At 48.6% G+C, this 143614-nt stretch overlaps 3 protein-coding genes and 1 pseudogene across 4 annotated transcripts; all 4 read left to right on the top strand.

Moving 5' to 3' along the window:
• The first annotated feature begins 68640 nt into the window (after positions 1-68640).
• Positions 68641-69688, top strand: LOC150062134 (10 kDa heat shock protein, mitochondrial-like; annotated as a pseudogene).
• Positions 69689-108603: 38915 nt separating this feature from the next.
• Gjb5 (gap junction protein beta 5) lies at positions 108604-111691 on the top strand. Its single transcript, XM_090333816.1, has 2 exons — positions 108604-108690; positions 110609-111691. The coding sequence occupies exon 2, from the start codon at positions 110634-110636 to the stop codon at positions 111438-111440; it is 807 nt and encodes a 268-aa protein (XP_090189942.1). The 5' UTR covers positions 108604-108690; positions 110609-110633; the 3' UTR covers positions 111441-111691.
• Positions 111692-112768: 1077 nt separating this feature from the next.
• Positions 112769-116569, top strand: Gjb4 (gap junction protein beta 4). The gene is made up of 2 exons (XM_090333814.1): positions 112769-112883; positions 114008-116569. Exon 2 carries the CDS (start codon positions 114294-114296, stop codon positions 115092-115094), a length of 801 nt encoding a protein of 266 aa, XP_090189940.1. The 5' UTR covers positions 112769-112883; positions 114008-114293; the 3' UTR covers positions 115095-116569.
• Positions 116570-120538: 3969 nt separating this feature from the next.
• On the top strand, positions 120539-138663 carry Gjb3 (gap junction protein beta 3). 2 transcript variants are annotated; one of them, XM_090333813.1, is made up of 2 exons: positions 120539-120549; positions 137550-138663. In XM_090333813.1, the coding sequence occupies exon 2, from the start codon at positions 137584-137586 to the stop codon at positions 138382-138384; it is 801 nt and encodes a 266-aa protein (XP_090189939.1). In that variant the 5' UTR covers positions 120539-120549; positions 137550-137583; the 3' UTR covers positions 138385-138663. The 2 variants fall into 2 exon arrangements, with proteins under 2 accessions (XP_090189939.1, XP_090189938.1); XM_090333812.1 differs by lacking the exon at positions 120539-120549 and adding an exon at positions 135582-135646.
• The last annotated feature ends 4951 nt before the right edge of the window (positions 138664-143614 follow it).

Below are 143614 nucleotides of genomic sequence, written 5' to 3'. Positions count from 1 at the left end.
ACATCAAAATAGGCCATTACCATCTGCAATGGAGAGACATGCACCAACGGCTGACAAAGACCAGTCTTAGAGGACCAAAAAAATTGCAATGTGGTATAAATGAAGGGCAAGCCTTTTAGAGGATGGGCAAAACCACATATTGAATCTATCCTCAGGGAACTACTTCTGAGAAGTTAATTAGGATAAATCGTTCTGTGTGAGCTATTTATTTATTTATTTATTTAGCAGCCCCTTTATTGATGGCTGCCTTCAGAGTAGCAGGCACTGTGTGGAAACAAGGACACTGAAGAAAGTGAGGTCTCTGGCCCATGGGGCTTGTAACCAGGCAGGGAAAGAAAGGAGAATGAGGTGGACACTGGCAGGAAGGAGAGGAGGGGTGAGTACATAGCACAACTACCCAGCTCCAGACTCCAGTGAAACCTCAGCAGCCAGGACCCATGCCATACTGCAACTCAGTAGCGGAGATGAAAAGACATAGCTTCCCAGGTGGAGAATCTAACCTTGTCTGTGAAGAGCTTGACAGTATGGCATCAGGTAGTTCCAGTCTGTGCGTGACTGGTGGGTTCCTAGATCATGTTGTCTGTGGCGTCTAGTGCGTCTAGAGGTCACTTTTGACGGAAGACTGTGTGTTGGAACTGGGTATGAGATAGACACAGGAGAATGGAGAAAGGCACTTAATGATCATAGTCTGTAAGGTGGAAGAGAGTCGTGGAGATAGTCTGTGGTGGCCATCACCCAGCAGAATGAACATTCTTAATACACTCAACTATATGCTTCAAAAATGGCTGAGACAGAAAGTTTGGTGTTAGGTGTACTCTGCCACAATCAAACATTGGGAACAATTCCTTGGTTCGCTGTTAGGTGCTTACTACTATGTTATAAGCTGACCCAGGTAAAATATGAATAAGGCTTGCCCTAAAATGGCTCATAATCTGAGGGCAGGGGACAGGGAAAGAAAGAAGGAAAGAAAGAAAGAAAGAAAGAAAGAAAGAAAGAAAGAAAGAAAGAAAGAAAGAAAGAAAGAGAGAGAGAGAAAGAAAGAAAAGAAAAGAAAGAGAGAAAGAAAGAAAGAGAGAGAGAGAAAGAAAAGAAAAGAAATCTCAGCTAGGATGTCCCTGTTCCCAGGAAATCTTCTCTGATCCCGCAATCTGGGCTCAGTCTGCTTCTGATTTTCCTTGTTTGTTTCACAGTTGCCTTCACTGACTCAGTAAACATTTATTAAGCTAGGCTTTAAGGATATAAACCAAATGGGATTTTCATTGTAAAGGAAGAAACAGATATGTAAATGAATAAGGGCAACATACTCACATACACACACACACACACACACACACACACACACACACACACACACACCACTACACTTCTCAACACATAGACCAAGCTTCTGAAAAGTTGTGATAAATGACTGCCAAATGAATAAATGTGTAGGTACATGGGTAGATGGATAGATGGATGGAATAGATGATTGAGTATCTGTAATACAGAAGAGTGAGTTACAAACTATACACCCAGGAATGCCAAGGGTCATTTAAACTGGGTTTCAGAGTGTGAACAGATGATATCTGAATGCAGAATAATGGAAAAGAAATCTCAGACAGAGGTAAGAGTGAATCTACAAAATTAAAGAACAGGAAAGTGTTTGGAGTTAGGCATGTGGAGAAGAGGCAGAGGGGGCCAATGAAGAGTCACTAGGTCAAGCGGAGGAATTTGCACATTACGATTGATGGTTGGAAGCTAGAGGGGTTTGGGACAGGAGAACATGACCCTTCAGGTGGCTCACTTTGCCATGGATCAGAAGAGCATGGCTGACATTGAGGAGTATTGAGAAAGTATAGCAAACCGGGTGACAAATTGGGCAAGAGGGTGCATTGATTTGTTCTACAGACATGTAAAGAATATCAACTCTGCACTAGTCTAGACAATGGACAAGAGATATGTGTTTCTACTCTGTGAATCTTACACAGAGGTAAGAGAAGGAATGGGGGAGGGGTTAGAAAAGGTAGCAAGCAAACTCAAGGAAACATGGCGTGTGATCCTAGGCAAGCTACTTCACTTGCACTGGGCCTCAGTTTCCTCAGCTATAAAATAAGGATGTGATGGTACCTGCATCAGAGGCTGGTGGTGAAGTTTCTCTGTATTCATAAACATTAGAACTTGGAATGGCTCCTGGCCCATTGCAAGCCTTGTGTCGGCATTAGCTATTACAACCAAGAAAAACAATCCAGGAGACTTCAGCAAGGAGAGAGCCAGCAAGGCAAGGAAGGCCTTTCTGGGCTCCTTATTCCCAAGCTGGAATCTAAAAGATAGGTGGAAGAGCCAAAGACACTAAATTCTAGGCAATACTGCTGGATCTAGAAAGATGACCTGAGGCTGGAGGTATCCAGGAGCATCCAAGACATAGCAAGACCAGTGTGGGCAGAGCAGGGAAGAACCAACAGCAGTAGCCAGAGTTTCACTGAGGTGGGAGGCTGAGGCCAGATCCTGTAAGATCTACAGGTTCATGGGTTTGATTCTGAGAAAGCCAATCTTGCTCATTACACAGAGAGCAAGCAATGTCACCTGACCTCTTCTTCAAATCATCACACCATGTCTGTGCCCCAAAGGCCACAGAATCAGTCAAATCAGGTCAACCTATTGTACAAACCAACCTACACATCTACCTGCCCTGCCTTCCTGCTGGAATGCTAGTAAAGCTGGTCTCTGGCTCCCCTCTACACATTCGCTCCTCCGTCTTGCTTTCCCCAGGTCCTTCGTGGCCATGCATGTCTCATTTCCAGAAAGACTGTAAATAACATTCTCTCCTTCTCCTTTCTGTGACATCACCCCATCAACCTTTATAAATTCAGGTCTGGGCATAGATTATCCTACCCTATGAAGAGACCCAGGCTGGCCTACCAGAGCTGTCCTACCTGAGGGTCTCTGTCCCAACCAATCCCAGCTGATCTGTCCCCCAACTTCAGGTGATTGAATGATCTGAGAAGATATACCACCTTCAGAACCTGATCCAAACTGCCAACCAACAGAATCGTCACCATTAATATGCTACTAAATTGGGAGGGGGGTGGAGGGAGGCAGTTAGCTTGTCACAAAGCAGGAGATAGCTGATACACTGCTTCTGGAGAAAGAACCTCAAGGGGATTCGAGTGGAAGCCACCAAGTACTGACGAGATGTGCCTAGCACAGTAGCTAGGGAAGAGGTAGCTGTGATGCCAAGATGTGCTTTGGAGGTGACTCTGAACACCTGCTGGTTAGGTGCAGGCATGTTTTCAACCCAAGCAATTGGACAATGGTGACATTAAGACCTTGGAGAGGAGTGGATTTGGGTTAGGTGTGGGGGAAATCAGCAATTCACCAAGTGGATTTGGTTAAAAAATGGAGAGAAAAAGACTCAGGGCCCCCCGGAGTTTATATGTTGACTGGGAAGTTGCAGAGAACCAAGAAGGAGGAAAACTGAGCCGGTGTGAGAGAAATGAGGCCATCTGCCACACCTGCTGTGGGTCACATCTGTACCCATCTATAGTGCACACCTGTAATCTCAGCACTCAATAGGCTGAAGCAGGAGGATTGTGAGTTCAAGGCCAGCCTGGTCTACGTAGTGAGACTGTCAGAAAGAAAAGAGGAGATGAGGGGCCAGGAGTTTGGCCTAGTGGTAGAGTGCTTGCCTAGCATGCATGAAGACTCAGGTTCGATTCCTCGATACCACATACATAGCAAAAAGCCGGAAGTGGTGCTGAGGCTCAAGTGGTAGAGTGCTAGCCTTGAGAAAATCCAAGGACAGTGCTCAGGCCCTGAGCACAAGCCCAGGACTGGCAAAAAAAAAAAAAAAAGAAATAAAGCTCACTGAAACTGCAACAAATTCACAAAAAAAAAAAAGAAATAAAAGAGGAGATGAAAAGGGGAAAGGAAGAAGAAATGGATCAGTTGTGTTTTACTACCAAGAGTTTTGACAATAATTTAAAAAAAACATTGAAATGCAGGTGTTTATGAACCACGACAAAAGCACTCCCCGTGTAGTCTGGAAGACAGAAGCCAAGTTCAAGTACAAGGAGGGAAGGACTGGAACTTTCTAGGTAAAGACAGTGAACCCAAACCCCCCTAAAGCAGGTGGACAACAGGGATGATGTAGGGGTAAGGGAAGGAACTTTTTCTGATTGTTAAGCCTATCCACCATTCAAAACCATAATAATAACTATAGCAAATCTGGGCTCCGGGAAGGGAGTTTCTCCCTTTCTTTTTCTCGGGAGGAGAGGTGTTACAGCGTTTAGTATGCTAATGGGAATGAGAGCAAAACTGATGATGCGGGAGTGGGGATATTTACAAGAGTCCTTGAGAAGGTGAGGAAAGATGGAATCCAGAGCCTGTGTGGAGGGGTCGCCTCTGTTAAGAGTAGAGACACGTCTTCCATGGGAACAGGAGGCCTGTCGATCTGTGATGGGGAGACACAGGGGTTCTGCTCTGATTGCTTCTGCAGCTCGATGAAGTAGAAGACAAGGTCATCGGCTGACAGCCAGGGAGGCTGGGGAGGGGTCTGAGCAGAGAGACTGCTGTCTCAGGGAACAGAGGGGAATGTGGAAAGGAAATGGCCTGGCACTGCCCGCCACTGCTGAAGGCCCACCTGAGGCTTGTGGCTGTGAATTCAAAGTCCGAGCAATCTAAACTTTAAAAGGCTTGGGGTAAGCTGAACACGACTTAGACCTACCATCCTAGCTACTTACAAGTCTGAGATCTAAGGACTGCAGTTCAAAGCTAGTCTAAGCAGGTAAGTCTACGAAGCTCTCTCATCACTAACTAGCATAAATCCAAAAGTAGAGATATGGTTCAAGTGGTAGAATGCCAGCCTTGAGCAGAAATAAATCAACAAGAGTTTAAGGCACTGAATTCAAGCCCTAGTAACAGCGAGAGAGAGAAGGGGGAGGGAGGGAGGGAGGGAGGGAGGGAGAGAGAGAGAGAAAGAAGAGAGAGAAGCCAGGTGCAATAGCCGGGTACAGTGGCTCATACCTATAATCCTAACTACTCAGGAGGCTGAGATCTGAGAAGCACAGTTCAAAGCCAGCCTGGACACTAAAAAGTCTGTGAGACTCTTATCTCCAATTAATCACCAGAAAACCAGAAGTGGCACTGTGGCTCAATGGGTATGGCAGTAGCCTTGAACTGAAGAGCTCAGGGACAACGCCCAAGCCCAGAGTTCAAGTCCCACTACACTACTGGCAGAGAGAGAGGGAGAGAGGGAGAGGGAGAGGGAGAGGGAGAGGGAGAGAGAGAGAGAGAGAGAGAGAGAGAGAGAGAGAGAGAGAGAGAGAGAGAGAGAGAGAGAGAGAGAGAGAGAGGAGGAGAGAAGGGAAGGGAAGGCAAGGGAAGGCAAGGGAAGAGAAGAGAAGAGAAGAGAAGAGAAGAGAAGAGAAGAGAAGAGAAGAGAAGAGAAGAGAAGAGAAGAGAAAAGAGGAGAGAGGTGGGGGAGCTTGAGGAAGACTGGGTTAGCTCTTGGGGAAGACTGGGTTAGCCAGGACAGGAGCAGAACTGGCTAAAAAATGCCATTGTCACCTATGAGGAAGTCCAGGTTTGGGGAGAAGGACTCTGAGCCATGATGCTAGCTGATGATGCAAGTGGTCAGAATTTCATCCCTCCTCTTCATCCCTCCCCTCATCAGCCCCCTCTCCTGCTCTTGCCGCTGGCAGAGAAAAGGAGAACCACTTCAGTCACCCAGGGACCTCGGTCCCACCCAGGTCCCTGCAGCTCCTCCTTCTTTAAGGACCTGTCCTAGGCCTATTTTCCATTCTTCTCTGTTTAATACATTTGAATCAGGAAACACTAGTTCGGCAGGTAATTGAACAATGAAGAGACAGGATAATTGCTGTTTAATCTAATTAACTTTGTTAAGTCTTTACTGGTAATAGTTGCTGAGTAGAATTTACTAAGTGTCCTGCCATGTGAAACTCAATTCCTATTCAAGGGAAAAGTTGCATCTACTTCTGCCTTTGTGTCATTCCCAGAGAAAAGGTAATCTGTCTGCCTTACAGCAGATCCTGGGAGTCTAGGAAACCTGCCAGCCTTGCCTGGAGTCATAGTGTCTCATCTCAGAAGGACAGGGCACACGGCCTCAGCCCATCCTAAGACACACTGCATGAGGCCACCTCGCTCCCTGATTAGCAGCCAGTGGTTCTGTTCTTCTCATCAGTGGGTTATTTCTGGAATGAAGCTCCTCTGATTCATGATAAGAGCACCAAGCCCCTTGTAAGGACAGGGCCACCTGCACAAATCTCCAGTAGGTCTGAGCTGATTCCCATTCTGTATCATCGGGCATCTGGCCCTGCGCAGTGTGAAAGCATGTTGTTCACCTGAATTATCTAGATCAAGTACTTCTGGATGCATGGAAACCTCTGCACCAAAGCAATGGTGTCTTACAGGGCTCTGAAGGTATGCATAAGAGCTGGTTGATTCTCTAAACACTTTTCTCCTTGGGCTTTCTCCTTGCTCTCTTCCCCATGATCATTTCTTACGTAGGTACACTTACTCCAGATCCTATACCTCACCCTACACAGCTGGCTGTGCATGGCATTCCATCCGTGGAGAACCCTGCCAAGTTCAGGGGAGCCCCAGACACTCTTAGATGACCATTGTGAGACCTAAAAGACAGATGTCACCTGCCAAGTTGAAAAGTCGACCCTCCAAATCTGCCCTGGGTGAGAAAGACAAGCACCAGATCTAACCATGATAATTATCCAAAAAGCTACTACCATCTTGGCCACTATTGTCCGGGAAGTCCTCTTTGCCATCCTCCTGGGGACTTCTGGCACCCTGTGACTGACGTTTAGTACCTGCTCGTGAGCACTGAAGAGCTTGGGTTGTTCTGGACAGTCTGTCATCAGCAATATTTATTTTAATGTTCTCTGACATGTCCAACATCAAGAGGCCGAACAGATATTAAATTTACATGGATCTTGAATGTCAACCAGAGAGGTTGATAGTGAAATATTTCAAGGCAAAGGGAAGTACAGTTCACGACCAGGAGGTGTCATTTGACAGGCAGAGCCATGAAGGGTGACAGATGCTTGGTTTGCCTCATGGGAGAGAGCCTCTCTCACTGCTGGAAGTTTACTTCTCATCCAGGTCTCCAGCATCTCTTAGAGTTTCTAAAGACCATCTTGAGGGCTCCAAGAATGAGCCCCTGGAAACATCTGCCTCGGTATCACGTGAGGTAACCAGGCTTCTCTGAGCCCAGCCATGTTTACTTGCTCACCTTCAGTGCCCACCTCAGATGCCTTCTCTTGGACAGCCTGCTCTTTCTAAACCTTATTTCTCTACAGGCCTATGAAAACCAGAAGGAGCCATGGAAGCTGTCTCAGGCAGGATGATGGGAAAGGTTGAAAGAGACTGAGTTCCAGGAGTCCTTGATCCTAAGTAAAACACCCCTGGCTCTGGATCCTGGGAGTCTGGCTGCCACTTGAATGACAGTAATATTAACAGCTGAATATGATAGGACCTGCCTCTGGTCATGGTTACTCAGAAGGCAGAAACAGGAGGATCATAAGTAACATGGGAAGGCTAGCCCAGGCATAGGTAGAAAGACCTTGCCTCCAAACCAAACTAAACTGGGCACTGCTGTAATCCTAGTCACTCAGAAGGCTGAGATCTGAGGATCACGGCTCAAAGCCAGCCCTGGCAGGAAAGCCCACGAGACTCTTAGTGCCAGTTGATCACTAGAAAATGGAAATGGCACTGTGGATCAAGGTGGCAAAGTACTAGCCATGAGCCAACGAGCTCAGGGACAGCACCCAGGCCCTGAGTTCAAACTCCATGACAAAAAAAAAAAATCTAAGAACGAAAGGGCTCAAATGGTAGAGCACCCGTTATGAGGTCCTGGGTTCAATTTTCAATTCCACCAAAAAAAGTTAAATAATAATATTGATACCCAATGCTATTAACCTCACCAGTGTTATTACCAACCCCTGGCCCACTATTCCGCAGCAAACTCACTGATGGTATGGGACTAATGCAAGAAAATTCAGCAGACCCAGTTGCAAGGAACTGCAACAGTGGCTGCTGAAACTCCCAAACGCAGCCTCAAAACCTCTCACTGGCTACTGCCAGCCTTGCTTCTCTGGAGTCCAGGCCTGCCTCACCAGTCCCCACATCCTATCCCAGTGAAGCCCCCAGTGAAACTAAATACCTCCCACCCCACCCACCACTCCCCTAGCCCCAGACACAAAAGGAAGAAATTCTCCAAGAAGGCAGCCCCGTGATGGGACCAGAATCCCACCAAATACTTTCCATCATGTGGGATGCAGGTATAACTGCTAATATATATTCCCAATGTGGAACCAATGCAACCATTTTTACAAGTACAGGGCAGTCTCCTTCCAGATTTAGACAGGAAACATTTCTCTAAAGGAAACATAATTTGCAGAGACGTGGTTTCTGCTAAAATACCTCCTGATTTACATTACTGAGCAGTACACCTAAGGGTTCAGTCTGAGGCAATTGCATTTCCATCTCCTCTAAGAAGTGGGAGAGAGAACTTGCTGCTCATTTGCATAACTACAAGGGCCCACTCAAGAGGTTCTGCCAAGAACAAAGGGACAGCCTGCCCTAAAGCCAAAACTAGTCCCCACCCTTAAAGACGGAAGCTGTACAATTTTTAAAATAAGTTTCCAGCTTCAAAAATCCTAAAAGCAAGTCTCTCCCAGGCACAGGGTTACATAACAAGTGGAAGGAGGGTGCTGTGATTCAGGGCTGGGACATGTCCATTCCATTGTCTCTCTTCTTACTCAAGCCCAGCTCACGCCTCTGCACACATAATAAGTTTCTTAAGAAATCATCTGAATGATTGTCTCATTCAGACGTCAAGAGTGGCAGAAGTGAAAAGCAGAGAGGTCTTGTAAGCCTATGGAGGCAAACCAAAAGGAGCCTGAGAGGTTGCCTCTTTCTCACCCAGGATGATGCCATGGTTTGTTTAGCGTGGCCGAGTGGCAGAGATCTTACAGCCTAGGGCACTAGGTTCAGAGGGTTTGGCAGTAACTTGAATGGTAATAATAGTCATAGCCAATGCATGGCAGTATTATTGACTTACACCATTATCTGAACGCATCCTTGAGGAAGGTACTGTAATGCAAGAAGTACTTACACTGTTTTTGCTAAAAAGCATCAACTTCTTATTCGGGTGCACAAAGTAACTAAAGCCAGAGAAAAGCTCGCCATCACAGCCTCTATATTTGTACCCATGTTCCTTTGAGCTGCTCTCTACGGTCACTTTGGAAATCACCTTGAAATCCAAGAAGGACAGAACTCCTTCAGAACATGTTTACAAGGAGGGGTGGAGGAAATTTTCTCCAAGGAAAGAAACAACAGAGAATCTTCTGGATAGACTACCCATCAGCCATCCATGATTTGCTTTGCTGGACTACATGGCTCCCTTCTCTAAAAGTGTGTCATAATTATCACCGGGTCATACATGGGCATGGACTGTTAATAGTTAGACATTGCTTTTGTCCCCTAATTCTTTGTCTATTCATACCTTTTTTTTTCTTGCCAGTCCTGGACCTTGAACTCAGGACACTGTCCTTGGGCTTTCTCAAGGCTAGAAATCTACCACTTGAGTCACAGCACTGTTTCTTGCTTTTTTTTTCTGTGTATGTGGTACTGAGGAATCGAACCCAGGTCTTTGTGCATACTAGGCAAGCACTCTACCACTATGCTAAACTCCCAACCCTGGAGATGGCTGAAGTGTTGTTACATTGCCTTTTCTCATGCCATGCAATGAAACTCCTTCCTCTCCCTTTACCTCATGTCTATTTCACATACAGAGGTGAGGGTCTGGACCTGCTATGTGGAACTTTCAGAGGTCTGTTTGTTTATTTTTTGGGGGGGGGGGAGTTGGTCATGGGGCTTGAACTCTGGGCCTGGGCACTGTTCCTGAGCTCTTCAGCTCAAGACTAGCCCTCTACCACTTGAGCCACAGTGCCACTTCCAGTTTTCTGGCAGTTAATTGGAGATAACAGTCTCATGGATTTTCTTGTCTGGGCTGGCTTTGAGCCAAGATTGTCAGATCTCAGCCTCCTGAGTAGCTAGGATTGCAGAAGTGAGCCATAGGCGCCCAGCTCCTCCGAGTTCTTAAGACTCAGATTGGTGGTGTCATCACTGCCTCCAGTGACTATATGAAGAAAAGGCACCGAGAAGTTAAGATATGAGCACAAGGTCATAAAGCTAGTGTGACCAGAACAGAAGTGGGCCAGAGATCCCCATAAGGAAAATCCTGAGGTCTGCCAAACTAGGGTGCATGAGTTAATAATGTCAGGAGGAAGAGGAGAAGGAAGAGGAGAAAGGGAGGAGGAGAAGGAGGAGGAGGAGAAGGAGGAAGAAGGGGAAGAGGTGAAAGAGGAGAAAATTGGTTGTTTTAAGACACATCAGGAAAAGTTTATTAGTAACGCAAAGGACAATGTACATCCAGACCTGCATGTGAGCACACCTGAAAAGAGGTATGCAGGGCATTCACGGTAGAAAAGTGGTTTGGGGGTTGGTTTACACTTAAAGGATAAGGTAAGTTCTCCCTTTTGTTGTGGACAGTTGGAATTATTCTGTCTTGCTGTCACACTACTTTGACATTGGGCCCAGAGATACCAAGTCTGATCAGTTCACTAAATCTGGATCTCTGTGACATAGACACCTGAACATCCCCTCAAAACAAGCATGAGTTTCTTCCAATGCTCCTTCTGAGACAGGTGTCCTTTCTTTAAGATAAATATTTTTCCTTTGCAAACATTTCTATGATCAAAGGAGCCATTTTACCTAGTGTTTTTCCCCCAGGGTAAATGTCTTTCCTTAAGATATTCTTAGTTCCCAGAGCTTAGTAATCATTGGCAAGGTCAGAGGAAGAGAGTTGCCTTTTTGTTGTTGTTGTTTTTTAATTATGTGTCACAGCTCTGTAAGGGACTGTGAGACAAAAAGAAAGCCATGTATGTTCCTAATCAAGTTCCTCCTTAACACAGTGTTGCCGGCTCCCTTGCTGGGTACCAGTGACTCACACTTGGAATCCTAGCTACTCAGGAAGCTGAGACATGAGAATCCCTGTTCAACCCCAGACAAGAAAGTATGTGAGATTCTTATCTCCAATAAACTACATTGAAAAGGCAAGAAGTGGCTCAAGTGGTAGAGTGCTAGCCTTGAGCAGAGTAGTGCAGGGACAAAGGGCAGGCCCAGAGTTCAAGCTTCAGAACAGGCCAAAAAAAAAAAAAGCCCTTTATTTGCAAAAATCAGACAGTGCACCAAATGTTACCCTTGACTGCCCATCCTTCAGGTGAAGAGCTGCCTCAGTCACATTCTAGGAGGTAATGAATGGATTCCAAGGCCTGAATTCCTAAGTACTTCTTGCTTATCAGAGGAAGGTTGAGACTGCTGTTATTTCAAAGAATGGACTCTCAGCTTGGGCGGTGGATGCCCAGTGGGATAGCAGGTTACCATCTCTGCCTTTATTTTGTGTCTGTCTCCTTTACTACCTGAAAGCTTTCAGTCAAACTCCTTCCCAACTCTGCACATTGGCATGTTAATCATTTAAGGAAGGTTTGTCTGAAACTGGTCATCCTTTCTTCAGGGCTGAAGTCGCCCAGATAGGTATTTTCAAGATTTGCAGGGCCCCCATCATAATCAACACTGATCAACCATCACCAGTTACAATGCCCTGCTTCAGAGCCCTGTGCTTCCCACACCACCTATAAGTTTCTAGTCCTTACCCTGTACCCAGCAGCACCAGTGAGCCCCACGCTCCATGATGAGACTGCCCACCACCCCCCAAGAGCAACCATCTCATGAGGAAAACCAAACTCTCCTCCAGAACCTCCCAGAATCAGACAGACCTAAGATAATCACCAACCAGGCCCCCATGTGGTCAAGACAGCTTAGCCATGCATCCCTCTTGCCCTGCCCAGCAATGCCTCTGTTTGAGCCTGGAGTTCAGATTAGTTCCCTGGAAGGGGACATGAGTCCCCTTGACTCCCTGGCACTGCGAGACAGAACATGCAAAGTTCCTTTCCTGCTTTACTAAGCCTTTATCCTGATTGTTATTGAGACCTCAGTCTACAACAGCTAGACACAAAAGCGAGAGAGCTGCGCCCACCTTCCTGTGCAAACCAGAAGCCAGGAGGCCCTTCTCAGGCAGGGTACAAAGGTTGAGCTCCAAGGATCTTTGACTGTGATCACACCCCCCAGGTAACAAACAACACATGGCCAGAGCTGGCTGGACTTGGTGTGATGGATTCAGAGAAATAAGATTCTTCACTAGACAACTTCAATCACTACATACGTCTTTCTCTCGAGCTAAGGTCCCGGAGTAAGACCACCAACCACAGTAGATACAAGCTTCAACAATCCACCAGGAAGAGGCTCGGTCCAGCGGTCTGGATGTGCAGTTCACACACCCCTCCAATCGCACCCTGTATCACGACTTTCCCTGGGATCCTTCTTGACTTGAAGGTGTTAATTAAATCTTTGGGTCAGGAAGGATGGAAAACAAAGCCAAGGTAGGGCAAATAGAATGAAAAGCCCTGGGAACCCACAGGCACTGAGGCTGAAACCGAGTGCATTTCTGATGAGTCTGTGTACTAGGATATATTAACAGTAAGAGGTAGACTTGGAACAAATGAATCTATTACATTTCCTAATTCCCTTCCCCTCTCCCTTTATGCTGATCCCTTTTAAAGAGTCACCCTTTTATATTCATGCTCCATCATCACCATCATCATCATCACCATCACCATCACTACCACCATCATCATCATACCATCATCACCACCACCACCACCATCTGAAGTCTAAATTCCACATGCAGTATTAGACCTTTTTTAAGCTTGGCTTCTTTCACTTGACAAGAGGTATGCAAGTTAAACGAGCTGTCTCTGGTGGGTACTAATCCAACAGACTGGTGACCTTAGCAAAAGGGGAAGCTTGGAGACAAGCCAATAGGTAAGAGCTGGAGAAGAGCCCTTTCCCAGCCCTCAAGAGCCATCTCTCCCACCCCGTCTCACATTCGAAGCTGCAGAACTTGGGGACAATAGATGCCAGTTTTGTTTTGTTTTGTCTTGCCAGTCCTGGAGCTTTGAACTCAGGGCCTGGGCACTGTCCGTGGGCTTTTTCTCAAGGCACTAGCTCTGCCACTGGAGCCACAGCACCACTTCTAGCATTTTCTATATATGTGGTACTGAGGAATCAAACCCGGGGATCTGTGCATGCTAGGCAAGCACTCTACCACTAGGCCACGCTCCCAGCCCCTAGATCCCAGTTCTTTAAGGCACATGGTCTGCAGAACTTTGTTACAGCAGCCAATGCCACCATTCAGGTAATTCAGCTCTGCTCTTACCACCTTATATGAGCTGAAGTTCTCAGGGCTGAGTGAGTTGCCTGTCATCACCCAGCTAGACGTGAACTTGAGAATTGAACCAAGGTCTGGCCATTATTATGAGCTTCAACCATAAATCTGTACCACACTGTAGGGGCTGCTGGATGGGGTGCAGTCTCCCATATCCGTCTAGGATCCAAAGTCCCACTCCCAAGTGATGGGCCCTGAATTCATTCCCAACCTTTTAAAACCCTTACACATATACACCTGTGCTCAGAGTTGGTCCTGTGGAGCAGAAAGCTCAGGGACTGAATAGGCATTGTGCCCCTTAAAGGAAGCAAGTATCCCTCCAGCACAGATGAAGCAGTGGAGCCACTGGCCTGCCCAGAGAAAGGCCTGGCCTGTCACTTCTCATTGAGCCGGAAGGAATGGGAAGACAGCTTGGCCCATGGCTCACTGCAGCGTCTTCTGCTGTGAGCACCGGAGCTGCATGGTGCAGATACATGGTGCAGACGCTGTGGCTGCAAGCTCCAAGTCACCTTGTCTCTTCCCAGAGCCTGGCCCTCCCTGACGAATCACCCCAGGAACCTGCATTGACCAGTGGCCTCCAGCGCAAAGAGCCACGCTCTCTCCCTCTCACCGCAGTATGAGTGGCTAAGGCTGTTGAAAGAAAACAAAACTTTTCAGAGCCCAAAAGGTAATTCACATCAAAAAGCACAAATGTAGCAAGGTTAAAAACTCACACCAGGGAAGGGGTGAGGGGAGGGAAAGGTTGACAAAAACATGAGGGGGGTGTCAGTGTGTGAGAAGTGATATACCCTCTGTCTGTGACTCCCCTATTCGTTACAATAAAATAATAAATAAATAAAATTTTAAAAAAGAAATTTCAAATTCAAAAAAACCTTCACACCATGCACACACATTCACGCACACACACACACACACACACACACACACACACACACACACACACACACCATTTCAAATGATTTCTTTAAATATTGAAGTGGAAGATGGTAAGATGGTACCTGGACCAGTCTGGTAAGCCATTAGGAAGGATAGAGACACAAGCTAAGGAGATCCCAGACTCTGTCCAGCATTGCTGCCAGGACAGAAGTTCTTTTGTGCAGAAAGCCCTCATCTGAACCCCTACATTCTTATGGGGCCATCGTTCTGCCAGCCACAAAACTGACATCCTCAGAATCTCCCATGGTTTTGTCCTCTTGAGCCCCATGATGTAGATTAGTCATGTCACTCAGATTCAGCACTGCCCCTCCAGCCCCTGGCCTCTGCCCTGATCCCAGCCTTACCCCTGATTCTGCCCCTCTACCATGCCACTCTACCTCAAGAGTGCATGTCATCCTCCCACATAGAACGCTTGCACAGTGCCCCTGCCAAGACACCTCCATTCGCCCTTCCTCTCCTGCACTGGGCTTACACTGCCAAGTCCAGGTAGACTTGGGGAAGCTCTACTTCCTCATCTGTAAGATGGAGGCTCTGGAATTCCCTAAGCAACAATCTGTCAGGCAAGCAATCACCGTCAGCCAGCTCATCCCAACCTCCTACCTCCTTCACCACCCCTTTAGTAAATAAGTCCCATGACTCAGTTAGACTCAAGACAAAGTTAGTAAGCCAACTAATTCCTTTTCTTTTTCCTCCAATTTTTTTTTTTTTTTTTTTTTTTGGCTTCAATCTCCCAAGACTCAAGGGGGCCCCCTTGTGCTCATATCTGGGATTTTATGAACAAGCCACCCAAAGGGGCTCTTTCCAAACCCAAGCCCTGTCCTGGCTCAGCTTGGCTTTTCACACGGACTTTCTCACATGACAGTGGCTTTCTCTGCATGGCAACTCAGCAAAGACTTCCTGAGCTCCTACCACTGGTCCAGGGGTACCGGGTGGCCAGACAAGTGTGCCACCGCCCCTCTCCGGCAGGTAGCAATAACAAATTCTAAATTCTACCTGTTGAGAGTGACACTGCAGGGAGGGGGCACCACTGAGCCATTGAGTGTGAATAACAGTACCAGGAGCCCAGCACAGCATAAAGATGTAAGATGCATGGAAAGACTAAAGATTCCAGCTCAGCTTGGAGATGCGTCCTTCCGATTCCTCTAATATTAGAATCCACAGGGAAGAGGCATGTGGAGTCACAGCTGAGACCTGTGGTAATTCTCAGCCCCACCACACAGGGTGACACGGTATACAAGCTGAGCCCTGCTCTACATTTCCTGCAGGCTAGTTCTGGACATGTTTGCTGCAGGACGATGGCCCCTGGGGGCTTTTCTTGTGTGCACCTAGAACTGTGGCTGGCCTGTGAGTTCTGAAAGCAATGGGTTCCGGGTACTCCTGGGCTCCACAGGCCCTCGGGAATAAAACTGAAAATTGACAAGTGGAATCATATCAAATTAGAAAGCACTGGCACCACAAAGGAAACACCAGACTGAACAGACAACCTACGGCATGACAGAGAGTTCTTGCCAGCCTCTTATTTGAGAGAGGACTGATAACCCGAATATATAAATGACAGAGAAAATGAACAACAAAAGCACAAATCATGAAATCAATCCATGGCAAATGAACTGAGTAGACACTCCAAAAGAAAAAACACAAATGGCCAACAAGTATACATCAGGAGACGTAAACCAAACTACACTGAGATTCCAGCTCACCTCACTACCAAGGAAACAAAAACAATTGCTGGCAAGGATGGAGCAGGTAGACTCTTATATACTATTGGTATAAATGTAAACTAGTATGACCGCTATGGAAATCAGTGTAAAACTAAAAATAAGTCCATCATATATCCTTCTCCTGGGCATATATCTGAAGGAATTTGAATCAGCAAACTTTATTATTCATGTCTCTATTGATACCTGAACACTCATGTTGATGGCGACATTTTTCACAAGAGCCATGACAGTCTATGTGTCCATTGACAGATGAATGGATGAATAAATGATATATATGCATTTATATGCACCTACACATACACGCACAGTGGAGTACTAGTAGTAAACCATAAAGAAGAGTGAAACCATGTCATTTGAAGGAAAATGGATTAGGGATGGATGATGGTAGAAGGTGAGAATGTGGGGGAGAAGGGTAAGAAGCTATTTGTGAAAGCGGATATGATTTAGCATGCCATGCACACATATGGAAATGTCGAGAAACCCAATAACACATGCATTAGCAGTTACAGTTTTAAAAGATGTAAAATTAAAAACCAAGAGCAGTGCTTCAAATAGAATGACAGGGACATGAGACCTTGGAATCTGGGAGTGCTTCTCTATGGACAGTACTTTTTCTGGAGGTAAGAAGACAAAAATCTGGGGCTAGCTGTGGCTCACTCCTCCCACTATGGAAAAAGGATGCCAGCAAACGAGAAGCACCAGTGGTCCTGTTTCCCAGAGCTATCATTCTCCCTCTGATGTTCTGAGTCATTCGTTTTCCTTTTAGACTGGCAGTGAGCAAACTAACAGAATAATCAGGCTAATAAAATAACAAGCCTCACGGCTGACAGTGATGGCATGGCCTTTGACACGGCAGACCTTCCATTCTTCACAGTGGGCCTGAGTGTGAGCATATGACTAACGAGGCTTTGTATGAGCTGGGCCTTCTTCCGCTTCAATCTACAGAACGTAGGGAGTATTGCTGGTGGAGACTAGACATGAGGGCTTGTCACCAATACACTGAAGAGGGCTGTGTCAACCCTGGGCTTCTGAAGTCCACCCTCAGCATCAAGTGGCCTCCTACATCCATCCAACCACAGGGAGCCCGAGGGCTGAAGTCTCCACCCTCATAGTCAGCACCTCCATTGTCCAGAGAACCCTAAAGGAGACACTTGCACAACGCTGTTGAAGGGACCCTGTACACACTAAGTCCTTTCATGTTTATAATGACCCTGAGGTGACCACTTACAATTTCTAAAAGGGAAAACCAAGACACAGAGAGGTTAAACACTTTACTGGAGATCACACAGCCAACATGAAAGCTGGCAAATAGCTCTCCATCCCCCTCCCTTCCCCCCGCCTTGCCTCTGCACTGGATGCCTCTTGAGGCAGGGAGAAGAGAAAACGGTCTCCTTGTCAGGGAGTCATGACACACAAGCTTTGCTGGCATCTGAGACAAATAAAAGCATTTTAAAAAGAAAAAAAATCCCAGTTGCCACAGTGAGGCAAAAAGTCAGGGGAGCCAGGCCCAGTAGCTCTCGCCTGTAATCCTAGCTACTCAGGAGGCTGAGATCTGAGGATCACTGTTCAAAGCCAGACCAGACACTAAAGTCTGTGAGGCTCTTATCTCCAATTAACCATCAGAAAACTGGAAGTGGGGCTGTGGCTCCAGGGGTAGGGAGGTAGCCTTGAGCTGAAGAGCTCAGGAACAGCGTCCAGGTCCAGAGTTCAAGCCCCACGACCAACAAAAATAAATAAATAAAGTCAGAAGATACTTCCAATCTAGAGTGCAATCTGAAGGGAAAAGAAACCCCCAAGCTGCCTTCCATTCATTCCCATGGAAGTCCCAAGAAGAGGGGTAGGGGTGTAACTGGCAGCCATGGAAACAGTTGCCCTGCCGGGTGGTCAGAAAATAGGGTAAAGAGACTCTGCTCCTCAGAGTTCCAGCACACCTGAGAGGTAACACCTGCCTCCTGTCACCAGATAACAGGAACAGAACACTTGGCAGGGGGCCTGATGTCATCAGGGTTTGATAAATGTCACTAAACTTCTCCGAAGAACCCACGTGGGAGGCCCAGCTCTGACCCGTGGGTGCTTTCTCTAGAGGGAAAGTCCCTGGGGGACTAATCTTGAATTAACTCAGCAATGGAGTCCTGTGGAGAAGGACTGCAGGCTCCCCCACGTGCCCGAGTGCCTGCGTGGCCAGCATCTGGCAGGCTCGTTGTTTTAAGTGATGAGCAATTGTCATCTCCCAGTGCCTCCATGATAAATCACTTTCAGAAGTCCCTTCTCCTGACAGCATAAGTAATTACAGCCCTGGTGTCTGGGGCCCTGGCACCGATTAGGACGACGCAGGAGCCTGAGCCAACTCATTTTTCTTTTTCAAAAGGACCTAGAGGCCACAGGGTCAGAACTTGGTAGCTGGACCTTTCCTGGCAGAAGGTGACCCCAGCCGAGCAACCCTGGACACCACCAAAACAGAATTGCAGGGTCCCTGCCCTCTATTCTGACCCCTGCCAAGCCCCTCACCCCCTTTTCCCCAGCTGCCGTTTCCCAAATGGACCAGTGATTAGGAAGAAAATGTATTGTGTCCTAGTAGGGAGAGATAATTAGGTTAGATAATAGGAATGGGAAGTGTACCTTGTAAGAGGTTCTGCCTATGGTTACGCATGCTTGGGAATAGTTGATCTATTATGTTTCCTTGAAAGACGTGGGATGTATTAAATCAGGAGAATAAATAAACATCTTGGTCAGCAAGAAAAATACATCTCCGTCAGTATGAATCTCGGTGACCCAGAAACTACGAGAGAAGGATGATCCTGACGTCCTGATGACTGGAGGAGGAGTTGCTCGAGAGGCCTGGGAGAGGTCTGCAAGGTGTTTTGTCCTGAACATATTCAGGACAAAGACTTAAAACCTATGGGGCTGGCTCCTGTGGTATGAATGATCTCAGAACATCCCGGGTACCTGCTGTCCCTCCTTCCAGCATCAAAAACCAAATGCCCATGAATGCCCATTGCATACTTACCTACTGGCAACGCACAGCAGAGCTGGGAATGCCTTCTTCCTGGCAGTGACTCCTGGTGGGAGCTAGTCATCTCACCCACCTTCTGGCTAGATGATTCTCTGTTCTCCTCTCCTCAGTAGCCTGAGAGGCATTGAGCTTCCCAGGAGAGCCAGCAGTCTTACCAACAAGATTAAAAAGAAGGAAAAAAAAAAAAAAAAAGGCCAGGAGACAATTCATCATTACACAAAATCAGGCACTATTAGAGATTGCAGACAATAGTAGCATTTTAAAAGCTCAGAGAAATTCTGCAATAAGCAACCTGTTTCTTTCTCCAACCTGGTGTTTCCCAGAATGCTTTAATCGTAGGGGTTTTTTGCAGTTTTTTTGCACTTACACACTGTAGACACTCACTGTGGAAATGTTTCTTGACAAAGCCAAGACATCTGACTACAGGTGAGAGAAGGGGATCCCCAAGACCTGATCAGGGAAAATATATAGACATCACTTGCTCACCAGAGCACAGGGCCCACCCTGAGGTAACAGATCCCCTATTCACTGGGCACTGGTGTCAGGATTTCCACGAAAATCAATGCATTCACCACATATGCATAGTCCATAGGGAATTTATGGACTTATTTATGTATTTATTTATTGTCAGTTATTGGGCTTGAACTCAGGGCCTGGACACTATCCCTGAGCTCTTTTGCTCAAGGCTAGTGCTCTACCACTTTGAGCCACTTACAGTTTTCTGGTGGAGATAAGAGTCTCATGGACTTTCCTGCCCCAGTTGGCTTTGAGCCACAATTCTCAGATCTCAGCCTCCTGAGCAGCTAGGATTGCAGGTGTAAGCCACCAGTGCCCAGCTGAAAAGGATCATTTTTAACTTCCCATAATGAGATGTATGCATGGAGTAAAGAAGGGTCTCCATCAGAGCCCAGCCCAGGAAGCACACTGGGTTTAATCAGCATGGCGAGCCATGGAGAGATGCACTGAACTTCTCCAGCCACCAGCAGCTCCTGGCCTTATACAGCTCCTGACACTGTGGGCCACTCTGGGTATTTATCACTCAGTTATTGAACCAAAATTGTGTCTCTCCTTTCTTTGTTGGGTCCTAGGTCTGCCCCCCGGCCCTCCTTCCCCAGTAGGTCCGCAGACTCCTCCAGCCCTCTAAGTGAAGCAGGGTCTTGCATCTGTTCATCTCCCCTCCTATAACTGGGTGTTCCAAGGCAGAGGCTAACTCCAGGGGGTTCCAACACATCACCCCAACATACTAGCTTACTGCCCATACATCCTGAGTCCTGCTGGGTCTCAGCTCTGGTTCTGTGAGGGGTTCTAGAGAAGGGGCCATCCCTTGAGGAGAACATGTGGCTGCCATTGGTGGATCTCCTCAGCTCCAAGTGCCAGCTCTTCTGCACAGGGTATTGTCCTCATTAGAGGTAATCTGCCCTTGCAGAACCTGCTGCTTCTTGTCTTAGGGGTGGAAGCCCTGGGCAACTGGAGATGTTACCAACTGCAGGTTACCAACTTTCCGCCTGTTCTTAGTGAACTCCTGGGCCCAGCTGTGCAGTCAGCACTTTACCTGTAAGCTCCAGCCAGGCTGTCACCATGCCTGGCTCCCTGGTCAGAGCAGAGGTGAGAGAGGGCTGGTGCTGGCTGGGATCTGAGGTGCACTCCAAAGCCAGAGTTTCCAGAAGACTCGGGAGCAACCAGAAGACCAGGGAGCAACCAGAAGATCAGTACCATGCTGGGGCCACCCTCAGATGACAGAGACCATTCTTCACCACCACCTCCCTCCCTTGCTCCACCCACTTCATTATTCCCCACCCCCAGATACATCTGCCCCGCTGGAGAGGTGAGTCCACCAGGCCCAAGAGAGGTTCAGTAACTTGCTTAAGAACACCCAGCAAAAATGATGCCTACGCAAAATGAACTCCAGGAAATGGAAACAAAGGTTTTTTTATTGTACAGTTTGCAGTTATTTTTTTCTGCTTTGGTTTACTCCCTTTTGTCACTATATTTTATTTCTGTATGCATTCTTGTATATAAGTTTACTTGATTTGCAGAGGAGATGGGCAAGCACTGAAACAATGCAACAAAGGGTAAACCAAGTCAGTAGTGATAATCACTAGATACTACATAGGAAATGAACTATACATCTTGGCAGGGAGAGGGGTCAGGAGGGGAAAAACCTAGGAGAAAATGAGGAAAGGGGTAACACCATTCAAAAAGAAATCTACTCATTACCTGACATGTAACCTCTGCAAATCACCCTTACAATAAAATTTCAATTAAAAAAAAATACAGACCAGGTGCCAGTGGCTCATGCCTGTAATCCTAGCTACTCATAAGGATGAGATCTGAGGATCATGGTTCAAAGCCAGCCCAGGCAGAAAAGTCTTTGAAACTCTCACTTCCAATTAACCACCAAAAATTCCAGAGATGAAGTTGTGACTTAAATGATAGAGTATGATCAAACAAAGTCAGGGACAGCACCCAGGACTGAAGTTCAAACCCTGGAAGAGATAAATAAAATAAAAATCATACAGCAACTACACAGCTTAGCCAGAGCTTTGTCCTTGACCTTTGAACTCCACTGCCTTCCCAGCACAGGATACCTGCAAAGATCTAGGAAGGAGAGGGCCATGGGAAGGTTAGAACTGAGACTATGAGCACAGGAGATTCAGAGGCTTAAAGACAGAGAGTAAAGGCATCAGCCAGGAGAACCACATGGAAAATGTGGACAGCTGGGACATCAGCCAGGGAAGCCAAGGCCATGGACAAGGCTCCTCACTGGTTTTACTGTCACTCTGAACCTGAGAACTGCCATCAACCAAAGGAGGCAGGAGAGGTAGCTAGATGGAGTCCTGACCCACATCTGGGACACCAAGATGGAGAATACATGTCTTTTACATGTCTGGACACCACTGCAGTGGTCCCCAGGCACTGGACTGAACCGGAAAGGATCCCTAAGACTGAAAGCCTGCACCTCCCAGCCAGGGAAGATGGTACATGCTCAGATGCATTCATAAAGCAAGTCAGACTTCAGAGGGGAAGCATCTGGAGTCTCATTAGTATAGGAGAGGTGGGCACTGCCCCCACCCACCTCACAATGAATTACCCCGTGACGGAGATGGAGGAGGGGCCATACCTCCCGCCATCTTCCCTAACCTTGGGACAAATTAAATCAAATTCCACTGCACGGCCTGGAGGCATAAACTTCGTTAGCTGCACCAATATATTCTGCCAGGCAGGCAGGCTCCCAGGTACTAATTACTTTATTCAGCACGTTAAACAAAATGATATGATATCTAAATTTGAGGGAGAGGCACCCAGGAGTTAGGGAACACACACCACTGGGACTTGCCAATGAGCAATATGAAACAGAACTGCAAAACAAAAACAAAAACAAAAAATATGAACAGCGGCTAGTGTTGAGCTGTGCGCCCATAGAGGTTTTGCACTCAGCCTCTGTTCATCTTCTCATCTTTTCCAGGAAGCCCTCCCTGATGTCTCTATCTTCACAGACCTTTTCTCTGCAAAAAGGCCATGTAACCAAGTATGAGTGAGGCTTTGAGTCCAGGCTAGAACGGAGCCTCCCACAGGCTGGTTGTATGACTTGCTCAGTAGCCAGGTTCCTCCTAGCTTCTGTTTCCATCCCTGGAAAGTGATCACAGAACAGTTCCTCCCTCCTGAGAGTGTAACAAAGGGATGGTAATCTCTACCTCTACCTCTTCCTCCTTCTCCTCATCCTCCCTCTCCCCCCTCCCTTTTCCTCCTCTTTTCCCTCCCGTTCTCCCTCTTCTCCCTCTCTTTCCTCCTCCTTTCCCTCTCCTTCCTTCATTTTACCCTCTCTTTCTTCTTCTCCATCTCCCTTCTTTGTGCCAATCCTGGGGCTGGAATTCAGGGCGTAGGCACTGCCCTTTAGCTCTTTTGCTCAAGGTTGGCACTCTACTGCTTGAGCCACAGATCCATTTCCAGTATTTTTGGTGGTTCGTTGGAGATAAGGGTTTTGTAGACTTTGTTGCCTGAAATGACTTTGAACGATGATCCTTAATTCTCAGCCTCTGGAGTAGTTAGGGTTACAGATGTGAGTCACCAGTGCCCAACTGGATAACAATCTTGAGATGGTCCCCTAGACTTGGAGGCATGGCTTAGGTAACAGAGTATCAGCCAGTGAGTGAAAGTATCAGATACCAAGTTCAAGTCCCAGTCTTAGACAACAACAAACCCTGATGGTCTCTGTAATAACATATACCTATTTCTATTGTTGTCACTATTGTAACTATTTATGCAACCTATGCAATGCTCAGGGTCTCTAGAAAACTACCAGTGACAAGGCTCAGTCCCAAAGAAATGATTCCCTTTGTGTGGGGGCTGGAGCCAAATCCCTCACCCATTTCTGCTCTCATTTTTTGAATAGGGTCTCCCTTTTTCACCTGGACCACAATCCTCCTATTTATGCTTCCCACCATAGCTGGGATAACAGGAGTGTTCCACCATGCCCAGTTTTCGATTGGTTGAGATGGAATCTCCTCTTCACCTAGGTCTGGCTGACCTCTGACCTTAATCCTCCTAATTTCTGTCTCCCTAGTCACTAGGATTACAGACATGAACCACTGTACCTCACTATGGAAGAATATTTTTATATTATCAGATATTAAAAGTGGTTTTGTGGGCTGGGAGTTTGGCCTAGTGGTAAAGTGCTTGCCTAGCATGCACGAAGACCCAGATTCGATTCCTTGATATCACATACATAGAAAAAAGCCGGAAGTGGTGCTGAGGCTCAAGTGGTAGAGCTCTAGCCTTGAGAAAGTCCAAGGACAGTGCTCAGGCCCTGAGCTCAAGACCAGGACTGGCAAAAATTAAAAAAATAAAACTTTTTTTTTTTAAAGTGGTTTCATTATGATATATTTTTGTTTCTGATTTGCTTTTCTGTTTGTTTGGTTTTGTTTTTTGCTTTTTGGCTGCACTAGAGAGTGAACTCAGCCACACCTTGCCAGGCAAGCACTCTACTACTTGAGCCATATTCCCAGCCCTTGCCCAAAGGAATTTTTTTTTTCCAGTCCTGGGGACTGAACTCAGGGCCTGAGCACTGTCCTTGGACTTTTTCCTCAAGGCTAGCACTCTACCACTTGAGCCACCCCACTTCCAGATTTTCTATGTATGTGGTAACAAGGAATCAAACCCGGGTCTCCATGCATGCTAGGCAAGCACTCCACCACTAGGCAAAACTCCTGGCCCCCAGGGGAATTTTTTTAATAAAACAAATAAGACAGAGATGGACTCCTGTCACACTAAAGTGGTTAGTGCTGCTTAGTAGGAGAGTGGGCTTGAAAGTGAACCTCAGGTCTAAGTATCCTGACTTCACTGAGCAGGGCAGACCTCGGGGAGGAGGCAGGGCCTGTCCAGGGAAGATGCAGGACAGAGCCTCGGGTTCTCTCCAGCCACACCACCCCCACACTCCCTTACTCTCCTTGAATTTACCAGTCCCAGACAAGCCACACCATCTCCCCAGAGTGCTGAAAGGAAATGGGGCAGAGGGGGAAAGGACCTGGAATTCCACTAATTGATCCCTCTTCTCTGTGAAAAGCACACAGAATGTGGTAACACCTTTCCCCCTAGGAGGGGAAGGAGGGAAGGAGAGGGGTGGCCTCAGAGGCCATAGGATGGATTTGCTCTCCCCTGCTCAGAGTGATGGAGCGATCTTGGGGAGGTGGCACTGAGAATGGAAAGGTAAAGATGCACCATCCTGCTCAGTGGTTTGCAGAAACTGTGGAGAAGACATGGAGAGGAGTAGATCTCTTGACCAGGAATGTGAAAGCTCACGGCTCAAGGCAGCCTAGAGTGAACTGGGTGGAAATCCTGACGGGTTTGGGGCCCTTAGAGCCTGGCTGGCACAGGTGTAGGACAGCTCCCTTCAGGACCCATGGACGAGAGGAGGAATGTCAAAAATGCTTAGCAATGGGAATTTCCCCAAGGTCATGAGGGGCCATGTGAGGCTGTGAGCTTCCAAGAGTATAGGACCCTGGTAAGGCTTTGCTTAGAAAGGCGGGGAGGACTGGAGAAGGAAGAAATGGTTACATCCTGAGCAAGAAGGGATCTGGGAGAACCTCTGGGCCTCAGAGTTCAACCTGAGCATCCACTCTCATCAACTGGGAAATGTCTATCTGGCTTTGTCAAGGAAGAGTTTGGTGATCAATTAATCAGGTCCATCACAGGTGCAAGAACAGAACTGGCAGCTTGTATGCTGTAGAGTCACCATCTCTACCCCACCAACTTCTCTTACAGCAGATGAAAAAAATAATAAAGAGGGGCTGGGAATGTGGCTTAGGGGGAGAGGGCTTGCCTAGCATGCATGAAGCCCTGGGTTTCGGTTCCTCAGTACCATATAAGCATAAAAAGCTGGAAGTGATGCTGGGCCTCAGCTGGTAGAGTGCTAGCCTTGAGGGTCAGGGATAGTACCCAGGTCCTGAGTTCAAGCCCCAGGACTGGAGAGAGGGGGGGAGGAAGGAAGAAAGGAAAGAAGGAAAGAAAGAAGGGAGGAAGGAAGGAAGGGAGGGAGGAAGGGAGGAAAAGACAGAAACTCCCTAAGCCACAGAGCATGTCAAGTTTAACAGCAAATTCTAGACTCTTCTTGGATTGTGATACAACCCTCCGCCCCCTTACACAAAGCCCAAGGCAAGGAAGTAGGCAGGTCACTGTCTAGGCTAATTGTCTGATGAAATGACTCAGTGCTGTCCACAGGAGATAAAGGTAGAAGGAAAATGGGCATGAGGTTTATTTCAAGAGCAGGCTTTCAGCCTGCTATCTCTGCTCGGTTGGAGGAGGAATACACAGCCTCTTGCAGGCAGTGGGGAAAGAAGGACTACAGCGTGGGCTAGCATGCCACTGTGCCCCTCTGTACATCACAATGGAAACAGAAACAATAGAAAATCAAGTCAAATAGCATGTTGTTGTGACCGGCCTGAGTTTCAGGTGTGGGACAGAGACAAGACAGACACCCCTACCATCTGCTTACACCCCACACCGAGTTTTTGAGTTTGTGAAGGAGGGCTGGGGCTACAGTACATGAGGCATTTACATCCAAGAGGCAGAGCCAGTCAAGGAACAGCTAATTATACAATTAGTTATTCTGCGATAAATGCCATAAAGGGGTGCAGGGCGCTCTGGAGACAAACAACGCAGGATCTGATGTCATCCAGAGAAGGGGGAGAGCAGCTTGCTGAGGAAATGACATTTAAGCCAAGGATTAAAACCGGAGGTGGTGAAGGCTTAGGGATGGGGGGGGGGGGAGCTGAGAAGAGAAGGTAGACTAGAGATAGAGGGCAGGAAAACCTGTAAAGGGGGCCCTCAGGAGGGAAGAAATATGACCAATCTGAGGAACTGAAAAACCAAAAGACCCAAAGGGCTGCAACCCCATATCTGCATCCTCCTTGGACTGTTGTTATCAGAGAAGAAGAGTTAGACAATAAGATGTAACGGGGAAGGTACTCGGTAAGAAGAGCTTCCTAACCCCCGCCTGCCCCCACTGCAGCTTTTACACAGTCTTCAGAGGGCTTCCCTCCTCCCTCTCCCCCCACCCCACTGACAGCTCACATGACCCGGAGCAAGCAGAGTCCCCCCACCCCTCCTTGAGCCCTCAGTTAAGGGCATCAGTACAGTGCATAGCCCTCCTGGCCGTCCCATCCCTCCTCCCAGCCCTCCACAAGTTGACTAGATTCATGAAGTTTCCAGATTCAGCAGCCCAGGCTGGGGCCTGAGATGTTGCATTTCTAAAGCAAAAAATTACTCCCTGTTGTTGCTGCGGTGGACACCACGCTTTGACTAGGGAAGAGCGAGCAGACTGGTTGTGAAGGACTGAGCGTTAGGATCCTAGGGAAAACTGAGAAGAAAAAGGAATCCATGGAAAATGATTTTGTTTGATTAAATGCAATCCTGCTGGATTATTTCCTGCTGTGTGCAGGGGCTTTTCATGCTGGAGACAGATAAACATGGCAGAGCCATTGTCAACCTGGAAATTCTGCCTCATAGAATTAGACAGATAAATGGCAGCCATGCTCCCTGAGCAAAGAGAAAGTGTGAGCTAGAGAGCCCAGAAGGAATGAGTCCTGTCAATCAGGAAATCATGGCAGGCTCCTCAGAAAGAAGTCAGGGGATGAACAGAATTTCCACACAGGGCAAATGGGAGGAGGCAAGCAAAGAAGCTGAGACAGACCTAAACCAAGCAACCAATACAAACCTTAAAAAAGTGAACCTTTATGTACCTTATAATTTAAAAAAAAAAAAAACTAAAATCATAGAGATGCCCAACGATCTCAAGGCACATGAACTGAAGGAAATGTTAACTGGAAGCAAGCACAGCCAGAAAGTTCTTCAGTATCGGATTATCCTGGCTCCTACATACCAGACTAAGAGAAAGAAAGGAAATTGTGGATGGATAGATCGATAGATGGATGGATGGATGGATGGATGGACAGATGATGGCTGGACAGTGAATGATGGGTAATATAGATGATAATAGCAGACAGATAATAGAAATGGATGATAGGACATGACAAAATAATTATAGAGATGGATCAATCAACCAATCAATCAATAGACTGATAGATAGATGGATGGATAGGAGTAGATAGATAAATGATACAGATAAATAATAATAGTAGATGGATGATAACTAATAGAAATAGATGATGAATACAATAAAATGATATAGAGTTGTGAGTATAGACATATTATATATATATATATATCCGTTTACACAAAGACATTGCATATAAAATGATCCCTTGCTGAATGCCAGTGGCTCATGCCTGTAATCCTAGCTACTCAGGAGGATGAGATCTGAGGATCAGGATCAAGGTTCAAAGCCAGCCAGGGCATGAAAGTCATTGAGATTCTTATCTCCGATTTAACCACCAGAAAACCAGAAGTGGTACTTTAGCTCAAAGTGGTAGAGTGCTGTCAGGGACAGCACCTACAACTGACAAATAATAATAATAATATAAAATAAAATGCACCCTTTTCCTGGCTCTGTCCACTAAGAGACCTGGTCACACAAAAATCCCCCACAGCAACCAACACACTGAGAACCCAGCCCAGATTTTAAACACCCTTCCCTGGAAGAAACCAGGAATCCTTGAAGAAATAGCTAATCCTGGAGCCATGCAGGGAAAATGCAAGGCCAGATGAGACCCAACATCTTAACTTTGCCTAGGTTGCTCCTTCCTCCTGGGCTGCCCCCGGCCCACCAGCCCTTCTTGCTCTATCCTCCAACATCCATCAGACAAACACCAGCACTCGAGTCCTGACAGGCCTGGTGATGCACAGCAAGCAAGACGAGCCCCGTTGGGAATCAAGACCTGGGTGCAAATCTATGCCTCTCTATTGTTAGATATTTTGCCTCTGAGTGACTCAGTGTCTTGCTCTGTAAAAGGAGGCTGTTGACATCTGAGTCACTGAATGCAGTAAGGACCCAGGCAAGCAGGTGGCCCCTGCAAATCGCTGGGGCTAAGCACTGACCCAGAGAACCGCAATCATAGCATTTTTTGTCCTTGGGTTTTCTCAAGAACTCTACCATTTGAGCCACAACACCACTTCCAGCCTTTTTTTTTTATATATATGTGGTACTAAGGAATCAAACCCGGGTCTTTGTGCATGTTAGGCAAACACTCTACCACTAGGCCAAACTCCAGGCCAGTCACAGCAGTTTTTATGTGAGTGATGGTACCAAGGATTGAACGCAGAGCCTGGGTGCTGTCCCTGAGCTTTTCTGCTTCAGGCTAGTGCTTTACCACTTTAGCCACACCCCTACTTCCAGCTTTATACTGGTTAATTGTGACTAAGAGTCTCACCAACTTTTCTAATTTTGAATTCGACTCATTGGAATTTAGCCTCCTAAGCAGCTAGGATTACAGGCTAGAGGCACCAGCACCCAGCTAAATGACAATGTGTCCTCTTGCCCCACTAGAGGCAGAGCCTGCCTCATTTCTTCCCGTCCCCTGATACTCAGCGCTGTGCTTGGATTCCCCAAAGCAACTCACCCACATTAGTTAAACTCTCTACTTCAACTGCAAGCATATGTGCATACTGAGGAAATCAGTGTTTCCTAACACCTTGGCCAGCATACCCTCAGGACTTTCTGGTCCACTCCAGCATCTTCCAACAGGGAGAAAATTCTGAGGTGGGGCCGGGAGTTTGGCCTAGTGATAGAGTGCTTGCCTGGCATGCACAAAGGCCCGGGTTTTATTCCTTGGTACCAAATACATAGAAAAAAAGACAGAAGTGGTGCTGAGGCTCAAGTGGTAGAGCTCTAGCCTTGAGAAAGCCCAAGGACAGTGCTCAGATTCTGAGCTCAAGGCCCAGGACTGGCAAAAAAAAAAAAAAAGGAAAGAAAATTCTGAGACTCCTGGCCTCGCCTTTGGCTGCCCCACTTGCCTGTTGCTCAGCCCTCTGGGATCCTCTCTGCTCACCATTCCCTGCCCCCTTCCCTTCCCTGTCTCCATCTCTCCTCTCAGTGCCTCAGTTTCTCTTCTGTCTCCCTGTGTCCACGTTTTCATTTGCCACCACATCTCTGACCACCTTTGCTGACACCTCTTCTGCAGAAGCCTTTCCCTCCTGCAGAAATGCCCGCCAGCTGCATGGTGATGGTTCTGATTATTGCGCTCAAGGGCACAAGCACTCAGTGGCATCAGCTCACATCCATGTCACCTCTCTGTTGTTCTAACTGCCAAGCCATCTCTGTTTGCCTATTCTTTGGGGATGGCATGCAGATAGTTTTCTTTGTCCGCTTCAACTGGGCTGCCTGTTCTTTCCTTCCTCTCCCTTCCCCAACCTTAAGCAACACATAGAGATCAACAGCGACAGCTCTAGATTTGGCCAGGGAAGACAGCCCCCACCCTAGCAAAGGCCCAGGAAAGGATCCTTGCACAGAAGACTCCTTCTATGAAGTGTGGCTCACAAGGGAGGGAAAGGATATGCCAGCAGATCCACTGCTGCAGGTGACATGCTCTGTGGACAAACATGCTCACTTCACAAGCCTGAAGGACAGTTCACATACACATGGAGACCCAAGTCTATGAGGTGGGAGAGACACTTACATGCGAATATTACGGGTCCAGCCTGTGCAGGGCACCTCCAGCTCTTGCTCACATCCTCACCCTACTTCCTGGCTGCCATGAGAAGAGCAACTTGACACACAGTCTCTGCCATGAAACCCTGGCTCATCGCCAGCCTAGAAACAACGAAGCCCAGGATCAAGGACTGACATCTCTAAGCCCTTTGTTCCCTCTCACTTGTGACTATTAGGTAAAGTCAGTCTGGAGATGTGACTCAAGTGACAAAGCAAGAGGAAGGCTCTTCTGAGTTCAAACCCCATTTTTAAAATGGCTAGGCACGAGGCCCGGAGTTTGGCCTAGTGGTAGAGTGCTTGTCTAGCATGCACGAAGACCCGGGTTCGATTCCTCGGTACCACATACGTAGCAAAAAGCCAGAAGTGGTGCTGTCGCTCAAGTGGTAGAGCCCTAGCCTTGAGAAAAAATCCAGGGACAGTGCTCAGGCCCTGAGCTCAAGCCCAGGACTGGCAAAAAAAAAAAAAAAGTGGCTAGGCACCTGTAGTTCACACCTGTAATCCTACTACTTCAGATACTCGGATCTGAGGATTGTGGTTTGAAGTCAGCCTGGTCAGAAAACGTGATGTGATTCTTGTCTCCAATTAACATTCAACAGAAAGCTGAATGTAGAAGTGGAGGAAAACGCCAAGTGTGAGTGAGGCCCTGAGTTCAAGCCCCAGCACAGGTACACCCACCCACATACACACACAAACACACATACAAAGGAAAAACAAAATTAAAAAATAGAAAGGTCTGACTCATTCACACATTCAGTGCAATATGTTTCTGAGCATATCAGTGGGTTGCTTCTAGATGAGATTAACATTGAACCAGCAGAGAAAGACAGGTTTCCTCCTTAATGTGGATGTCTGACTTTCACTGAGGACCTGACTAGAACAAAAGGCCAAGAAAGAAATGTTTCACTCTGCCTCACAATGGTTCACTGGAACACAGTCTGCTCTTCTACCTTCAGATTTAGACAAGAACTCACATCATCAGCCATCCTGAATCTCCAAAGAACTGACTACACCTTCATAACCACACGGGCCACATTCCCTACTTGTGTTTCTCTGGAGAATCTAAACTAATGCAAAGGTGAAGAAGAGGAGGAAGAGTGAAGAAGAAGAGGAGGAAGAAAGAAGAAGAGGAGGAAGAATGAAGAAGAGGAGGAAGAATGAAGAAGAGGAGTGTTCAGCCTGTTGGAAATGGTCCCCCTGAGAAGAGTCCAAAGTTCAGACCTGACAGTTTAGCACCTGTACCAGGATTAGCCCAGGACATACTACCTGGCTCACCACTTGCTCCTCAGATATGGCCAAGGTGCACGCTTCATGTCACCAGCTAATGTGCTGTTCAGGGTCCCTGGACTCCTCTCCCTGCCCATCCAACAAAGTACTTTTGCATTCTCAGAGAAGGGTTAGTCTGTGATAGCATGTGGATCACTTGATAAAGAAAACTAATAGTTTTAAGAGTCAAGATGCAGGAAGTGGTACTGTGGCTCAAGTGGTAAAGCGCTAACCTTGAGCTGAAGAGCTCAGGGACAGAGCCCAAGCCCAGAGTTCAAGCTCCACTACCAACAACAACAAAAAAAGTCAAGATGTTTCTACAGCCAGGCATGGCAGTGTATGACTATAATCCCAGCACTTGGAAGACAGAGACAGGAGGACAGTATTCAAAGCCAGCCTGGGCTACGTTGAACCAATCTCAAAACATTGGCGTTGGATCTCCATCTCAATGTCCAGAGTTGCTAAAAACTAAAACCACATAACCAGGCTCTAAGACTAGCCACAGATAAATGGGGCTGCTGGGTTCAGGTTTAGCAGAGGAGAGATCCTGTGGTTGAAATATGTTCCCTTCAAAACCCAGATGTTGAAACATGATCACCATCTAAACAGTGTGAAGAGGTAGGGCTGCATTTTGTGTCATGACCTACATGAAGTTACGTATCCTTGCAGCCAGGCTCACGAAGGGGCTCAGTCCTCTCGACTTCTAGCTCTCCAGCCTGTGGGAACACAGCCTTCCTCCCCTCCAGACAATACACCATCAAGGCACCATCTTGGAAGTGGACAGCCAATTCTGCTGGCACCTTGATCTTGAACATTCCATCCCACAGAAAGGGAGAGCAAACACATTTCCATCTGTCAGAAATTACACAGCCTGTGATTTTGTTTTTGCTGGTTTTTTTCTAATATGCCCCCAGTAAAAATGGTTACCCGAACAAAGCTATTTGGTTGGCTTCAGGTATTCCTCCCCTTCCCCCTCGGGAAGGGTGTGGTAGGAAAACACACAGAAAACCAAAAACTTCATTCAGATTTTCACAGGGAGATACTGGCCTGGCTGGGTGCTTTTGGTGTGGCACCGAAGACCGTAGGAGCTTTGGGGAGTTCCTGATACAGTGCAGGCATCACGGTTCACCAGGAGGCTCTCATTGAGACCCTTCTCTCTAACACACCACCCTCAGGACTTCCTCTTCACAGTTAGAGGAGGCTTAGGCCTTTAGGTCATCTCAATTTGAAGACCCATGTCTCCTCCACATCCCTGGGCCTAACTCGATTCGTGAAACAATGCTTACCTGGATGTTGTTTTCTCAGCCCACAAAGTTCTTGAGAGAACTCACCTGTTTATCAGGCAAGGGTCCAAGCCACTTCTTCCTCATGGAGATGCTTGACTTAGTCATTCCCAGACAGAGATATCCAGCGCTCATTCCCTGGCTGAGGACCAATGAGAGAACACTGGTAGCAATTTGTATGCATTAAAAGTTCATCTGGGTCCGTCCATGTCTCTGTAAGTAAAAATATTATTCTTCTTAAGATGAGAACATTTCCATGGTGTAAGGGGGGCATATTTTCTTGATGCATTTGTGGTTGGACATCTGAGATGGTTTCATAGCTTGGCTAAGATAAATAATGCAGCAATGAACGTGATGGTACAAGTGTTCTTTTACCGTATCCTGAGAATTGTAATGTTCTAGGTTGATGGCCAAGAATGGTATGGCTGGATCACAGGGTAGTAATAGGTTTTATTTTTTTAAGAAATCATTGAAATGCCTTCCACAGTGGTTGTACTAGTTTATACTTCTTCTCTTATATATGGAAGGTACCTCTAAATTATAGGCAGGTATGAAAACATACATATATGGGGTATATATATATATGTATATATGTACATACACACACATACATATTTAACAAAATGTATGCCAAGAAGCTAAAGCACATGTTGTCGGGTAGGAAAGTCTGTGCAAGTCTTATCTCCAATTAATCACCAAAAAGCTGTAAGTGACACTATGGCTCAAGTGGTAGAGGCCTAACTTTGAGTAAAGAAATAAACAAAGAAAGCTCAAAGATAGTACCCAAGCCTAGAGTTCAAGCCCCAGGACTGGCAGAGATACACACACACACACACACATACACACACACTCATAAAATCAAACGATGTACCCTCAACCCCACTTTCCCATTGGTCACCACATACAAGCCCTGTGTCCTCACTTAAAACATGCCAGGCGACACTATAGATGTGAGCGGCTATCACCACCCTACCTGTCTCCCTCATGACATTATATCCAACCAGACAGATCTTTCCATTTTATGTTTGGTCTATTTACAGGATGTTTTTCAAATTATGAAATGAATACATGCTGACTCTAATTGTTAAAATATGCAAGGGAAAGATTTATGAATTACAGCTATTCCCCACTCCCTCTCGCAGTCTGCCCTGTAACCCTCCAATACTCACCTCATGAATTCGTTTAGCTGTTTGTAAAGTCATCAGAATAATCTGCCATGTACCAGGCACCAGTGGCTGATGCTTGGATTCTAGCTACATGAGAGATTGAGATTTGTGAGGGTCCTCATTTGAGGCCAGTCTTGGCAGAAAAGTCCAAGAGAACCCTTTTCTTAGCTAAGAGCTAAGCCTAGTGGCACATGCCTGTTACCCTAGCTAACTGAGAAGCCTAATATAGACAGAACATACCAAGGAGGAAGGGAAGTACCAAGCAAGAAGCTAGGCTAGAGGTATGGTTCAAGTGGTGGAGTACCTGCTTATTAAGTGCAAGGCCCTGAGTTCAAAACCCACTACCAATTTTTTTCTTTTATCTTTCTTTCTTTCTTCCTTCCTTTCTTTCTTCTTTTATTTGCCACATTAGGGTGTGAACTCAAGCCCTTGCTCTTGCTGGGCTGGCTTATTTAGTTGACAATCTACTACTTGAGTAACACCTTTAGTTGGCCATCATACTGCTTATTTTAGAGATGGAGTCTCACAGATTTTTCTATTCAGGCTACTTCAAACCTGATTCCACTGGATCTCAGCTTCCTGAGCAGCTAAGCTTACAGGCATGAGCCACTGCAGGTATTGGGCTGATAACAGACTTCTTGTTGATATGCACAGGTTAATCCCCAAACACTGCCTGGCTCCCTGACAAGGAAGAATCACCAGAGCTTTCTGGTGACCATGGTGACAGCGCATTTCAAGTGCACCAGCCCATGGCAGACCCACCTCTAGGAGGAATGGATGCCTGTGGCCAGCAACCACCCAGGGCCATAGCTTTGGATGTAGCAAGACAGCAAATACAAGACTGAGAGTGGCATCCAGACACCTGGCTTGCCAGATGGGTTTTTGGAGATAGTGATGGAGTCTCTCTTGTGGTGGTTAAGACCCTGCCACTGGAAACCAGGTATAAATCCCATAGAAGCCACAACTGAGCACCTGAGCCAACGGGCCACACCCAGCAGGGATGTCCCCAAGGTCTTACCTAGAACCCCAGGAAGCACCACTGAAGCAGGTAAATCTCAAAACTCAGGCAAGGCCACATGCTGATGGCTCACACCCTGAAATCCTAGCTTCTCAGAAGGTTCAGATCTAAGCATCACCATCTGTAGCCAGCCCAGGAAGAAAAGTCAATGAGACTCTTATCTCCAATTATCCACCAAAAGGCTGAAAGTGGCTCAAATGATAGTGCACCAATCTTAAGTGGAAAAGCCAAGCAAGAGTGCAAGGCCCTGAATTCAAGCCTAAGTATTAGCATGCAAAAACAGGAAATTAAGGAGAAAAGGAGAGTGGGGGGGGGGCAGGGCAAGCCCCAGCAGAAGGTGCTTCAAGCCTTCTACCTGCCTCCTTTCCAGCCCACTTCCATGTACAATGCTGGTCACCTACTCCAGGATCATGAACTAGGGGGCCAAGCGATGAAAGGCATTCTGGGAAATCCTAGTTGCCTCCTCATTTGATCACAGGTGTCAGCGATGCCAGGCTCACCGTCTACTGCCCAGTGCCACCTACTACGAAGGCTACTAGGAAATTAAATTTAAAAAAAAAAAAAAAGAGCCAAATTCCTAGCAAAGCACTCAGCACACAGTGGCTTCTCCCAGAGGGGCTGTCCTTACCATCCATGTCCACCATCTGAGACATGGCGGCTCTGACCCCGCCTGGAAACACCCACTCCATAGGATTCCAGAAAACTCAAGGCAGTGGGGCCCCTGTCAAAGACTTCCTCCCCAGCACCTGGTATCACTTAGCAGAAGCCTGTGGTTGCTTTCCCCATTCGATTATAATGGCAACATTTGTAAATACTGATCCCTTAATTCCCCCATAAGCACTCATTCTGGCTGCAGGTATTCAGATCAATTACACTGTGAGACGGGAGCTCAATTCCCTCTTCTCTCTCCCCAGTTTTACACTCCATGGTTGATTGTACCCAAAATCACCATAGGAAAAAAAAATACACACACCAAAGCATTCATTCTGCTACAAGTGCTACAGGAACATTAAGCTAGCTACACTTCTATTGGTAACACTCCAAGCCCCACAATCCCCATCAAACACTATCTATCACCAAATACCTCAGGATAATGACATGTTTTCAACAGGAATTAATTTGGAAAACCCTGACAGCCCATAAACTTACTTCCCTGAAACTTAAATTCAAACCGTTCCACGGGTAACAAAATTATACTTGTAAAGAAACTCAAATGGATTGGACTTCAAAATTCAAAACTCAATTGTGGAAAATGAAATCAGTTATAAACTTCCAGGGCCTTGGCCAAGTCCTTCTCTGTCCTGCAGACATTGCAAACATCGGCTGGTCACAGGTCAGTGCTTCCTGCAAAGAAATCCATTTTATAAACAAACCCAAGGTAATAGCACCCGGATCTGTAACACCTTAGCCTGATTAATGATGGCCCCTGCCGCACAGCCGAGGTGACGAAGGGTAAAGCTAATATTTTGGGGGGCAGAATTACTGTAAAATTGCAATAATCTCCAGGGAAAATGATCCAATTTCAACTTATTCTCTCCTTAGCTGAATCTGTTTAGCTCTTTTAAGAGCTGGTTCGATGTTGTTACCTATGTCCTTCAAAGACCTGCCCCTGGGTATTCTACACAAGCTTCTGGTGGTCAGAGCCTCCAGTGATTTTAAAAGCTATTTAACACCTTGTTTGCCAGACCACTCCAAAAAAAAAAAATCTCTGCAGCCCAAGCAAGAATTTAAGAAGGCAACACTTTCAATGGGCATATCTGTTTAAAATCTCTACATTCACCTGGATGCCAAGGACTCACACATGCTATCCTAGTTACTCAGGAGGTTAAGATCTGAGGATCAAAGTTCAAAGCCAGACAGCAAAGCCCATGAGACTCTTCTCTCCAACTACCAAAACAAGCAAGCAAACAAACAGACAAAAGCTCAAGTGGTAAAACACTAGCTTTGAGCAAGAAAAAAAATCTCAGAGATAGCACCCATACCCTGAGTTAAGCATCAAGACCAGCACACACACACACACACACACACACACACACACACACACACACACACAAGGAAAAAAACTCTAAATTCATCTGCATGAACATTTAAATCATTCCATCAATCCACCATATCTAGCTAGGTGCTTGGGTAAATGAGTCAGAAAAGGGAGCTCAAATTCTAGTCAAAAGAGAATTTGTCTTCCACCTGACACCAATGGCTCCTGCCTGTAATCCTAGCTACTCAGGAGGCTGAGATCTGAAGATCACAGCTCAAAGCCAAGTTGGACAGACGAATCTGAGAGACTCTTAACTACAATTTCCCATCCAAAAGTAGGATGTAGCTCAACAGGTAGAGCATGAGTCATGAATGAAAACAAGAGCATAAAGCCCTGTGTCAAGCCTCAGTACCAGAATGCACACACAAGAAAAAAGAAAAGGAGGGCCGGGAGTTTGGCCTAGTAGTAGAGTGCTTACCTAGCATGCACAAAGACCCAGGTTTGATTCCTCGGTACCACATACTTAGAAAAAGCCGGAAGTGGTGCTAAGGCTCAAATGGTAGAGCTCTAGCGTTGAGAAAAATCCAAGGACAGTGCTCAGGCCCTGAGCTTAAGCCCAGGACTGGCAAAAAAAAAAAAAAAAAGGAAAGGAAAGAAAAAGAAATCCTTACCTCTCCCGAGATTATAAGTGCATGCCTCTATTGCAAAGTAATGGTGACTCCCACAGCAGTCTGCAAGGTGAGTGACCTGGAACAGCTTGCTCGTCTCCATATTCCTTGATTTACTCGGTTACTCATTCACCAGAGATGTCACCAGCTCCAGGTCATGGGGTTGTTCTCTGGGCGAAGGAAGTGCATGTGAATAAAGTGGTTAGAAAGTTGTCTGATACGTTCTAAGTATTACACACCATCATCATCATCACTGCCCAGTTTACAGAGGTGACTTCTACATTTTAGTTTTTGACTGTGTGAAGCTGGGTTTTGTACATGGTGAGGTGCTGGTCTAACTTTTTAATATGATCTACTTACTCCTTTTTTAAGCTGCACCACTAACTCTGACATAAGTCATGGCCTCATTCATGAAGACTCTGTTCGGAGGTTTCTGTTCTCTTCCCCTAGTCTCTTTGTCTACTCTGAAGCCAGTGCCAGTCTTCGAGAGCTATACCATCTGCAGTGCTAGATGGTGTTTAAGGAGCTAGGCCTTCATTTTATCTTATTCTTCCTTAGTAGACTTTGGCCTATTTTTTCAAGACACATATTTAGTGTATGTGTGCGCGCGCGCGTGCGTGTATGTGTGTGTATGTGTGTGTGTGTGTGTGTGTTGTGTGTATGTTGCTGAGGATCAAACCCAAGGTATCCACATACCAGGTAAGCAAACACTACCATTGAGGTGCAACCCCAGTCCAATATCTATATTTTAAACCAGAATTGCATTGAATCTGCAGATCCTTTTGGGAGCGCAAACATTTTTTGCATTATTGCCTTCCAAGCCATGAAGTGAATCATTTTTAAACATCTTCAATGGCTTTTAAAATAATAATGATAACCAAGTTCCTGCCCATGTCTTTTAGATTTATTCCTGGATATTTTATTTTGTTGGAAGCATTGTCAATGGTGTCTATTTTAAGTATACTTTCAACGGTTCATTGTTGATGTGTAAAATGCAATTAACTTTTTGTGCTAGATTTTATATTAGGGAACTTTTTATTATTTCTAATTATATATCTGTGCCTTCTTTGGAGGTTTCTAAATTGATAAGCTCTCATTTCACAATATGAAAATATTACTCTGCCCAGTCTATATTCTTTTATCTTGGTATTTGCCATTGGCCAGGCTCTTTGGTGTATTGTGGAAGAGACATGTTGATAACAGACACAGGTCTCTTGCGTTCTTTTCCCTCTTAAAGGGAGTGCTTCAGAGATTTCCCTTTAACTTCAGTCTTCAGCATAAGCTTCTAGGTAGCTAGGCCACATGAGGATATTTTATTGTACCTTGGTATACAAAGACTGGCTTGGGTTTTTTTGTTTGTTTATTTTAGTCCATCATGGGGTTTGAACTCAGGGCCTAGCACTATCCATGAGCTTTTGTGCTCAGGCTTCTGCTCTACCACTTTGAGCCACATCACCCCTTCCAGTTTTCTGATAGTTAATTGGAGATGAGTCTCACAGACTTTCCCACCGGGCTGACTTCAACCCCTGGTCCTCACATCTACAGCCTCCTAAGTAGCTATGATTGTGATGTAAGCCACCAGCGCCAGCTCAAAATCCTTTTGAGCACCCAGGCCCTGAGTTTAAGTCCAACAACCAACCAAAATGAGCTCAAGTGATAGAAAGCTTGAGAGAGAAAAAAGCCCAACCCCAGGACCAGCACAATGAATATATAGAAATTCTGTTAACTTTTTGTGTCTATTAAAACGATGTTGTTAGTGTTCTTCCTTGTAGTATTCAGAATCACATGGACTTTTTTTTAAATGCTAGTGTTTACCCAGTCTTACCTGGGTAAATTAGCTCATGGCAAATTACTATTTTTTTTTTAATGTTGCAAGATTTTGTTGACTTAGAATTAAGGTGTCTAAGTTCTTTTCTTTTTTAACTTTTCTTTTTTCCAGTCCCGGGGACTGAACTCAGGACTTGAGCACTGTCCTTGGGCTTTCTTCAAGGCTACCACTTGAGCCACAGCATCACTTCCGGCTTTTCTATGTATGTGGTACTGAAGAATGGAATCTGGGTCTTTGTACGTGCTGGGCAAGCACTCTACCACTAGGCCAAACTCCCGGCTCAGCATCTAAGTTCTTAAATGGGATGTGTCTACAATTTTCCTTTCTCAAACTGTTCTTGTCCAAGTTTAGGGTCAAGATTATTGTGAGCCTTATCAATGGGGCTGGATAATGTTTCCCTTTTCTGTTTTAATAGAATGGTTGGTGTAAGCTTTGAAATATCGATTTCTTGAATGTTTGGTGTAACTTGGCAGTAAAATCATTTAGGAAGATCTGATGTTTTCTTTCAAGTATGTCTTCAAATTAATCATTCCATTAATTTAACAACTACAGTCTTGAGCAAGCTTTAGCTTTCTTCTTATTCTTTAGTCAATTTTTATGGCTTGTATTTATCTAGAATTTTTCCCAGTTCATCTACATTATCTAAAGTATTCACATAAAGGTATTCATCACACCATCTTGAAGTCTTCTCTTGGAACTGGAAGTGTGGCACAAAATGGTGGAGCACCAACCTTGAGCAAAAAAGTCAAGGGAGGCTGGGTAAGGTGGCTCACACCTGTAATCCTAGCTACTCAGGAGGTTGAGATCTGAGATCAAGGTTCAAAGCCAGCCGGGGCACAAAAGGACCTGAGACTTATTGCCAATTAGCCTCTAGATAACGGAAGTGGGATGGCTCAAGGGTAGGGTGGTAGAGTTCAAGCCCCATCACACACCACACACACACACACACACACACACACACACACACACTCACACATGAATTTCCTTTTCCATCTTATTGTTTTGTCTTCTTTTTTCCCATGCTCAGTCTCACTGGAGATTTTTTTTTCCATCCTATTAGTTTTCTTTTTTTTATTATGCTTTAATTTCATTTTTTGTTTGTTGTTGTTGTTTTTGGTGGGTCATGGGGCTTGAACTCGGCCTGAGCACTGTACCTGAGCTCTCCAGCTCAAGGCAACTGCTCTACCTTTGAGCCAGGCCCCACTTCCTGTTTTCTGTTTTCTGGTGGTTAATTGTAGATAAGAGTCTCTGGTTCTTTTGTGCCCGAGCTGGCTTTGAACCTTGATCCTCAGATCTCAGCCTCCTGAGTAGCTAGGATTACAGGCATGAGCCACCTTGGCTGGCCTTTTTTTTCTTAGTCCTAGGACTTGAACTCAGGGCCTGGGTACTGTCCCTGAGCTTCTTTTTGCTCAAGACTAGCACTCTACCACTTGAGCCACAATGCCACTTCCAGCTTTTTCTGTTTATGTGGCACTAAGGAATCGAACCCAGGGCTTCATGCATGCTAGGCAAAGCCCTCTACCACTAAGCCACATTTCCAGTCATGATTTTCCTTTTGTAAAATGTTTGCTCCTTTCTTTTTATTACTATTCCCTTTCTTCCACTTTTTGGGTTGCTTTTACATTCATTGATTTTGAATTGTTAAACTGGATATTTCTTTGGTTCAGAGGATTCTCACTCAGGAGCAGATTTGTTCTCCAGGAGACCCTAGGTAGTGGTCAGTGCCATTTTTCAACTTCACCTGTTATTTCCTAAGCTAGTTGGGGTACTATTCAGAAAGCCATTGCCCGTGTTTATGTGAGGGGATGTTTTCCTTGTATTTCCCTCTAGTTGTTTCACATTGTCAGATCTCACATTAAGGTCTTTGGTCTGTTTTGGATTGATTTTTGTACAGGGGAGAGACAGGGATCTAATTTCATCCTTCTATAGGTAGATATTACTTTCCCAACTAATTCCTCTGCCCTTTCTCCAGTGTATGCTTTTGGCTCCTTGTCAAGAATCAGATGGTGGTAATATGTGGGCTTATTTCATTTGGTCTACATGTTTGTTTTGTGCTGATACCGCAATGTTTTGTTAACTATGACTCGAGAGTGTAGCTTAAGTCTGGTGTTGTGACTTCTCCAGCATTGCACTTTTTGCTCAGGATTGCTTTTGCTAGGCAGGGTCTTTTGTATTCTATATGAATTTTAGGATGGATCCCTCTCTGGCTGAGAAAAATGGCAATTTCTCAACTTCTTTTCTTGGGTTTCAACGTCACTCACGACTTCGTTAGTGAGATGTCTGCTGAAATCTTTGTCAGCTTCTTTTGTTCAATGATTTGTTTTCTTATTGCCGAAGGGTGTTTTGTGAGGTGTTTGGAGGTATTTTTTAGCAATTTTATCAAGGTCTAACTGACACATGATAAAGTACAGGTATAAAGTGTACAATTTGATAGGTTTTGACCACTTGTGAAATTATCACCAAAGCCAGGATAGTCAATAAACCACTACCCCTGAGATATCTCTCTCTCTCTCTCTCTCTCTCTCTCTCTCTCTCTCTCTCTCTCTCTCTCTCTCTCTCTCTCTCCTCATTATCCAATTTCCAAGCAACCATTGATCTTCCACCACAGATACTTTCACTTTTTCCAGAAAATCATAAAAATTAAATCACATAGTATATATTCATATTGTTTGCTCTCTTTAACTTAGGAATTTTTTTCACATTTATCCAGGTACGTGAATATATAGTTCATTCTTTTTTGTCTTAGTATTATTCCATTCTGTAGATTTATCTCAATTAAATTATATATTCTCCAGTTAATGAACATTGGGTTTTTCTACCTTTCCAAGTCTCCAGAACTATAAGGCAAAATAAATGTTTGACTTTTATAAATCATTTAGTCCCTGGTATTACATTATAGCTATAGAATATGAACAAAGACAATCACTTAATAGGTGTTGGGGGCTGGGGCATGGCCTAGTGGTTGAGCGCTTGCCTAGCATGCACTGAGTCCTGGGTTCGATTCCTTGGTACCACATAAACAGAAGTAGAGCTGGAAGTAGAGCTGTGGCTCAAGTGGTAGAGCATTATTCTTAAGAAATACCAAGGACAGTGCTCAGACCCTGAGTACAAGCCCCAAGACTGGCAAACAAAGAAAAATAGATCCCGGAGGATGGGGTTCTGTAAAATGTTTTTGGTGTTAGGACTTTGAACTCAGAGCCTCAAGCCTGTTAGGCTGGCATGATGCTGCTGAGATACCCTTTCAACCCTGGTTTTCACTAGTTATTTTTAGGATAGGGTCTCCCTTCCTGATTAGTATGCACCTAAGCCAAGATCTGCCAACTAGTTTCCTGTAGTTGCTAGGATCATGATCACATACCACTGGTTCCAGTTTCCTCCTATGAAGATGAAGTCTCAAGGACTTTTCTGCCAGGGCTAGCCTTCAGGTTTGATCATCCATTTTCAGCCTCCCTTATCACCTAAGCTACGCCCAGTTATAGGTTGAGAAGGGATCTTACAATACTTTCTGCCACCCAGGCCTGAAATTCTAATTTCCCCATTATCAGCATCCTAAGAAGCTAAGATTTTAGGCATGAACCTCTAGCACCCAGCTAAAGGTTTATCTGTTAAACACCAATTTCTGGTGACCTTTAATAACTCAGTAAGTTAGCCTTAGTGTTGTATAGAAACAAAAGTGCAAAAATTACACAGCACTTATCTGTTTCAAAATAATTGGATTTTTTTATCAGTATACACCCCATCAGGAGACCCTGGGTAGGCCAAGAACACACCTTGAGAATCCTTAGTCTGAGAACCCAGAAAGAGCTTACATGTCTCTAAGAACAGGAAAAGGTCTTAAGTGTATCTAAGAAGAGAGAACGGCTTTGACTGCACACCAGAAGCACAACCTCAGCTCTGTACTCTCATCTAAATCATGCATAAGCAGATGGCTCCGTGAAAGCAAAGGAAGTTGCCATGGATTCTTGTCTCAGTTCCCTCCTCCAACCTCCAAACTGGTCAGAGTGGATCCAACACACAGACTCACACTCACCTCCTCATCCAGTTCTCACACACCACCACAGCCTAGGCAATCCTAGAGTTCCTTCTCTCGCCCCGAGGACACTGCCTCTATCTCAGATCCATGTCTCCTTTCCCGGAGTCATGCCGTCAGTGGAACATGGAAAGGTGGACTTCATCTTTCCTCTGCCCCATCCCACCTCTCAGCCGAAAAACACTGTGTATCGAATTAGTAGAGTTTCTCAAGTTGCTTAGTTTCCTGCACGCTTTATCATGGGTGTAGGGCTGCTGTATAATCACCACGCATGTGTGAGTCCTCTCACACTCAGCCCTTGCTTCGGTGTATTGAAACCGCTGTTGAGGTTGATGGCTAGTGTGTCTCTACATTCTGATGCCAGCCATGGTGATGGGGGAAACACACTGATCTTCATGCATATAACTCACGCAATAAGCACAACCATCAAGGACATGGGGGGCACTAGTGCCTGCCACTGGCAGAGGAAAAGGGAGCCTGGGGACACCCAGGTCTGGAATAAAAGGAGTACGGAGTGTGTGGAGCAGGTGTGATGGAAGCTGCGGTGACGATTAATCTGATAGCCAGTGCCACAGGGTTGAGACACGCCTGGGAGAGTAGTAAATCACACTTCCACGTGTGAGGGAAGGTGTTTCCAGGCCTGCCCTCCACAGCAAACAGCAGCTCCTTCCAAGCTGTTTTCTCCAGTCGTCCAGTCATGGTGACCAAGAACTGGCTGAGAAGACGATAGGGCAGGCCCAGGGACCTGTACTTCACCCTGCATTTAAGCAAGAGGCTAAGGCTACCCTGAGATGAGAACTTGACCAGGATGAGACGTGCCTATAGCCATACCTACACGTGGCCAAGAAGCATCTCTAGCCTCACTCTATCCAGGGTCTCCTCTCTCTCTTTCTCTGCCCTAATCCTGCTTTTCTTACTCACCCCTCTCTGTGTCTCATAATTCATGTCAGTCCCTTTTGGCCAGGAAGACCCAGTTCCAGAGCCTCTGACATTCACTAACTACGCACCTGTGGTCCAATTTCCTCTGTGCCTCAGTGGCCTTATTTGTAAAGGGGGACAGCACGGAAACTGCTTCATGAGACTGTGGAGAGGATGAAAATAAGTCCATGTGCGTGATGCCCTTGAGAGGGGGCTGGCACTGAGGAAGGGTCGCAGAAGCCTGGTTGAACTTTGAGGTGTAGCCTTTTCCCCCCTGCATTCTGCCCCCCTTAAATCCTACTACTACAGAAAGACATCTCCATCCATGCCAGAGTTATGGCCCACTCAGAATTCTGCGCTCAAGTCTGTGCTGCTTCTGGAAATTCCTGGGGGTACCTTTGTCTGACTTCGTTCTTTATGCTACACGGGAGCCCTCGGAAGGTTCTAAGCATTTGTCGTGCAAAGAGAGCAACTTTCTACCTCACTGAGGCCCTTCTCGGAAATCCAGCTCTTCTCCCCTGCTTCGGCTGTTTCTGAGGTATCTCTGGCACCTCAAAGACCTTGTCGGGCTGATTAAAAGACAGAAAAGGCCCTGTCCTTCTACAGCTTCTCTGCATGCCCCCTTTTTAACTGTTTCCTGCCCACCCCTAGGTGAGTCACACAGCCCTCCCAGCTGCTCCCTTCTCTGCACTCCAGCTCCTTCCAATCAGAGAGCCGTTGCCAAGGGAACCACAGGTACCAGACGCCCTCCATCCCTCAGAATCAAGGCCTAATCTACACTGGAAGAAATTTCCATTGCAGAACTCAGCAGATCTGAACCTTTTACAACCTGCTTGAACTCCAATCCAGTCTTCCTTAAAGGGAGGGCCTCCCCCACACCTATGAAAGCCAGTTCTTTGGCCTGAGACATTCAGAAGGCTACTGAGATTTTCTTACAGCATTAATTTGGTTAATTGATCTCTACTGAGACGTGAACGATAGAGCAGAAAGGCAATAAAACCCACTTGTCAGAGGCATCAAAAGGACTGAATGAGATCAGCATAGGTAAAGTGCTTGGCACAGGAGAAGGAGTCAACTGAACAGTCATCCTAGCTGGACACCATTGATGGCTTATGCCTAGAGACTGAGATCCATCGAAGAATTGCAGTTTGAAGCCAGCTCATTCTTCTCACCGATTATCCAGCAAAAAGCCAGAAGTAGAGATGTAACTCAAATGGAGCATCATCATCATCATCATCATCATCATTATCATCATCATCCTGAGAGTAAAGAGGAAGTGTCAGGGATATGAGGAAGTGTTTCTGGGAGTACTGAGATTGGGGGTACCTCTCAGAGACTGTTACTTTGAGGCATGTCATTCTGCTTTCCTCAGAGAGGGGGCCCCCTCTCCCGACATTCCTCAGAGGGCAGGCTGTCCATAGCGTGCAGGTTTCCTAGGAGGAAGGACCCATCAGTCTAACTGCGAGCAGCAAGGAAACTCCAGTTTGCAAGTTATTTAACAGGGCTTCTGAGGAGTTAGAGTCCACCCATACTTCTCTTCCGGCTCTCCCAGCTTTCTGCCATCCCAGATTGCTTCCTCAGATCTTACATCTCCCTTTTCCAAATATCCTTGTATGTACCCTAAAACCATAGGAGCCCAGGAAGCCAGGCCACGAGCATGACAAAGGAAGGCCCACTGAACATTGGAGGACACGCGTCTGGCCTCCCAAGTCCCTAGGTCAGTTCTGTAACACTCGGCCCACTGAGACAGTCACAAAGCCACCCAGGTCCCAGGGAGGGGACCCAGAGCTCATGTGTGAATGCTTGGTGGAAAGGTCACTGTCTGTTTGCTATGGTTTCCACAACTCTCTGCCTGCTTCAAACAACAGGAAGGTGTCTCACTCCTTAAGGCGAGAGAGCAAGGTCAAGGTGTTTGCACCTTTGATTCTAAAACTTGGCCCATTAGACTACTCTCCAAGCCCCCAAAGGTTCAGACTTTGGACTGAAGGAATAATTCCACCCCTATTCTTCTTTATCTCCCAAAGCACAGTGTGGGAGTGGCCTGAAGTTTCCTTCCCAAAGGGAATGGAAGTGCTTAGAAGTTCTGTTGACCAAGTAAGGTTTAACACCTGAGAAAGAAGACTAGGTCTTCCTGCTGTGTGCCCAGGACACCAGTCTGGACAGTCTTCATCTGGTTTTCTCATGGCAGCTCTAAGACATCCCCTGGTCACAACTTTAGCTACATAGTAAGACCACCTTCGTAGCCCCATAACTTGTCATTAACACCCTCTCATTAACACCCCCATGGCTCATCCCAGACGCCATGCCTCTGTTCAACTTCAACCATCTGGTGCTTCTGAGGGACTCCTGACTGGTGTGATGCCTCCCGGGCTGAGACTTTTCCTCACGTATGATAATAGAGTTGTGTGTCATCACTCCTATTTAATATGTCTGTCATCACTTGGCTGAAGCAAGCCATACTGTTCTCCTGAGGACTGTAGAGAGACACCACTCCAGCCTCTCAGCCTAACTGCTGGAAACCCTTAGTGCTTCCTGGTTTATGTGAGCACACCTAGTCTCTGTCCTTATCTTTCTACAGTGTTCTGTTTCTGGGCCTATACTAGCACCAGTAATATTAAATTAGACTCAGGACCCAGCCTTAGGGGCACCCGTGGGCTTGTCCCCGCAGAGCACCACCACATCTTCCACTCTGAAATACTGGCACCCAGGTCCCACCTTCTCTCACCAAGCAAACCAAAACCACAGGGTTAAAGGAGCCTGGACTCCGCTTGATGCTGTGTGCCTCCACTTACATGAGGGACCTAAAAATAGGCAACGTCAAATGTCAGGGGCAGGTTGTCAGGGAGTGTTGTCAGAGACTGTTGTCAGGGGCTGGTTGTCAGGTGTGGTTATTGGGGTCTAATTGCCAGGGATGGTTGTCAGGGTCCGGTTGTCAGGGATGGCTGTTGGGGTCCGGTTGTCAGGACCTGATAGGTGAGAAGGGAATGTGACATAGCAAGGAGGTCCTGTTCAGAATGATGTGAAAGCTGTGAAAGTGGGTAACAGCGACCACACGCAGCATCACAAATGTACCTAACGCCATGAATGATTTTAAAAGGTCTGTGTAACTTTTATCACAATTTCTTTCTTAAAATGTAGACCGTATTCAAGGGAGATAGCGAGCTCTGGAATACTGAGAAAATCAGGCTTTTCTTAGGGCCAGTCTTTGCCTAATACATCTTTATATCCCTTAACCCGGCACATTCTTTTTAAACCCTGTAAATTAGGTGTAATCATTGTTGTTCTGGAGATGAAGAACCAGAAGCCCAGAGAGTCTACGTGGTCAAATCACAGAGTAAATGACAAGACCAGACCCAGTCCTGAAATACAGGCAACACAACCACCAAGATGTGACCGCCAAAGGAATAGAAGTTGTTTAACTTCACAAACTCCTCAGCTGCCAGGACTGGAGCAGCCTGAGATCTGCACTGACCCCCAGGGAGAGGGAGGAGCTGGCTAGGCAGTCCAGGGACTCTGACCAAAGCCTTGAATGCGGTTTGGGCTGGCAGTTCCTTTGACTTCCTTCTGGGGGAGGTAGTGGTTGGGTAAACAGTGAAGAGTGTGTGGTGTCCTCTTTCTCCTACAACCCACCCATGTGACTTGAACACATTGACATCTCCAGAGCACATCTGTTCAAAAAGAGAAATGAACAGGAAGATTCAATCATAAGATACCCACATAGCAAGGGGTGTTGTTATCCATGTAACACACACACACACACACACACACACACACACACACACACACAGCTGCCCCGCTGTCAAATAGAGCTGAAAACTAGAACAATAGACAGATAAGAGTGGCTGTTCAAAGACATTCTGCTACCTGTCATCAGCGTCATCAGTATTCTCATCATCCTCGCCACCATCACCATGAACAACACTAATTACTGTCATCGTCATCAGCCACGTTGTTATCAACAACATCAGCATCTGTATCATCGTCATAGTCATCGTCGTCATCGTCGTCGTCAAGGTCAACGTTGTCATCATTGTTGTCACCAATATCAACATCATCATTGTCTCCAATATTAACACCATTATCATCATTGTCATCATCCACATCATCAACCTCATCTTTGCCATCATCCACACCAACATCATCATCAACACCATCATCACATCGTCGTCATCATCATTGTCACCAGCTTCAGTAAACTGCACCACTTGACACGTTTAGAACTATGTACACACCTTTAAGCCATCACCAAAATAAAACCGGGAGCATCTGTTTCCCTGACAAAGACTTCTTGTGTGTCTTCTTAATCCCGTCCCCCTGCCTCTTCCCATGTCCCACCCGCTTCTCTCTGGGCAATGCAGGACTGCTTTCTGTCACTATGACTTGGCTAGGATTTTCTACAGTTTGTGCACATGAACTCAGGCAGGGAAGCCCCCTTCATTTCCGCTTCCTGCCATCTCCAGCGCTCTTCATTTCCACAGTCAAGCACATGTGGCCGCTGGTACCAGCAGCTTGTCCTCCACATCACTGCATAAATTTGCTACTGTCTGCTGACTGGCTCTCCAGCTGCCACTTGGGGCTATGACAAGTGAAGCCGGGAGGAATGTCTGTGTAGAAGCCTTTGTGTTACTGTGTGGTGGCAGGTATTGAAGTAGTTGTATGTTGACTTTTATGTAGTACCGGGGCCTCACACATATTAGGCAGGTGAGCTATCACCTGAGCCATGTCCCAGTCCTTTTGTTTTTGAGGTAAGGTCTCCCTAACTTTGCCTGAGTTGTCCTCAAACTCAAAATTCCCTTACCTTCAAGACCACCCAAGTAATGGAATTTCAGGTGTGTGTGCTACCATGCTGTGCTCAAAAGTTGGGGTGAGTGTGTGTGCGTGTGTGTGTGTGTGTGTGTGTGTGTGTGTGTGTGTTCTGGTACTGGGGATTAATCCCAGAACCTCAGGTTTATGAGGCAAATGCTGTATCATTTGACCTGTGCCTTAGCTGCATAACTTTTTAAAGAAATCAACACACTGCCTTCTAACTTGGCTATACCCACTGTGTGCTCAAGTTCCACTTTCTCACAACTCACCAACACTTGATGCAGGACTTTTCTTTCAGCCACTCCTAAACTTGAACTAGGTTTGAACTTAGGGCCTTGAGGTCTTGTATGGCTTCCTTACTCACAGTTGGCACTCTACCACTTGAGCCTAGCATTTTGTGGGGTTGATTAGAGGTAATACCCTCTTGATCTTTTCTGCCTGAGCTTACTTCTAACCATGATCCTCAGATCTCAGCCTCTTGGATAGCTAGGATTACAGGCATGAGCCATCAGTACTTTATTTTTTATGCTGACCCTTCGAGTGGAACCAGTTGGTACACAGTAACGTTGTGCTCCTGAGTTGCACAGAGACCAAGGCTGCCCACCTCCTTTCCGTGCTCGTATTTGTCATCCTGACAGAAGTGCCTCTGCAGATCTCATTCATACATCTGTGTGACTTCAAGCAAGTAACTCACCCTCCCTGTCCAGATTTTAGAACCTGCGGAATGATGGCGACACCTCCTTTATTAGATTCTTTCTATCCCAGGCCCCCGTCCGCCTCTCCCACCCTTATCTATATAACCTTCATGATGCAGAAGTTTTGAATCTGCTTCTTTATGAAACACACCTCTACACACACACACACACACACACACACACACACACACACACACACACCCTGGCTTGGACTCCCCTTCTAGCTGGGGAGGTATGAAACCAGCGTCAGGAACAGAGGCCTATTGGTCTGGGTAGGCAGGGACTGGTTCTGTCTGTCAGGCCTTTCAAACGGCTGCTGAAAGACACTGGATGTATTCAGATATTCTCTGCGCTGGGAACTGCAACCTGTCTGCCTCCCAGGTGAAAGCTGTCTGTGCAAGGCAGGCAGAGAAGAGCTACTGAGTTGCTGCAGAGGTTCTTGGGATGCCTGAGTCTACCTGTCCCCTCGCCCTGCCCCACACACCTGGAAATGAAGAGAGGAAATGAAGGCTCCAATCCCCACTTCATCGCCATGTCCCAGCTGCCCTCACCCCCACCCTGGGGTCTCAGATCTGAGCACTGTGCCTGTGTAGCCTTGACAAAGAAAGGAATAAGAGACTGGAAAGATCAAGCTGGGCTCAGCAAAAACTAGGGCAGCTGACCAGGATGACGGGGGAGGTGGGGGGAACAGGACTAAAGGATGGCAAACCCACCCTTCCTACTTTAGCTGGGTCCTTGGTTCTGTGGAAGTATGGCAGGGCACACCGGGGTACGTGGGGTCCACAAATGCTTCCTAGCCCAGTGCTACTAGCTATAGTCTTCTGGGGTCAAGAAAGCGTTGGAACCGCTGTGTGGTCAGAGCCGGGTATTCTGCAGGAGAAAACCCTCCAGGCAGTTCAGTGGAGGGTCCCGGCCTCACAGCGGACAGTGACGGGTGGAGGAATGGAGAGAGGAGCCCCATGAACCCTTTTCAAAGATGAAGGCAAAAGCCACAGTGACTACAAGCACGGGATGGAGAGAGTGAAATCGGGGGTCCCAGTCCCCCTCTCCCACTTCCCTGTCATGTGGCTGTCAGTCAACATCCACTCCGCATTTCTGGGCCTGTAAAAACCAGACATAGGCACAAGGTACAGCTTGTATTAAGTGCTCGGAAAGGAGCACTGGTGGGCACTGGTGGCTCACACCTATAATCCTAGCGACTTAGGAGGCTGAGATCTGAGGATCAGGGCTCAAGTCAGCCCAGGCAGGAAAGTCTTATCTCCAACTCACCACTGAAAAACGGGAAACAGAGATATGGCTCAAATGGTAGAATGCTAGCAAACCAGTTCAGAGACAATGCCCAGGCCCTGCATTCAAGCCCCAGGACCAACACACACGCACACACACGCACACGCACACACACACGCACACACACACACGCATGCACACACACACACACGCATGCACACACACACACACACGCACACACACACACACACGCACACACACACACGCACGCACACACACACACACACATCATATACAGAGGCCACGGGCTCAAAACAGGACTTGTAGCCAGAGACAGCATATTTCTTTCCCCATGTCATTTTCAACTATCAAAGGGGAAATGGGCACTCTAACTTTTGCAATCTAAGAGAAGGACTTTGAGAAGGGCTCTCAGCCCTGGAAATGTACAAGACACAGCCATAAGCAAGCAGTCATGGCTGTCCTTAGGTGCGGAACAACCAGGCAGAATGGAAAACCCAATCACAATGTCACCATCAGGGAGCCTGCTTCCCTCCCAGCATCAGGTAGCCAACCCTCAGTACTTCTCCATATCCATGACCCACAAAATTAGCCTCAGACCCACCCCAGCTCACTGAGAAGAGCTTCTCCTCTACATGTCACCAGGGGCCCCCTATCCTCCTTATCTTTTCTCTTACCCCTATTTCTCAGAGACCCAAGCCTTCCAGCTCCCTGCTCACCTGCTAAGGGTGACAGGCTTTACAAAACAAGTCTGTAGGCCCCACCTTATTTGACTGAGCATATTTCTCATAGGGCCATCTAGCTGCCACTCTCCAGCTTTCCAGCTTGAGGCATTTCTCATAGGGCCACCTAGCTGTCACTCTCGTGGGTGCTCCACCTTCCACCTACTGTTCAGGGTCCCTTAACTACCCTACCAGGAGCTTTCTTCAATCTCTTTTCCCCCAGTCTTGCAGATCCTGCAGTTTCCTTCCCTTTTTAGCTACCAATGGACAGTTCTTTACATTCCTGTTTGTCTGTTCCTTAGTGCAATTTAATTTAACAGCTTCCTCTATCCAGATTATTGAAAGTGGGAGGTTGAGAGTAAGCCATCCCCTGAAAAGCCTATTTTGTACCATTTTTCTTAAACAAAAGAGCAGCCTTCCTCCCATCAGGCAACCTCTGACCCCCACCTGGTGCTCAAAAGTGGCTGTAGGCATTTCTGTTTTTAAACAGCAATTTTCTCCCTTGCTCTTACGCATATGTAATGCATAGAAACCCCTGGAAATTCCTCAAGTTTTATTAAAAATTCCAGATGGCACTACAGAGATTTCAGACACTATAGCTTCTGCTAACAGGAAATTAATAACTGAACTGACTTGGAGTCCACATCATCTGGATTGGTGACAGTAACATGAAAAGAAGGAAAGCGTGATAACAGAATTTGAGGCACAGCTTGTAGAATCAGCAAGACCTGGCTTCAAATCCTGAATCTCTTAAGGGTTAGCCAGGAAGCAGCGGAGTTACCTCACTGCTCTATGCCCCAGCTTTCTCATTATCAGAGTATAAAAATAAGAGTCCTATAACCGCTGAAAATCACCCAGTGTGGTATATAACTAATGTGGAATATTACTCAGCCTTGAAAACGAAGGGCGTTCTGATGCAGGCTTCAGCATGGAAGAACCTTGCGGACATTACACTAAATGAAACAGGTCAGTCACAAAATGGAAAACACTGTGTGAGTTCACTTGTGTGAGTTACCTGGCAGAGTCAAACTTTCAGAAGCAAAAAGGTAAAACAGTTGCCAGGACTTGGGAGAAATGGGAGCTGATATTTAAAGGATATAAAAGATTAGGTTTAGGAAAATGAGAAGAGGAGGTGTGGCTCAGTTGGCAGAGTGCCAGCCAGTAAGCAAGCATTTCACAACAAATAAAACAAAAAATCAAAAGGAAAATGAAAAGACTTTTGGGAATGGATTATAATAATAATGCCACAACAATGTAAATGACCTTAGTTCATTTATGACCACTAAGCCATAAGGGAAAAAAAAGTGGTTCAGATGCTAAGTTGAATATTGCATATACTTTATCACAACTTAGAGAAAAAATATACTGTGCAAAAAAAAAAAACCACAGGGCTCGTGGAAATAATGGATTTGGGGTATACCACTCAAAAATTTCATGAGCAACACATATAAAAATTTTATTTAGGCCGGGAGTTTGGCCTAGTGGTAGAGTGCTTGCCTAGCATACACTAAGACCCGGGTTCAATTCCTCGGTACCACATACATAGCAAAAAGCTGGAAGTGGTGTTGTGGCTCAAGTGGTAGAGCTCTAACCTTGAGAAAATCCAAGGACAGTGTTCAGGCCCTAGTTTGAGAAGGTCCAAGGACAGTGCTGAAGCCCTGAGCTCAAGCCCAGGACTGGCAGTAAATAAATATATAAATAATTTTATTTATTTATTTTCTGCCAGTCCTGGGGCTTGAGCTCAGAGCCTGAGCTCTGTCCTTGGGTTTTTTTTCTTCTTCAAGGATACAACCCTAACCCTTAAGCCACAGCACTACTTCCGGCTTTTTCTATGTATGTGGTACTAAAGAATCAAATGTGGGTCTTAGTGCATGCTAGGCAAGCACTCTACCACTAGGCCACTCTCCCAGCCCCCATATAAAAAATTTCTAAAGGGGAGAAAGCATGGTAGCTCACACCATCATCCTGGTTTACACAGGAGACTGAGATCCCAAAGGTCACCATTTGAGGCCATGCTGGACAGAAAAACACGTGAGATTCCATCTCCAATTAAGCAGCAAAATATGACTTCGATGGACAGTGGCCATAGCCGTGGCCATGCCTATGCTAGCCCAAAAAGGAGAAGCCAGCAGTGAACTGAGGCCCAAAGGATCCTACAAGATAGATATCTATTCAACATTGGGGGGTCAGGGGGGAACCATGTCCCCAGGTGCCTGCTGGGTAATCACTTGACTCAGATCCCTACAAAAAGGGCCTCCACCTTCAGGGAACTACAGTCCTTTGTAAAAGGCAAAGAAAGGTGGACAAAACTTTTGGTTCTGTCTGAGATTTAAAAAAAAAAAAAAGCCAGACTCATTTTTCTGGTGGCTCCTATTGATGTGGAAAGAACAGATCTGCCCATCAAACGGCATTTTACCAGCTGATCAATTTGGTGTCATTCTCATTGAATTAAATCAAATTGAAATGTAATTCCCTTCCTGGAACTAATCCCCTGCAGGGATTCACTGTGCACAGGCATTTGACCTTGGGCTGGCTGCCTAGAGGGCTTTCCAGAAAAAAGCTGGGGACACCAGAGAGGGTTTGGGGAGCCGCCACCCTTCCAGTCACAATTTGTCCTCAGGACTGGACTCTCTAGGACAAAACAAGTGCCCAGATAGCTTACCCCGACCAGGCCAAGGGCCACACCTGAATGTGTAATTATCCCTCACAACTCAACTGGTATGTGCAGAGGGGCAGGGACAGCCAGACAGCTTCTAGCATGGAGGAAGGCTCTGGAGGAAATGGGGCAAGGCTCCCCTCACTAGAGAGCTAGAACCGGAATAGCTTGCTCCCTCTTATGTGGAGAGGGTACACCTTCCTCCAGGATATGGCTGCCCCAAACCAGGCTACGAAGGTAGGTGAAAGGGAAGGAGTCCGTATTTCAGGCCATCTCACCCCACCCTAGGCTCAACTTCCCCAACTACAGGCGGCAGCATGAGCCAGTTCCCCCTGGGGCCACACAACAGGCCTAGCGTGGGATTCACACAATCCCCACGCTCTTGGCTGAACTGACTTTGGGGATCGCCAAGCCCTAGGAGACCTAAGAACAAGTTCCCTGCCCAAGAGTCCTAATAAGGACATGAGGGCATTGCAGTCCTGCCCTCTCTCTAGCCCTCGATTCCTTCTGCAGAGAGGCCACAGGGAAGTTCTCCCTCCAAACTTGAGCCTCTCTTGAGTGGAGCTGCCTGTAGTCCACTTGCTGACCGAAGCAGAACGTATAGACCAGCTTGGAAGATAGCTCTGAAAGCTGTCAAGTAACATCTATGCACGCCAATGGGATCTGCCATCTGTGGATGCCAACCATGGGAGGGAAGAGTTAGGGAAGACCACACACACACACAACACACACTGCGTGTGTGGCAGCTCCAGGTATGGGTTCCAGGAAAGCCAGGCTGTGTAAGGATGGTCACTGAGTAGGCAGAAATCTAATTAACAGAACATGCCTGGTGTGGAACCAAGACAAGTGGAGCCCAAGGAGCCAGCGACTGGCCATAGTTATTCTGTGATCGATTCACACACTTCCGGCCAGGCACAGAGGCCTCTTAGCAGCCAATTGCGCTGCTTTGCTCTTCAACGCGTGTGACCTCTCATCCACCTCTGCACCGCTCCTGGGTCCCAGGGTTGCGATAAGGATTAAACAGGAAAGGGCCTGGGACAGAATTCCCTCCCACTCCCATCTCTTCTCTCCCACAGGAATGACCAATGGCAAGACGCGTTCAGCTGCATACACTTTTTTCTGTCCTCTTTTTTCTGCCCTTGGGTTCCCTGACTATCCGGCCCTTCCCTTTCTTCCTCAGTTGCCCTCCCTAGCAGGAGGCGCCCTGTTTCTCCACACAAACATCAAATCATCATCAAGGATTGCCCTCCTTCTAAACCAAGCAGGAGGGCAAAATGACAAAGCCTTCCCCACAGGAATCTCTCCCAACCCTGGGTGCATGGAGGGCTGTAAAAGCAGGGGAGAGGGTGGAGAGTAGATGCTGTAACACACCCTTGGTCCCCTGGAGAACTCAACTCCCCACCCCCAATGCTGTGGCTGCCTCTCTCCTGCCTGAGAGACACAATGTGAGGCTGGGAGTTAGTGGCAGTCCTTTTCTACAAGCATTGAAGAGATACCCCCTCCTGCCCTGCCACCAAGGCCTTGCCTGTAATCCCAGACCCTGGGACTCACGACACCCCTTTGTCTCAGTGGGTTAACATCATGATGCTGTCACTGCAGCCGAAAAGATGGAGATAAATCAACCATGTGCTCCAGAAGCCTGAGCTGAACAGATGTGAACAGCTGTGTCATTCTTAGTGTCTGCACACCAGCCCTGTTTGTCCTTCTTTGCCTCTTCCTTTGCCATCTCAGACACAGGTGTCCCTTCACCAGGGGCTGGGAATGTGGCTTAGTGGTAGAGTGCTTGCCTAGCCATGGGTTGGATTCCTCAGTATCACATACATAGAAAAAGCTGGGAGGAGAGCCGGTGGCTCAAGTGGTAGGATGTCAGCCTTGAGCAAAAGAAGCTCAGGCACAGTTCAAGCCTAAGACTGAGTTCAAGCCCCCCCCCCCAAAAAGCCGCCTCCACCCCCTACCATCCCCACTCAAGATCTGGCTTCTTCCTTCCTTGCAAAGTTGTGCTCACCAGGTTGCACCCCCACCCCCACTCTACCCCTCAGCCCCTGCCCCGCCCATCCATCGCAGAGCTGAGAGGGAACTGACTAGAAAGAAGCCCCGGGTGCCCTATAAACTGGAGAGGGTGCCATAAAATGTGTAAAAGAGGCAGGGCTGCCTGCATGGAAAGGACTGTGATTGTGGTTTTATTAGCCAGATAGATAATCCTCATCATGAAAGGAGCCTTTCTGAGTGATGGATGGCTCCGAGGGCCCCAAGGAAGGCCGCCAGTCAAACAAGTTAACCACGTAGCATTCCTCTCTCCATAGCAACAGCCTGGCCTCCCCTGCCAGGCCCCAGCCCTGTGCCACTGAGGGCTGTCCCCACTCTCAGCTTTGCCTGCCACAGCCTGCCACCGTGAGGCTCACTCATTCGTAACCCTTAATTGTGAGAAAGATCCAGGCTTAGGAGAGGGGGATCGTTTAGGGAAGGGGGTCAGGCTAGGGGCCCCCGCCTCTGTTCCGCAAGTCCTCCGGCTCAGGGGCACGGCCAGCTTCTCTTAGCATCCAGCAGTCCCTGAGTGTGGGGGAGGGAAGTACCCCACATGGCACTGAGGAGTCGGGAGACAGTGAGGCAGGATCCTAGAACAGATTCATCATCACAATGATCCAGAGGCAGGGTAGTGCCCACCCCATTGTAGAAATGGGGAAACTGAGTCAATGAGGTAAAAAGACCCACGCCAGGGCCCACAGCTAATATATGGGGGTCACTCCCAGATTTGTCTGTGTCCTCTATTGAGTGATACCGTGGAGGGAGAAAGTGGTCTCAGCAGTCAGGTCCCTCCCCACGCCTGGCATGGCCTTCCTACACACCAGCCATCTATTGGAGAGATAGACACCCTGTGCCCTGTCCACACAGACAGACAGTACAGACAGCTAGGTGCCTCTCCATGCCTGGGGGACACACACAGCTTGCCCCCTGGCCCAGAGAGAAATGGGTGGGCAGCACCGGGGGTAGGGGGGGTATCTCAGCTCTGTAGTCCCTACCTCAGCCCCAGGAGCACTACTGTGCACCATTAGACACATTTATTTTTGGCAGCAGTAAGGTTTGAACTCAGGCACTCATACTTGCTAGGCTGGCACAACACCACTGAGCCCCCCCTCCAGGACCATCCTTCTACTGGTTGTTTCTTAGGATTGGATCTCACATGCTACCCAGCCATGAGCCCAGGCTGTGATCTGCTTACCTTCAGCTTCCAGACCTCAGTGGGCTTACAGGTGCACACCGCCAAGTCCAACTTCTGTGTCCCATCCCTCTGTGGAGATCGTCTCATAGACTTTCCTGCCAGGCAGGCCTGGTACCTCAGTCCTCCTGATCTCAGCCTCCCACTTCGCTTGAGAAGACAGGCAAAGTGGTTCTGTCCCCAGCAATGGCCTGGAAGGGGACTTTTCTGCCTGGGTTTGTTTTGAACTGTAATCCCCATATGCTTTGCTTGTGCTGTCCTGGCAGGTGCTCTACTACTTGAACCACATATTCAACCTCTTTTGCTTTTATTCTTTTTCAGATAGGGTTTCACTTTTTGCCCATGCTGGAATGGACCATGATCCTCCTCATACTGAGAGCTTGTCAGAGACATTCTCCCCTTCCCTGAATTCTTGGTGCCTGCATGTCTGCTTGCATTGATATGCAAACATCCTACCACCTGGCTTCTACCCGGAGCAGAAGCAAACATCCCATTACCACACCCCCTGCCCCAAGCGGTTCCCACACCCCAACCCCCTCCTGCCTCTCCTGAAGAGGCATATAAACCCCTGTGTGAAAAATAAAATTTGCAGCTTGATCAGAACGCTTGTCTTGCTGCCTTCTTCGTGTCTCCTGTCCCTTTCATTCCTCCCTCTAGGTTCTTGGCCCTAGTTGATGTCCCGCCGGACGGGACAAATGGCGCCCAACGTGCGGCTCGAGTGTCCGTGAGGCTGAGGAACGCCGTCTTCCAGGAAACCTTGGATCCAAGTGATTGTGTGACCAGCTCGGAGTGGCCCGCCCGAGACATCTCGGTCAACGCTGAGTGGAGACGGCGAAAGGTAAGTGACTGGCCATGGGACAGGCATCATCGTCACAGGAGTTGTTTATCTCAGATTTAAGAGAGGCTCTTAAGACACGAGGAAACTGGGTTAAAAGGGAAGACTTAAAGGCATTCTTTGAGCACGTGGAGGATTTATGTCCTTGGTTCTCCCAAGAAGGGACGATAAATGAGGTCAGATGGCAAAGAGTTGGGGACTGTTTAGATGAATATTAAAAATTTGGCCTCGAAAAGGCTCCTGTTACAACCTTTTCCTATGGCGAGGAGGTACTGCGACAGGCCTCCCGACCCCCCTTCTAAGTAAGTACGGCAAGGAGGTACTGCGACAGGCCTCCCGACCCCCTTCTAAGTAAGTACGGCAAGGAGGTACTGCGACAGGCCTCCCGACCCCCTTCTAAGTAAGTACGGCGAGGAGGTACTGCGACAGGCCTCCCGACCCCCTTCTCTCATGCCCCGGCTCTCCATGAGCCCGATCCCCCTATGCCTGATTTATCAGCCTTGCGGCGATCACTCCAAAACCTTCTTAGCTTTCCCGGTAACCCAGAGCCAAGCTGGAGATCAGATTCATGTAGTTATTGCAATTGTGGTCAAATAAGGAAGATTTTCTGCTTGAAACTGTAAATAGTGCATGCTTTGCCATGTATGCTGGAAATAGCCTTTACCAAATGTGTCTGACAAGGAATTGTTTTTATGTAGATAAAAAATGATCATTGATCTTAAAGATTGCTTTTTTACAATTTCCCTACACTCTGATAATATTTTGTTGGTGGCTCAGGACAGGTCAGATCTACAAAATTAACCGGTGCTCATAGCGTCCAGATTTAAAAGCAGAGGTATGGAGATTTCAGATCTCTGGGAGGCCTTAACGTGTGCCGTGTTAATGGTAGCCATTCTTTTCAATTGGGCCACATGGGACTGCATATGTCTCCTGGTGAGAGGGAGGAAGATTAACTTGGGAGAGGATCCTCCCCTTGGGGTCTATCAGACTTTATCTGCCCTTAAGGCATCTAGGGCCAAGGAAACTTTAAATAAGGAGTGCTCAGAGTTGTGGAAAGTTGGCCCTTCCACTGCTCAGGTTTTAGAGCCTTGCCCTGAGGAGAGATTTTTGGGCCCCTTTGATCCTGGGATTGGGCCCCAGAGCCCTACACCAAGTGCTCCTGCCCCAAAATTTGTGGCAGACAATTGGAGGGCAGAGCAGCCTCCGCCATTTTACTCCCACGCTTCACCTCGTGTTAAACCGGAAGAGGAGGTTAACCCGCCATATCGAGGCAGCTCCTCCCCTGAAAGGAAAGGGCAGGTTAAGCACCATTTTACTCCTCCCCACCATGCTTGATAAATGCTAACCCTGGGGGCAATAGACCTGCCCTAAAAGACCTTAAGAAAGCAGTCTCCAAAAACGGGCCTAATTTGCCCTGGGCCAAAACCATCCTCCAAAGCCTGGTTCATCAGCAATCCTCTCAGGCCTTAAGCTCCCAGCAACTAGAAACTGCCACAGGCCCCAGCTCTTGGGTGTAGCTGGCCTAGCAGCATCTTAGTAATTGGCTTGCTCTCTGTCCTGACTAGAGCCATTCAGCCGCTGTTATGGAGAGACAAGATACGGATGTTGTGGCATTCTATGATGACTGCATTAGTTATGAAAAAATTAGCATAGAACTGCTCCCCCAATTCTAGGGGCCACAGTCTAATTGCATGCCCCCCGCCCTGTGGGTGGAGCAATGACCTATTGGCCGGGAAAACAATTGGAGCTACTAAAATTAATAAGGTCAGGCAAATACAAGTTTCAAATACAGGTTTCTTCATGATCTCCCTGCAGTATGCCCATGGGAATGACCCGACCAGGGCTCCCAAGTCTTTTATCAATTCCTAATAATTTGTATATTTATGCTATTGAGATAAGATTGCTTTTTCTAGAAACAGTGGTTTTCCTTTAACAACCATTTTTGTAAAAGATGCCCAGGTATAGTGGTTTCATTTTTGCCCCCCCTCATTCGGGAGAAGCCACAAAGGATGTTATTTCACATCTTGTCACAGCCTTTTCTGTTCTGGGAAAACCTGTTAAAATTAAAACAGATAATGGTCCTGCTTATGTTAGTGCAAAATTTAGACAGTTTTGTGAAGCGCTTCACATTAGTCACATTACAGGAATCCCCTATAACCCACAAGGTCAAGGAATTGTTGAGAGAGCCCATCAAACGCTAAAAACTTGGCTTACGAGGCTTAAATCCACTTCTTTATCCTTTGCTTCCCCCCGTGATCGATTAAGTCATGCACTCTTTGTGTTAAATTTTCTGACTTTGGATAATAACGATCATTCGGCTGCAGACCGCCACTGGCACCCTTCTCCAGATACGTCTCCGCCTATGGTGATGTGGCGAGACCCCCTCACTAATAACTGGAATGGTCCAGATCCAGTACTCATTTGGGGACGCGGTTCAGCCTGTGTCCTGGATCAAAAACAATCGGCACCGAGATGGCTGCCCGAGAGATTGATTAAGCAAGTTAACTCATCAGCCCCTAAGGACATTAACGTTTAAAAGATGCCCAGGTGAAAAGCAAAGGCCTCCGAAGGTAAGTATCGGCCGACCCCCTGTATGTCTGTGTTTTGTTTTGTTTTGTTTTGTTCTGTTTTGTTTTATTTTTATAATACAGAGGCCTGGGTGGTCAAGGGACGCCTTGACCCGCCCCCCCCCCCCCTTTCTGAGTTTCTTGTCGATAACAGGGCATACCTGAGAGTACATTCATCTGAGCTCATGTTTTTGTGTTAAGTGTATCTGATTGAGTTCAATTTTCTTGTTATATGTCGATGTCTGATTCTGTTTAAAAGTCTCCACTTCTCTGTCTTGTTCGTGTTATAGTTTTCCTTGGGTATTTTCTGTTGTTGTTGTTCTGTCCAGTTTTGTCTTTAAAATTGGTACCAGTTCTAAATATGGATCCTTATGGTTTTTCTGTGTGTACTCAAGCACACATCCTTGTTATCTACTTGAATATTTCTGGGAAGTAAAAAGTTTTGGCTCCACTCGGGCCTGGTAAGGCCCCTCCCAATCCGCTGCAGCTGAGGTGAGCAGAGGCCAGACAAAGCAGCTGCAGGCTTCGTTCAGTTTCCTTTTTCCTACAACCTGCTGAAGTGACAGTCTAGAGACACTTGGTGACAGGACACAGACTTGTCTTAGTTCTCCTAGGTTTAAGACTCCCACCCAACTTTCATCTGCAAAAAGTAATATGTCTGATATCAGAAACAAGCTCTGGAAGAATAAATTTCAGCTAAGTTGCCTTGTTAGAAAGCTTTGTTTAAAAACAAAAACAACAACAACAACAAAAAACCTGGTTGTCACCTCCAAGAATAAGCTTCGCAAAAACAACAACAACAAAAAACACCTGAAAATACTAAAATTTCCGGAAAATGAACGGCCGATATTAATTTTGCGCGCTTTAAGATCTTTGAGTATGAATGTGTGTACGAATGGGTGTGAGTGAACATGTTCAAGGTTAAATTGTCAGCATGCTGTATAAAACAATGGTTGAGCTCATTTGAAACACAAAAGCAATTGGGTAAATCTAAGTCTAAACTTCAAGAAAATTAGTAGGTTTGAATGTTTCCTATGTCTCAAAGGATTATTGCATTGTCTTAAAGAAAAACTGGTAAATATTTTTCTAGATCCTGAAATCTGCATTTTATTGCAAGGCATACAGCTGTTTACATTGTAAACATTGTATCCTGTTTAGCACAGAGATGTTAGGGAATTTGGGATTTATTACTTTAAGTTAAAGTTTGGAAACATGTATTAGAGATTTAAATGTGAAATTGTTCATTAACGTCAGAAATTTTGCCTGTCTGTCTTTTCTTGCAAATCTGATGGTAAAATGTGGATAATGTGATTAGTATTTTAAAGGAATGTTTAAAGGTTTATCTCCATGCTATTGGGTGTATTTAAAAAAAAAGAGAGAGGAAACTAAGTCCAGACCTAGACTTTTGGTGCACTGATGTCTATAGTTCTTGCATTAGGGAAAAACTGTTATTTGAGTTTAAACTGTTGTTGGAGTTTAAGACAGTAATCTAAACTGCAAAAAAAAAAAAAAAAAAAAAAAAAAGCCCTTTTCTAAAAGGCAAGAGGAGTGACTTGAGCCCTAGGGGGCCTGAAGGCAGAAGGAGTTCTTTGTGCCCTTAAAGGTTTTTCAATTGCAAATAAAGGCTAAGGTGTTGATTGTTTAAGCCAGTATCAGCAAAAGTTTTAAGAACATTGGAAATGGGTTTCTAAACAATATTTGAAAGTGAAATTGTCTTAAATGTTTAAAGAAAGAGAAAAAAGGAAAATCAGGACTACCAAAGTAATTGCTTAATTGCTATTTCAGCTTGCTCTTGTAACTTCCAGCTAGCCCATGGAGAAGGACAGCAATCCTTATTCAGATGTAACTTTGGCTCTTACCAAGTTCCAGGTAAGATCATGCTTAGAGACTATTTCTGAGTTGACCACCTTGTTGCTTCTAATTGGAGTAACTTGGCCTTTTGTAGGACTCATTGATCTGAAAGCTGCAGTTTCCAGCCAGCCCGGGCAAAGCAAGGTCCCTGTGAGACTGTGGTGTCTAATCTGCCAGCAGAATGCTGAGGCAGAGTTGCTTTGGAGCTCAAAGTGGCAGAGTGCTAGCCTTGAGCTGGAGAGCTGAGGGACAGTGCCCAGGCCCCGAGTTCAAGTCCAGCAACCAAGCAAGTGAAATGCCAATGGGATGTTTATCCCTGTGTGGAGAGACACTACTGGGACAATGAAGTATCCAGATGCAGAAAGCCTCTGCGTGGATGGCAGAGATGGTGTCAGATCCTAGAGTCACTCGTGCTTGGCCATTCAATATTAATCAGAGCCGGGAGGTCATAGAATAGTTTGTAAGCATGCCTTACTAATGCCCATGCCTTTCATAACTGGGCAGGAACTTGTCAATCATCTGTGATAGTGGTAGTTTAAAGTTCTAACTAAGTAAAGTTTGATTTGACTCCAGCCACAAATTCAGGAAAGTTTGTGGATCTGAGACTTGTGTCTCTATTAATCTGTTTAGATCTGACAACTAAAGCATTGTTTAAGGTTGCAGAGATTTAGTTTCCCAGACAATCAGGAAAATGCCTTTGCAAATGGGTGCTAAGTAAACTAAACTATTGTAGCCAAAAAAGGTTTGTGCAGTTGTTAAATGTTGAATATGATCTCTAGTTTGGAGCAAATCATTGTTCTTGATAGCTAATCCTGGCAACCCCTTGGTAAAATAGGCTAAGCTTTTTAAGGTTCCTGGTCAAGTACAGAGACTACGCCCCTGAGTCAGCTTGAAGAAGTTATAGAAGATGAATCTCCGCCCGTCAATCCCCTTTAGATAAAGGGACCAGGGAATCATTGGGAGAATTCACTGAAGTCAGGCCTTAGGTTAAGCTTCTTTAACCAGTTTGCGCAGAAATTTGCAGGCAATCCAGCAGGAGGTGTGACATTCCATCGGAGTTCCTGAGACACAAAGCTGCTGCCGCCTGACTCCACCACCATCACACAGCTGTTTCCTGAGCTCCTGCGGGGTGGGACGCGCCCGATAAGTTGGCATCCTCAGCAAAAAGACAGACACATCAGCTAGTGTGTCTTGCTTCTTGCTCACTATTAGGGCCTCTGTTCCCCCACTCAGATTAAATCCTCGCCCTCACTTATTTTAAGGTTTAGGGAGGATATGTCAGAGACATTCTCCCCTTCCCTGAATTCTTGGTGCCTGCATGTCTGCTTGCATTGATATGCAAACATCCTACCACCTGGCTTCTACCCGGAGCAGAAGCAAACATCCCATTACCACACCCCCTGCCCCAAGCGGTTCCCACACCCCAACCCCCTCCTGCCTCTCCTGAAGAGGCATATAAACCCCTGTGTGAAAAATAAAATTTGCAGCTTGATCAGAACGCTTGTCTTGCTGCCTTCTTCGTGTCTCCTGTCCCTTTCATTCCTCCCTCTAGGTTCTTGGCCCTAGTTGATGTCCCGCCGGACGGGACAAGAGCTAACAACCACCATGCCCATCATTTTTTTAAAATTATTTAAAGGTGATATATAGATAGGTTATCATTTATAAGTCAGGTAATGAGTGCCTTTCTTTTTTGGGACACATCACCATGCCCAGCTTTCTATTGGTAGAAACAGGGTCTTGTGAACTTTATGCCTAGGCTGGCCTCAAACCTCAATCTTCCTGATCTATGCCTCCCCAGGAGTTAATAAGTATGAGCCACAACCCCCAGCTTACTGTCTTTATCTTAGCTCATGAAATTCACATGCTTATCCCCCTCACAAGGGTAGTAATACCCTTGTTATGTATTCTAATGTGTATCTAATTTAATAGAAAAGGACAGGGAGACTAAGTAAAGGGCTTTCGTCAGCTTTGTGCAGTCTGTGCTTTCCATCAGGTCCTGTACCCCACTAATCAGTGCCAGATGGGCAAACCCCAGAATGCATGGGTTCCCGTATAGACCCATGGTGTCGTGATTGCATTCCATCCAGCACCAAGAGGCGCCGGGCCCTAGCTGGGTCCTGTGCATCAAACATCACTCCTACTTGGACTCAACTGGTGCTGTCAGCCAGTTTCCTCTGGGCTGCCACTGACTGATAGGGGGACAGTCGCCCCTCAAGCCCTCGGTGCGGGTCACAGAGATAGCAGTGAGCAGACCAGGTGGCCAAGTGCCCTCACCAAAGAGAAGCAACGGGAGACGGACATGCTATCCTCAGCTCGGGCCGCTGCTTCTGAGGACGGTTCCCCTTGGCTGAGCCTGGAATGTAGAAACCATCTGGTCTGCCTTTGTTTCATGAACTTCATTATAAACTTACAGGAGAATGTGGACCAAATATTGGCTCAATTAGGGAGTCCATAACTTGCCTAACCCAGCAAGCATGGCTAAACCTTGGAAGGGAACCCCCTGGTAACCTGACTCAGGATTCTGGCTTCAACTTTGACCTGTACCACCTGTGTATTAATATCTTAGCTGGAAACATAAAAGGTCTGTTTACTGAATTTGTACAGGATAACGGAAGCATGAAAAAAATAAAATTAAAAAAGATAGACTGCAAAAACAAAACAAAGACAGGATCCAGATGGCTGAGACAGGCTGGACTGATGGGCTGGATCTAATAAGAGAAAATGAAACAGAGATAAATGTCAGGCCCTGAACTTGGCTTCCAAACAAAAACTGCTCAAGGACAGGATGGAGGTGGGCCGGGCAGCACTAGACTTGGAGGTTGCAGGTTTTAATAAGACCTGGAGCTTCAGGGATGCACTCAGAAAGTAAACTAAGATGTTCATCACAGCATAGTATATAATGGCTTACAGCTGGAAGCGATCCAGATGTGGAGAAGACATGCTTCATTCGTGCAGACAGCAGCTATATATTCATAGAACAAATCATCATGTGGAAGAGCCAGGCACTGGTGGCTCACGCCTGTAATCCTAGTTATTCAGGAGGGTGAGATCTGAGGGTCACAGTTCGAAGCCAGCCCAGGTAGGAAAAGTCCAACGTATCTCCAAAAATCCAGAAGTAGAGCTGTAGCAAAAGCTACAAGCAAGCCTGGAGCAAAAAAGCTGAGGGGCAGCTCCTAACTCCCGAATTCTAGCCCCAATACTGACCCAAAACAGCAATAATAATATACAAAAAAATTACCTGAAGACTTAATCATTGAGATGAAGGCTTGGGCTCGATTACCACTAAGTGTTCTTATGGAACTAAGTCTATGCTTAGTAATGATTGATAATGATTTATGATGGTGATAATGATTTATAATCCATGTCTGTATCTTTTTTCTCTTGAGACAAACTTGTGATCCTCCTACCTCAGCTTCCTGTGTGTTGAGATTATAGGTTTGTGCTACCACAATCAGCAAAGCATCAATTTCTATTGCGAGTCATTTCTTCCAAACCCCGCTAAGGCTCCAATGGCGGGTCACTCTGTGTCTCTTTCAGCCCACCCCATGTCACAGTAGTTGTTTCATTTCAAGGCCCCATATAACACAGTAGGCTTCCCCCATGCGGTTTAACAAAGCCCTGGAATTTGCACATTTCCTTGTCTCTGAAGTATTGCATTTATTAAGTATGCAGTCTCTCACCTGGGTATGCAAATATTTGCTTTCCTGTTGATTGTTTCCTTGGAGTCTACTTTGCAAAAGGAAATCACTGCAGGTCTTTCCCCAGTTGGTGACAAGCTAATGCATAGATTTGGGGCCCTTCAAGTGGAGTCCTACCAGCTGGGTAGCGAGAGTGCCCTCATCCTCCTGCGAGAAGATCATGGATCAGAAGCCTCCAGTGTTGTACAAAACCACTGCAGAGACCACTCAAGATGGAGATCCCCAGGCTTCTTCTCCAACTCATTTGTGTCAGCCTTGAGACTCGAGGACTAACCATGCCACAGCCTCACAGACAGGTTCCCCGGAGATTGGCTCCTGCCACAAAATTTTCTCCAGAAATGTTCCTGTTTACTTCTTTCCTTCCTGGAGCCTATCTCATGGGATGGGGAGAGGGAAGGGGCGGGGAAACAGAACTGGGTGATGTGGAAAGACTGCAAAATAAGCTCCACAGCCATCGGGGCCTCTGAGAGAGGCCTTGCTTCACAGGATAAGGATGGCCACAGACACATCGTCATGAATAGTGAGCTGGACACTGTCCTGTCTGGCCTTCCTGTACCAGCGTGGACAGCTGTCTCTGACTCTGCCCAACACCCACAGCCCTGCCAAAATCCAAAATGATTTCCCCCAGCACTGACTGTCCACAGAGCTGAGCCACCTGGCATGATCACCAACAGCGCACAAACACAACCCCTTCTACTCACCCACTGCAAAGTCAGCCCGAATCATGGCCGTTCTGGCCTCAAGAGATGCTGGGAAGAGCCGGCCCGCCTGGCTGTGAGGCTCATGGATTCCCCACAGGTGGGATCAGTCCACACTTGGGCCGATCTTCCGCAGCATGGGCACCCTGCCTGCCCCTGCACTCCCCGTCAGGACGCCTTCTTCCTCCAGTTTTTGCTCCATTACTACGTGTTGTGCAGGTTTTTCTTGCAGTATACTCCAGGCTAATTTTAGAAATTTGTTTTCACCTTCCGACATTGATTCCTAGGGCAGCTTGCAAGTGTCCTGGCACAAAAAAAAAAAAAAAAAAAAATCAATGACGACAAGCTCACAGTGGTCCTGAGCAGCCCCAGTCCAGTCTCCTCCTTCAAGGCCAACCCTGGACAAGAACTGATAGATACTCAAGAAGTTTTCTTTTAGTGCCTTTGACTTTTCTCCTTCTCCTTTTCCAATACCTGTTCTTCACCAAGTATAGAAGTGGCAGAAAGGAGAAAAAGAAGCGAGAGATTCACTGAGTACCTGCCCATGTGCCCTACCCTGGATGGTTTGCACACATGGTGGCATTGAGGTCTGTCAATCATTCTCAGAGGTGAGACTGCCCACACCCTGCTTCACAGAAGAGGAGACAGAAGCACACAGTGATCACAAACAAGATTGATGTTACATGACTGCTAAGGTGGCCTGAGCTCCAAACTGGTAACTCCACAGCAGGTATCCCCACGGGTGTTTGCACAGGTAATCAACCCAGTGAAGAAAATTTAAAGTGTGGGCTGTCACTCAGTGGCAAAGCACTTGCCTAGCAAGTGCAATGACCTGGGTTCAATCCCCAGTACCAACAACAACAAGAAAGAAAGACAGACAGAGGAGAGAGAGAGAGAGAGAGAGAGAGAGAGAGAGAGAGAGAGAGAGAGAGAGAGAGAGAGAGAGAGGAGAGAGAGAGAGAGAGAGAGAGAGAGAGAGAGAGAACAAACTTAAGAGTGTTGTTTAGAGGAATGGTGTCATCCACCCTCCCACAGGGACACCCAACTTGTGCTTGGCCCTCACACCACCACCCCCACCCCACTCAGTGGAACAATCTGCTGCGCTCTACAGGCAGCGACTGGTCCTAATGATATCTCCAGAGACAACGCTGTCCTTTTGAGTGTCAGCTCCACCCACAGAAGGGGGCAGAATGGGCCAAGGAAGTTCCAACTGAGAATTCTCAGGTCCCCAGCACAGCATCAATCCTCATCCTCCAGCCAGAGGTCATTCACAAGATGTACATGGGATGGAGAACATCTTTGAGACAGTCTAAAGAGAGCACAGAAGAGTGACAGAGGTGCCCAGCGTGGAGAAGAAAAAGAAGTGGGCAATGGGTGGGGGGGGGAGGGAGAACAGAGCTACATCATGGCTGTGAATTAGAGAGGCTATGTGAGTATACCAGTCATATTACATTGTCTAATAATCACATGAAATAGTTCAAAGAAACAGCTGGGATTCAAAATAACATGTTCACCTAGCTCAAGGTATCGCAAATATTATTCTATCATACAATCAATATAAACACATATAATTCACACAGGAAGATCACTTGAGTCCTGGAGACCAGCCTGGGCAACATAAGGACAAGACTCTCAAAATAATAATAATAATAATAATAATAATAATAATAATAATAATAATAATATCTATTACAGAGTTTTATATTCACTAGTTATCATCTGTACCCTCCAAAAAAGGCTTAAGTCTTTAAAGCCCTCATAGAACTTCTCAGCCAAAACTGGCCAAATTCAGTTGTCCAACAGCTAACATTTAATTCTAGTGTTTTGTGATTTTTCACTATTTAAAAAATTGGGGGCTGGGAGTTTGGCCTAGTGGTAGAGTGCTTGCCTAGCATGCATGAAGACCTGGGTTCGATTCCTCGGTACCACATACATACAAAAAGCCTGAAGTGGTGCTGAGGCTCAAGTGGTAGAGCTCTAGCCTTGAGAAAATCCAAGGACAGTGCTCAGGCCCTAAGCTTAAGCTCAGGACTGGTAATAAATAAATAAATAAATAAATAAATAAATAAATAATGTTAGTCCGAGGAGTGACTGCGCAAGTCAGCAAGTCATAGCTGGTCAAGCATTTAGGAAGTTTTTTCCTCTGTTAGACCCAGTGCTGGCCGAAAGGCGTGCAGCTGAAACTAACCAAAGGAGACATTACGCTTCCAGAAAAGTCTCAAGGAAAAGTATTGCAATCCACAGTAGTGGCCGTGGGATCAGCCTCTAAAGGAAAGGATGGAGAGATTTCAGCCAGTGAGTGTGACAGTGGGTGATAAAGTTCTTCTCCCAGAATATGGAGGCACCAACGCAGTTCTAGATGACAAGGAGTATTTCTTATTTAGGGCTGGTGACATTCTTGGAAAGTATGTAGAGTGACTACACCACTGAAATGGCATCGTGTGAAGCTGCCCATTCCATGCAAATTCTGAGATCTTTCATCATGTAAATAATTCCCACATCTCCCTTTTATAATAAATTGATGGTAACCAAACTAATGATATCCATTGTCTCTAAATTTTAATTTCACTGTTCTGGTATAAACATTTCCAAATAAAACATGTAAACCAAAAAAACTAATGTTAAAAAAATCATACTTCACCAACTGTGATGATTCACACTCATAATCCTAACTACTCACGAGGCAGAGATCAAGAGGATCATAGTTTGAAGCCAACCGGAGCAAAAGAGCAGCATCACCTCTGATACTATCAGAAGCAACAGGCTGTGGAAAGGAGAATCATGATCCAAGGCCAGCTTGAGGAAAATATTAAGACTCCACCTAAATAAAGGAAAAGGGGGACTAGCACCAGCCTAGCAAGAAACCTCCAATAATACACACACACATGCACACACACACACACACACACACACACACACACACACACACTCCCACTTAGAAATATCCCATTCCAAATTTTAACACAGAGAAGACAATCAATAGGAAAACGAGATTTTTCAGGGGGAAATATTACTCTATTCTATCATAAAAAAAGCTCTATAATAATAACATATCTGCTATTTTAAAATTATTATATTGGAATTCAATTAAATGGTAACAATTAACAACCAATGTTAGTTATACATTTACCATGTGTTAAGTACTTCAAATGTCATCAAACCAAACTCCCACAGAAACATGGAGGCAACTTTTGGGTACCATCAGTGCCATGTGATCCTCCTTATTTGCAGATGAAAGTGTTCCCCAAAGTGGCAACTCAGGATTCAAACACCACCCAGTCTGTCTGATTTCTCATCAGAAGCTTATGGAAGGAAGGAAGGAAGGAAGGAAGGAAGGAAGGAAGGAAGGAAGGAAGGAAGGAAGGGGGAGGGAGGGAGGGAGGGAAGGAAGAGGGAGGGAGGGAGGGAAGGAAGGAAGGAAGGAAGGAAGGAAGGAAGGAAGGAAGGAAGGAAGGAAGGAAGGAAGGAAGGAAAGAAAGAAAGAAAGAAAAAGACAGGGAGGGGGAGGAAGGGAGGGAAGGCAGGAAGGCAGGAAGGCAGGGAGGGAGGGAGGGAGGGAGGAAGGAAGGAAGGAAGGAAGGAAGGAAGGAAGGAAGGAAGGAAGGAAGGAAGGAAGGCAGGCAGGCAGAACAAAACCACCATGTCAGTATCAACTAAGGCCCTCGTAGCACTTCTCAAACTTCAGGCTGCCTTGGACTCACAACCACCTTCTCGCTGATTAGGCCTTTACATACAGGCGTACTATGTTCAGATACTCCCACATGTTCATTTGAACTGTGGTTCATCTGCAGCCAGGATAGGACATTTAAAATCCTACTTAGCCTCCAACCAACCACCTGGGGAGAGCCTGAGTTTTACCCATCAATGATAGAAAGCCAGTGAGGGGTTCCAGCAAAGGGAGTGACAAGAAGATCAAATTTGCATTTTAGAAAACTCATTCTGGAAACAGCAGGGAGGGTAGTTTGGAAAGTGTTGGAACCCGAGAAAGGAAACCAATTTAGAAGCCATTAAAGTGGTGATAGCAGATATGAGATGGGCTACAAATGATAAAATTACTGGGTCTTGGTGATTGAGTAATCATTGAGTGGGAGCAACAGAGAGGAAGTCGAGGATGATTCTGGTTTCTGGTTTAAGCAGTTGAGTTAATTGTGGGACTATTAGCTGAAATAGAAAATGCAAGAGAAAGTCTGGGTTCAGTGGAATGAGTAGACACAGTAAGTCTAGGTGTCAGTGTTGGAGTTGGCATTGCATGTGATTGCCCAACATCCCTTCAACCTCTCTGTCGTCCCTCACAGAACTGCAATCTGAGGAATTCACTCCAGTCTCTGAGTGTGCTCTAACCTGTGGAACCATCCATGCCCGTGCCTGTTGTGACATCATGGATTTAGAGCCATAGGTTGACCCATTTGAATGCAAGGAAGGCACCTGTCTCCTGCAGTTGTGAGGGTGTCGCTCTCTCCCATGAAAACAACCATGGCTACTGATAGCAGTCCTCCAACATAAGAGGCTCTAACCTCATGTTGTTACTGTGTCTGACTTTGTTGCCTGGTATATTGAATATATGTTTATTTGTTTATTTGAAATAGAAAGGGAAGGGAGGAAACAAGATGATTGGGAGGGGTGGGGAGAGAGAAGAGGGGACAAAAACATGAGAAGGGGTATCAGTGTGTGAGAAGTAATGAACCCGGCGAATGCAACTGTAACCCCCTCTATACAATTAAAACATAAGTAAATAAAATATTAAAAAAAAAAAAAAAAAAACAAGAGGCTCTAGATAAGTAATTCTGGTCATTTTGGCCCTTGATGACTTCACCCAACCACGGGTCCAGACACTCAGAAAGCCAGACAATGAGTAGTTAAGCACTTTACCATGCACATACCACCAACCTTATTTTTTTTAATTATGTAAGCCACTTTGAGTTGGGACCTTTGCTACCTAAACCCCGAGTATCTTAACTGACACAGATATGGTGAACACAGGACATGAGTCGTCCAGTGCAGTAACCTATAGAACAGGTTCATGGAAAATGGGAAATGATCTGGATGAGATCTGGAGTTACGTGCATCATTTTAGCAAATACTGGGGCCATGGCCATACCTAGCTGCAAGGCAGTTGTGGTCTTCTCCATAACTCAAGGGACCATGACTAAAAGGAAGAACTAGTTGGACATTTGGAAACATTTAGGGAGCTTGGCTGCTGGGTTCTAAGGTGTGGCGGGTATTATACAGGTTTGTCATCTCAGCCTATCTGCCCTACTACCTTACTCCAGAGAAATGCTAATGGTAAACCGCACGTCATTCCTTGTCCACTTAGACCTGTTGGCTGTGTCCACCCCATGTTTTCCCCTGCCTCTGACAGCCTGTCAGCTCAACTCACACTCAAGAACCAAGAAGAGTGAACACATCACACACACTGAACAAGTCATGAATCCCCTTTTTTTTTCTAATCTTTCCCTAACCATTGACTCTCTCCTCAAAGTGTTTTCTCTTGGGCTGGCTTCCTCAGAAAGCTAGCTCTTTCTTCCCAATATCTCCCTTAAACAAATACAATCTCTGACTTGTTTCCCAAAGTCTATAGAGTGGCATCTGTCCTATCACTCAGCTGAAACTCTGCTACTTACATTTAACAGTCTCTTCTTAATCCTTTTCCTCCTTTACCTGACTGGGGTTTATTAGATACAGTTGCCACCCTTCCTGAACCTCCATCTCCCTGCTCCACTGCCATGTACTGCTCCAGCTGCTTGCCACCCATCCCCACCTTCTCAGTCTGCTAGCCTAGCTCTCCATCTTTTTAAATGGACTTCTAGAGAGACAAAAGACTCATGCAACCTCTACAGGTGCGTCTGATGGACTGCAGAAGATAACAACTTGGACTCAAATCCAGATTTGTCCCTTATTTGCTATTTAGAAGGTTAGTATCTCTTAAGTGTTTCCTCCTTGTTGTGGAGTAGGGGGAGGAAACAACAACTATGATACAAATGCCTCTCAGGTTTATAGTCATTGCCAGGCAAGGCAACTGCCTAATAAACACCTGCCCAAACTTGAGTGGCTTAACAAACAATATTGCAGACCACTGAAGGTGAACAGAAGCCAAAGGGCAACTGATTAAGTTTATACAGAAATTTGATCCAGTGGCTGAGTCCTCTATTAGACTTTCGGCTTCGGTATCCAAAAAGGAAAAGGAGTACACACCTGATATTCTTGAGGGGCCAGACCTACAAGGAACATGTACTATTCATACCCACATTCCATTAATCACATAGTTCTTGACAGCAAAGAATTCTGGGAAATGTAGTTTCAGAAGAAAAAAACCAGGAGCTGTGATAATACATATTATCATCCTCTCTACCCACAGGGCTGCTATGCAAATGGATATAGAAGAAATAAACATATGACTTTTCTGGAAGAGAGTAATTGCTTTGTGAATAATGACTATTTTTTTTTATCTTTTTTCCTTTGGTTTTTTTTTGTTTGTTTGTTTGTTGTTGTTGTTGTTGTTTTTGTCTCCAGCTTAACAACTTTCCCATGTCTAAGTCTGTGCTGACTACTATGAGATAAATAAGATGAGGGAAGAACCAAAGAGGAAAACAACTGTGTAGACAGAAACAAAGTAAAGGACAAGTTTGGGGGTGTAGACTGTGGGAGTGGCTAGCTGAGAACTGGGGGCCCTTGGGAACTGAGCAACTGATTTCCCAGCCAGCCCTGGCTCCCACCTGAGCCAGAAGGGGCTTAGACAGATCTGAGTTTCCTTGGAAACCGTTTCTCTGGCCCTCTCTGCACGTTATCAGCCAAGTTAGTTGTAATCAAACCCCCACGGGGCAGAGAATGAGCTCTCAAACTGCTGTCCTGGGGTTCCATCCAAATTGCTTGCATTTCCTATTTAAATTGGTAATTTCCCCACAAGTGTTCCCCCTGCCCATCCAGAGATTGGTTGGGAAGGAAGCTGGGCATATAGCCCCTCTTCAAGCCCAGGGTCCTTGATTAGGCCTCCAACCAAGCCTAGGTGTTCGGCCAGCAATAAAGGTCTCTCTGAGCCTGGCTTCAAGAGCAGTGATACCAGGCTGGGACCCCATTCTCAGCCTCTCTGCCCCAGGGGTAACAGCCCAGAGGTGAATGATAAAGACAAGAGCCAATATAGACTTCAATGGAGACTCTGGTGTGGTGGCATCACCATCCTTACACATTCCCCAAGGGCTTCCCCAAGAAAGATATGGAGTCTGCACCTGACACCAGGTACTCTCAAGTCCACAGGACTGGCAGACAAGCTGAGGAAGCCTTGAAGCAGAGGACAGAGAGATTCCAGGATTCTGGAAGCCCTTGACTCCGTTCCCTCAGCGCAATTGCCAGAGCAATTTCCATTGAGACTAGAGGAGGGGAGACTGAACCCACGCCATTCCTTCCATCCCAGAAAGGACAAACCCAGACACACACTTAGATGGTGGCTACACATTCACGGATACATGCTTGCATCAGAGGGATATGTATGCACACGCATGCATGATGGACACACCTGAGTCCTTGATGTTGTGCCATGCCTTGTGTCCTGATCCCCTGCAAGGACAACAACTGGGTTTACTGGGGATCTAGGCTTGTCCACAAATACATACTAGGCTCAGACCGGCACATGGCACACAGCCTCAGTGAACACTGGAGTCCAACATACTGTTCCAGCATGGTCACCAGCCAACATGTATGCTTCTTTGAGTCTGGGGAAGAGGTTAAGCTGGGAGATGGGCCCTGCTTGCAGGTGGCGAGGCAAGGGGACAGCTTGATTTCCAAATTGCTAGACTGAGCCCAGAAGATAGGGCCAAACTGAGTCAAACCCAAAGTGGCACCTGAAGTGCAGTATAGACGTGAATACAAAGCCTAGAGTAACTGCCTCCATGGGTTGGGGGGGGCCTTATGGGTGAAGAGGTGGCCGGGCTGCAGTAGGGCATCAAGACCAGGAAGAATCCCAGGAAGGGGCCCTCCTCCAACAGGTGAAGCTCCGGTGAGGGTCTCACCCTAGGGCAGAAGACTTCAAAGCAGTATCCCATCACTTGGCTACACAGGGAAGGATGGATTGGGCTGGAAGCAGCGTTCCCACCATTTCTCCTCCTGACCACAGAACTGCACAACTTCCTGCTGTGTGTGAAGGGAGAAATGAGAGGAAAGACTTAGCCCAGGAAGTGGGGCTTGGCTCAAGGATAGATAGCCTTGAGCTGAAGAGCTCAGGGACAGAGCCCAGGCCAAGTTCAAGCCCCACGACCCCCCCCTAAAAAAAAGACTTGGCTCACTGTACCACATGGACACACTCTCTCTCTCCCTCTCTCTCTCTTCCTCTCTCTCTCTTCCTCTCTCTCTCTCTCTCTCTCTCTCTCTCTCTCTTTCTCATTTTCTCTCATACATGCACACACACACACACACACACACACACACACACACACATATACACATACGATGACTTCTGAATCCCACTTCCACAGTGGGCCTGATATGTACATATATGCCAAAAAAATCAAAAATTAACATGAGACCTTGTCCCACAACCCCTCTTCCTGCTGTGTGTTAGGCTTGCTGCAAGGCTGGAGCAGGTTCCAGCATCTTGTTGGGCTCCTTTCCTGCTCTCAAAGTGAAAAGAGGTGGGCGTCCTTATGCCCTCCCTGTGGGTTGTGGGGAGGGAAAATTAGAACAGGTCATAAAGCCTCTGGCTATTCTCACTGGAAGAAACTCTGAAAACAACCTACTCCATTCAAAGCTCACTGCCAAACCTGGGAGCTGTGTTATCCCCTGGGCCTCTAACCATGGAAGGAAGAAGGCTCTGTTCTGCCTTTCTCAGTGGTCCCGTGTGTCTGCCTGCTCTGTATAGCCTATCAGAGTCAGAAATGGAATCCAGACACCAATTCTTCTCATGCCAAACTCTTGCCACTACTTTGAAGAATTTCTTTAAAGCAAGGGGCTGGGAGTTTGGCCTATTGGTAGAGTGCTTGCCTAGCATGCACCAAGACCCAGGTTCAATTCCTCAGTCCCACATACATAGAAAAAAGCCAGAAGTAGTGCTGTGGCTCAAGTGGTAGAGCTCTGGCCTTGAGAAAGCCCAAGGACAGTGCTCAGGCCCAGAGCTCAAGTCCAGGACTGGCAAAAAAATAAATAAATAAATAAATAAATAAATAAATAAATAAATAAATAAAAGCCTTCCTTCCTTTCTTACTCCTTTTCTTCTTCCCTCCTCTCCTTCCCTTCTCCCATTCCTTCCTTTCTATCTTTTCTTCCTTTCTTCTTTCCTTCTCTTCCTTCCCTCCTCATCTCCCTCCTTTTCTCTTCCCTTCCTTCCTTTTTCTTTGATTCTATGTTCTGAATGTCCTCGGAAATTTAGGTGCTAAAATTCAGTTACCAATGGGATCGTGCGACAAGGTGAAATCAGGGACCTTCTTATTAGCATTTGGCTCTTTGACCTTTCTGCTCCTCTGCCATATTTGACACAGAAGACACCATCCAAGGCGCCATCTTTTTTTTTTTTGCCAAGGCGCCATCTTGTAAGCACACAGAACCAGCCCCCACATATACCAAGCCTGCTCATGTACCGGCCTTGTCCTGATTACTCTCCAGACCTTCTAATACATTTTGTTCTTATTGTTCCTAATTACCCAGCCTGTGGTATTTAGACATAGCAGCACAAATGGATTGTCTGTAAAACAATTGGCACTATAGCACCTCTGCCTGGGCGGAGGACCAGGGTGGGGGTAGGGGTTACTGAGGAATGAGCAGGAGTTCAGAGAATTACCCTTGCTGTTCCCCTCTTCCCCACTCACCCACCCAGCCACCACCCTGCACTGATCCCCAAGCTCTGTGGAGCACAAGTTAAAGCTACTATACCTCTCTCTCCCCCTCCTCCCCTCCCTCCCTCCCTCCAAGCCTCCTGGCCAAGAATCTTGCACAGAAGTTAGATCCACCACCTCACATCTGAGAACCAACTCCCCAGCTCTGCAGTAAACAGAGTAAAAATGTATTCCTTCTGAACCCTTGCCAGTCTCCTGATAACCCAGCCCGCCACGTCTTAATATTCCTCTGCTAAGATGTCTGTGGGTCCCTCAGACGCCGGCTTGTATCCTGCTAGCCTTTGAACTTGAGACATTCTAAGCATCTAGTAGCTGACTTCATAATTTAGAGAGACTTGAAAGGCAATCCAGACGGGGGGTCAGCCAGCTCACCTGCACTGAGAGACAGGATGGCCTGGCAGTTCTCCCCAAGGGCTACTCTCCAGGAAAGATGCTTGAATCAAAGAGTTAGGGAGCATGGCAAATTCATTTGCAGCCACAACAGGATGCTGTTAGCTGGCTGTCCTGGGGATGGGGCAGGGTAGAAGGGGCTCATCCATGTCTCTATCAGAAGCTGTGTCCTGCAGCTCTCAGAGACTGGAATTGGGCTTCTACCCCAAGATCCCAGAGCCTCCAAACCACATAGACAGACAACTTCCCTAGCCCCTGACTGAGGACAAACCAATGTTACTCAGTGTGTAGGACTCAGAAACATTAGTTTCACCTGAGAGCTTGTTAGAAATCCATAATTCCAGGCTCTACCTGAGACCCCTTAATTCAAAATCTGCACTAAGAATTTCACATGTCAACTCAATGGCTTCATTGTCTTTTTTTTGTCATTGTGTCTTTGATTTTTTTTTTGTTTTGATTGCCTTTTTACATGTTTCATTGTCTTTTTGTTTCTTTCTATTTTGGTGGGGGGGTGGAAAAAGAGAGGTGTGTGGGCTGGGAATTTGGCCTAGTAGTTAAAGTGCTTGCCTAACATGCATGAAGACCCAGGTTCGATTCCTCGGTACCACATACATAGATAAAAGCCAGAAGTGGTGCTGAGGCTCAAGTGGTAGAGCTCTAGCCTTGAGAAAGTCCAAGAACAGTGCTCAGGCCCTGAGCTCAAGCCCAGGACTGGCAAAAAAAAAAAAAAGAGAGAGGTGTATGTGAGTGTGTGTGTGTGTGTGTGTGTGTGTTTGTGTGTGCCTGTCCTAGGACTTGAACTCGGAGCCTGGGAACTGTCTCTGAGGTTTTTTGTGTGGTTGTTGTTGTTGTTGTTGTTTTTGTTTTGTTTTGCTCAAAGCAAGCATTCTGTCACTTGTGCCACAGCTCCATTTCTGGGGGGTTTTTTGTGTTTAATTGGAGATAAGAGTTTTACAGACTTTCCTGCCTAGACTGGCTTCAAACTATGATCCTCAGATCTTGGCCCCTGAATAGCTAGAATTACAGGAATGAGCCACAATGCCTGGCTGAGAGGACTCATTCCTGAGACAAGGCCTCACTATGTGGCCCTGGTTGGCTTCCTCGGCTTCCCTGTACTTCTTACATGGAAGTAAAATCACCGCCCTATTTGAACCTCCAGATTTTGTCTCATCTGTGGGGAGCTTTCACCTCCCTGCCCCCACATCTCCCCTTTCCTTCCTCAAAGCCTTTCCCCAGGAGCCCAGGTGACCCTGATGTCCTCAGCAACCCTCCATGCTCCTGTTTTCTCCTTGCTCCAGCTGTCACTTCCTGTACCCACTTAGCCAGCTCTCCTCAGTCCATCCTGACTATCTAGCTCACACAGGGCCCCTCCTCTTATGCCTCATTTCGATGACTGGGCCATCACTAGAAGAGTACAGAAACACAGAAGGCAGCCGAGTGGTGGCTACTGGCCTTTCCAGTGCTCCCACTGGTCTACCACTGGATGAACCAAGCCAGAGCTTCATCATCAGCACCCAACATCCAGTGGCAGGCCAGCATGGGTGGGTCTCGGTGGGATTTCAGTCTGCATTTCAGTCCATGGAAGGAGAAGTAAGCAAACACAGGACAGGCCAATGAAGAGGTGATTGTAACCAGAGGCTGAACCCTGGACAGGGAGACATCAAGAAGTTTGAGGAATGAGAAGAGCAGGTTGGCTGGAACAGGGGACATTCAGAAAGGAACTGGATGATGCCAATAGAAAGATGAGAAGTCTAACACTGGACCTACAAAGCCAAGCTGAAACGTGGGATTTTATGCCAAAAGCAACAAGGAATCACTGATCTTAAGGCAGGAAGCAGCAGGGCAGTCAGAGGCTGGGCTTTAGGGCCATGGGAAGCATGGAGGGGGAGGGTATGGATGCAGGCCTGTGGCTGGATGGAGCACAAAGGACATGTTGGCCAGTTATATATGTGGAGAGGAAAGGTGAAGGCGCATCCAGACAGTGACAATGGTGATAGAAGTGACAGACAAGGCATCCCACGATGGCAATGGTTGCAAACGGAAATGCTGGCTGAGAACTCCTCTCCTGCTGGGCCCGGTGGCTCACACCTGTAATCCTAGCTACATAGGAGGCTGAGATCTGAGGACTGTAGTTCAAAGCCAACCCTGGCACTAAAGAATTTGAGACTCTTATCTCCAATTATTACCAGAAAATAGGAAGTGGAGCTATGGTTCCAGGGATAGGGTGGTAGCCTTGAGCTGAAGAGCTCAGGGACGATGCCCAGACCCAGGGTTCAGGCCCCAAAACTGAAAAAAAAAAAAAAAAACCTCTACTTCACCAATTCATGTTTCTTAAGAACCCGTGGTAAGCACTTCTCTAAGGATGAGACAGTGTGCCAAGCTTACAGCACTTAAGCTGGCATGGGAGGTAACAGGAAGATACCAAAGAGGACATCCAAGAGGCAATTCAGGAGGGAGTCAGGGCTAGGGATGGTTCCCGGGTCAATCTCAAAGCTTCCCTGGAGACACATTTTGGACAGAATCACAAGCAGATGACATCTTCCGTCCAGACCTCCAACCACCACACCAGCCAGCCAGGTTTGGCCAGGGCCACTGTCCTTCTGCACATCCTGTGCCAAGCCAAGCATGGCAGAGGCAGCCCACTTGGAAATGGATGCCTGGCCCAGTCAAGTGAGGGCTCTGGGCTCTTGCTTACCAGCTGGGAGGAGCCTCAGGACTTCAAGCATCTGATTAAGGATTCATGCTTTCCGCAGAGCTGAGCCGAGACCCTGGCCAGAGCACTGAAGCCAGGTAAAATAGCTCTCAGCTCTACTGTGATGCAGGTTTAAGTACCTTCACACCCTCCTTCTTCCTCCCTCCCTCCCTCCCTTCCTCCTTCCCTCTCTTCCTTCTTTCCTTCCTTTCTTCCTCTCTTCCTTCCTTCCTTCCTGTGCAACTCAAACCCCTTCACACTTTCAGAACACCAGATATGCCAACTGGCCCTCACTTCCTCCACTCTCAGACTGTCATCTTCCTTCCTTCCTTTGCTTCCTTCCTTCCTTCCTTCCTCCCTCTTGTCCTTACCTTTCAACCCCCAACACTTACACACACACACACACACACACACACACACAAAGGGCTCTTGCCAGCCCAATGAAGCCAGCATACACACAGCGAGGGCTGAACCCTCAGAGGACAGGATACGCCCCTGATACCACAGATCGTGGGGACCCGCTGCCATTCACGGAGGCTGCCCTGTGGTCTGTGGGCAGTGAACGTTTCTGTGTCTCTTGTAGGATGCAGAGGCCGCCCAGGGCACTAGCCTAGTGTCAATAATGCCATGGTTGAAGGTCACCTCTTCTTTGCTGACACAGAGTGGTCAGTTCTTCACTGGCCAGTGCCCGCTGCTGGGGCAGGAATTGGTCCCCCAGATAAGCTCTCAGGGGTGGAAAGCCAATCTCTTCTATGGCTATCCACTCTGTGATGTCGTTTCTTTAAAAATGAATAAATAAATATCACCATGGGTGGGGCTCCCTTTCATGCAAAACCTCTCCTCTAGCAATTTTGTCAGCCTGAACCCAATGCCTTAAACACATTCATTTTCCTTGACTCTATCATTCTAATGTCCAGAAACTTATTTTCCTGTAAATCTCCATGCAAGGGTATCTGTGGAACACTTTTGAAAATAGCTAATAATGTGAAGAAGCCAGATATTATAACACATAGTGAAGCCAGGCATGGCGGCTCACGCCTGTCATCCTAGCTACTCAGGAGGCCGAGTCTGAGGATCAAGGGTCAAAGCCAGCCCAGAAACAAAAGGACCTGAATGAGACTCTTATCTCCAATTAACCTCCAGAAAATAGGAAGTGGGCTTGGCTCAAGGGTAAGGCAGTAGCCTTGAGCTGAAGAGCTTAGAGACAACGCCCTGGCTGAGATCAAGCCCCATGACCCACAAAAAAAAAAGCAGTGAGATGGCACACAGGTGACCCACCAAGGTCTCTCCACACAAATACACCCTGCTATGTTGTCTACTTTTATTGGGCCCAAGACTCCACCCATGATACTTCCACATCTCCAGAAACAGCTGGGCTCCTGTGTGGTTCCAGGAACAGGATGCATTTGAGAAAGATGGGAAGACAGAACGAGGACTTAGCTCCTGTTTCTTCCTGCCAACATCGTTTCCAGCAGCAGTAGTTGGCTCCAGCCTGGATTCCTTCTGCACCCATCACCCACATCCAGCCTTCTCTCACTCTTTCTTAAGACAGCAGCTGCTGGCCAAGCCCTTTGCAGTGCTAAGGCAGACTCCTAGGTCCTCAGGGCGGTATCCAGTCCCTGCAGTTATTGTGTCTAAGCTTTCTCTGTGTTCTCTTCCTAACCTATCAGCTTCCCCACACCCAGATAGCCAGTTTCCTGCATTACATTTCATCTGTCTGAAAAACCTGTGTGGTGTGTGATTTCCTGAGTTTCTGGCTAATGAAGATACCATTTTACATCCATGAGATGGGAAAATGCATGCATGCATACATACATACATACATACGTACGTACATAAATGTAACCACACCAAGGTTGGCTAGAATACAAAGCAACAGGGAAGACATTTTATACATTTACTGATGGCATTGTAAATCTGTGGCTATTTTAGAGAACAATTTGGCAGGTAATACCTACTGAAGTTAAATTTCATATCCTGCAATTCTGGTCCTGGGTATGATTTCTAATGAAACTCTGACAGATGATACCAGGAGAGAGTATCATTCTTTATTTCTCCTATCAGTAGGAAAGGGGTAAGCTCGCTGTGAGATACTCATAATGGAACACTACATGGTGATTAAAATTGAGTAAGTGAAAGTTCCCTACAGCAATACAGATAAAGGCTAGATGCATAATCCTTTTGTTGTTGTTTTTTTATTTGGTTGTGGGGCTTGTATTCTTGGCCCAGGCACTGTCCCTGAGCTCTTTAGCTCAAGGCTAGCTCTCTACCACTTTGAGCTACAGCACCACCTCTGGTTTTCTAGTGGTTAATTGGAGATAAGAGTCTTATGGACTTTCATACCCAGGCTAGCTTTAAACTGTGATCGATCCTTGGATCTCAGCCCCTGAGTAGCTAGGATTACAGACATGAGCCCACAGGGCCCAGCCTAGACACATAATCTTGAAGGAAGAAAGCAATCTACAAAAGGGTGTTCACAGTAACATCACTTATACGTATAAAGTTGTGATGTTTGTTAAGCAATGAACACACTGTTGATGGGTTCACTTGGCTATCAAAAGAGCATCCACCATGCAAGACAAATGAAATTAGTTACAGGCACTGACTCTAGATAATGGTTACTTGAGGGGAGGGGCAGAAGAGGAAATGGAATCAGGAAAGGGACCACAGAGTATTTTGATTTATAACTGAGGTTTTGTGGTAGATTCCATTAAAATGGAGGGAGGGAGGGGCCTGGAAGACAGAGATTTAAAGAAAAGGCTGAGTCAAAGGAGAGTCAAAGGACCTGTGTGTCAGTTAGCATAACATACATAGGCATCCATTAAAATATGTAAAACTATGACTTGTGGACTTAAAGAGCAAATAAAACAGAATAAGAGGCCCTGAGTTCAAGCTCCCGAACCAGCATGTGCATACACACACATACCCAAACCCACAGAAAATACCACAGAAGGAGTGAAATAAAAACAAGAGAATAGGGATGGTTGCAATATTTTAAAAAGCAGTAAACTCAGGTCTGGGAACATGGCCTAAAGGTAGAGTGCTTGCCCAGCATGTACAAAGACCTAGGTTCGATTCCTCAGAGCTACATACATAGAAAAAGCTGTAAGAGGAATGCCTAAAGACAGTGCTCAAGCCCTGAGTCCAAGCCCCAAAACTGGTAAAAAAAAAAAAAAAAAGTAGGCTCATAAACAGAATATTTAAAAGATACAAAAAAAAAAAAAAGAAAATACAGCCAACCCAACTGAAAGAAGAGCCAAGAAACAAACACATTACAAAAGCAAATGCCTAAGACAGCGAATGTATACATTATATAAGAGAAACTTGTGGAAATCTAGCCATGATCTCTTCCTGTTTGTGCCAATACTAGGGCTTGTACTCAGGGCCTGGGCTCTGGATCTGAGATTTTTTGCTCAAGGCTAATGCTCTACCCTACCACTCCACTTCTGGCTTTTTGGTGGGTAATTGAAGATAAGAGCCTCACAAGAGAGCTGAGTGCAAGTGGCTCACAGCTGTAAACCTAGCCACTTAAGAGGCTGAGATCTGAGGATTGCAGTACAAAGCCAGCCCTGACAGAAGTCCCTGTGAGACTCCAATTAACCACCAGAAACTGGAAGTGGTGCTGTGGCTCAAAATGGTAGAGTGCTAGCCTTGAACAACAACAACAACAAAAAAAAGAGCTCAGGGACAGTACTCAGGTACTAAGTTCAACAAAAGAGGAGAGAGAGAGAGACAGTGAGAGAGAGACAGAGAGACAGAGACAGAGACAGAGAAACTCACAGACTTTCTTGACTAATCTAGCTTTGAACCTCAGTCCTTAGATCTTGGCCTCCTGAGTAGCTAGGATTACAGGCATGAACCACCAGTGCCCAGCCATGTTCTTTCTTTCTTTCTTTCTTTCTTTCTTTCTTTCTTTCTTTCTTTCTTTCTTTCTTTCATTCTTTGTGAGTCATGGGGTTTGAACTTGGCTTAGGCACTGTCCCTGAGCTCTTTAGCTCAAGGCTATCACCCTATCCTTGAGCCAAGCCCCACTTCCCGTTTTCGAGAGGTTAATTGCAGATAAGAGTCTCAGGTCCTTTTGTGCCTGGGCTGGCTTTGAACATTGATCCTCAGATCTTAGCCCCCTGAGTAGCTAGGATTACAGGCATGAGCCATCACGCCTGGCCATGTTCTCTTTCTTAAACAGTGATGATTAGGCAAATATACTCATTCCTGTTTCCAAATGTTCAAACCATACAGTTGCAGCACAAGATTTGTATATATATGTACATATATATGTACATATATGTATATAAATAGCTACATAAAAAAATAAATAAAAATAAATAGCTACAATAAAAAAGATTACCATAAAGAAAGAAATTTGGTTAGAAAAAGTAAATAACATTTTGACACTTTTACTGATTGAAAGACAGTTTAGAAAGAAAAAAATAGATTATGTAACTTTCCAAAAAAAATACAAAGGTAAATCAAACATAAATAAAAATGATTGCCTTTGAAAGGAAGAACAAGAGGGGGAACGGAATCTGAATTAAAAGCAGACTTCTCTGCATGTGGATTTTAAACAATATTGGTTCACAGCTATGTAAGTAGTCAGTATTCGTTCAAAAACAATTAAGTGTTTAAGAAATATTCACCAGGAGGTGAGAATAGAAGGGTTATGGTTCAAGCCCAGCCTGGGAAAAAAGTTCACGAGACCCCATCTTAATAAGCCAGTGGTGGTATACTTCTGTGGGACCAGCTATGTCATAGTGGGAGGATAAAAGTCTGAGGCCAGGTCTGTGTAAAAGCACAAGATCTCACTTCAAAAATAACTAAAGCAAAGAACTAGTGGGCACTCAAATAGTAGTGTTTTCCTAGCAAGTGGAAGTCTCTGAGGGCCACCTCTAGTACTGAAGAAAGAAAGAGAGAGAGAGAGAAAAAGGAAGGAAGGGGAGGGAAGAATGAGGGGAGGGAGGGGAAGGAAGAAAGGAAGGATGAAAGAAAAGAAGAAAGGAAGGAAGGGAGGGAGAGAGAGGGGTGGAAGAGAGAGGGAAGGGAAGGAGGAAAGGAGGGGGAGAGAGAGAAGGAAGGAAGGAAGGAAGGAAGGAAGGAAGGAAGGAAGGAAGGAGGAAAGGAGGGAGGGGAAGGGAAGGAGGAGTAAAGAAGGGAGGAAGGGAAGGAAAGGGAAGAGAGGAGAGAGGAGGGGAGGGGAAGGGAGAAGGGAGGGAAAGGAAAGAGATGGGAAGGGGGAAGAGAACAGAAGGGAAAGGAGAGGGAAAAGAGAGACATGAAGATTTCATTAAACAATGCAAATGCGCTGTGGATTCAGCAGAAGTTATCATGAATTCTGGCTAAGTGTGTTCCTCTTTAAGAACTACTAAGGCCAGGCGAGGTGGCTCACACTTGTCATCCTAGCTACTCAGGAGGCTGAGATCTGAGGATCAAGGTTCAAAGCCAGCCCAGGCACAAAAGGACCTGTCCGTTCTCCCCCAGTCCTTATCTTTCCTCACCCAATTCTCCATGCCACAGAGGAGCAGGAGCTTTACAGATAAGGGACAGAAAAATATAAATTAGAATCCACACTCAGATCTCTCTGCCTTCACAGTGTGAGTGTGAGTGTGTGTGTGTGTGTGTGTGTGTGTGTGTGTGTGTGTGTGTGTGTGTGTACTCTTGAGCCTCAGTTCCACTTCTGGCTTTTTGGGGGGTCAAGGAGAAATAGAAGCCTCAGGGACCACATCCAGCCCAGGCTGGCTTAGAATTACAAGCCTCCATCTTCATCTCCTGAAGAGCTAGGATTTCAGGCATGAACCACCAATACCTGGTTCACCGGACATTTGGATGTACTAGCAAATGCCAACATTTCCTGGAGTGATCATTTCAGATGCAGATTGCCCAGCCCCCCACTAAGTCATGAGAGCCCCTGGGGGAGCCTCAGGGATGCACTGATACTGGATAGATCCCTTCAACAGCCACGCCCTCACATTCCAGCTATTATAGAGGTGCCACAAATTACCCCCAAACTCAGTAGAGTAAAGCAAGCAATATATGACTTTACTCCCACATGCATAGTTCAGGAATTGAGAAAGGGCATCAGGTCCACCAGGTTTCACTGGTGAAAGTCCAGGTTCAAGAGGAAGGAAAGGGGTCAGGCTCCATGTCGTCGTGGCCCTGTCAGGTCTCCTGGCACACAGCACCAGGATGGGAGCTGTTGCTGCAGCCATCTTTGAAAAGGGCAATCTGCCACTCGAAGCCTCTGCCTTCATGCAAAAATCTGGTAAAAAAAAAAAAAAAATCAACCTGACTCCTTCACTCTGCAGCCTAGAGAGAACAGCACGTTAACATTCATCAAAGTCACTTTTCAACAGGCCTCCCTTTGCTTTAGGCTTTGTCCTTCTTGCTGGAAAGAGCCCAGTGGCTGAGCCACATACCCCAGTGGCCGTGCTCAGGAAGTGCCCTCCGCAGGAATGCTGCCCAAGACATCCTCGTGGGCTGTTTTTTGTTTTTTTTTTAAGTATGTGTTCCCCCAGCTTCCTTCTGACCTCAAGTGACCTCAGCTCAGGGCCCAACAGGGGAGCCTGATGGGAGACATATGACCAAAATGAGAAGGGCCATGCTTGGCAGGCAGCAGTTGGAACAGTTTTGCAAAGGGCAGCAGGGTCATAGGGTAACAAAGTGTAAACCACACCATGGCTTTGATGGAGAATTCCTCCTCCTCCAACTCAGTCCAAAGAGACAATCCAGATGTAAGAAGACGTATGCCCAACATATACCCATAAGGCAGCTTAAAATAGTGAAAAATCGAACACAGTCTTCATATCTACAAGTTGGTGATAGATTGGGTCAATAAATCGTAGCTCATTAATACCAGGTTTCAAAGAATAAAGATCTTTGGGGACTGATAGGGGTAAATCTTCCAAGATATATGATTAAGTAGGAGAGGGAGGGAAAGCAGCTAAATAACATAGGTTACAAATCACATTTACATACACGTCTGTGTATTTCAGCCCAAGGAGAGAGATGTGGAAGAGGATTTACTGCACAGAAGACTTCACTGTGAAGTTTGCTAGGCAGGATCTGGTGGCTCACACCTTGTCATACTAACAATTCAGGAGACTGAGATCTGAGGGTAACTGTGCAGAGCCAGCTTGGGAAGAAAAGTCCATGAGACTCATCTCCAGTAAAACCACCAGAAAGAGGAAGTATAGTTGTGGCTTAGGTGGCAGAGCACTAGCCTTGAGGGTAAAAGCTTAGATATAGCTAGCTCCCAGGCTCTGAGTTCAAGCTCCAGGACTGGCACCCCAAAAAAAAATGTTTAAATATTTAACCCTAACAGCAGTATTGCCCAACTTATGCCTACACAGGGCTTGTTCCAAATTCCTTACATGTACTGTCAACTGACTCTAACAGCCTTGTGACCTGGCTGCTCTCCTTATCCCTACTGAGCAAGATGGGACCACTAAGGCTAACAGACAGCTCACATCAGCCATAGAGCCAGGCTACCAAATGGCCAGGACCAAATCCAGACCACTGGCTCTGGAGACCACGTTCACTGCCACTAAGCCACCCTCTCACTCCACAGTGATTAAACAGTCTTTTGTTGGTTGGTTGGTTGGTTGGTTGGTTAGTTGGTTGGTTGGTTGGTTTTGCAAGTCATGGGGCTTGAATCAGAGTTCAAGAGCTCTTCAGTTCAAGGCTACTGCCCTACTGCCCTACTCCTTGAGCCTCAGTGACACTTTCAGTTTTCTAGTGATTAACTGGAGATAAGAGTCTCACAGACTTTAGTGCCCTGGGTGGCTTTAAAACGAGATCCTCAGAACTCAACCTCCTTGGTAGCTAAGGTTACAGGCGTGAGCCACTGTGCCCAGTGGTTAGACAGCTCTCTCTCTCTCTCTCTCTCTCTCTCTCTCTCTCTCTCTCTCTCTCTCTCTCTCTCTCTCTCTCTCTCTGTCTTTTCTCTCTCTCTCTCTTTCTCTGCCACTCCTGGGAAATGAACTCAAGCCTGAGCACTGCCCTGAGCTTTCCTTAAGGCTAGTGTTCTACCACTTGAGCCACAGCACCACTTCTGGATTTTCCATATATGGTGGTACCGAGGAATCAAGCCCAGGACTTCATGCCTGTTACGCAAGCACTCTCACTAGTCCAAACTCCCGACCCTAGACAGTATTTTCAACCAAGAACTAGGCCATTTCTTGAAAGAGATGGGAAAAAATACATGTCATCAAGTGGGCCTGAAAGTACCTAAAGTTTCCAGAAGGGGCATCTGTCCACCCACCAGGGACTTTCCTGTCCTTCCACCTGGCTGAACTCATGGAATAAAATCAAGCTAAATACCAACAGATCATGTCAGAAATCCTAGTTATGCAGGAGGCTGGGATCTGAGGATCAAGGTTCCAACCTTACCAAGGTGGGAAAATGTTTTAAGACTCTTAGCTTCAATTAACCAGCAAAAAGCCAGAAGTGCAAGTGTGACTCAAGTGGTAGAGTGCCACCTTTGAGCAAAACAAGTTAAGTGATAGAGCCAGGGTCCTAAGTTCAAGCCCCAGTATGGGAACAAATGACAATGATGATGATGGCGGTGGTGGTAGTGATAGTGATAGTGATGATAAAAGGAGGAGTTGGAGAAGGAGGAGGAATAAGAAACTCAGTTCTGAGAGCTGTGACACAGCGTGGTCCAGCAAGCCTGGGTGAAATGGAATGTTAAAGAGATCCCAGTTGGAGGCTTAGCCTCCTGGATGGCGTGAAGTCCTTAACAAAAGTCAAGAAGGGAGTCCAGTACCCATGGCTCACACCACCAATCCTAGCTACTCAGATCACAGTTTAAAGCCAGCCTAGGTAGGAAAGTTCATGAGACTTTTTTTTTCTTTTGCCAGTCCTGGACTTGAACTCAGGGCCTGAGCACTATCCTTGGGCTTTCTTCAATGCTAGCGCTCTACCACTTGAACCACAGCACCACTTCTAGCTCTTTCTGTGCATATGGTACCAAGGAATCTAACCCAGAGCTTTATGCATGCTAGGCAAGCACTCTACCCCTAGGCCAAACTCTGGGCCCTCCATGAGACTCCTATCTCCAATTACTCACCAGAAAACCAGAAGTGGAGCTATGGCTATTCTTGAGTAAAAAAGCTCAGTGACAGTACCCAGACCCCATGACTAACAACAAGTCAAGAAGGAGACTGCCAGTCTCATAACTGCCCCCCCCTGCCCAGTGCAAAGACAAACTCTGTTATTATACGTAGCTAGTCAAACAAGAATTGAAAAAGTAGGCATGGAAGTCGGTGGCAGAGGCTGCAGAGGTCCCAGCCACAGCCTGATCTCCATGTGAGATCAGGAGGCGTGAGGTGGCCTCTCTGGGAGCTAATGGCATGGAGGACAAAGGAGTCCCAGGGAAAACTGTCCCACGGGAAGGGAGATCTGGGGTGCACATCGTGGTTCAGAGGCGAGGCTGGGGCGACTCTGAGCCCAGCTGTGCTGTGTCACTCACTGCCCACACGACACCAACAGCTTTGTGGCTGAGACTTCATCCAAAGGACCCCCAGAATACAAGCTAAAATTTGAGGAACTGTTACTTTTCAAGCTTCTTAGTCCCTCAAGCAGTTAAGGTCAGCAGTATCCCTGCCCCACCCCCTCCCACGCCCCTGTGCCCTCAGCTCACCCTGACAGGTGAAAGGCTTTGCCCTCCATTCCCTGAACACAGATGGCACAGCAGACACCATCATGATGACCTGGGGTGGGACCAGAGGAAAGTAGTGGGCACTTGTGGTAGCCAATGGCATACCTGAGGATCCGGGGATGGCTAGAACAACCTGAGCCTGAATTTATCACATCAGGAGTTGCCTTGAGCAGCTAAGAAGCAGGGGGCCTGGCACAAACCTTGAGGCAGACAGGAAAAGAAGAGGTGTGCAAAGGAGGCTAACCTGCCCTGTCTTGGGCCTGCCTCACCGAGGGTTTACTTTCTCCCCACCACAAGGTCTGTATTCCCATCCCACTCTAGATCCCCTCCCTTCCCTCACCTCCCCTCCAGGCCCCACCCACCCCTTCTCCAGGCCACACCCACCACCACCCCACCCCACTGGGCTGAAACCTTCCATCTGCAGGTGCCCAGCCGGGCTGGAAGCAGAAGGGACTTTGCTCTGGAAACTTTCTTTTTAAAGCAGAGCGAGAAACAAATGGCTCTGCAATCCAGCGGGATCGCCCTGGGTTGGAAATTTAAAATGCATTAAGGTTGAAAGGCCTATAAACATGTCATAACACGCTCTGCAAGCTGCCGCCTGGGTGACTCGCAGGCACCAGGAGCCCAAAGGGTACAGGCGGGTACACTCACTGCACACAGATGGATGCTCACACCCACACCTGGGCACACAGGTGCGGGTGCCCTCCCCACAGACAGACGGACACAGGCCTGTGCCCCTGAGTTGGTGTGCATGCACAGGCCTTGCACGCACTCATGCTGGATGAACAGGCACAGTCCCGCCCTCGTGCATAAAACTCTGCATGTCCCCCACCCAATATGGATCTCCTCAATTACACATGTCTTACACGGATAAACTCAGCTCCCATGCCGCCCACCTAGCGCAGCCTGCATCACATGCATGTGTCTTCTCTCCACACCCAGTCACGCTCAAACAGACGCGCTCACACACCAATTCTATCCCCAACCATGCAGGTGCCATGCACATCTGTGTATCCTCATCCAGCACACAGATGTGCGTGTACATGCAGCTCTCTGCCCACACACACACACACACACACACACACACACACACATAGACTTTACCCAAAGCAATGATTGTACCCAACCCTCAACAGCTCACACAGCATGCTCACCCTCAGCCCACAAAGACACACATAAGCCGTCAGCCTTCTGACTTCAGAAACCACTGCAATATCCATCCAACAGCCTGAAGGCTGGGTTTCCCTTCTCTGAAAATCATGCCACTGTTTGCTCAGTGATTTGAGCCACAGATCTGGTCATCACTTTGATGCCACTTCTTCCTTGCACTCCACATCGTGTCTTGTGGAGCCTGCCATGTCTGCCTCCACATATGTCTTGAGCCAGGCCTGGGAGGTTTCACCAGTAATCCTGTCTACTTAGGAGGCTGAGAATGGGAGGATCACAATTCCAAGCCAGTCTAGGCAGAAAGGTGCTTAGACCTCATTTCAACTAATAAAATTTGGGTGGGGTGGTAGGGCTGTCATCCCACCTAGATAGGATGTGTAAATAGGAGGAGCTTGGTCTCAGCAAGCTCTAAAATAAAAATAATCATAGCAAATAAAATTAAAGGGGTAGAATGGTTGCCTGGCAAGCAGGAAATCCTGAGTTCAAACCCTCAGTACCACCAGTGCCGAACTAGGAGGAGGGGAAGATGCTTTGAGTCCAGCCATTTCTCTCCTGTTCCTCCCTGGACCACTGATCTATTCCGTCCCTGATTCTTTCACCCCAGAACCCACATGGCAATCACAGCCAATGACCTTCCCGTGGAGCCGGGTGCAGTGGCTCAAACCTGTAATCCTAGGTTCTCAGGAGGCTGAGAGCTGAGGATGACGGTTCAAATCCAACCTGGGCAGGAAAAGCCACTGAGACTCTTAGCTCCAGTTAACCACCAAAAATCTGAAAGCAGAGCTGTGGCTCAAGTGGCAGAGTGCCAGCCTTGAGCAAAAAAGCCAAAATACAGGACAGAGCCTTGAACCTGAGTTCACATCCCTAGTACTGGCACACACGTACACACACACACACACACACACACACACACACATACACACACGTTTTGGGTAAGAGACAGGTAGAGCCAGGGCCATGAAGCACTGACTGAAGCGTATAGAATTTGAGCCCACACTGCCATCTTTTGCAATCACCATGCCAAAGGACAGCAGTCAGCCATGTGCCCCCCCCCTTGTGCTGGCCTTCTTGGAGACAGGGTACCAGGCCATGGCTAGCAGGAGGCAGAGGGGCAGCAGATGCCTTGAGAAGAAACCAGCTGGAGAAGCATCAATGTGGGGCCCAGGCTGGGTCTATAAGTCACCTCAGACCTCACAGAAGGCCTACACAGCCATAGAGCCACCACTCCCTTTATACAAGACCGAGAAGTCCTCTGTTCATTCACCACCAATAGACCAGAATCAAATCGTTTTTTAGTCTTTTTTGTAGAACTGGGGTTAGAACACAGGGCTTCCTATTGGCTAGGCATGTGCTCTCCAACTTGAGCCACACCTCCAGTGTTGCTTTTCTTTAATTATCTTTCTAATTTCTATTTTAATTCTTTTCCAGGCAGCGTCTCTTGCTTTTGTCTAGGATTGCCTCCAGCCTTCCACGTTCCTGCCTCACCTTCTGCGTGGTTGGCTTAGGAAGGGGCGCCACCACAGCACACCGGCTCTTTTGACACTGAGGACAGCTAGTTGTTTGCATCCATCTTCTCTGTCTCTGCCTTCCTCGGAGCTACGATTACAGGTGTGACTCACCACACTCTGCCTCTTTGTGTGCTGGGAAGCATGCCAAAAGCAAGACGCACACATGGCCCCTTGTCCTCAGGAATATGACACGCCAGCGAGGACAGATGAGGAAGCAAATGAATAGACAAGTAGAACCACTGCAAGCCACGTGGCACTGCCACGGAAAACAGCAAGGGGGAAAGGGGAGGCTCTAGCCCAGAAAATAAGAAGAGTCACCTGAAGGCTGAGAAGGAGCTAGCTTTCTGGGCAGGTGGAGGACATCTGGGGATGGCGGGATGTGTGTAGTAAAGGGACCACCCTATGACATGCCAGTCTTCCTCCCTGGCCTGTCACAGGCATGCGAGGGTCCTACAAGACAGCAGATGTGGCTTGACACATAGAAGATGTTTGGTGAATGCCAGCCCCTCCCCCGTGGTCCCTCCGGGGCCACGGGGCCACGGGCACGGAGACGCTCCCTGGGGACGGGAGCTCCCCTGGGATCTCTCTGCCACCAAACCCTAAGGGCTCTTTGGGGTCCCCAAGCTCCAAGCCTGTCTCTGTCCCCATCCAAGTGTACGCTTTCTCCCTTTGCCTAATTATTCCTAATTGGGAGAAAAATTGTTTGGCAAATCGGCTAGCGTCTCCAAAGCCCCGTGTCCTAGCAACCTGACTTGGGGGAAGGGGAGGGGGAATGACACAGGAGAGGAGGCGCTCTGCCGCCTCCACTCTGCACCAGGCGCCAGCTACACCCCCGGACTGCCAGCTCCCCTCCCTGCACCACCACCAACCAACCCGCTGCTGCTGCAGCGGCACACGAACATTGCAACATCCACGCGCACACCCAGCTCCACCGGCCACTGGCGCCCGCCCTGCCTGCGCCCTAACCCCAGCCTTGCTGGAAAGCAGAAGGTGTTTCAGAAATAGATTTCTAATTTTCCAGCCACCTGGCTCGGCTGAAAGATATTCTGGAGTTTATAATTACTTTTCAGGCACTTAACTAGAATCTAGTTTCTAGGGCAACTTGATGCATCTCTTAATGTGTTTATGGATAAATTTCACCTTCCTGATCAGCCTGGTCTCAGAGTGAGAGGAGAGCGCTGCCTTCCAGGTTCTGGCTTTGTAAGGACAGGAGTGCAGGACTGAAAGCACAGAGGAGGGGAGAGTGAGGATGTGACGCGGGCATAGCCCCTGGCACAGGACCCAGAGTTGTCTGGGTCTCTTCCTGTGATGAAAGCAGAAGTCATGGCCTTCAGCCAAGAGCTGGTGGCTCACATCTCTCATCCTATCTATTCAGGAGACTGAGATCTGAGTATAGTGGTTCGAAGCTAGCCCAGGCAAGAAAATTGGTGAGACCCTTATCTCCAGTTAACCACCAAAAAGTCAGAAGTGGAGCTGTGACAAAGAGTGGTAGAGTGCCAACCATGGGCAAAATCTGACAGTGCCCAGGCTCTGAGTTATACACCACACACACAGAGACATACAAAGTCACACACACACACACACACACACACACACAAATGTGGCTTTGCAAGCAGGTATAAATTCCCTCCATCACCCTCTAACAGGCAGCTAGAGCTTAGTGAACGTCCCACTGGGGTTCACACTCCAGCCACGTCATTTTCTGGCTGTGTGACAATGGACAAGTGACACACTGTTTCTGTACCTCAGTCTCCTCACCTGGGAAAGAGAAAGAACTGTGGCTCCTACCGTCAAGAACTGTTAAGGGAACTTACAGGAGTTTATTCATACAAAGCCCTCGCACAAAGCCCAGCTTATGAGAACTGAGCATTCTATCACTGGTGTCCAACCCAATACAGGACACAGGAGGCAGCTTCAAGAAGCTAACATACCAGGGCCATGGCCTCGCACAGGGAAAAATAGCTACATATCAAACATCTATTCCCACTTTAATCCCACCCATTTGCTTTTTCTTTTTTACTCATTGGATGACACCTGAGCCACACTTCTAACCCCCCAATCTCATCCTTTATAATTGATATTTTCTATACATTTGATGATGCATATAATTTAGAAATGTACAAAGATAGATAGATAGATAGATAGATAGATATCTCAAAGGACCTTACTTAAGAAAGTTTCATGGGCCAAGAATGTGATTCCAAATAAAGGGCGGAAGAAGAGAGAAATGAACTATTTGGGCCAGGTGTGGTGCCTCATGCCTGTAAACCCAGATACTCAGAGGCAGAGATTAGGAAAATCGAAAGCTACAAGACTCTATCTCATAAAAAGCTGAGGGTAGTGACATGTTCCTGTCGATCCAGGAAAACACACAATGGAGGGTCAAGGTCCTGGTCAGCCTGAACATACTCCTTAGACCCTATTCAAAACTCACCGAAGTAAAAAGAGCTAGAGAGGAAGTGTGGCTCAAATGGCAGTGTGCCTGTCCAATAAGTGCAAGACCCTGAGTTCAAGCTCAAGTACTACAGGAAGGAAGGAAGGAAGGAAGGAAGGAAGGAAGGAAGGAAGGAAGGAAGGAAGGAAGGAAGGAAGGAAGGAAGGAAGGGAGGGAAGGAGGGAGGGAGGAAAGGAGGAAGGGAGGGAGGGAGGGAGGGAAGGAGGGAAGAAGGGAAGGAGGGAAGGAGGGAGGGAGGAGACCCTAGGGTATCATTCATCTAGACACACACACACACACCATTAAACACACAAGAGCCAGGAAGATGACACACAACTCAGACACACCAAGAACCATGAGTCAAACCCTTAGAAACTCACAGAAAACTGGAGACTCTATAGCGGCACAATTCCCAAGAATCAAGAGCCCCACGAGTGATTCAGTCAGAAAGGTTTCCTCCAGCAGATGACAGACAGACCCTGACCTTTGAGCAGAATAGCAAAGCGCCATTTAGGCCAACACCAGGCCACAGGAGGCACTGCTTACAAAGCCACCACACATGGGCTCCCCCAAGAGTCTGGATGTGGCTGAACATTCCCGGGAAGACCAGATTCAACCCCCCCACCCCACCCCCAGAGCTTCACAGCTCTGTGTTTGCTGTCCCAGTCTCCGCTTAGGTAGAACAGGGTCTCCTGTCTCTTCGGTGCCTGTGCCTCAGACTTGACCATCTGATCATCCTGGGTGCAGTTCGCTCTCCCCCTCTCTCCAGGTGTGTGCGTGTGTGTGTGTGTGTGTGTGTGTGTGTGTGTGTGTGTGTGTGTGTGTGCATCTTGCCTTCCTTCTTTCTGCTGCTTTTCTTCTCTCTGGGCCTCCCTCTAAAGTCAGTGACTTTCAAAGTGTCATCAAGGCAGCCTGAAAGCATCACCCAGACATCTGGTCAAATGCACCCCAGAATGACTGAGTCACAAACTCCCTCCCTCACCTCAACAAGCCTTCCCCCCAATGGGCTGGCACAGCTCAAGCCCCGCCCTAGAGGGCAGGCACAGGGCATATTTAACCACTAAATCAACTTCTGTTGATTAGATCTGTCTGGGGCAGAGGAAGAGACAAGGAGGCAGGAGCCTGGCCCTGCATATGTCTCTCTGCCAGTCTCCCTGTGGGTTTGTGTTGGTCACACCTGAAGATACTGGGCCTAAAGCAACTGCATCCCGCTGATGGCACCCTGTGTCTGGCCTCTGGGCCCAAATAGGAAGCAGACAAGAAGCAGCCAGCCCTCCAGTTAGAAACACACACAGCAGCTTGTTGACTGACCTGCAGGGGCGGAAGGACTGGGGATTCATTGGGAAACAGGCACAGCTTCCTCTGCGGGAGCCCAGGAGCAGACTGAGATTGGATGGCTTAGAGGGGTTCCACCCTCCTTGCTCCCTTCTTCCCTCCCTCCTGCACACAGCTCCCACTCCCACCCGCCCTCCCCCCCCAAGGGCTGAGTGTCAGGCCTGACTCAGACCTCAGAGGTTTCAAACATGACCCAGGAGACCGTCATGAGCCAGAGGAGAGCTAAGTACCAACGGGACCCGTAACAGAGTCGACTTGAACCTGATGGCCGAGATCCATCATCTCCTTCTTTTTTTTTTTTTTGTCAGTCCTGGGGTTTGAACTCAGGGCCTGGGCATTGTCCAGTCCTGGGGTTTGAACTCAGGGCCTGGGCACTGTCCTTGGACACTTTTTGCTCAAGGCTAACACCCTACCACTTGAGCCACAGCACCACTTCCCACTTTTCCTGAGTATGTGGTACAGAGGAATCAAACACAGGGCTTCATGCACGTTAGGTGAGCACTCTACCACTAGGCTATGCCCCCGGTCCCCCTCATTATTATTATTATTATTAATTATTATTATTATTTCTTTTGCCAGTCCTGGGCTTAAACCCAGGGCCCAGGCACTGTCCTTGAGCTTTCTGAAGGCCAGCGCTCTATCACTTGAGCCACAGCACCACTTCCAGCCTTTTCTGTGTATGAGGTACCCAGGAATCGAACCCAGGGCTTTGTGCATGCTAGGCCCCATTCCAAACCTCCAGCTCCCTTTACAGACAGAGAAACCGAGGCTCAGAGGACTTGACCATCAGTCACAGGCTAAAAATAAGTGAGCCTGTATTTGAACCCACAGCTTCAAGGCACCTCCTTTACCCCACTCTGACTTGCATTTTGGATACCGCCATTTCCCAGGGCCTGCTCACTTCCAGCCTTCCAGAGAGCTGTGGCTTGCCACCTTACCAGCAAAGTGGCACCCCCACCCCAATTCTCTGCAAAACCCTGAAGCCCTACACCGGGCAGTGAGCCCCGGCCCACAGAAGTAACTGGACCACTGTCCCGAGGAAGCCTACCTGCCTTCCTGAAGTAGTATTTCCTCATTGGAGAAGTTTCCTGCTGAGCATTTCGTGGTGCTCCACACCCAACATTCTAGCTACTCTCGGTGCTAAGATCTGAGGGCTGAGTTCTGAAGACAGCCAAGGCAGGAAAGTTCCTGAGGCTCTCCTCTCCAGTTAACCACCAAAACACTGGAAATGTGGTTCATGTGGGAAGCAGCAGCCTTGAGCAAAAAAGCTAAGGCCCTGAGTTCAAGCCCCAAGACCAGTGCATGCGCACGTGCATGCATACACACACACACACACACACACACACGCTCACATTTCCTCCCCATTCCCCAGCCCCCACTGCTGCTGCCTTGGCCCCAAGGGTGGGTCCAGCAGACTGCCTGCTCTCCATAAGGAGCTACACATGGATCTTCTCAGCCAAGCCATGACAGCAAGAGCAGTTCGCTGGCCTGACAAGTTTCCCCAGCCCTCGGGGGGTGGAGCCACCCCCACACCCCTCACCAACCCCCACAGAAATTCTGAAGTTGGGACCAGAGTTTGGCCTAGTGGTAAAGTGCTTCCCTAGCATGCATGAAGACCAAGGTTCGATTCCTTGGAACCACATACATAGAAAAAGCCGGAAGTGGTGCTGTGGCTCAAGTGGTAGAGCTCTAGCCTTGACAAAGCCCAAGCACAGTATTCAAGCCCGGAACTGGCAAAAAAAAAAAAAAAAAGAATTCCGAAGTCAGGGCCCCACTACCTTCCCTCACCAGCACAGAAGCCTGCCCCACCTGGCATGGTCCTTTGGCTCAAAACATCTTTAAAATGTCACCATTTCCTTTCAAAAATCAGGCAAGCTTTGCATTCTACTCCATGGTGTGTGTCAGGGTTTGTTTCAATATCAAAATAATGCCTATTGATTGAATTTTTGACAGGCAACATGTATTGCTTTATTAATGTAAAAACTCAATTAATAAGTGAATAGAATGCTTCTAATTCCTTATAGCAAACAAAACTGATGATCCGGACTTGCTGGATCTGTGCTGGGGCCTCTGAGTTCCCAGCACAGAGGAGTCCTGAGGGCCATCTATAATGCAGCCTTCTCTTCTCTCTTTCTCTCATTCACTATTGTCCCAGTGTGGGTGGCTAGTGAATGTGGGCTGGGAATTTATGAAGAGTACACAGTTACTGCCATTACCCATGGCCTCAGGGAGCACCCCATCTACTGTTCGGGACCAAAATATTCAAACAACACCAGAAGACAGCCTGATAGTATACGCCTGGAATTCTAGCCTCTTGGGAAGCAGAAATACACAGGTTACCATGTGAGGCTGGACACAACCAAAAAACATGAGGTCCGGGGGAAGGGGAACAGTAACTAAAGCAAAAAAGAGTCATGGTAGAGTGCTTGCCTACTAAGGGCAAGGCCCTGAGTTCAAAATCTCAGTACTACACACACACACACACACACACACACACACACACACGGTATAACGACAAGCTGTAATAAATGCACTGCAGAAAAGGCAAAGGGCACTTGAGCAAGAATAATGGGGGTATCAAAACTGTTCCCAGGGAAGTGACATTTAAACTGAGACAGAACAATAAGAAGGAGTTGGCCTGGTAGGAGAAAGTGGCAGTCTTCTGCTGGGGACCCATATGGCAGTCCTTGTGAAGAAGAGAAGGCCCACAGTCTCCATTCACAGCAAGCATGTAGCCAGAAATGTCACCCACACACACAGACACACATACACACACACCCCGCTCCCGAGCCCTGGGAGACAGCCAGGCACTCTGCTACACCCAACCGCAGTGACTGGGCACCAGGCCACCTGGAATCACATAGCCAGCTGCCAGGAAGACCTGAATCCGGTGGGAACAGGGCTCTCAGAACAGGCACAAAGGCTGGGGTATGGGGCCCAGAGCAGCCCCAGGAGGGGAAGCAGAGCTGCCGTCTTCCAGGGTCTCCACACACCTTCAGAGCCCCTGTTTCTGATTCCCACCCCTGACCGCCTTCCTGTCAGCGGCCACCTCCATGGGGCCACCAATCCCATGGAGGGAAGATTGGCATCAAACCCAGTCCCATTTGGGGCTGGACCTGGGTCCTGAGCCCTCTGCCACTATGGCAGTGAACTAACTAGTCATTCTGGATCTGGTACTGTCCCCACTGTGGCTGCTCAGCTGCTCCCCGTGTGCCTCGTGTCCTCCTGTGGTATCCATTATCCTCCTAGAACTCAGAAGCAGGAGCAGAAGAATCTGCACATGTGTACACACACACACACACACACACACACACACACACACACACACACACACACACACACGCACACACCCTTGGCCTGAGAGTCCTTTCTTCACACCCAGCTCCTGCAGGAATAACTGGAAGCAGATGCAAGAAGCGCCAGTCCTGGGCTCTGAATCCCGGTGGAGGCCGTGAGCCTGGAGCTACAGCCAAGCCTGGGCCTCTGCTGCCACCCAGAGGCCAAACAGGGAAAGTACAGGCAGCCCATGTCCTAAGGGCTTACCTGCCAAGACCCAGGCAGAAGAGCAAGGACCAAGCAAAGCCAGGGACCAGAATGAGGCCTCCGCAGGCAGTGACAGCCAGGAGGTATACCTGGCCTGATCTGCAGGTTCTCTGGCTCCCTCTCCACTGCCTAATCCAGAGTCTTGTGACAAATCAGGGCCATGTCATGGGGAATGGACAGCGGCACTAGAGGATAGAACTGGCCAGTCAGGGAAGGCTTCTCAGAAGTCAGTGTGATGCTTTAAAAAAAAAAAAAGAAATGCAAAGAATTGGAAAAAAAGCCAGACTCAAAGAAACATAGGTTGCCTGGTTTCCCTCATTTGTATAACTAGAGTGTACCGATAAATCTATAAGTAAATATACTGGCTGGTAAAAGACAAAAAATTATACTTGGACATGATAAAGCACACAGGACAGTAGACAATCACACAGTGAGACCAAAGGAAGATGTTCTCAGGAGAGGGTCACCGCATCTCAATAGCCACGCGTGTATGATCGTATAAAATATTTCTTGAAATGAACTCCAGGATATGGAAATAAGAGGCTTTATGTTATTTTGCTTTTCATTTTGTTTTTCTCTTTCACTGTTTCCTGCCTGAATTTATCTGTTTGGGGGAGGGGAGGGGACACAGAAATGGAGGGGACAACGTGGGAACAGGCACTATGTTGAAATGAACTACACAGCTTATGAGGGAGGGGGTCGGGAGGGAGATTCTGGGAGAAAAGGAGAGACAAGTGACACTGTTCAAAAAGAAATGGACTCGTTACCTGACTTTTCTAACTGTAACCCTGCTGCACATTCCCTTTACAATAACAATTTTTCAAAAAATGCAAACTAAACAGATTTTTAAACGAAACAGATTCCTTAAAACATAACCAGAAAAAGAAGCCTAACTGGCCTCCATTAAGTTCCCAAGGCTGGGTGTACCCAGAGCTTCAACTTTAAAATGACAGGTGGGTGACTATGGCGGATTCCCAAGATAAGGCTTTCTTCATTACTGTCAGCATTCTTTCTCTTTTTCCTCCTCTTCCTCCTCCTTCCTCTACCCTTTCCCTCTTCCTTTTCCTCTTCCTCTTCCTCTTCTTTCTTCCTTCCTTCTCCCCTACCTATTTTTTGTGGTTGTTTTCTAGGCTGGTCCTGGGACTTGAACTCAGTGCTTGGGTGCTGTCCCTGAGTTTTTGTGTTTAAGGCTAGCATTCTACCACTGGAACCACAGCTCCACTTCCAGTTTGTTGGAGGTTAACTGAAAATAAGAGTCTTGTGGACTTTCTTTCCCAGGCTGGCTTCAAAACACAGTTCTCAAAGTTCAGCTTCCTGAGCAGCATGTACCACCAGCCCCAGCTAATGTGAATGTTTTACTCTCTGGGGAGGGGTAGACAAAGCCGAAAGCACCTGTGAGCGTTGTAATAGGGCCCAAAGCTGCTTCCCAAGAGATCCTGACAGTGTGCTAGCATAATCCTGTCATAGGAACAAGTTTGGCATGATTCTGGAGGCAACAAGACAGCACCAATGTATTGGTCTCAAGAAAACCTGAGGGCAGGGCCAGGAGTATGGCCTAATGGTAGAACGCTTAGCTAGTATTCATGAAGACCTGGGTTCGAGTTCTTAGTACCACATATACATAGAAAAAGCCAAAAATGGTGCTATGGCTCAAGTGGTAGAGCTCTAGCCTTGAGAAAGCCCAAGGACAGTGCTCAAGCCCAGGACTGGTGACATGCAGCTGTTCTCAGGGAATCCAGGCTGGCAGCACGGCGCTGTGCCTCCCATCCAAGCAGGGGCGGGGGCCGGGGGTGGCCCCTCCACAGCATGAGGAGTGAAGCTGGGAGTGGAGGCTAGCAGGAGCCGCTGGGTGGGGCACAAAGCAGGGGGGCTGAGCAAGGCGGGAGAGGACAGGACGGGCTGGGAGGAGCATGAGCTCTGGGGAGAGGTGCCTGGAGCTGTTGGTCTGTGGAGGGCAGGACTGCCAAGCTGCAGGAGACCAGAGGCCTAGTGGTCCAGTGGTTAGGACCCCAGAAAGCCTAGACACCCCCTGCACTGCCCACCAGCAGAGCTCTGGCCTACATACTCAAGCACTGAGGGCGTCACGTTCCCTGCTCTGTCTACTTGCGTGTGCATGCATCTCTGCTCGGCCTCTTGCAGCCCACCGCGGCCCCCCTTCACCACAAACCCCTTGGAGTCCCATTAATTTGGAGAGTCTGTCTGTGTGGACGGCCGCAGGGCCCAGTCCTGGGGCTCTGAGAACTGTGTAATTATCCACCTGGGGAAGGCTAAGCAGCCCTGCCCCCTCCTTCCCTCCTGTCTCTCTCTTCTATTTTGCTCCAACCTCCCCCAGGGAAGCCGATTATGGAGGGGCCTGCTGGGTAAAGACAGGAAGAGTCACCGTCACCTTGTAGGAAATCAGAGACAGAGAGGGAGACAGAGAGAGGATGCCAGCACTCCATTCTCTCCAACTTCCGCCACACACACACACACACACACACACAGAGCTTGGCCCAAAGGCCCCAGGCTGGGCCCTGTGGACTGCGATCTGTGATCTGGACCTTCTCCACACAGCAGCTTTCTCCTGAGCTGGCCTTGAGCAGCCTGCTCTTTCCAGAAGCCTCTGGGGCTGTCCCTAGACCCCCACACCAGGCCACAACGTTAGGATGGCTGCTTAGGCCTGCCTCCCCGCCATCCACGCCCCCACCCCATGCCTGTCACCCCCAGCCTCTCCCCTCAGCTAACCCATTACCAAGTACCCCCAAGATCTTCAGCTGTTACCCTCCAGGATGCTGGTGACCCTCGAGTTGTCCGGAGTGGACATTTCAAACTTACAATATCAAGTTCCTCAGCCCCACCTCGTCTCTCTGCCTCTGATCACCGCACCCCCATCTTTCCTAATCAGCAGTTTTCTCCCCCTCCTCCCCTGCCCCACCGACAGCCACAGAGACCTCAAGAGACAGAACTGAGCCATGGTTCCATTTCACTATTCCCTGTGTCTTACCATTATTCAATGAGACGAACTGGCTGGATGCTTGTGGCTCATGCCTGTAACACCAGCTGCTCAGTTCAAAGCCAGCCCCAGCAGGAAAATCCATGGGACTCTTACCTCCAATAAACTACTCAGGAAAAAAAAGAAAAACACAGAAGTAACAATGTGGTTCAAAGTGGTAGAGTGCTAGCCTTGAGCAAAAAGAAGCTCAGGGACAGCGCCTAGGCCCTGAATTCAAGCCCCTGAACCACCAAAATATATATAATTGAATGGAGAAGAAAAAGGGAGGGCCAGGAGTTTGGCCTAGTGGTAGAGTGCTTGCCTAGCATGCACTAAGACCCGGGTTCGATTCCTCGGTACCACATACATAGAAAAAAGCCGGAAGTGGTGCTGAGGCTCAAGTGGTAGAGCTCTAGCCTTGAGAAAGACCAAGGACAGTGCTCAGGCCCTGAGCTCAACCCCAGGACTGGCAAAAAAAAAAAAAAAAAGAAAGAGGAAGAGGAAGAGGGAGGGAGGGAGGGAGGACAGAATCAGACTAGCCACACCCACTGCCAGGGCCCTGGGAGATTCCTGGCACATTGCAGTGTTACCACCTCAGATGGCCACAGGCCAGCAAGGAGCTGTGACCTGTGGGAGTCTGGGGGTGCAGGACAGGACCCGAGAGGGGAACCATGGACGGCCACCTCAGTACAGATGACACAGCGGCTCAAGGCCCCCACACAGACTGTGGGTCCTTCTTGGTCTGCTAGAACGTTCATCCCCAAACACGGTTTCCATGCAATCCCCAGGTGTGAGAAGGTGGGTCGTTAATGGAAATGGAGAAGCCCTAACTCAGTATTTGCCTGTGGTGTGGGCCACTGCCATAGGAGGAGGCGACCCTGTGCTGCTTGCAGGCAGAGTCCATGTCTTTCCCTTGTCTGCCTTCTCATCCATCCTCCCACAGAAGGAAACGGCTCCCAGCCAGGCCACAGCCTGCACTCTCAGCGTCCGGCCTGGCCTCCTCACCGTGCCCCGCAGAGGGCGCTCCTCGCCTGGGCCTGACTTTCAGGATGACCATCACTCATGCTAGGCAGTCAATCAGTATGATAAACACGGATACAGCCAATCACTGACATAGAATGATGAGGGGTGGAGCCAATGGCTTCAATGGGATGAGCACTTGCTGGAACAAGGTTGAAGATTGTTCCTGACAAGTCCCAGCAGACACTGTGACAGCAGAGGGGCTCTGCGCATCCAAACCAGAGCCCAGAAGTCCGTTCTGGAGCTCCCCACCAGCCAAGGGGAATGTCCAGAGGTTCAGGAACGGTTCCCAACCCTGTCCTCTACAGGAGGGACCCAGAGGGAAGTGAGAGCAGACAGCCAGGTGACTGGACTCTGGCCAGCCTTCATGGGGCCTGGCGGGGAGGGGGGGGGGGTATTGAGAGTCAGGGGGAGCCTGGACCTGGCTCAGGGACTGTGGCTCTCCTGCTGCAACTGTAGTCAAGAGAGCTCAGAAATTGTCTGAGGAGGCCCCAGGGCACATCCATTGCCACCCCTCGGGCTGTACTCAGGTCACAGGCAGGACTGGAATGCAGGGTCACAAGACAAATGAGGCCCAGGATAATGTCCCCAGCCCCCCAGGGAAAGAGCAAGAATGTCCACCCTGGAGGCTGGAGAGCAACAGAGCAGGAAGGAAAAGAAAGGGGAGACCCCACAGCCACTGGGCCAGGCAGACATCCTGCCCCCGCCCCTGCCCCTCACCACAGCCCTCCACACTCTGCATGCTCCAGAAAGGAATGCCAATGCTTTGTTCAGAGCCAGGGAGGAGAAGTGAATCTGGAACCCAGGTCTGTGTGGATTGTCTGCCACTCAGCTCCCTGGCTCCCCCCCACACACACACACCACCGGCCAGGCCTCCATCTTCCCTGCAGTTTCCACAGTCACCTTCCCATCCCCCACCCCCCATCGCTGATCCCTCCCTCTGTGGGAGGTCAGTCACCAGGCCTCCAATGAAGCCCTTCAGGTGTGTTGGGAACAATCCCCATCTTTGCCACTCAGAAGACTGAGATCTGGAGGATCATGGTTCCAGACCAGTCCAAGCAGGGGGCGGGAGGGGGGGGGGGGGAGTTTGCTAGACCACATCTCCAAAACTAACCAGCAAAAAGCTAGTTTGGGAGGAGCCGGTGAGGGAAGGGAGAGAGAATGTGGTGAAAACACAGGAGTGCTTGTTTACATTTTTGTGTGTGTGTGAGTCCTGGAACTTGAACTCCTGGGTGCTATCCCTGAGCTCTTCAGCTCAAGGCTACCACCCTTCCCTTGAGCCAAGCCCCACTTCCCATTTTCTAGAGCTGAATTAGAGATAAGAGTCTCAGGTCCTTTTGTGCCCGCTGGCTTGGAACCTTGATCCTCAGATCTCAGCCTCCTGAGCCACCACGCCCAGCTACAAGAAAGATTTTTTTAAAGGGAGAAAGTTGGATGGACAAGGAATAAGACCAATGGGGTAAATGTGAGGAAATTGCATCACATACATGTGTGAGAGTTTCACAGTGAAACCCCTCTTTGTACAGTGATAAAAATAACTTCTTATAAGGAGAATATACAAAGCATGGAAATGCAGTAAAATAATAATCTGGCTGGATTTATGGCAATCAGAGAGAGAGAGAGAGAGAGAGAGAAAGAGAGAGAGAGAGAGGCAGAGAGACTACACAACAGAAAATGAGACCTAGGGGATGGGAGTTTGGCCTAGTGGTAGAATGTTTGCCTAGCATGCATGAAGCCCTGAGTTCGATTCCTTGATACCACATACATAGAAAATGCCAGAAGTGGTGTTGTGGCTCAAGTGGTAGAGCTCTAGCCTTGAGAAAGCCCAAGGACAATGTTCAGGCCCTGAGCTCAAGCCCCAGGACTGGCCAAAAAAAAAAAAAAAAAAAAAATGAGACCTAGCTTGGAGGAGTAGAAAGGCTTTTCTGAGATGTTTAAATTGATATCAGAGGCTGGGTGTCTCATGATAGCTCAGAATAAACAAGGATAAAACATAAAGGTATGTGCAAAGATCCTGAGGGGACACAGAGAGAGATCTCCATGCTTGAAAACAGAAGCACGATCATTAGTAAAGAAGAGGCTGAGGGTAAAGAGAGTGGCAGAGGCTGGCTCAAGCAGGATTCCACAGACCACATTAGCTATATGGATGGTTGTTTTGCTTTGTTTTTCCAAGAGCAATAGGAAAACACTGAAAGGCTTTTAAACTGAGATTAACACGTTCCAAATACAGAAGAGAGCTGTGTGTGGAAAGCTGACTGTGGAGGAATGTAGCCAGGGTGAGTGGCAGCCACCTGCCCCATACAGAGAAGACACCCAGCAAGGGAGCTGCCAGCCTTCCTCCTGACCCCAGGAAGAGGAGGCCAGCCTCAGCATCTGGCTCCAGGCCGTCTTACCTCCCAGGAGCATAGGGCAAAGGTCACTCTTCCTTGAGGAGCAGGCTTTGCGACTGTGAGCCGATGACCGCATCTGCCTGCCTGCTCCTCTCAGAGCAGGTTGGGGCCAGGGGCCCCTCCAGGTCCATCTGGGCCAGAGGGTGTGAGGAGGACTGGGACAGAGGAGGACTGACCTGAGGAGGGAGACAAACAAGTAAGACTGGGGTGGGGGGGGGAGATGGGGCAGGGGGCAGGGGACAGGTGGCAGGGAAACGAAGGATTTGAGGCAATACGGACTGCAGGTCCCACGGTGCCCGGGCTCCAGCCCCCTGCCCACTTCAGGCTTGTCCCGCCACCCACGGGGGCCTCTTCCTGCCTACATGGGAAAAGGGGTCTGCGCCTTCCCCACCCACACCTTCCCTCCCCAAAGTCACCCCTGCGCTGGCTCTCCACCATCCCCCCCTGCAGCGTTGGTTCCCTTCCTCTCCAGGCAACGTGGCCCCCCTCTCTCTTACCATCACCTCTTTCTCTGCCTGCTCCCTAAAATGCAGGGGCTCCCTAGAGCTCCTTCTGGTCCACTCCTCTCCCACCTCACTCCACTGCTGCCACCTGCTGGCCGGAATTCAATCTACACACACACACACACACACACACACACACACACACACACACACACAGTTTTCCACTCATTCCACAAAATCTTAACTCATATCAGCGGTTCCCGCCATCTGCTTGACAGCCAAGGTGAGTCCCCCAGTTACCAGCATGCCCACAGCTGTCCCCCACACACAGCCCCCATGATCACCCCCATTCTCATCTCTGGCTTAGACCCTGGTCTCACAAACTCTCCAGCAGCCACTTCCTTCCCACTGGGGCCATTCAAGTCGTGAGCTCCTTCCTCCTTGCCAGCAGGCAGGGTCTCCCCCTATGCAACATGCTTTTATAACTCCCAAATCTAGACGTAAGGCTGGCCGCGTACCCACCAAGGGCTGTCATCCCCCCCGGTCCTGGCTGATGTGAGCCAGCCGACACTCAGGCTCTCCTTCTTTGTGGACATCTACATCTGCATCACATTTGTTGGGGTCTTTTTTCCCCCTCGTGGTGGTCATTGATGACTTCACTGTTTACAGTGGCCCCAAGCATGATGCCAGAATGAGGTCCAGGAGGAGCCAGTGGCATGCCCTAGGAGAAAAGGGGTGTAGGGGATAAGCACCCCAAAATCCAAGCCACACAATTGAGTTCAGTGCTAGCCAGCTACCCACTCATGGTCAAATGGCCCCACTGCAACACAAGCCTGCAGGAACCCAGTTTCTTTTGGAATAATGGCCACTGTTCACTGACCTGGACTAAAGCACCAACTAAGTCAAACTGATCACAACTCGCTGACATCTCCCAAGACATGCAAAATAGACCCAGACACCTTAGCATGACATTCTGGGTCTTTCACTGTCAAGAAGGTCTTTACCAACCTTCTGGGCACCTTTTGTCCACTACAGCCACAGTCCACTCTACTACTTTTCCATCGTGGCACACAGAGGTCCTCTGCCCATGAGACTTTTCTTCTGTTTCCTCTTGGTAAACTCCTACAAGACCCTTCAAGACCCAGCTGAGAGAATTCCTCTGGCTGAAATTGATACCCCCTTGACTACATCTCTTAGAGCCTGTCTCACAACTGACCCACTTCTGCATGTCCTCTCTTTCATGCCTGGTGTCCACTGTACATGCAGCCCACCTACAGGCATGAGGTTCAGACACAGGACATGGGGTTCAGACCCAGGACATGGGGTCCAGACCCAGGAGGAAGGGTTCAGATATGGGTCAGGTCTAGACACAGGGGTGGAATCTAGACCCAGAATGTGGGGCTTAGATGCGGGGTGTAGAGTTCACATACAAGAATTTGGGGCTCAGAGATGAGTACAAGATTCAGGCACAAGGTGTGTGACCCAGATTCACCTCTGAACCTCACAGAGAATAGGCCAGTAGAAGGACAGCAGGAGATTGTCGATTGGGGGGAGGGGGTTGACCCATGGAGAATTTGGAGAGAGCGCACATCTGGCCCTGAAGTTGGGAGACAGAGCCAGGGATGAGAATGGAGGAGCCGTGGAAGCAACCAGAGAGCAGGGCAAAACAACCCAAGGAAATGGAGGCCTGAGCTTCCACGGTGGAGAATCTGGGAAGAGGGAGGAGGAGGCAGGACAGACTCCAGCTCTTTCTACACGAGCCGGGGATAGGCAGGTGAGTGGGGAGACAGAGCCATCCTGAGTCTCTCCTGAGAGGATGGCAGGATTTGGAGCTCAGAGTCCTGGGAGGAGAGAATCCCTAAGTTTCCTGAACCTAATGGGCCTCAGCCAATGGCAGAGGGCGGCCGCTGCTCCTCCCCCAGCCGGCAGCCACACCCAGGCTGCTGCACAGCTGCTCAGGGGCCCTGGAATGAGCTAGCTGCTCCAGAACCCTTCCCTGGTTCCAGCATGAGTCTCGCCGCTTGCTGAATCCCAGGGCTAGCTCGAGAAAGTTCCAGGTGAGGCTGGGAGGAGCGGCTCGGGGCCAGGCGTCTGTGGTCTGGGTGTGCCCTGCCCCTTGGCACCCGTGATGGGGAGATTTCCTTTGGAGGGGCAGAGAGGGAGGAGGTCTAGGTGCGTGGGTCCCCCTGGAACTTGATGGTGAGGAAAGGGTTCCTCCCTAGCGGCTCGGGGCTCTTCCTGCTCTCTCCAGCCACTCCAAGGTGGGAGCTGGAAGCCCAATGGGAAAGTGGGAGAGGACTCAGGGTAGCCGAGAGAAGCAGCTCTGCTGGGGCCTGCCTGGCCCACGCACGGTGGGCTGGGAGCAGCCTGGGGGCTCAGGGCTGGGCTTCCCTGGGTGTTCCTGAGAAGCCTGGGGTTCCACCCAAGGCAGGACCGAACAGAGAAGCCGGTGACTCACCGCAGGGCCACCCCGATAGAGAGAGCTAGTGAGAAAGAGACTCCTCGAAGCTCCCATCACCCAGAGTGGAGGGAGAGCACATGGACTCATAGGCCACTCACTGGCAAAGTTGGGGCCTGGAGCAAGACCCAGGCAGTGCACAGAGGGTGGACACAGGCACCAGCCTGCTGGGGTTCAAATCCCAACTCTACCATTTACAGCAGTGTAGCAGTAAGCAACTTGATTGACATCTCAACCTCCTCTTTCCTTCTCTGTAAAAATCTGTAAATATCAAAATACCATCGGACCTTCTCAAGGCTGCTGGGAAGGCACAGTGTGCTGACTTATGCCAGATGCTAATTGTGCAGGCAGGGGTCAGGGATCAGGAGGGCTATGACCTTCTAAGGGACGTCATAACCCCTTAGAACAAGACATTGTGCACACAGGCTCCCTGAGGTTCCGGGGTACACATGGAGCGAGACCTCAGTGCCTGGCTCTCAGCAGATTTCCCCCTTCCCCCTCCCCTGAAATGAGGAGAGTGGAGTGAGGAAGGCCCCGCCCCCATTCCGCCCCCCCCCCCCCCCCCCCCGCAAGCTGTCCCTTCAATAGAGGTGAATTGGCGTCTGTGGGTTTCTCACTCCAAGTTCATCAGCAGAACATGACCAGAGCCTGGTCAGCCCACAACACAAAGATGTCGGGAAGGGGAAAGAGTTCGGCAGAGCTTGGGAAAGCTGCTTATCAAGCCCTCTTCTGGAGAATCACAAAGTGGATTTATCAGCATGGCTCACTTAACTTTGCCCAACCCAGTACCGGGATTTTCCAAACTCTCCCCCCACCCCCGCCCCACACGCGCGTGCAGGCACGCACCGGTACTGGCCTTCTCTTTAAGGGCCTGGCCATTATCCCAGGTGGTCAACACTCCACCACTTGAGCCACACCTCCACTTCCCAGCTTCTGGGTGGTGAACTGAAGACAAGTTTCACAGATTTGTCTGCCTGAGCTAACCTTGAACCTCATTGCCCAGCTCTCAGCCTCCTGAGTAGCTGGGATTTCAGGCATGAGCCACGGGCACCTTGCTCCAACTTTTCTTGAACACAGAATTCTTTGCTCTCAGGACTCCTCTATTACTGGCTTGTGAGACAGGACACCATGAAACACGGCTTGGGGGAAGACAGGACAGACGCTAGGAAACCTTTTGTGATGGCTCACACTTTATCTTTCAGTTGAATTGCCACTGGCTGTGCTTCAGGTGAGGCGGAACCCCGCTGGGGATACTTACTCCTCCAAGCCACCTGGAGGCAGAGTTTCAGTCCCCTCTGCCACCCATCCCCCCAGCCCAGAAAAGGCCAGACAGCTGGTTCCCCTTGAGGGGGAGGAGGGTGTTGTCTGAAAGGTGAGGAAGAGAGTGGGCACGGATGGAAGCCTCCGGTGGTGCTCCTGGGAGAAAGGCTGGCTTACCAGTAGAGTTGGGGTCTAACGTAAGGACCTGAGTTCCACACCTCCTGCTTGTGTCACCTCGGTTACCTGTTTCCTTGCAGTTAGAAGCCGGCGCCTGGGTCCACCATGAACTGGGGGGTCTTTGAGGGGCTCCTGAGCGGCGCCAACAAATACTCCACCGCCTTCGGCCGCATCTGGCTGTCCCTGGTGTTCATCTTCCGCGTGCTGGTGTACCTGGTGACGGCGGAGCGCGTGTGGGGCGACGACCACAAGGACTTTGACTGCAACACCAGGCAGCCCGGCTGCTCCAATGTGTGCTACGACGAGACCTTCCCGGTGTCCCACGTGCGCCTCTGGGCCCTGCAGCTCATCCTGGTCACCTGCCCCTCACTGCTCGTGGTCATGCACGTGGCCTACCGCAAAGCTCGGGAGCAGAAGTACCGCGAGGCAGTGGGCGAGGGTGGTGGGTACCTCTACCTGAACCCGGGCAAGAAGCGGGGCGGGCTGTGGTGGACGTACGTCTGCAGCCTGGTGTTCAAGGCCGGGGTGGATACGGCCTTCCTCTATGTGTTTCATGCATTCTACCCGCAGTACACCCTGCCGCCCGTGGTGAAGTGCCACGCCGCCCCGTGTCCTAACGTCGTGGACTGCTTCATCTCCAAGCCCTCGGAAAAGAACATCTTCACTCTCTTCATGGTGATCACAGCCGTCATCTGCATCCTGCTTAACCTGGTGGAGTTGGCCTACCTGATAGGCAAACGGTGTCGCGAGTGTGGGAGGGCAAGGAAGGCCGCGCAGGTCACGTACCTGGGCCACCCACCCAGCAAACCAAACGACCTCCTCTCAGGAGACCTCATCTTCCTGGACCTGGACACTCACCCCCCTCTCTTGCCAGACCATCCTCGAGAGCATGTGAAGAAAACCATCCTGTGAAGGGCTGCCCGGACTGGACTAGAGGGCGGGGCCTGGATTGGAAGTTTCCAGAAGCTGGGGGAGGGGGAGAGGGAAAGGAATCAGCTGGAGACCTGCAGAGGAAGGATTTACACAGTGGGGGTTCCAGCCCTATTTCACCCTCACCCCCCCCCCCACACACACACACCTGCCTTCCACCTGCCCCAGCTGTCTCCTCTTCTGTAAATGGTGGTGCCAAGGGCCCTCGTGGAGTTAGTAAAGAGGAATCTGTTACTGACACCAGCTGCTCTTTGGTTGTTCGGCCTTGGTGACCCTCCTTAGGTCACTGTGTCAATCTCTGTCCCTGGGAAGGGCTGTACTCCACCTCCATGGGAACAGACCTCTTGCTTCTATGGACAGGCAGCCTTCGGTGGAAGTGGTGTCTACAAAGCCACCACACTGAGTACGCAGGGCGGGGTGTGGATACCCTGGCATGGCAGGTTCTAATCCAAGTGTCACAGGCACTGTGGGAAAGTAACGTGAGCGCCTCTGCAAAGTGGGTTCCTTAGAGCCTGTGAGGACTGAGGAATACGTGGCTGTGGACAGGGTTAGCTGGCTGTCACGTGCTGCACAAATGTTAACCGTCGCTATTAGAAAGTGCTCAATAAATGCTTGTGGGAAATGGAGCAGTGGCCTCCCTGGCCACCCATTAGCCCTCACTGCCCCCTGCCAGACCAGGGGCTGGGGGAGCATCCCTCTGGAGCCACTGCTGGGTCACAGTCCACCTTCCCTAGAGGCCTCCTTCCCCCAGAGGCCCGGGCATGGAGGACAGATGGGGAGACCGTGAGCTTGGCCCCATGCCAGCCAGGGTGTTTCATGCTGCCAGCCAACATTCCTTGTGTCTAGCAGGGCACCAAGAGCACTGGTCTAGAAAAGCCATGGGTGGCCTGTCTCACCCCCATCCACCCAGGAAATACAAAATGCCCACCAGGGTAGGACATAGCCCTGGGCTGACTCAGCATTATCCCTTCTCGTAGATGCCAGTGGCTGAGGAGCTCAGAACCCACTGCCAGAGGAAAGGGCGAGAAAGAGGCCTGGGAACCAAGAGGGCAAAGGAAATGAGCCCAGGGAACCAGACTGGGGCAACACCACCGGTGCCAGCCCAGGCCTGGGCATGACAGTGGGCTCCAGCCCTCCCCCCCAGCTGCAGTCCCGCCCACATACCTGCCAGCCCTGCCAGGCTGGAGAGAAGGCGTGAGCCAGGGGAGAAGAGCTGCAGGTGTTTGCTCTGAATATGTGCCCGGGGAAGTTCAACCACCTAGCCTGCCCTACCCACCCACCCGATCACTGTCGCTTGGCTCATTGGCTCAGAAAGCCCCACCCCACCGAGGAGTAAAGGAACAAAAGCTACCTCCAGGAGGCCCTTGGGCACACAGGCACACAGACCGAGACGCTCAGGGGACTGAAGAGTGTGGGACCCAAAGGGTAAGAAATGAATAACTGAGGATACCAGGAGACAGGCTGGGGGCTGGGCTTCTGGTGGGGGTCAGCCACAAGGAGACAGGGTCCCTGGAGAAACCCCAGGGAAGCTTCTTGGAGGGGAAAGAATAGCCTGCTGGACCGCAGAGAGGCCACAGGACCAGAGAAGGGGAAGGTGGCATCAGTTCCCTTTTCTTCTGTTTTCTTTTTGTCTAAGACCAGGACTTGAACTCTATCTGATACTTGCTTTCACTCATTGGCTGGCATTCTACAATCTGACCCATACCTCCAACCCCCCTTGCTTTGCTTTGCTTTGCTTTCCATTTTTTGCCAACACTGGGACTTGAACTCAGGCTCTCAAAGTCTCATTTAGCTTTTTGCTCTAAGAAGCTGTCCTGCTACTCCTTGAGCCATGCCTCCAATTTCAGCCTTTTTGCTGGTGAAATGGAGATAAAGGAGTCAAACTTTTCTGCCCAGCTGGGTTCTAACCATGATCTTCCGATCTCAAGCTCCTTGAGCAAGGAGCTAGGATTACAGGCACTTAGCATCAATTCAACTTAACAAACATCCTGGCCCAGAGCTGGGTCCTGGGGAAGCAGAGATGAGTGGGATGTAGGCACTTGCAGTCTGACAGGAAGATATGAAGAAACTATTTGATTACAGGTAACACACCTTATCACGGAAGAGGAAGGGGTCTGAGAAGCCGATTCTGAATCAGTCATATTGGGTGGGGCTGGGGATGACTGACAGTCCAGATAAGGGGGTGTAGAGGCTGAAGTACACAGGACAAGAGCCTGGATGAAAAGAAGATGGCTAGCAAACCACGGTAAAGCAGAGAGGGATCGGGATCGGACCTTGAGAAAGGGAGGCAAGGTTAGAGTAAGGAACACCAGGAACCCAGGCCCTGGCTCTTTCCCCTGGCTGTGGCTCAAACGAGGCAGGCCTCAGGGGCAGGAGTATGGCCTAGCATGCACAAAGCCCTGGGTTTGATTCCTTGGTATCACGCACACAGAAAAAGCCATAAGTGGTGCAGTAGCTCAAGTGGTCGAGGGCTAACCTTGAGAAAGCGCATAGCCAGTGGCCTAGCCCCACAGGATAATTGTACTTCACCTGTGTTTATTACTTTGTAGAATAAAATATACCTTGATTTGGTGAACTGAAGACCAAGGTTCAAGACCAGCTCTGCTACTGCCAGCTGAGGGGCCTTGGGCGGGTGCCTTTGGGCCTTAGCTTCCATCCCCGTGAAATGGGGGCAGTGGCAACTGCTCCCTCTCCCAGCCACTGCAATGAGCACAGCATGGCCCCGTGGTGAGGCCATGGCTTGACCGGCCACGCCATCATTTCCAGGTTCTCCAGACCTAAGTGGGTGCCATCCACCCCTGTACATCCACGTGAGGCACCGAGAACTCGGCCAGCATGAACTGGGCATTCCTGCAGGGTGTCCTGAGCGGCGTGAACAAGTACTCCACGGCGCTGGGCCGCATCTGGCTGTCGGTGGTGTTCATCTTCCGCGTGCTGGTGTACGTGGTGGCGGCCGAGGACGTGTGGGACGACGAGCAGAAGGATTTCATCTGCAACACCAAGCAGCCCGGCTGCCCCAACGTCTGCTACGATGAGTTCTTCCCCGTGTCCCACGTGCGTCTCTGGGCCCTGCAGCTCATCCTGGTCACCTGCCCCTCACTGCTCGTGGTCATGCACGTGGCCTACCGGGAGGAGCGGGAGCGCAAGCACCGGGAGAAGCACGGGCCCAACGCGCCATCTCTCTACGACAACCTGAGCAAGAAGCGGGGCGGGCTCTGGTGGACGTATCTGTTGAGTCTCATCTTCAAGGCCGCGGTGGATTCGGGCTTTCTCTACATTTTCCATCATCTCTACCGAGATTATGACATGCCACGCGTGGTGGCCTGCTCCGTGGATCCCTGTCCCCACACTGTAGACTGCTATATCTCCCGGCCCACGGAGAAGAAAGTCTTTACCTACTTCATGGTGGCCACAGCCGTGATCTGCATCCTGCTGAACCTCAGCGAGGTCACCTACCTGGTGGGCAAGAGATGCATGGAGGTGCTGGGCCCCAGGCGCCGGCGGTCGAGACACAGGCATCGCCTACCTGACACCTGTCCCCCGTATGTGATCTCCCAGGGGGGCCACTCCCAGGAGGGTAACGCTGCCCTCATGAAGGCCAGCTCGGCCATCATGGAAGCAGGTGGGTATCCATAACCTGCCTCAGCAGGTAGGGTCACCCAGTTCCCTGCTGTCCCAAGGCTGCCCCGCCCCGCACAGGGGCAAAGGCAGGCAGATGGTCCCCAGGTGAGCAGGAGGGGACCAGAGGGACTTGAGCCCACCCAGTGGCCAGTATGCAATGAAGGGTTACAGTTCGTCTGTGGGTCCTGAGCCTTGGTGGACTTGATGGCTGGTGGGAATTTTGTACATGGCAACAGAGTAAGCCAAAACCCTTAATAAATATGATTTTTTTTCCCCCAGTACTTTTCAGGCCAGGTGGTGAATGGATGGTGGGTAGGCAAGTACAGGAGTTCATATGAGTGCCCCAAAGGGGATCTGAGCCCCAGAACCTCGGATCCACTGATTATGCCAACCTCCACACATGTGTGTGCATGGTGTCTATATACACACACACACACACACACACACACACACACACAGTCTCCATCACCTGGTGACCACCAGCACATGGAGAAGACCCTACACCGGGGCCCTGCAGCTCTGCAGCCAGCTGGGCAAGGAGGACGTCCAGGGAGCCAGGGAGACCCCTGTGGACTCTGAGTAGGAACACAGGGGCTCCCTGCTGGCCCCCAGTTCCCCAGTCCTGTCCTAAGCAAAGCCCTCTCTGAGGGAAGGGGAACAGTGCAGGCAGCAAGCTGGGGACAGGATTTCCCCCAGGTGTCTCTGCCACATGACTCATCCTCACCCAGAGCTCACAGCTGTGGAATTTCCCCCCAGTTCACTGAGACACATTCCTCCCCTGCCCACACTGGTCTCACCCTGACCCAACCCCCAAGCCATGCCTTCAGCCTGGACCTGCCCCTGAGTCTCACCAGCTGTCCCTGGCCACTCTTGGGGAGAGCCACAGGCATCTCACACTTGGCAGCATCTGAATGACCCCACCTCTTCCCCTAAGCCTGTACACCCCCCCTTCTGCCCCCTACCCCCCACCCCCACCACACACACTTCTACACTCTCCCTGGGCCTCTCCTCCAATCACAGATGGCGTAATACACCTGTTCCTGAATCTGACCAGTCTTGGCTCTGCACCCCCTCTCCTGAGCTTTGTGGTCTCTGATCTTACCAACCACTGAATCCCATCTCCTTTCCTCCCTTCACTCACCACCTTGTGGTTCCCTAGACACACACACACACACACACACACACACACACACACACACACACACACACACACACACACACACACACCATGCTCACCTGGCATGCCTCAGGTCTCTGTCATGCTATTCCCTATAACCTGGAATCTCCTTCCTGCCTCCTCTGAGACTTGTCCTCAAAACCCCAGGCAGTCTGTGTGCCACTTGTGTGTCAGCCTAGCTCATGCCGCTCCCCTGTCATTCCCTCCTCCAAATTGGAATGGCCTGTTCCCCTGAGTGCCTCCCCATAAGCCTGTGAACCCGTCAAGGGCAGGACACTGAGTCACTAGGTGCTTGTAGACTTCAATAAATGTTTGCTACGTGAGTAAACGGGCTGTGAGCTGCCTGGGGGAAGGACCGTGTCATGTTTATCTGAACCCTCTGCCACACCTAGCCCAGGAGCTCAGCAAAGTGGTTTTTCCTTTGGTTTGTGGTAAACTAAATCCGGCCTTAAAGTCTTCCCGGGAAACCCTCCATGGCCCTCCTAATTACAGTTTGGGATCTGGGAGTCCTATCTCAGGTCTTATGTCCTGGGAGCAGAGCAGGGCCAGGGCTCAATGCATGTGAAACAGGACAGGTGGGACTGGACTGGTGAGCTGGGGTGCTACTCTGGGCCTGGTCCCTAGGAGGCAGGGTGTGGGATTGTTAATAAATTCCAGCACAGAGGCATGGCCATGGGCCTCTGAACCCTCCTCTGAGCCATGGCCTTCAAGGGCCTGTCTCTGCATGGCAGGAAGGCCATCCAGCAGGAATGATCATTTCTTCAGTCCAGTGACAATCATTTCTTCAGGGGCAACTATAATCCATGAACAGCTAACATCCACCATGAGGAGCAGGTGTCCTCAAGAAAGGAGACACAGTCAGGGCACTGCTACCACAACCTGAACTTGTGACTGCAAGAGACAAAAATGGCTCCGACCACCCAGCCGAGAATAGGGCAGCACTCTTGACTGAACTGCATGGCTCCACGCTGCTCAGAAAAAGGCAGTGCCTGGCCAAGAGTTTGGCCTAATGGTACGGTGCTTGCCTAGCATGCACAAAGACCTGGGTTCATTTCCTTGGTACCACATACACAGAAAAAAGCCAGTAATGCTGTGGCTCAAGTGGTTAGAGCTCTAGCCTTGAGAAAGTCCAAGGACAGTGCTCAGCCCCTGAGCACTGGAAAAAAAAAAAAAAAAAAAGGACTGGTAAAAAGGAAAAAAGCAGTGCCCACATCTAGGCCAGGTCATCAGTCTAAACACTGCCAGGATGTCCTCTCCATAGTGATGCTCAGATGTCCTGAGCTGGAGCCAGGCAGAAGTCAAACACCTTGGGACCAGCAGGAGGCCTCCGCAGGGGGCGGGGCTAACCCTGGCTTCAGCCTCCACACAGTCTCCTCCTCAGTCCCCCAGGGCTCTCTCCACCACCCCTCCCCTCCTGTTACCCCTCCCCCCTACCTCTGACATCTTCCTCTTCTGACCTCTGCACTGCCACCAACTCAGTCCAGACAGAGACCCAATCAGAGCCATGGTCAAAAACCTTCTCCTCTTGGTATTCTCCCCCAACCAGAGGTCACCCGGATGCCACCCTCTCCTCTATTCCTGGGTCTCCTCTCCCTCAACCATGTCACCACCCACCTCTAGAGCCTTCCATCAGATTTAAGTTGACAAATATTGTCTAGTTCACTTTGTTTGGTTTGTGGTTTGCAGGGGTTTGTTCTAGGGTTGTTGTTTCATTTTGCTGTAGTGGTCTTAGGGCTTGAACTCCAGGCCTGGGTACTATCCCTGAGCTTTTATACTCAAGGCTAGCAGCCTACCACTTGGGCCACAGGTCCACTTCCAGCTTTTTGGTGGTTAGAGGTAAGAGTCTCATGGATTTTCCTGCCTGGGCTGACCTTGAACCTCAGCCCTTAGATCTCAGTTTCTTGACTGAGATTACAAGCATGAGCCACCAACACCCAGAGGTTTTAACTTTTTAAATTGTTTTAAAGTTATTTTTTCTTTTGTCATTCATGGGGTTTGAACTCATGGCCTAGGCCTGTCCCTGAGCTTTTTCACACAAGGCTAGTGCTCTGCCACTTTGAGTCAAAGTGCCACTTCCAGTTTTCTAGTGGCTAATTGGAGATTCAAATCTCACGAACTTTTCTGCCCAGTCTGACTTTGAACCACGATACTCAGATCTCTGTCTCCAGAGTAGCTAGGATTATATGCAAGAGCCACCAGCGCCCAGCTAAAGATTTGTTGTTGTTGTTGTTGTTGTCTGTTTGATTTTTGTTATTAGCAAACAGCTGTAAAGGGAGAAGGGGATTATTGTGATGTTTCTATACTTGCAACCTCTGACACTCTCTTAGCCCCTTCCCAGCTTCTTCAAACAAGTTTAACAGATTTCATTATTCTATTTGCAATCTGCATATTAAGTACAATGGCCACATTCAGCTCACCCTTTCCCCACCCCTCTCCCTCTGGTATCTGTTCCTGTCCCCACAGAGCCTTTAACTCTCCTGTGGCTTCTTTAATTGTTCTGAAAATTGTTAGTCACCTGCCTAATCTCCATGGAAATTGAAGGAAAGATAGTCCATTCTTGGCTTTCTCTTTTTTTGTTTATTTCTTGTTTGTTTTGGGACTGGGTTTCACTAGGTGGTCCAGCTTGCCTTGAAGTAGCAATCTCCCAGCTCTAACTAACCTGAGTGCTGGGATTACAGGAATGGGCTACCACACCCAGCTTGATTGCTTACTTTTATGTGAAAGTCCCATGCTGGGTGCTGGGAAGAATCCAATTTGGTGATTCCTGGAGCCTACATTCCAGACAAAAGGACATCTCCAAACTTGGGACTGGATGCTAGAAAAAGAGGTGGGAGAACCTGAACATCAGGCATCTGGGAAAGAAACCTCTAATATTCTAGAGGAACAACTATGTAAAGGAATGGTAAATTTAATGACAGAGGCTGAAGGAAACACAGGCTCCAGGGTCACACAAAGGTCTTGGGGATTGGAGTCAGGATAACCTGGATAAGGGCCGGGTTGTGCAATACCCCCTTTGTAAATCCCTATGAATGATTCTGGACTGGATCCTGGAGGCAATGTCAAGATACAGGAAAGATTTAGCTCGCAGGGACCCAGGCTGGGCTACCCATTTGGACTCTGATGCAATCTAAGTAAGAAATCACGAGGTCCAGAGGTCCTAAACTGTATAGGGTGTGCCCAATGCAAATGGAAAGAAGTAGCTGGATTTAGGAAATGTTTACGAGATAGAATCTCACAGATTTTGTGACTTGGGCATGGGGATGAAATAGAGGTAGGAATCAAAGTGACACCCAGGTTTTCTGGCTCCAGTGTGTAGTACCATTTGCTAAGTTGGAAACTTTAGTAGAGGAGCAGGTTTGAGGCAGATGTAATGGTTTCAGCTTCAGACATGGTCAGATGGAGATACAAATAAGATACTTTGCCTTTTCCCTCTCCTTCAAGAACTGACTGGTTTAGCCAATAGCCACTAGTCTTTCTGCTGCTGCTACATTCCTTATTCTTTTTTTTCGCCAGTCTTGAAACTTGAACTCAGGCCCTGGGTGCTGTCTCTGATCAAGACTAGCTAATGCTCTACCACTTGAGCCACAGCTCCCCTTCCAGCACTTTTTTTTGGGGGGAGGGGGAAACTAATTGGAAATAAGAGTCTCATAGACTTTCCTACCCAGGGTTGGCTTTGAACCATGATCTTCAGATCTCAGTCTCCTGAGTAGCTAGGATTACAAGTGTGAACTACCTGCACTCAACTACATTTCTTATTCTTGGTGTCTTCACAGTCAGCACGCTAGCCTTTCAGTTCCTTGACCCACTTTCTTCCAGTAAGCCTTTTTTCCACCCACCACACCCTCCCACATGGGTCCTACACTCCAGATTTGTCTGTACCAAAAGCTCGGTCATTGGCTAGCCATCTACGTGCACTTATGCTCCAGCAATCTTTCTACCCCAGCTATCCATTGCCCCATGACCCCCTTCACAGCCTTCCTTCCCCCCTGAAACCCCATGGACCCCAGATAATCACCAGCTTGTAGATGTCTGCCATTCCCTTGCCTTTGTGTGTCTCTCTAGCACTCAACCTGAGGAGACCTGCTCCACACAGCACTCATTTCTGGGCATCTGAGAATCACACTACCAAATGACTGGCCTCCTGAAGCTCAAGTGAGCACTCAGCATCATTAAGTTCTACGTTTTTGCCACAAAGGGATTGTGTCTTCTGGCTACAAACTGCCAGGCCACACCGTCCCAGTCCTCCATTTCAGAGAGAAGCCAGACACCCCACCCTGCTGGGGAGTGGAAGCAGTAAGTAGCTACTGGCTCAGCCCCTCACTGCCCACCTGTCAGCTTCCCAGCCTGAGCACCTGTTCACCCTACCTCCTCCTCCTGACCCAGACCAAAGCGCCCCTGACCTGTGACACACCCTCCACTCGTGCTGTACCTCAATTCCAGGAATTGAGTTGTGAGAAAACAGAGAAGTCAGATTTGGAGAGGTATAATTGGAAGTCTATTAAAAAAAAAAAACACTGGCTGAGCTGGGTGCAGTGGCTCAGGCCTGTAATCCTAGCTACTCAGGAGGCTGAGATCTGGGGATCAAGGTTCAAAACCAGCCCGGGCACAAAAGGACCTGAGACTCTTATCTCCAATTAACCTCTAGAAAACGAGTGAGACTCTTATCTCCAATTAACCTCTATAAAATGGGAAGTGGGGCTTGGCTCAAGGGTAGGGTGGTAGCCTTGAGCTGAAGTGCTCAGGGACAGCAACCCAGGCAGAGATCAAACCCCAAGACCCACAAAAAAGAGAGAAAGAAAAGAAAAGCCGGGCATAGTGGCTCACGCCTGTAATCCTAGCTACTCAGGAGGTTGAGATCTGAGGATCAAGATTCAAAGCCAGCCTGGAAACAAAAGGACCTGAGACTCTTATCTCCAATTAACCTCTATAAAATGGGAAGTGGGGCTTGGCTCAAGGGTAGGGAGATAGCCTTGAGCTAAAGAGCTCAGGGCCAACACCCAGGCCCAGGAGTAGGGTGGTAGCCTTGGGCTAAAGAGCTCAGGGAGTGCCCAGGCCAAGTTCAAGTCCCATGACCCACAAAATAAATAAAGAAAGAAAGAAAAGAAACAAAGGAAATAAAACCAATGGCTGGCTGCAGGTAGATTCCCATCTCAAAGACCAGCAGCCCAGAATAGAGCTTTTTACAAAACTTTTTAAAGGAAAACAAACAAACTTTGTAGGGGTAGAGACCATGCCTTAACAGCCTTAACAAACATTATACATAAAGCAAGTTAGATGAGGATACTTATTCCTAGCAAAAGTGTTATACATAGGCAGAGAGCTATCCAGGGGAACAATAAGGGGCAATCAGAACCTCAGTTATCTAGAGGGAGCGTGGGCTTTCTGGAGCCCAACAACTCCTGATGTAATTTGCAATCTAAAGACTGTCCTTTATCACCTCTAGAGCTCTCAGGATGTCCCCATCTTCTACTAACTTTTATTCAGATGCCAAGATGGCATTACTTAGATCCAGTACGCGTATTTCACTAAGACACAGGACCTGTCCCACATTTTTCCTTTCTGGGAATGATGTACTAGTTGCTTTTCTTTTTCCTCTTTAAATTCTCTCTTGCTGGAGGGGATTGGGCTGACAGGAAGGGTGTGGAAGAGGTTGAAGACTGAAGATGGTCAAAACTGATTATTTCAACTAGTAAACAGAGTGAAGAAACCAGTTGCAATTGCTTAGTACAGGAGGGGATGGGGGCAGGGAAGGGGTAGAGGGCTGAGATGGGTGGAATATACTATAACATATGCAGAAGTGTAATAATACAATCTTAACACACATGCACCTATATAGCCAACCAAGCTAATTTTATAATTCCCCAACACTACATCTTCTCCAGCTGCCTATGCTATGGATAAAACCAAAATCCTCTAATCGGGGTGTACCCTTGTCTCCACTTCCTCCGTCCTTCTCCATCCTTACTTCATCTATACTTCAGCATCCCTGTTTCTTCGCCCATGATTCTCCTCCCATTCTTCTCCACATTCTCCACCCTCCATCTGTCCTTCCCCATCCATTCCTCCTCTGCACCCATCCTTTTCTATCCATCCTTCTTCGTTCATAGGTGACTCCCCTTCCAGTCCTTGGCTTCCAAGTTCCAAAGTGCAGTGGACACTGAAGGATTGATTCCTACCTTCTTCCCCAGTATCAAGCAAAGCACCAGACACACACTCACATGCTTATCCAGAAGGAAGGTCATTCCAACCTTCGCCCCCAGGAGACAATAGCCCCTAGCCCCAGGTAGAACATTCCACTCTGGGGCTGGCCCAAGATATCACTCTTGACCTCCAAGAGACCATAGCCCTTAAAAAAAAAATTTCTGTTTTCTTGGTAAGAGCTACATAAGCCCACCCCAAAATCCAGTCCCTCTCACAGCCTCCAAATCCACGGGTGGGTCTGTGCTGCTCACTGGCAATAAACAGTCCTAAGCAGTTGAAGGAGTCTGGCCTATTCCTTTTCCATTCTCCTCCATTTTCCTAACAGACACTTATTTCACTTCATCTCACTCCCTTGACAACTTTGGTCAGTGAGTTTCCCCACACAGCTTGTCTTCTTGGCCCCACACAGCTTGTCTTCTTGGCCGTGGTACAGCACCCCATCCTGGCTCCCTCCCCTCTCCTCCACGGCTCTTTCCTAATCTCCACAGGTGCCTCTTCCCCTACCTGCTCTTTACCTGTGAAATGCCCCACACCCCGTTCACCCTCTTTTCTCCTCTGCGTACATTTTGCCCACTGTGATCTAGTCCAGTGCCATCAGTAAAACCATCTTAAGAAACTGCTGAGCTCATTTCTGTGTTCAGATCTAACTTCTCCCATGAGTCTCATGTTCAGGCACCCCACTCCCTGCTGGTCTTTAACTCAGAACTCCAAACCCCCTGCCCACAGCAGGCCTTCCCCTCCTTGGGAGATGATTCACTGGAGCAGGGCTGGGACCTCTTTGATGCCATGGGCCATTTAGATATTATGACATGGTTTTCAGGACGTATGAAATGATTAATACAGGCAGATGGGTGGTGAGGAGACTCTTCTCACATACTGAATGTTTGAGGTTTCCTAGCCTGCTAAAGAAAAGGCACTTCCAGGGGCCTAGAGTTTGGCCAAGAGGTAGAGTGCTTGCCTAGCATGCAGAAAGACCGGGGTTTGATTCCTCAGTACCAAATACATTTTTTTTAAAAAAAGGTAGAAGTGGTGCTGTGGCAGAGCTGGTAGAGCTCTAACCTTGAGAAAACCCAAGGACAGTGTTCAGGCTCTGAGTTCAAGCCCCAGGACTGGCAAAAAAAGAAAAAAGAAAAGGCACTGCCAGCCAACCAAAGATGGAAAAGACCAGTATGGGTGGAGTGAGAGCAGAAGGACAGAGCTAAGGGAGATAGGTGTGGAGAGGAAGCCACCAAACACCTGGCTGCATAATATTAGGTTGCATACCTTTTAAAACTGATGCAGTCGGTGTGCATTTTCCAACTCTATAACATAACCACTTCCCTTACTGTTTCTAGAATAGTTTAAGAGCAGGGAGGGGTGCTAACAAGCAAGCTGGTCTATATGATTAAATGTATATGAAATGTCTTTGCCTCGGTTTTTTTTTTTCTGGTCCAGTCAAGTGACCTCTATGAATATCTCAGGCTTCATTGACTGGGGTTATTTCAGGCTAATGAGTTTTGTTGTTCAAAATATAGTATTTGAACCGAGTGCTAGTGACTCACATCTGTAATCCTAGCTACTCAAGGAGCTGAGCTTCTTGATTTTGGTTCAAAATAAGCCTGGGCAGGAAAGTCTCTGACTCCTTATCTCCAACTGACCAACTAAAAGCAGGAAGTGGAGCTGTGGTTCAAGTGGTAAAGTGAACAAAAAAATCTAAGGAACAGCACTCAGCCTAGCCCAAAAGAAAAAGATAATAATAAAGCACGATTTGAGAACATACTTCATAATACAAGACAAATTTTTTCTTCCAAGGGGTAATTTTGTAACCAAGTATTATGGGGTTTTGTTTTTGTTTTGTTTTGTTTTGTTTTTTTTTCAGATTCACTTCACTTTTATTAGGAATCTCAGATGAGTAGAAATAACTTCAGTTGATATTAAAAGAAAGTATTCCAAAATGGTTAGGTTACAGATAATTGTTGCACATTAAAAAATAAAAATCCCACCCAAGGAAGCAAATGGAATCCCATGTTTTCATAGCAGTGAGTATGCATTCTCTAATCGTCTGACCATCCAACATTTACCAGATGCATCCAGTCTCTCAAGAGAATATTGTACACTAATGATGTCAACTGGGACATAGGCAAAATATCCCAAAATGTTTTATAAAGGTTTTTGGATTCTTTTTTTTTTTTTTTTTTTTTGCCAGTCTTGGGCTTGAACTCAGGGCCTGAACACTGTCCTTGGGCTTTCTCAAAGCTAGAGAGAGCTCTACCACACAGCACCACTTCTGCCTTTTTCTTTGTATGTGGTACTGAGGAATTCAGACCCAGGACTTTATGCATACTAGGTAAGCACTCTACCACTAGGCCACATTCCCAACCCCCAAAGTTATTGTGTTCTATTTAGGTATTCCCCAAATCTACATCCCATGGCTGGGTCCCTCCCCCTCCCTAATATATCAGCAACCTACTAGATCTCTAGACATGGCTGCCAGACAGCTGACCCACTTTTATCAGGCACCTATTATTTTTGGAGCACTAGTATAGGTGCTGGGGGGGGGGGTGATGGAAATGGGTGACATAATATGAGAATAAACCCATGAGGAAAACTTCACATGCCAGTAAAGGGCTTCCCAGAAGAATGGGGGCTCCCAAAGGAGAGATATTGACACTGACAAGTGACTGTCAAAGGCTCAGGTGTGTGACACTGAGAAAAAAAATACCAGTTTCTTAAACAGATTCCAAAAGCACTTTGCTATTGAGCTTGGTGGTACATGTCTGTAATCCCAGGGCTTGGGAGACTGTTGCAGGAGGATCAGGAGTTTGAAGCCAGCATGGATTACATAGTGAGATTCTTTCCAATAAATAAATAAACAAAAGTAAACATAAAAAGAACAATGTTATGTCTCAGACATCGTGTGCATAAAGTTTTTGTTTGTTTGCATATTGAGAGACTAGATCTCTCTATGCAGTCTTGAACTTACACTCCTCTAACTTCTACCTCCCAAGCCCTGGGACTACAGGCAGGAACCCCTACACCCAACTCACAAGAAGACTGTCATTGGTGTACTCAAGGCAGAAGCATCATCTGTGAAGACAGAATGAACATCTTGGGGATAGTAAGAACCAAGCAAATAGAAAGAGTAACAAAACTCTAATCACATTATGGCATATGTTTTAAAATGTAAAAGGTTTCGTGGGTGTAGCTCAGTGGTAGAGAGAGGAACCAGCACAAAATCCTGGGCTGGGTTACCCAGGCAGTAAGTGGAGCCAGTGGATAGCACTCTACGGGGACGGTGTGGGACTCTGCAGATGCCCAAGAATGGAGGATTATTGGCTAAAGAGAATGGAGAAGAGCCAGCCAAGGGTAGGCAAATGGATGTCCTGAAAACCAAGAGAATAGGAGGTCCCAGAAGAAGCCAATGGGGCCACGGGTGCCTTGAGAATAATGGTTCTAGACAGGGAAAGTGATTTCCAGAACCAAACCACTGATATAGGCCAAGTAAAGGCTATATGAAGCTCAGCAGATTCACAACAGGACAGCTATGGATACCCAAGGCAGGAGAGCAGTCTATAGAGACAGATGCAGAAACAGGGCCTCGGGGGACCAGCGGGAGCTAAGCAAATAAAGATGGTAAATGTGGCTGCCTCCAGGGCGGAGAAAGGAAAAGGGTGTTAAAGTTTTGTTAGGATGGGAGATGCTAGAAAGGTCCATGTTACAAGGGGATGAATCCAGTAGAGGAAGATCAAGAGCCCTAGAGAAATGGACCCAGTGTCTGGCAGATGCTTAAACTTAGAGAAGGATAAGTTGGCTGCTGTAATGGGAGAAGAAGGAAATGGTGAGACAGGTGCATCTAGTTCAGGTCATCCTGTCCTCTGACGGTTACTCCTGCCCAGCCATCTCCCTAAAGTCCTCCCTCATCTGCTCAGGGCCTTTCATAGGCCACTCCAGGCCACTGCCTACTCCATTGGTCCTTCCTGCATTCCCTTCCTTCTGTATCCCACCCAGGCCTGAGCCCCAAGAATCACCATTGTCCTCATCTCACCTGGGTCCTGCCCACTGAGTCCATCATGTCCTGGGACTGTAGGCTCTCAGAGTGTGGGACCAGTTCCCACCCCAGCCACAGTATTCAGGAAAGGGGCAATAAATGCTTGCTGAGGTGATCAGGGGGACAAATTGCCATTGGCCTTGCACCCCTCCAATGTAGCAGCACTCTAGGCCCCAGTGGGCCCTACTGGGTCTACGACTGGAGCCTACTGGACTCCAGAATCTGCTAGAATAAGCTACCCAACCAGAGTGAGACCCCTGGGAATCCACATCCCCCAGCCCCAGCTGGGTATTCGGTGCTGTGTGACAAAGCCTGCCTCCGTCTCCCTCTGTCATCCCACGCTAGGAGCCTTCTCAGTTCCCCTACTCTCCAATGTTCTAGAGCATTTGACATCCTTTCCCCACAGAATGTAGAGACTTTCCAGGAAGACTATTCTTTTCCCACAATTCCCCACCAACTGCCTCTTCCCTTTCCTCCCTTCGCCCCCACAGCAAGTCAACAGCACTAGTCCTGACCTGCTCCTTGCTCCTCTCTAATCTCCCGGCCAGGGCTCTAATCTCCTGACCTTGTTGTCTCAGAAATCACACTCCTCCCTATCTCCCTTCAATCAGTACTTCAGTGTTCTCAGAACCGTCTTATCCAAGAAACAAAAGCCAACCCTCCCTTACCCAGAGCCCCTTGCAGCCAGCCAGCTCATCTCTGATCTGTCTTTCCCAACCTCTTCTCCTTCCTCACCCCCCACGCCCTCACCCACCACCGGTAATCTATCTTGGCCAACTCCACCTATGGCTCCTTTGTCACTCAGCCAGTGGGTGCTCTCTAGCCTTGCCTTGATTGAAGAGGCATTTAAGGATCCAGAGCTGGAAAGGCCATGACTTTTTCCTAGTTCTGATTCACCCAGAAAGGGCTCCTCTTCCTCTGACCCGGGCTTCTGAAGGTGCACTGCATATCCTGAACCCCTAGAGATGCATCCACATGTAGCAAGTATCCCGCATTCCTTTAGACTTAAGCAGAATCCCACTGTGTTCGTCCTCAGCAGTCCAGGTCAAGCCAGGCCAGGGCTCTCTTGTTGTTTCCATTGTTTCTAAGGAAGGCATATAGTGCCAAAACTTAGGAAGGTATGAGCTCGTAGCTGAGATGAAGGCCCATGTACTAATTTCCATGAATCCAGTGGAGAAGGGTCTGAGAAAAGCAGAGGAGCCCCTGTCGTATCATGTTTCTACAAACCTTCCCCCTGTGTGCCCATATTAAGTTGAATTTTTGTCATTTGCAATTCAATGCCCAGGTGTGATACCAGGTTTTTTGCTGCTATATTGTTCTGGTATTCCTTTAACCACCCCTCTCCATCTCTGTGACCCTCCCCCCACACACACACTGAAATGAGAAGGTGCCAGGGTTTCTTTCCCTTGTCATTCCCCCCATTGCACCACCCCCCATGTTCCTGTCCCAAACTCCATATCTCCCTCCTCTCTGTATTGTCAATCCTTTATTGTCATAGAATGAATAGGCTTAACAGAAATTACCATCTGAACTATTTTAAGTGCACAATGAGGTACCATTAACTACATTAGTGGAGTGTGACCACCTCCACTGTTGAGCTCTAGAACTTTCTCATCACCCCTAGCAAAAACTCTATACCTAGCTGGGCTAGGTGGCTCACACCTGTAATGCTAGCTACTCAGACGGCTGAGATCTGAGGATCACGGTTCAAAGCCAGCCCAGGCATTAAAGAACCTGAGACTCTTATATCTCCAATTAATTACTAGAAAGGGAAGTAGTAGAATGGCCCGCTGGCCATTAGCTGAGAAGCTGGAGAAAAGGAACATGTTGGGAGGGACAGAAGACTCAGGAGTACAGTCTGCCAGGTGAAGTAGGTGTTTGCAAATGTCACTCGGGGGGCTGTTCCCCTCACCCACTTTGTCTGCCACAGGGTTTTGTCATTCAGCTGTCCTGGAACTCACCATCCTCCTCCCTTCCCAGTGCTGGGATACTGGGAATGTAGAGGTTGCCACCAAGCTACCACACCTGGCTTGGTGCAGCCATTTGACCAGGCCTTGGTGTGGAAAGACTCTTTTTTATTATGAGGCAGGCCCACAGGTTGAGCTTCATCTAATCCCCACCACAGTCTGTCCCAGAGGCTTGGGCTTGGGTGGGGCTCAGGACTGGCTGTTTTCGAGTAGATCTCAGTCACCTAGGGAAAGAAAAGAACCTTTGTGCACTGCTGGTGGGAAGGTAAAATGGTATAGTGGTTGTGGAAAACTGCCTGGCAGCTCCTCAAAAAGTTAGACACAGATTTTCCCTGTGACCTAGACAAAGCAAGGCCTGGAGAACATTCATTGGCTCTGAGACAAAGCCATCATAGGTGAAGTTGGCACAGGTAGGCAGTTGAATGGTCTGGTGTGGCCCAGATAGATTATAGCTGACGCGTGAGGGAGAGGGAGGTAATGAGGGAAAAGAGGCTGAGAAAGTCAGGAAGAAGATGAAGTAGTTTGGAAAGCCAGGTTTGTATTGTAATTTTGGGATGGGACAGATCTGAGAACACAGACATGCCCAGAATGGCAGCATAGAATGGGGCTGGTGTGTTATATGTGAATCTGAATGGCATTACAAGCTCTGACAGGTGAAGACCCCCCCCCCAGTATCAGAAGATCCATGCCCACATAGACAAAAGAGGCAGGAGCAGAAGGTACAATTTCAAATGGGACTCTAGTAGCTCATGCCTGTAATCCTAGCTACTCAGAAAGCTGAGATCTGTGGCTCTCGCTTTGAAGCCAACCAGAGTGGAAGGATCTGCGAGATTCATTTTTTTCTTTTTTTGGCAGTCCTGGGGCTTGAACTCAGGACCTGGGCACTGTCCTTGGGCTTTCTCAAGGCTAGACTTGAGCCACAGCATCACTTCTGGCTTTTTCTGTGTATGTGGTACTGAGAAATCGAACTTAGGGGCTTCATGCATGTGAGGTGAGCACTCTACCACTTAGCCATAGTCCCAGCCCCAGATCTGTGAGATTCTTAAGCCAACCAAGGCAGAAAGATCTGTAAGATTCTTATCCCCTATTATCCAGTAAAAAGCTAGAAGTGGATCTGTGGCACAAGGGATAGAGCACCATCCTTGAGGAAAAAAAAATTCCAAGCAAGAGTGTACAACCCTAATTTAAGCACCAATACCAGAACATTATTATTATTATTATTATTATTATAAAAAGAGTGGAGTTCTACATGTGCACAGTATACAGCAATGTTTAGTGTGCTCAGGGAAATGGACCACACATCAAAGAGAAGGTATAGCATGATCACATGAAATCCCAGAAATTTCACATGCATGCATTCTCCCAGGTACAGGAAATAGATCAGGGTTGGCCAGAGGCTGGGTGAAGGGATGACTTAGAGATTAATGCTTAATAGGTACAGATGTCTTTTGGGGTTTTTTTTGGAGGGGGCAGGGTGGTCATGGAGCTTGAACTCTGGGCCTGGGTGCTGTCCCTGAGCTTTTCGGCTCTGTGTGGGTGTTGGGGGAGGCAGGGGTTCATAGCTCGATGGTACAGTGCTTGCTTAGCTTGAGCAAGATCTTAAGTTTGATGTCCAGTGGCAACATACACACACACACACACACACACACACACACACACACGTCCTGTGAACTAGTTGAAATTTTAAATATAACTGGAACTTTTGCCAGTTTTTGTTTCAATTGGCTTCCATATCAGACAACTTTTGTAAGAGTTTAACCTGTCACAATGAAGCCATTGACTTCCACAAAGCACCTGTAAGGAAATGTCAGTTAGCAGCGGATGTGTGCGAGCAGAGTTCAGAGAAATTGTCTTGACTAAAGATCAGTATTTCGCGGTTATCTATTAATTTTGACTTTTTCCTTGACGAGCCAGGGAGTCGAGTCTTGCTGTGTTGCTCAGCCTGACTTCAGACTCTCTCTTCCTGTCTCAGCCTTCCAGGAGCTGGAATTGCAGGTGTAGCACACAGCCAGGCTGAACTTTGACATTGCCAATCCTGTTAGTGGCTGGTATGAGAACAAAGAGGAGAAGAAACCCCAGGACTAAACTCTGGGTACCCCAGTGTTCAAAGTCAATGAGTTCCAGAGGAGCCAGCAAAGGAGACTGAGGAAGTACAGGGGAGATAGAAAGGGGTCAAGGGGACTGGAGATCCATGATCAGAGTGTTGTGAAGAGAGAGGAACCCTCACTCAGTGCCACCCCAGTGGATTATGCTGGGGGAAGGAGGAGACCAGAGGCCACTGTGGGTGTAGTTTGGGGTAACAGTAGGATTAACAAAAACAATATAACAATAGACACCGATTCATGTCATTTCAAGAGGGAGAGAAATTGTTCACAATGATGGGTTTGATGCAATTTTCTCCAAAGAGGAGAAACAAAATGAAGGAAAGTGGAGTAAAGGAAAGTGTTGAGTTTGGTTGTTTGGTTTGGTTTTCCCTAAGGAAAATGCAAAATAGCAGCGCATTTTGTAATGAGGAAGCTCTGATCCAGCAGAGAAGAAAAGTAGGTGATGGAGAAAGAGGAGGAGAAGATGAGGGGCCTGGTGAGCAGATGGGGAGGGGCACATAATGACTTGAAGCCTGGCAGCGCTCAGCCAAGGCTGGCATGTGCGACATTTGGGGCAGAGCTGTGCAGGAAGGTGGTCCAGGCAAGTCTGTGTGTCTTGGATGACAGGCAGCTCCCCAGCCTGGACCTTGTACTGCTGCTCTGTCACTGCGGCCCCCACCACTCTGCAAGGCTTCCTTTCACCTGCCCCAGGAAGAGGGTCTCCATTCTGTCTCAGACACAGTCTCCTGCCTTTTGCAGCCCCACCCTGGGAGGGGAGGCCCTGCCCTTCCCAGGAAGCCTTGCCCAAGGCCTTGACAGAACTGGAGCTGTAGAACAAGAGGCAGAGGCCTGGGAGCAAGACCAGCCCTGACCAGGGCCTGGACCAGATCCTGGAAAAGGTGCAGTGGCTTCAGATCTGCCACCTCCAGATGGCAGGTGTGAAGCCAGAGGGGCAAGGGGGTGGCAGAGGAGTTGCCAGGTCCTGGCGCAACACAACCTTGCCTGCAGCAGCGGGATGACCTACATGGCCTCCCACACAGTCCCCACTCAAGGAGCAGAAATTTAGGGTGGGACAGCAGGGCCTGGGGCCTTCAGAGGTTCTGTGGGAATGGTGAACCAGCCCAGCTCCATCCAGAACAGGCAAAGGCCATTGCTGGGGGGCACTGCCTGGCACCAGGAGGAGGGGACAGCTTTGTCAGGGTCTCAGTGACAGGACCTGCACCATAGGATCGCCTGATCACTCAGCCACTCACACAGACACCACCACATACCATTACCTCCCACTCACACACACACACACCCCATTACCTTCCATCAATGCACACACACACCACCTCCCATAAACACACACACATACACACACACATCTCCCACACTGACACATACACCATCATCTTCCACACCAACACACACACACACCATCTCCAGATCACACACATTCACAAACGCATGCATCAAGAAGTACCCACCCACAGGGCCCACGAACCCAAATCGCACAACCCCAGGCCTCAGACACCTTCCGCGTGCTTTGCAAATGGTCGTGGGGCCCAGGCCTGGCAGGTGTAACAGGAACAGAGCTGCCTCCCACCCCACATGACCTCAGGAAAGGTTGTAGGAAGCTCTGTGTGAAGAGGGAGCAGTGCAGAAGCTGTAGAAGGGGTGACTGGGGACCCCACGAAAGTGAACCGTTCCTTCAGAGAAGAAGCCTGTCAGGCAAAGAGCTGGGAAAGCGGGGTGGGGGGGGTGGGGGGGTGGGGGAACAGGTGCTGCCAAGTCAGGGACCAAATGGACTGGCCTGTGTGGGAAACGTGAAGAAGGGGCCATGCCTGACGGCTGGTGGTGGGTGGCAGGCTGTGAGCAGCAGTGAGTCCTTGGCTGCCTGCAGGCTGACCAGGGGAGAGTGGGCATGAGCTAGAGGTAATGATACGTCACTGCAAGGCTTTAATAGGGAGTGACAAGCTCTGTTTATATCATTAAACCACTACTTTAAACCAGAGGAAACCATGGGAGAAATTTTTATTTCAAATCTCAGTGGCCAAGGCCTTTGTAATTATGACCAAACCCAGGTGGCATAAAAAGAAAATGAAAACATTTGGCTACCTGAAGTATACTTGACGCTGCACCAGGAAAACTCCAAATGTAAGTTCAAAATACAAAGTGTTAGGAGGGGGACAACTTTCGATTTTCATCACAGACGGAGGGGCTTGTTTCCTTAAGATGTAAAAAGATCCTAAGAAATAAATAATAAAAAGGCAATCGTCCTCAGGGGGGAAAAATAGGTGAAGGCAATTTGAAGAGAACAAAAACATTTTCTGTTAACAGGAAGAAAACAGCTCTCATAAGAGAAATACATACATATATATATATATGGTAATATCACTGGCAAAATTCAAGTTTTCTAATGTAAAAATGGACAGCATAGCCAGGTGAGGTGGCTCACACCTGTCATCCTAGCTACTCTGGAGCCTGAGATCTGAGGATCAAGGTTCAAAGCCAGCCCAGGCACAAACTTATGTCCAATTAACCTCTTGAAAATGGGAAGTGGGGCTTGGCTCAAGGGTAGGGCTGTAGCCTTGAGCTGAATAGCTCAGGGACATCACCCAGCCAAGTTCAAGCCCCATGATCCACCAAAAAAAGGGGGGGGCAGGATATTAAGAAACAAGGACCCTCATGGCTTGTGGTACTAAGAATTGTTTCATGGGGGGGGGTTGGAAATATTTATCAAAATTTTCAACAAATATTGAATTCTGACCCAAAGTTCAGCAGGGCACTGGTGTGGCTCACACCTGTAATCCCAGCTACTCAGGAGGCTGAGATCTGATCATGATTCAAAGCCAGCCTGGACAGGAAAGTCTGTCATATCCAAGTAATCACCAGAAAATGAGAAATGGAGCTGTGGCTCAAAGTAGGAGAGCTCAGGGAGCTGGGAGTTTGGCCTAGTGGTAGCGTGCTTTGCCTAGCATGCACGAAGAGCCAGGTTCAATTCCTCGGTTTCACATACCTAGAAAAAAAGCCAGAAGTGGTGCTGTGGCTCATGTGGTAGAGCTCTAGCCTTGAGAAAAACCCAAGGAGAGTGCTTAGGTCCTGAGTTTAAGCCCAGGACTGGCAAAAAAAAAAAAGCTCAGGGACAGCACTCAGGCTCGGAGTACAAACTCCATGGCCCCCACACAAAAAAAGTAACCCCCAAATTCCTAGGAACTCTTCTTATTTACCTAATTTTAAACTGGGTTAATCAAAGCTTCTTTAGGGTTCTTCATTGCAGTGGTGATTAGAACAAGAAAGAGGAAGACTGAAACAAGAGAGGAAGGGAGAAGGGAAGGAAGGAAGGAAGAGGAGAGATGAGAGATGGAGGGACAGAGAGGGAGAGTAAGGAGTAAGGGAGGGAAAAAGGAAGGAAGGAAAAGAAGAAAGGGAGGGAGAGAGACCGGAAACAGCCTTAATTTTCATCAATGTGGGACTGATTAAGTATGTTGCAATATATATACTATCAAGCTCTATCTATAGTGTCTTACTAGCAAGCTCTATATTAGAGAGAAACTGCGTCATCCTTTGTTGGTGAGAAAGCTCATTACACAGTGGCACGCACACATTCACAGGCTGCACGGAGACCTCTGTAGTGTAGAATAGGCACAGATGCTTCAGGAAGGAAATATCTGGGCTGGGTGGCTGTGTGTGGCCACTTGTGAGGCCTGGGTCTTACACACACACACACACACACACACACACACACACACACACACACACAGTGTGGTGTTCAGAAGTGGCCCCAGAACTGTGGAGATGTTATCATTGAAGAGACTGGAGTCAGAGCCCAGGATGAACTCACCTGAGAGGAGAGACACTGGGCCTTGGGGATGCCTGCAATCTGTGTGGCCCTGAGCACGTTCCATTTTCTCCATCCTAGAAGTGGGAAGAAGGACTGTGGGGACCTCCTCTGGATGCTGAGAGGGGAGGAGCATCCTTGTGCCCCCGAGTCCAGCTGTGGGACACAAAGGGGTTCCCTGCTGGCACCTACTCACCCCTAGCTACTCAAGAGGTTGGGATCTGAGGATCATGGTTCAAAGCCAGCCCCAACAGGAAAAGCCAGGGAGAGTCATCTCTCCAGTTATCCACCCATACTCAGTCCCTGAGTTCAAGCCTCACGATCCCCACCACACACACACGGGTAACCTGCCAGGCACATTGGCTCTTCTCATCTGTAGTTTCCTCTAGCCACTCAGGGGGCTGAGATCTGAGGATCCCAGTTTGAAGCCAGCCCAGGCAGAAAGAAATCCCTGAGACTCATCTCCACCTTAACCAGCCAGAGCCAGATGTGGAGGGCCAACCAATGGCAGAGCGCCAACCTTGAGGGAGGAAGCCGGGCAGGACACAGGTTCTGAGCTCAGGCTCCAGGACCAGCACAACATGAGAGCCAAGTGGGTACCCCACGCTCTGCGGGGACCACAGGTCTGACCGGGCAGCGTGGGTTGATGGCCTTGGACTGCGTAGACACTATGTGCTGTCCAGACACGGAGGACGTGGGGCGGCTGTGACTAAGACCCAGGGATTCCCCCAAGGGCCACGTCCTAGGTTTTCCCCCAAAGATCCGGGACCCATGGACTCTCCAGGTTCAGTTCCCGGGCATGGCCCCCTGGACAGGCTGTGCCTGTGGGGGACACCCAGGAGTGACCCCACGAGGGCCCGAGGGCCCAGTTACCCGACGGGGCGTCCCACCCAGTCCTTCACTGCCCTCTGGCCGGCACGGCGCTGGGCAGTTTGCACGGTGCCGTCCGCCTGCCCGCTCCTCGCGGCCCGAGCCCCGGCCCTGCCACGGCCACCGGGGTCCCCTTCCCCATTCCACGGGAGCCAGCCGCTCCGGGTGGGGGGGGGGCGCGGCGCTGGGCGGCGGCGGCGGGACTCGAACCCGGGCCGCCGCGGGTCGCCGCGGGCCTCCGCTCCGGGCCCCGCCCCGGCCGGGCAGGCCCCGCCCCCTCTCCTCCCCCTCCTCCTGCTCCTCCTCCTCCACGCCGCCCCCGGGCTGCGCTCCCAGCCGCGCGCTCGGCTCCCGCCGCGCTCCCCCCCCAGTGCTGCCGCTCGCCAGGACCCCGGGCCAGGAGGCCGAGCCGCGGACGGTAAGTGGGGGCTTCCGAGCGCACCCCGACCCCCGGCGACCCCCGCCCACCCGCCGGTGTGGCCAGGCTGCGCCTGGGGTGCGGGAGGCGGGTGGAGGGGTCCCCGGCGCCTCTCCACGCTGGGCCGGCCGCAGCCCCCTTCTCCGCGGGGCTCCCCGCGGGAATGGAGGGAAGCAGGTGGAGGGCTCTGTCTAGGGTCGTGGGGGCATCCGTCCTTCGAGGCTGGACCCGGGGGAGAGAGAGGCCAGGCTGTGTGGGGGGCAGCTGGGGGCCCCCGGAACCGGCCCCGCCAGTCCCCGGCCAGGGAAGGGAATTCCTGGCGGCTGAGTTGCCTCCTTGAGGCGTGCCGTGGGGCGGGTCTGGGAGCCGCACCTGGGACGTGGACGGGGCGCGCGGAGCGGCCGGGCCCCCCAGCCCGGGAGGGGGCTCCGCTCCCGGCCTGCGAGGCCTGGCCCCGCTCCTGTGGAGCACTCTCCAGGTGGGTGCAGGCCAGGCAGGAAAGCCTCCAGATTCTTGCAGCCATCCAAGAAGGTAAAAAGGCCTTCCCCTTGGAGATAAGGGCCGGGGTCAACCAACAGCTCCCTCAGAATTGCTGGACGGCATCCAGTTGGCAAGTGCCGTGCAGAAGCTGAGGTGCAGAGCCCTTGCAGGGCCAGGGCCAGCGCCTTCTCCTGGCTCTCCCCAAAAATCCAGCTCTGGGGCAGTGGAGGAGGCACAGAGGAGGGTCTCTGGGAATGGGGATTCTCTCCAGGCACCCCATGCTGTCTAGGGCTGTGATTCCCAACCGGCAGGCACCCAGGAGAACAAGGGTGCTGCCCCTCTGCGGGCCTGCCCACCCCTCGCTCCATAACTCAGAGAGCTCAAGAGTTCACTGGAGGTCAAGGACCAGACAGAATGGGAGCCCAGAGATTCCCCGCAGCAGGTTCAGATCTGAGCCAATCTAAGCAGACCCTAAGAGATTTGGGGACCAGGCAAAGGACTCCCCAGTGAGAGGCCCCAGCCACAGGAGGTTCTGAGAGCTGTCCAGGTGGCCAGGTGCCATGGCCTGCTGAGCCCAGGGAGGCAAGTTGAGCATGTGGGAGAAGAGGGTCCCTTTAAAAGCACAGCAAGCAGCTAGCTGCCCGGACTTTAAGCCAGGGAGTGACTGTGATTGTGATGGAATGCACACACTGCTGGGTGCCAGTCAAGCAGAGCTGGGCCTCTAAGGAGGAGCCACTGCCATAATTTAGGGTAGAGAGATTGCAAGCTTGCCTGTGCTCCCAGGCACAGGCCCAGCCAGAAGCCATCCCTTGGTGCACACAAGCCCACACAGGCCCTCGAGACGTGCGAGCTCTACACCCATCTCGGCCCAGTACCAGCCCCAATACTAAGTGCACACAGCAGACCCACCCGTTCACACCCTCTGAGTCACAGAAAGGGCAGTGATGAGAGAGTCTGACTCAGGCACCCCTCAGCCACCCCACAGCCTGGCAGGTGGGTGGCCTAGACGCCCCAGGCCCAGGGAAGGGAAATCATCTCTACAGAGTCTCTGGATTTTTGTGTCTCCCTCCTACTCCTAAGCCCTGAGACTCACTTGTCTGGAAATCTTTATTGTCCGCTGGCTGCGGTTTGAGGATTGTAGAGTGAAGCCAACTAGAGTAGAAAAGTCTCCGGGACTCTTTTTTTTTTTCTATGTATGTGGTACCGAGGAATCGAACCCGGGTCTTCATGCATGCTAGGCAAGCACTCTACCACTAGGCCAAACTCCTGGCCCCGTCCCCGGGACTCTTAACTCCAATTAACCAGCAGAAAGTCAGAAATGGAGGTGCGGCTCAAGTGGTAGAGTGTCAGCAAAAAAGTTAAACCGGAGCCCAGGATCAGTATGGGGGATCCCCTCACAAGATGGTTTTCCCTTTTCCCTCAGGTGGCCGAGGCCCCCGGCGCCCCCAGCAGGCGCCATGGACTGGAAGACGCTGCAGACGCTACTGAGCGGTGTGAACAAGTACTCGACGGCATTCGGCCGCATCTGGCTGTCGGTGGTGTTTGTGTTCCGCGTGCTGGTGTACGTAGTGGCCGCCGAGCGTGTGTGGGGGGACGAGCAGAAGGACTTTGACTGCAACACGAAGCAGCCGGGTTGCACCAACGTGTGCTACGACAACTTCTTCCCCATCTCCAACATCCGCCTCTGGGCTCTGCAGCTCATCTTTGTCACCTGCCCGTCACTGCTGGTCATCCTGCACGTGGCCTACCGAGAGGAGCGGGAGCGCAAGCACCGCCAGAAACACGGCGATCAGTGCGCCAAGCTGTACAGCAACACGGGCAAGAAGCATGGCGGCCTGTGGTGGACTTACCTGCTCAGCCTGGTGTTCAAGCTCATCATCGAGTTTCTGTTCCTCTATGTGCTGCACATGCTCTGGCACGGCTTCACCATGCCCCGTCTGGTGCAGTGTGCCAGCGTGGCACCCTGCCCCAACACTGTGGACTGCTACATCGCCCGGCCCACCGAGAAGAAGGTCTTCACTTACTTTATGGTGGGCGCCTCTGCCGTCTGCATTGTGCTCACCGTTTGTGAGATCTGCTACCTCATCTTCCACCGCGTCGCGCGAAGCCTACGCCGGGAGAAGCCCAAGAACAGCAGCCTCCCAGCCTCCACCAGCCGGGCCTCCACCTGCCGCTGCCACCACAAGCTGCTGGTGACTGAGGAGCCTGAGCCAGATGACAAACTTCAGGCTTCAGCACCCAACCTGACCCCAATCTAAGCACAGGTGAGAGAGCAAAGACATGGTCCAGACAGAGACAACAGCAGACTGGGAGCACACAAAAAGAGAGGCCCCCTCAGCTAGGTGCCTGGATGGGATGCTTCTCCTGCTAGAGGCTTGGGAAAAGGCAGCAGTCCTGTCAGTGGCAGCCCCCCACTGCTCTCACCAGTGTGTGCAGCCGGATAGCCCCTGGTCCCAGGAACTCAGGGGCGTGTGCCCATGGGAATATCCTCCCACACCCACACTCAAGGTAGTTTCTCCACAAGCAATAAAGGTGTTTTATACAGACTGGTTTGGTCCTCAGTTGTCCCATTCTCCCACACTCAGCAAAGAGAAAAAGCCCTGTGGCTGAGTGAAGCTAGAGAAGGGTAGGGGTGCCATGCGTGGCTCAGGCTGGAGCTGGGGTATGCAGCTGTTAGGTGGCAGCTGGGTGGCTGGACACACTTGGGATTCTAGCTATGGCCACAAGAGGGTGTTGTGTTTCTTTGGCAACCCTGCATCCAAACTTTCCAGATTAGACTCCACCCTGAGTACACACTAAATCACAGTTACTCTCTCACAACGGACTTCATCACCAATCACTGCTGCCACAGACACACCTCTACCTTGTGTCCACAGAATCCTTGCTATCCACGCTCTCTCCCTGCACTCACAGCAGGCAATGCAGCCTACTCTGCAAGATCGCCTGCATCCCAGGCTGGCCATTTTCTCAGCATCTTCTCCATCCAGGCTCTTGGAAGAGTGCTGGGACTGCCTCTGAGTTACTGTCAGGAGCTGGTGAACAGAGAGCCAGTGCAAGCGAGGAGAGGCCAGGGCACTGCAGACGGACCCAGCAGTGGCTTACCTTTGCCCTTGCTATGGCCGTTAAGGGGTGGAGAAGCCAGCCAAGTTTAAAGGGCCCAGGGCTGGGCTGACACCGTTCCTTGTACACCCCAGGATTAAGTCTGCTCAGCCATTTCCCCAGCCCAGCTTGCACCTAGAGCCAGCTTTGTAGACCTCAATCTTGTCATCAGTACAATAGTAACATCTGTCACCAATAAGAATCCCGGCTGAAGCCAGGTGGGTGGCGCTCACCGCTCACCTGCAATCCTACCTACTCAGGAGGTCTGAGAATCACAGTTCAAAGCAAGCCGGGGCACTAAAGACTGTGAATCTCTTATCTCCAATTAACCAGTAGAAAATGGGAAGTGGCGCTGTGGCTTAAGGAGTAGGGCAGGGCAGGAGCTTTGAGGGGAACAGCTCGGCCCAGGCCCAGGATGGAAATCTTGAGCTGAAGAGCTCAGGGACAGGCACAGCACCCAGGCCCAGAGTCCAAGCCCCCACAACCTACGAAAAGAATCCTGGCTGAACACAGAACAGTCTTTCCTTCCCCTCCCCTTTGGTGCCATTAGTGGGGCTGGAACTCGGTGTAGATACTGTTTTTATCTTTTTCACTCAAGACTAGCACTTTACCATTGGAGCCACAGCTCCACTTCAGGCTTTTTGCTGGCTAATTGGAGGTTAGAGTCTCAGACTTTCCCACCAGAACTGTTTTTTTTTTTTCCATATATTTTTTTATTGTAATTAATAGAAGGGTTACATTATAATCACCAGATAGAAGGTGCATCACTTCACATACATTGATACCCTTTCTCATGTCTTGGTCCCCATTTCCCTCCCCCCTATCCCCATCAGAACTGGCTTTGAACCAAGACCCCCAGATCTCTGAGTAGCTGGGATTGTAGGCATAAATCACTGGTGCCTGGTTCCAAGTCACTTTAAAGAATTTTCAAAGGCATGGAATAGGGGAATGGAGTTAGTAAACTCACAGGGGGCACTAATGGCCAGAAACTGTGGGATGCATCACACTATAGTAGCCACATAAATCAGCTATACTCCTTGCCTGCCAATGGCTTCCATTGACCTAATCCAATCAGAAGGCAGAGGGCAAGGGAGCCTGGAAGGCATGAAGATGGGGGGGCAGGGGTATGGTAAGACACTGAGGGACTCAGTGTGTCCTGAGAGGATTGCTAGGGAGCAAAGGAGACACGAGGTAAAACATTAGCATGATGTTCACCCAATAAATATTCAGAGAGTTTCCGCCTGTTACCAGAAGGGAATCATAGTCCTCACTGAGTGGTTACAAAGGTCTCAGGGAGCTCTGACATCTTCCAAGATGGCTCTAGCTGTCTGGCTGAGGGTGACTTGGAGTCAGAGCAACCAGAAAACATCAGCTGTCCCAGCAGGAACTGAGGGCTCTGCAGGGATCAGGCACGCATCCATGGGTGCCGTCAGCCAGAACGACCACAGAGAGCTCCAGCCTTGTGCAAGTCTTTGGTCTTCGAGCTGTTCTGAGCAAGGCAGCTCTAAACCTCAGCCAGCGCATGCTGGGTTACCATCACCATCACCATCACCACAAGGTGGCCCTCCCATCCCACTGGCCTTGTCATAGTGCATCCCTGCCATCTCCTCCAGCCCCACTACGTGGAGATTCAGCTCAAGCCTCCTTCAGCCATGCAGGTGATGGGTGGAGAGGAGAGTCCACATGCAGCCTTCAAGTCCACATCTGCTACACACCAGCACAGCCGCCCTGTGGCCCAACGTAAACAGATGGTTTTGTCTTTATTCATCCTGGTCCCACACACTCTATACCTGCCCACACACTGAGTTGGCAGCCTCGTAAGATTCATATCATGAAATCTTCCCCCAATACGAAGGGTGGAAGTGGTGGGGGAACTAGCATCCTTATAAGAAGAGTGGAGACCCTCAGTTCAATCCCCAGCAGGACAAAAAGAAGAAAAAGCAGGGTGTAGTAAAACATACCTGTGGCTGGGAATGGGTGTTTGCCTAGCATGCATGAAGCCCGGGATTCAATTCCTTAGTACCACATACATAGAAAAAGGCAGACATGGTGTTATGGCTCAAGTGGTAGAGTGCTAGCCTTGAGCAAAAGAAACTCAGAGACAGTGCCCAGGCCCTGAGGCCTCAGGACTGGGGAAGGAAGGAAAGAGAAAGGCACTGGAGGCTTGAACTCAGGACCTCTCATTTTGGCTTTTTTGCTCATGGCCAGCCCTCTACTGTTTGAGCTGTCTCCAGTTCTGGCTTTCTTTTTTTCTGGTTAATTGAAGATAAGAATTACAGATTTTCCTGTCCAGGATAGCTTGGAACTACCATCTTCAGATGTCCGCCTCCTAAGTAGGTAGGATTATAAGTGTGAGCCCTGGCACCCAGATATATATATATATATATATATATATATATATATATATATATATATATATATATATATATATATAATCATATATAACAAAAAAAAGCAATGTACTTCCATGCAGTACCTGATCCACTGGGAACACAGGGTTATACCAGCCCCACAGAGACCAGCAGGGGGACTTCTGGGATGACAACTGAGCAAACATCCCAGAGCCTCAGAGGCATCCACAAAAGGGCCCTGGTCTGGAAGCAACATGGGCCAAAGCAAGAGTACCAGGAAACTGAGTCATGATGGTGAGGGGGTAAATCAAGCAACAAAAGGAGAGAAAAAAAGATAGAGACCTCAGCAGACTAGAGCTGGTTTCGATCATGGCTACAGGGGGGGGGTCCATGTAACACCGAGCAGGGTTGGGGAATCAAAGAGTGGGGCAGCGGGGGAGGGGGTGGATTTTTATACAATTTAGGATGAGACTCTTCTTTGGGATTTCTTTGTCCTGTCTTGTTGAGAATTGATTTGTGGTGCACTGTCCTGTTTGGGGTTTTATGGAAGGGGAATCCTCTTGAGTTCGCAGTCCTGCACTTTCAGATAAAGTGTGGGGTGAGATTTTCCTGGGAACCAGGAGGGATCCCGGGGAGGGTGGTCAGTGGGTCTTGGGAGCAACATGGAGTTATGAGAACAAAGAAGATTTCTGGCCCAGAGGCCCACAGGCCCACAGGCCCTTTGATATGGCTAGGGAGGAGTGGAAAGAGAAAGGCCAAAGCTGAAGTTGTTGCCAGAGTCTGGAGAGGAGGTTGCTCAGACCTTACCCTGATGGGGATGGTAGCTGTAGAACAGTTTTAAGCAGGGCAACCTCAGGTCAGTATGGAGGGTAAGGGAGGGGTGAGGCTAGAGGTTAGACCAGTTTGGAGGCCACCCGGCTGGATGGAGGCCGACTGAACAGGAGAAGCAATGGGAAGAGGGGGGAAGCGTGGCTGTGGGGTGTTTTCTCCACAGATGGAGTGTACTGGCTGGTGCTAGCATCTTCCTCCTCCAGTGACGTCAGCCCCCCCCCTCCACCTGCTCCCCCTCCCTCCCTCCCAGTAGATTGGATGGGAAAGGCCTGGCCGGGGAGGGGACGGATGCAGAAACTGAATCAGAGGTTTCAGGCCTCTGGGGAGCTCTGTTCCCATGCCCCCAGGGTCAGAACTAAGAGGGCCTAGTGGTCCCAGTTGGAGTCTCCAGAGGCTCCGCTGGCCTGGCCCTGAGGAATGGGCCTAAAAGGAAGGCAAATGCTCTGATATCCATTCTTCTCAAGCTGCTACCTACCATCCAAGCCAGACATCCTGAAGCTCTGATGTCTGAGTCCATACTTTGTGATCCCTGACAGAGCCTTGGGGCCCAGCCTGAGGTCCTGGCCTCTAAGGACTAACCCCCGACTAGGGAAAGCAGGGGCCTTTCTGCCACCATCCTCAGGCCTTACACCTACCTGTCACCTTCCCTTTCCCTAGCTCTTCCGCCTCTGTCAACCTTCTGCCCTGAGCTCCTTTGCCCATTCAGTCTAGAGAGCATCTATGGAATCTTTTTGTTCTGTTTTGTCCCAGTGTTTTGGGACAGTGTTTTGAACTGGTTTCCTACCAACACTACACAAAATGCTTCAAATGGATTGGCCACCAAACCCCCAAAGTAGGTTCATCTAGCATTTCATTCTGTAGAGAAGACTAGACACTCCAGGGTTGCTGGGCCCTGATGGCTCAAGCCTGTAATCCTAGCTACTCAAATGCTGAGATCTGAGGATTATAATTCAAAGCCAGTCCAGGCAGAAACATCCATGAGACTCTAATTAATCACAAAAAAAACCCAGAAGTGGAACTATTGCTCAAGTGAAAGAGCATTAGCCTTGAACAAAAAAGATCAAGGACAAGAACCTAAGCCCTGAGTTCAAACCCCAGGACTGGCGCACACACACACACACACACACACACACACACACATACACTGAAAGTGGAGGTATAGGTCAAGTGGTATAGTGCCAGCCTCCAGAGGAATGCAGGAGCCACA

This window comes from Megascapheus bottae, chromosome 6 (assembly GCF_031878675.1).
Source record: "Megascapheus bottae isolate mThoBot1 chromosome 6, mThoBot2.hap1, whole genome shotgun sequence".
Classification (NCBI taxonomy): domain Eukaryota; kingdom Metazoa; phylum Chordata; class Mammalia; order Rodentia; family Geomyidae; genus Megascapheus; species Megascapheus bottae.
The sequence above is the reverse complement of the archived record's forward strand: the minus strand, read 5'-3'. Positions and strand labels throughout refer to the sequence as shown.

Excerpts from the sequence above, each read along its gene's own strand:
- Gjb5 (XM_090333816.1), top strand. The coding sequence starts at position 110,634 with ATGAACTGGGGGGTCTTTGAGGGGCTCCTGAGCGGCGCCAACAAATAC.
- Gjb3 (XM_090333813.1), top strand. The coding sequence starts at position 137,584 with ATGGACTGGAAGACGCTGCAGACGCTACTGAGCGGTGTGAACAAGTAC.
- Gjb4 (XM_090333814.1), top strand. The coding sequence starts at position 114,294 with ATGAACTGGGCATTCCTGCAGGGTGTCCTGAGCGGCGTGAACAAGTAC.